Source organism: Ranitomeya imitator, chromosome 2 (assembly GCF_032444005.1).
Source record: "Ranitomeya imitator isolate aRanImi1 chromosome 2, aRanImi1.pri, whole genome shotgun sequence".
Classification (NCBI taxonomy): Eukaryota; Metazoa; Chordata; class Amphibia; order Anura; family Dendrobatidae; genus Ranitomeya; species Ranitomeya imitator.
This window is the reverse complement of record NC_091283.1, coordinates 311379150-311514682: the sequence shown is the minus strand read 5'-3', so window position 1 is coordinate 311514682 and position 135533 is coordinate 311379150. Positions and strand designations below refer to the sequence as shown.

Sequence of the window (135533 nt, the reverse complement as noted above, 5' to 3'; positions counted from 1 at the left end):
GCTTACTTCACAAGGGGCAGTAGTTTCCGACTCAGATAAGCTACCGGGTGTTCTTGGCCGTCCGGCCCGACTTGGCTCAGTACTGCCCCCAATCCAAACATAGAAGCGTCTGTGTGAACAAGGAAACATTTAGTTGGATCGGGTGCGGCCAATACAGGGATATTGGTGAGGGCGTCCTTTAGCTGGCGGAAGGCTTCCTCACACTCTGGGGTCCAGGTTACCTGGTGGGGTTGGTTCTTACGGGTCAGATCAGTGAGGGGCTTGGCTACGCTGCTGTAATTGGGGACGAATTTCATGTAATACCCTGCTGTCCCTAGAAACGCCATGACCTGGGTTTTAGTGCATGGGGTGGGCCATTTGGCTATGGCCTCAATCTTGGCTGGTTCTGGTCGCTGTTTCCCACTTCCCACCCAATGCCCTAAATACTGAACCTCTGCTTTGCCCACGTGACACTTGTTTGGGTTCAGGGTGATTCCGGCCTTGTGGATCCTGTCCAATACTGTCTCTAGGTGATTTAGATGCTCTTCCCATGTTGCACTGTAGATGGCGATGTCATCCAGGTAGGCACAAGCATAGTCCTGGAGATCATCCAGAAGCCGGTCAGCCAGCCTCTGGAAGGTCGTCGGGGCATTCTTCATCCCGAATGGCATAACTCGAAACTGGAATAAGCCGAACGGGGTGACAAATGCCGACTTGGGAATAGCGTCAGGACTAAGGGGAATCTGCCAGTAGCCTTTGCATAAATCGATGGTGGTCAAATACTTTGCCCCCGCCAGCTGGTCCAACAACTCATCCACATGCGGCAAGGGATACGCATCCGTCACCGTTTTCTCATTGAGCTTAGGATAGTCTACACAAAAACGTGTAGTCCCATCCTTCTTGGGCACTAACACTACGGGGGATGCCCAGGGACTATCTGACTCCTCAATGACTCCTAAACGCAACATCTCTTGTATCTCTTGTCGCATCCCTTCTCGTACAGACTCAGGGACGCGGAAGGGGGGTTGTCACAGGGGGGTCTAATCCTGGGTCTCCACCTTATGTTGTGCCAGGCGAGTGTACCCTGGTCTCCCCGAAAACATACTCTGTCGCTGCCTCAACAACGCCTCCGCCTGCTGTCTCTCCCGGGGACCTAGGTCTTCACCCAAGTGTACCTGGTCCCATGTTTTAGACTGCGTCCTTTCTCCTAAGACATCAGGCAAGGGAAGTCCGGCTAAATCCTCTGCTTCAGGTGCACAGATGGCCACTACCTCTTCTGAGCGCTCCCGATAGGGCTTCAGCATATTCACGTGAAACATGCGGATAACCCTGGGGTCGTCACAATCGGTGACATTATAGATGGTGTCGGCTATTTTCCCCACTACCTGGTAGGGCTCTGCCATGCAGCTTGGAACTTGTTCTGCCTAGTGTGCTCTAACACCAGGACCTTCTGTCCTATTTCCAAGGTGCGTTCTCTGGCCCTCCGATCGTACCATACGCACTGGCGCCGCTGGGCCACCTGCATGTTCCCACATACAGCCTGGTGTTGTGAATTCCGCTCTTGGGCTCCCTCCGGTGGTTGTAAGTGGCACTTTTGTGAGTTCTGCTCTTGGGCTCCCTCTTGTGGTTTCTAGTGGTATGGCTGCTCCTTGGAGTTAGCTGTCTTCAGCTGCCTCCACTTTTCGTCTCTTCTGCTCGGCTATTTAGGTCTGGCTCTTTCTTCAGCCAGTGCCACTTGTAAATGGTTCCTTGTTGGATTCACATCTCTTTGGAGTTCCCTGTTATCCTGACCAGTTCAGCTAAGCTAAGTTTTTGCTTGCTCTTTTCTGTCCATAGATTGTGGACTTATCCATTCTGTGCTTTCTATGTTTGTCCAGCTTATCAGTGTGAATTTATTCTGTCTTGCTGGAAGCTCTGGGAGGCAGATTTGCCCTCCACACCTTTAAGGTACCGTCACACTAAACGATATCGCTAGCGATCCGTGACATTGCAGCGTCCTAGCTAGCGATATCGTTCAGTTTGACACACAGCAGCGATCAGAATCCTGCTGTGATGTCGTTGGTCGCTGCAGAAAGTCCAGCACTTTATTTCGTCGCTGGACTTCCTGCTGACATCGCTGAATCGGCGTGTGTGACACCGATTCAGCGATGTCTTCGCTGGTAACCAGGGTAAACATCGGGTTACTAAGCGCAGGGCCGCGCTTAGTAACCCGATGTTTACCCTGGTTACCAGCGTAAAAGTAAAAAAACCCGCTTCATACTTACCTTCCGCTGTCTGTCCCTCGGCGCTGTGCTTCTCTGCCCTGTGTTAAGCACAGCGGCCGGAAAGCAGAGCGGTGACGTCACCGCTCTGCTTTCCGGCCGCTGTGCTCACAGTCAGTGCAGGAAAGCACAGCGCCGGGGACAGACAGCGGAAGGTAACTATCTATGTAGTGTTTGTTTTTTTTTTTACTTTTACGCTGGTAACCAGGGTAAACATCGGGTTACTAAGCGCGGCCCTGCGCTTAGTAACCCGATGTTTACCCTGGTTACCGGGGACCTCGGCATCGTTGGTCGCTGGAGAACTGTCTGTGTGACAGCTCTCCAGCGACCAAACAGCGACGCTGCAGCGATCCGGATCGTTGTCGGTATCGCTGCAGCGTCGCTTAGTGTGACTGTACCTTTAGTCAGGTGTGGAGATTTTTTGTAAACTCTGTGTGGATTTTTGTAGTGTTTTATACTGACCGCACAGTATTCCATCCTGTCCTATCTATTTAGCTAGACTGGCCTCCTGTGCTCATCCTGGTTTCATTCTGTGTATGTCTTTTCCCTCTCCACTCACAGTCATTATTTGTGGGGGGCTAATCTATCCTTTGGGGATTTTCTCTGAGGCAAGATAGTTTTCCTGCTTCTTTCTTTAGGGGTAGTTAGCTCTTAGGCTGTGACGAGATGCCTAGGGAGAGTTAGGAGCATTCCACGGCTACTTCTAGTGTTGTGTTGAGCTTAGGGACTGCGGTCAGTACAGTTACCACGTCCTTCAGAGCTCGTTCCATGTTGCTCCTAGACCACCGTATCATAACAGCCTGGGTCAGCTCCAGTAGGCGGTCCCAGAATTCCAGCACATAGGGTACAATAGGTACCCCTTCTATGATGCCCTCCCCTTCCCAGTGTTCTAGCACTAAGTATAGGGGTCCCCTTACCCGCCTCCCATATACCAGTTCAAATGGGGAGAACCCCGTGGATTCTTGGGGCACCTCCCGATAGGCAAACAGGAGGTGTGGCAAGAATTTTCCCAGTCCCTGTAGGTCCTGGTAAAAGTCCCAATGAGTTGTTTTAACGTCCCGTTAATGCGTTTACACATCCCATTGGTTTGCGGGTGGTACAGGGTGCTTCTAATGGACTTTACGCCGCACAGCTTCCACAGTTGGTTGGTCACCTCTGCTGTAAACTGGGTACCCTGGTCTGAGATAATCTCCCGGGGAAATCCAACCCATGAGAAAACCTGGAGCAGGGCAGCCGCCACCATCTCTGCCAGTATGTTAGGTAACGCAACCGCCTCTGGATACCGTGTGGCATAATCTACCACTGTCAATATATACCTTTTACCTGACGGACTGGGTTTGGCTAACGGCCCTATCAGATCGACCGCTACCCGGCTAAATGGTTCCTCCACAATGGGGAGGGGGCGTAATTTGGCCTTGCATCCATCTCCCCTCTTGCCAATTCGCTGGCAACTGTCACAGTTCGCAGTACTGACGAACATCATAGGTTACCCCCGGCCAAAAGAAGTTTTGGGTAAGACAATGCCTGGTGCGACTGACGCCGAAGTGCCCAGCCAAGGGTATGTCATGAGAGATTCGCACTAACTCCTGCCTATATTTCTTGGGAACTACCAGCTGTCGTTTTATAGTAGGGCTCGTCCCTGTGTGGTGCTGCTGTGATCCGGTAGAGGAGTCCCTGCTTCCATACAAACTGTTCCCCTTCCAGTACCCCTCTCCCCTCCTGTGCCTTCCCGCGATATCCCTCCAATGAAGGATCCTCAAGTAACTCCCTCTTAAATTCATCTGGGGTGGCCCAAGAAATGTGTCTGGCTATGGAAATACGTGTAGGGCTAAGATGTCTTACCTGGGCCTCCTCTGAGTGTGATTCCGCCTCCGCAGCTCGAGCTTGTCTCCGGGTGGTCACAGGATATGTCTCAGCCAGAGGGGCAACCGAGAAGGTAGACAACATGAGCCCCAAGTCATTTCCCAGCAAGACGTCTGCAGGCAAATCCACCATCAAGCCGACCTCAACAAGGCCATCCCCGACTCCCCAGTTCAGGTGAATCCTGGCAGTGGGCAGTCGATGAATGGCTCCCCCTGCTACATGGACTGCCACTGTCCGGTTCATCTTCTCTTGGTCCCGGACAAGATGAGGCTTCACCAGGGTCAAAGTTGCCCCGGAATCTCTTAGTCCCTGCATACGTTTCCCATTAACCCACATGACCTGTCGATGCTGTTGTCAATTATCTGCCCGGGCTGCCTGCACGGGGTCTACTTCATGCAGCACTTCCTTCATCTCTTCCACCCCCTGGTTAGTCGTAGCCCCCAATGCCGGGTCAGCTTCGCCTTGGTAGCAGTGTACAGCGGCCCGGCGGAAGGTAGCTGTTCCCGCCTTTGGCCACTGGGTATGCTGAGTCCGGTTGGGACATTGTTTTTGCAGGTGGCCCAGCTGATGGCAGGTGTGGCATCGCGCCCCAGGGGGACTGTGGTAGGCCGCGTTTTTAGCTGGTCCCCCTACAATCTTCTGTGGTTTGGGGGCCTCCAGGTCCATGGGCGGACCCCTAGTGACCATCTTTGATCCAGACAGCTGAGGCCTCCTGACATCATGATGTTCATCAGCCAGACGAGCAGCTTCCTCAAGAGTCGTTGGCCGCCTGTCCCGAAGCCATTTCTGTGTCTCGGGGGTTAGTCCATTAAAGAATCGTTCTAACATGAAGAGCTGGAGGACGTCCTCCTTAGTGGTTGCTTGGCTCCCTTGTACCCACTGTAGCAGTGACCGCCGTAATTTGCAGGCCCATTCAGCATGGGTACCGGTTACTCATTTTATATGTCCGTTGAACTTTTGGCGGTATGCCTCTGGTGTCAGCGCATATCGGGCCAAGATCACTTCTTTGATCCGCTCATAGTCCATACAGTCCTCATCAGGTACCGTGCGATAGGCGTCCGCTGCCCGGCCTGTCAGCTTGCTGGCCAGAATTTGAACCCGTTCCTCCGGCTTCACTTGATGAAGGGCACACTGCCACTCAAAGTCCTGCAGAAAGCCATCAATTTCTTCCTCTGCCTCCCCCAACTGTCATCAGCCATCACCTCTCGTATGATCTCTACTGCAGGGTTTGGGCCATAGAACGCCAGTCTGTTTTTAACTCCCTCTGGAATTCAGTCTCCTCCACATACACATTGGGGGGCGCTGCACTGTCGTGTTCCATGATGGCTGCTATCAAATCCGCTTTTGTTTTGTTGCTGGCGATTAACCCTCGAGCTTCCACCAGATCTTTTAATGTAGTCCTCTTTAACTTTTGTTAGTTGTTTTCCATTCATTCCTTTCCTCCTGTAGACTGGGTATCACATCCCGCTGTCTGCCACCACGGTACCAGGGTCTGCCGTGCTGGAGTACCTCTTTCAGTAGCACCCCGTGTTACAGGAGGTCCACTCTGCTTTGGCTGGAGTCGGAATGAAGGACGCTGGCTGGAATTTCTTGATTATATGGGCGCATATAAAAGATCACTGCGTCTCCACATATTTCCAGTATGACAACACTTTACTCACAGGACACAGAATATATATCACACAGATACAGAGGGCTGGCCAATTGAAAAGCGGCAGGCCAGACATACATTACCATAGCTGCAGGTGGCCGGAGCCTGCCGATATTTACTGTGGGAATTACAAAGGTGGGGAAGGTCAAAAGGGGAATATCTTGTCCTCTCTGCCCAGGGGCGCAGCCTGTGGGCTGATGCACTAGGGACATGCATCTCACATGGAACCTATTATACATACATATAACTGCACAACATATTCTTGGTGCTGTGGGGTTCCGTAACAGTCCAACTTTCGTGGGTTTCCTCCGGGTACTCCGGTTTCCCTGCACATTCCAAAGACATACTGATAGGGAATTTAGATTCTGAGCCATCGGGGACAGCGATGATAATGTGTGTAAAGCACTGCGGAATATGTTAGCGCTATATAAAAATAAAGATTATTACCGTATATACTCGAGTATAAGCCGAGATTTTCAGCCCAAAATTTTGGGCTGAAAGTGCCCCTCTCGGCTTATACTCGAGTCAAGGTGGGTGGCAGGGTCGGCGGGTGAGGGGGTGAGGGCGCTGAGGCATACTTACCTAGTCCCAGCGATCCTCGCGCTGTCCCTGCCGTCCCACGGTCTTCTGTGCTGCAGCTTCTTCCCCTCTTCAGCAGTCACGTGGGACCGCTCATTACAGAAATGAATAAGCGGCTCCACCTCCCATAGGGGTGGAGCCGCCTATTCATTCCTCTAATCAGCGGTGCCGGTGACCGCTGATAGAGAAAGAAGCTGCGGCACCGAAGACCAGGCAGAGGGACAGCGCGAGGATCGCCAGGACTAGGTAAGTATAGCATATTCACCTGTCCTCGTTCCAGCCGCCGAGCGTCGCTCCATCTTCCCGGCCGGCGCCTCCATCTTCCCGGTGTCTGTGCTCTGACTGTTCAGGCAGAGGGCGCGATGACGCATATAGTGTGCGCGGCGCCCTCTGCCTGATCAGTCAGAGCAGAGACGCCGGGAAGATGGAGGCGCCGGAACGAGACGCCGGGAGCTGCAATCAAGGGAGGTGAGTGTGGTTTTTTTTTTTTATTGCAGCAGCAGCAGCGGCGGCGGCAGAGATTTATGTGGAGCATCTAAGGGGCACAGTGAACGGTGCAGAGCACCGTATATGGCACAGCTATGGGGCACAGTGAACGGTGCAGAGCACCGTATATGGCACATCTATGGGGCACAGTGAACGGTGCGGAGCACCGTATATGGCACAGCTATGGGGCACAGTGAACGGTGCAGAGCACCGTATATGGCACATCTATGGGGCACAGTGAACGGTGCAGAGCACCGTATATGGCACATCTATGGGGCACAGTGAACGGTGCAGGGCACCGTATATGGCACATCTATGGGGCACAGTGAACGGTGCAGAGCACCGTATATGGCACAGCTATGGGGCACAGTGAACGGTGCAGGGCACCGTATATGGCACATCTATGGGGCACAGTGAACGGTGCGGAGCACCGTATATGGCACATCTATGGGGCACAGTGAGCGGTGCAGAGCACCGTATATGGCACATCTATGGGGCACAGTGAGCCGTGCAGAGCACCGTATATGGCACATCTATGGGGCACAGTGAACGGTGCAGGGCACCGTATATGGCACAGCTATGGGGCACAGTGAACGGTGCAGGGCACCGTATATGGCACATCTATGGGGCACAGTGAACGGTGCAGGGCACCGTATATGGCACATCTATGGGGCACAATGAACGGTGCAGAGCACCGTATATGGCACATCTATGGGGCACAGTGAACGGTGCAGGGCACCGTATATGGCACATCTATGGGGCACAGTGAACGGTGCAGGGCACCGTATATGGCACATCTATGGGGCACAGTGAACGGTGCAGAGCACCGTATATGGCACATCTATGGGGCACAGTGAACGGTGCAGGGCACTGTATATGGCACATCTATGGGGCACAGTGAACGGTGCAGGGCACCGTATATGGCACATCTATGGGGCACAGTGAACGGTGCAGGGCACCGTATATGGCACATCTATGGGGCACAATGAACGGTGCAGAGCACCGTATATGGCACATCTATGGGGCACAGTGAACGGTGCAGGGCACCGTATATGGCACATCTATGGGGCACAGTGAACGGTGCAGGGCACCGTATATGGCACATCTATGGGGCCCAATGAACGGTGCAGAGCACCGTATATGGCACATCTATGGGGCACAGTGAACGGTGCAGAGCACCGTATATGGCACATCTATGGGGCACAGTGAACGGTGCAGAGCACCGTATATGGCACATCTATGGGGCACAATGAACGGTGCAGAGCACCGTATATGGCACAGCTATGGGGCACAGTGAACGGTGCGGAGCACCGTATATGGCACATCTATGGGGCACAATGAACGGTGCAGAGCACCGTATATGGCACATCTATGGGGCACAGTGAACGGTGCAGAGCACCGTATATGGCACAGCTATGGGGAAATATGAACGGTGCAGAGCACTGTATGGCACAGCTATGGGGAAATAATGATCTATTTTTATTTTTGAAATTCACCGGTAAATGCTGCATTTCCACCCTAGGCTTATACTCGAGTCAATAAGTTTTCCCAGTTTTTTGTGGCAAAATTAGGGGGTCGGCTTATACTCGGGTCGGCTTATACTCGAGTATATACGGTATTATTATATAATTTTGGAGTGATGTGTAAATGTCAATTGGGAGTAAGGGAGTCCAAAGGCAACAACCAAAGGAGAGTCTAGATATAGCTTAGACTATGAAGAGGAAAGAGAGAAAGTAAGAAGAAGAGAGAAGAAAAAAAAAGGGGGGAGGAAGGGGAGGGAGCGAGGGAAAGGATCTGGTTTCTTCTCCGAGTTGACTTGAGCCTGGATTTCTTTTAAAATTGTAAACTAGTTGTTTCACGTCAAATAGTAATAATAAATAAGGGTTTAATTTTTCTGTCAGGCCATTTAACGTAGCCAAATATTTAGTTCCTCGGTCTCCCTGAAAACAATCCAAGGGGGCCAAACATTAAGCACTTTGTCCGAGGTTTCGGTATCTTGACCGATCAATTGCTCCATTCTAAAGATATGATTGAGTTCTGAGACAAAATCAGAGCGCGAAGGAGATTTTGATTGTTTCCAGTAACGAGGAATTAAGTAACGTGCAGCTATCAAGAAATGTCTAAGTAGGCTTTTCTAAAATTTGGCGATGGAGAAGTCACATGTAGGTAGTAAGGCCAATTCCAGTGTAGGCTGGATTTTGTAAAAGGATAATTTATTATAAAGATCAAAAATATATTTCAACCAAAAGAAGAAAAAACACCCTTAAAAATATATTTAATGTATCATCATTAAAATGTAGTAATATAAATAAATAATAACTACCAACACCATAACTCGGAAGGTGTGGGCGGGGTATTATTCCAGCCAGAGTACAACAGGAACTCTTTACTAGAGAAAAATATTCCTGGCTAAATCCCTATTAATCCTCCTAATAGAGTTTATACCTTCCTGGCAGTGGAGGTTGACACCCTAAAATTCGACATGGCGCCCCCACTCAACGTCGGCTGGCCCTTCTGGCCCTAATCGGACCGTAACGTCTACCCACGCCCACACCCCAACACCATACACAACAAAAACCTAGGTCACGCTGTGAAAATGAAAAAATGCATAAATATAAAAATGTGGCACAAGGTATATTGCTGCACCAGCTATAATATTTGCACAGAATATTGCACAGAAAAATATGCCCTCCGATTCCCTTCTATACACATTAGAGGCCAGGAATATGACCTGGACTATTCTTGTGTATTGTATACGCATCTGCAATCTGCAAAACACAAAAAATAAATATAGAGCAGAGGGGAACAAGGCCTTCCAGAACTTAATAGTTAGAGACCACAATGATGTATAAAGTGCTCTTGTGCTTATTAGACTATTCTGCTGCCATTATTAGCTGCACGACAGACTTGCCATGACCTGGTCAAAGACATAGCAGACATGAACAAAAGCTTCACATAAATGAGAAATTTCACTGGTTTCGTGTGTGTGTGAGGTGTACGGAGCGGAGCCATATGTGTGTGTGTGTGAGGTGTACGGAGCGGAGCCGTGTGTGTGTGTGTATGAGGTGTGCAGAGCAGAGCCGTGTGTGTACGAGGTGTATGGAGCAGAGCCTTGTGTAGGTGGTGTACGGAGCAGAGCCTTTTGTATGAGGTGTACGGAGCGGACCCGTGTGTGTACAAGGTGTACTGAGCGGGCCCGTGTGTTTACGAGGTGTACGGAGCAGAGCCGTGTGTGTACGAGGTGTATGGAGTGGAGCCTTGTGTGTGCGAGGTGGACATAGCGGAGCCGCGTGTGTGCGTGGTGTACATAGCGGAGCCCCATGTGTGCGAGGTGTAAGGAGCAGAGCCGCGTGCATGCGAGGTGTACCAATCAGAGCTGTGTGTGTACAGAGCAGAGCAGTGTGTGTAAGAGGTGTACGGACTGCAGCCGTGTGTGTATGGGGTGTATGGAGCAGAACCGTGTGTGTATGAGGTGTACGGAGCGGAACCGCATGTGTGCCTGGTGTACAGAGCGGAGCCATGTGTACGAAGCAGAGCTGTAAGAGGTATACGGAGCGCAGCCGTGTGTGTATGGGGTGTACTGAGTGGAGCCGTGTGTGTACGAGGTGCAAGGAGCAGAGCACTTCAGATATCTTGCCCACATTAAGAATGTAGGGGATGTGGTAATAGTATTGTTCCTTCTTCCCCCCAACCTCTGTTTATGTACCATGTGATACTGCTACATTACATTATCACTATTCGTATTGAGTGGTGGTACGCATAAAGCGTATTACTCTGCATGTATATACTGGTCTAGTGTATAATATGTTTTGCCATAATTGCACATGTACTGTTGTTAGGGAAAGTAAGTGCCCCGGGCCAGTATAGTGTTAGGGGAGTAGTACCCCAAGATGGCCACTAGATGGGGGCATCATAGATGTAAGGTATGGCACAGGGAATAGTTAAAATAGGAGAGGCACGATGGGATAAGACAGTTAGAGCTTCCTGCTTTAGTTCAGTTGGGGTCTGGGGTCTGCCCCGTAACGTTCTTCTAGGAAGAGTGGGCCCTGCAGTAGTATCCAGGGGGCCAGAACTAAGAGCAGAAAGTACAGCAATCACAGAATCAACAGTGCAGTATTATTAGAACTGCAGCTGCTAGACAGAAGTCTGAGCAAAGTGAGAGTAAGTGCACCAAGATGTGGCAGATTTTTGCGTGGGCTGCCATTCTCAGGACCAGTGCAAAACGGCAGGGAATGCCCCCATGAAAGGCAGAAATACTGGATGCTGAGGACACTGTGGGACCGTATAGTACGTATATTACCATCCTGAATGCAGGCTTAGCAACAGGCAAGGGTCAGAGACACCGAAGCCCGATGCTGTAAAAGTGTGTGCCCTGGATGACAAGTTACGGAGTAAACATATTTAAGTGAAACCAGACTGTGACTCTTTATTTTTGGAATCGTCTGCAGAGGTAACTGTCCCATATCGGGAACACCCTGATGGCATAGAGGAGCAGCACCGAGGTACTTTAAACGGACGGGGAAGATACAAGGGTTGCTGACGGCCATGACTACAGCCCTGGCCCCGCCACCCTTCAAGTACATAATATAAAAGAATATACCCGTCTAACTACAGCACAGGAGGACAATATATCTCTGTACTTACACAGTATAACGCCCCCTGAACTGTATGTAGATCCTAGTTTGCTCTTCGATCCCTGAACTGTCCGTAGATACTATCCAAAAATAAAGTGGCAAAAGGCACTCACCGTCCCAATATTGTCACACGCGCTTCTAGAATGCTGTTATAAGATGTAAAAACCAAATAAAGGACAATATTGGGACAGCGATTGCCTTTTGCCACTTCATTTTTGGATAAATACTGTTGCTCTGATACTTTTTGGCTTGGCACCTGGAGTCTCTGAAACAGCACCAAGGATTTATCCCAGAGTTTTTCAGCTGTGCGGTCCATTCTGTTTGGCTTGTCCGTAGATCCTAGTTTTCTCTTCGCTCCCTGAACTGTCCGTAGGTCCTAGTTTTCTCTCTGCTCCCTGAACTGTCTGTGGATCCTAGTTTCCTCTTCACTCCCTGAACTGTCCTTAGATCCTAGTTTGCTCTTTGCTCACTGAACTGTCCGTAGATCCTAGTTTGCTCTTCGCTCAAAGAACTGTCCGTGGATCCTAGTTTGCTCTTCGCTCCCTGAACTGTCCGTAGATCCTAGTTTGTTCTTTATTCACTGAACTGTCTGTAGATCCTAGTTTGCTTTTTGCTCCCTGAACTTTCCGTAGGTCCTAGTTTGCTCTTTGCTCCCTGAACTGTCTGTGGATCCTAGTTTCCTCTTCACTCCCTGAACTGTCCTTAGATCCTAGTTTGCTCTTTGTTCACTGAACTGTCCGTAGATCCTAGTTTGCTCTTCGTTCTCTGAACTGTCCGTAGATCCTAGTTTGCTCTTCGTTCACTGAACTGTCCAAAGATCCTAGTTTGATCTTCGCTCACTGAACTGTCTGTAGATCCTTGTTTGCTCTTCGCTCACTGAACTGTCTGTAGGTCCTAGTTTGCGCTTCGCTCACTGAACTGTGTCTGTAGGTCCTAGTTTGCTTTTCGCTCACTGAACTGTGTCTGTAGGTCCTAGTTTGCTCTTCGCTCCCGGAACTGTCTGTGGATCCTAGTTTGCTCTTCGCTCCCTGAACTGTCCGTGGATCCTAGTTTGCTCTTCCCTCTCTGAGCTGTCTGTAGATCCTAGTTTGCTTTTTACTCTCTGAACTGTCCATAGATCCTAGTTTGCACTTCGCTCCATGAACTGTCCGTAGATCCTAGTTTCCTCCTCGCTCCCTGAACTGTCCGTAGATCCTAGTTTACTCTTGGATGGGCCATGAACAGTAGAAGAGTTGGAGGAGGCAGTGAGTAAACTCCATAGTGAAGAAATCCCGAGGCCCGATGGTTTCCCAAGGAGAATCCTATAAAGGATATGGGGGGATCTTGTTACCAAAGTTATTGAGGTCTTTGAGGAGTCGCATCAGTAGGAAGATCGCCCACATCTAGTAGTGAAGCAGTTATTGTCTGGGAGAAAACCCTGAGCTCCCAGACTCGTATCGTCCGATATCCCGACTCCCTACAGATAATGAAATATTAGCCAATGTACTCGCCAATAGGGAAATGAAATTATAGCGGAATTGATCCATGAAGACAATCAGGATTTATACCGAACAGATCTATGGCACCAACGTCCGATGGTGATATCTTACTGTACAGATGAGTAATAACGAGGCTGGAAATAGAGCAATAATGTCCGTGATGCTATGAAAGCTTCCGACAGCGTCCAGTGGAATTATTTATGGAAAGTATTGGGCAAAATGGGATTTGGTGATAAGTTTATGAATTGGGTCAATGTTCTCTATGGGTCACCGTCTGCTAGATTGAGAGTAAATGGTCAATTGTCCGGGCCATGTGAGTTGGGCAGGGGTATACGACAGGGGCGCCCGCTCTCACCTCTCCTAGTTCCATTAGCAATGAGCCGCTGGCATGTAAACTGAGAGATTCCAAGGACTTCATTGGTTTTACGTGTACTAACATCATAGAGAAGGTGAGCCTGTGCCGATGACGCTGCTGTATGTGGGCAATATAGAGTCATCTGTGGGCCAACAATGACAGATATAAAGGAGTTTGGTGCGAGATCAGGACTCAACATCAATTGGGATAAGTCATCTATATTCGCACTGACCCTCTCCCACATATGGAAACAATTGCACCAGTTCGGACACCAGTGGTGGAACAGATTAAATATATCGGTGTTGTGGTCGGGTCTAATATTACAGACTATATAGCGTTAAACATTAACCCCTTACTAGAGAGATTTAGCTCCAAAATAACTGTGTGGTGTAAATTTCCTCTGTCTGTAATAGGTCGGGGGAATCTCATTAAAGTGATTTTGATGCCACAATTCTTGTATTTTCGCAATTCCCCATGTTGGATCCCTACTACCATATTCCAAAAGGTGCAGTCAGCTTTCAGAGAACTGATATGGTGCAAGCAAATGGCAAGGATAAAACTAGCGTCACTTCAAAGGGATAAAACTGAGGGAGGTTTGGAGATTCCAGTTCCATGGATCTATTTTATAGCTTCGCAGATGCAATATTTTCATGTGTGGAGAAAAAGAGAGAGTCTGGATAAGAATGGTAATCATGTCCTTCAAGATAAAAAATGTGTGTCACCCATATACGTACTGGAGGTGGGCACTAAGTACAGACAGAGACCGACCTTAGCAATGATGTACAAGGTGTGGGACAGGGAAGAGACTGTTGGAGATAAGGGAATGCTCTAATGTTACCCCAAAATCAGCGACTGGTGGAGTTTGACAAGTTGGCTGGTTTCAGAGGTTGGGAATTAAGCGAAATTCAGACATTAACTCAGTTAGTAGGAAACACTTAAAAGCTTTAACAAACTACAAGAGTTTGGATTGCCTCGTGGCCTCTTCTTTCAATACCTACAACTTAGGCATGCATGCAGCACCAGATATACAGAAAAATGATTTACTAGACTCAATAGTGATGGCAAAATACACGACCAGTTTAATTTCAAACATCTATCAGCAATTCTTACAGTCTCGCATGGGAGACCATCCCCTGACAGCAAATGTGGGTCTGATTACTGAAGAACAGTTTTAAAGAGGTGTTGGAACTCACTCCTAGAATGTCCCCATGTGAATCTCAGAGGCTCTTGCAGATATACCTTTATACATAGATTATATAGAACGCAGAGCTTTCTTTTTAGAATTGGGGTAAGTCCAAATGCAGATTGTCTAAGATGTGTAACTAAAAGATGCACACATGTTCTGGGAGTGCAGGAGATTGAGCTCATACTGGAGTAATCACAATAATAATAAAAAGGGTATTTGATGTGCACATCCAAGCAGACCCCAAAATAAGCATTTTGGAATATTTGGAAGAGTCAGTCAATTTTGAATCACCGATGGCTGTAGGTCTTTGTCGAACATTGTATCATGCATGCAAACTTATTGCACAACATTAGCCAGACACTCAACCACCAACAGTTAATGAGTTTGTAAATATGCTAAACAATATTATTTGGTTGGATAAAGGGGTATATAGAAAGAGAAAAACAATCATGAAATTTGACAACATCTGGGGATCCTGGTTGAATGTTCCAGGCCTGCCATCTGGAGTACTCCTGAGAGAAAACATGGCAATTTCTGGCTCCAGGAACACTTGTGATATGATCAGTCCAGGTTAAATTATAAAGATATGGTCATTACACATACAAACTAATTATTATAACTGAATGGCAGATATTCAAATGTATATACAATAGAGACCAAACGTTTGGACACCCCTTCTCATTTAAATATTTTTTTGTATTTTCATGACTATCAAAATTGTACATTCACACTGAAGGCATCAAAACTATGAATTAACACATGTGGAATTATATCCTTTTTTTGTTTCAATAATTTTTATTTAAAGTATAACACAATGGTCTCCCAACATGGGAGTACTGAATGTACAAAGTTTGCACATACATCAACAATAACAAAATATTATATATGGGGGATATTTATGTAGACAAGTTTAAGACAAGAATAAGACAAGACAAATACAGAAGGGGAAGAACATTAGGGTAGGGGTATCATGAATCCACATTATAGTAATTTCTCTCATAGAAATAAACATCAGGCCGTCACTGACACAGGTAAGTCAATTATTATTATTATTATTTATTATTATAGCGCCATTTATTCCATGGCGCTTTACATGTCAATAGGTCATCAACTCACAGATTGCTACCAAGTGCAGTTAAATTATTTAATAACTCAGCATTTTGATCCATCCAGGAGTTGCCAGTCAATACTTCATGGAGAAAGAGTAAGAGCTAGTGTCATTTGTTCACTAGGCTTCAAATCCAGCCAGGGAGTCCAAATTTGAAAAAAGGTATTCCAGGTGTCAGTTCTCGTTGCTTGGATACGCTCAAACATCATGATAGTGTTCATTCTGTCTTTAACTAGAGATATAGAGAGCGAAGGAGTCCTCCACTTAGACGCAATGTGTATTTTAGACGCCATTCCCAGCAAAATCACCAACCTATGTAAGTTTTTGGAGAATCCCGGAGGTTTTAATCCAAGTAGAAATATCAGTGGGTCTAGTGGTATTACTTTTTTGTACATCCTATCTACCAATAGCTTCACCTCCCGCCAAAGACTAGCCACCACCGGACAAGTCCACCAAATGTGCTTCAGGTCCCCAGGCGCGTTACAACCTCTAAAACATTTGTCCGATATTTGAGGGTAAATGGCATGAAGCTTCGTAGGAACCTGATATGTTCTATGGAGGACTCTAAGTGACAATTCAACTAAGGAGACCTGATGGGGACCTTTTGATAATGCATCGCAGCAGTGTTGCCACACCTCCAGTGACATGTCAAATCCCAGATCTTCTTCCCATTGTTGCATAAATCTAAGCTTCTCCTCATCGTGTGCAGTGTTAAGAGAAAAGTATAATAAAAAGATTACTCCTCTGCCTAGGGGATCGCTTGAACATTTCTGTTTGAATCCAGTAAGCCTGAAAGGGTCTCTACCTGGCACACTTCTCTTGACAAAGTCAAAGATCTGATTCATGCGAAAAGCTTCACGAAATGGAGGCTCATATTTTTGAATGAACTCCTGCCTAGACAGGACAATATTAAACAGGGAGCAGAGGTGTTTTATCGTAGTTAGGCCTTTCATAATCCACCAGGAAAAGGGTTGGGGGTCTAGACCCGGTAGAAACATTGGGTTATTGAATAGTGAATTTAACTGTGTATTTTTGGTTTGTAGCTTATTCTTGAATCTCTCTTTCCTCCAGAGAATTAAAGACTGGGCTGTAAAACGCGTTTTAATAGAGATATGTTCTGGAAGTTTTGCTTCGGTCCATAATAGGCCCGACAGAGAATAAGGCCTCAACAAAAATGACTCTAAATGGACCCACCTAGGTTTGTCTGTTGTTGAGCAGATTCTGGTCAACTGAGCAATCTGGGCTGATTTAAAGTAGTTCATGAAGTTAGGTACAGAAAGTCCTCCTTTTTTTCTATGCATGAACATGGTTTGTTGTTTAATCCTTGGCTTTTTACCCTGCCAAATAAATTTTGAAATCATAGAATGTATGTCACGGAAGACTTTAGAGGGTACTGGTATAGGGAGGGAGCGGAATAGATACAGAAACCGTGGAAGAGAAACCATTTTTATAGTGTTTAATCTACCCAGCCAGGACAATGTTAATGATGACCATTTGGACAAATCTCTTTGGAAATTCTTTAATAAGGGGATATAGTTCCATTTATATAGGGTTGACTTATTAGATGTGAGGTTAATCCCCAAATAGGTCAAGTAGTGTTCCTTTTTTTCAAAGCCAAATTGTGATACTAAATGCGACTGTATTTCTTCAGATGTATTCATAAATAGGGCCTCTGATTTTTTAATGTTTATTTTAAGCCCTGATACCAATTCAAAGTCGTGAAGTAGTGAAAATAAATTTGGAAGGGTGGTATGGGGACTAGTGAGGGACAGGAGTAAGTCGTCCGCAAATAGGCTGACTTTGTACTGATCACCTAAATTGGCAGGTCCTAATATATCAGGATTAATTCTTATAGCTTCAGCCAGCGGTTCCATCGCTAATGCAAATAAAGCTGGTGAGAGAGGGCATCCCTGTCTAGTTCCTCTCATTATATTTATCGGGATAGGTTGTATTGAAGGAAGTTTAAGATATGCGGTTGGTTTGTCGTATAGTAGAGTTAAACAATTGATTAATTTGTGGGGTAAAGGTACCTTCACACTAAGCGACGCTGCAGCGATACCGACAACGATGTCGATCGCTGCAGCGTCGCTGTTTGGTCGCTGGAGAGCTGTCACACAGACAGCTCTCCAGCGACCAACGATGCCGAGGTCCCCGGTAACCAGGGTAAACATCAGGTTACTAAGCGCAGGGCCGCGCTTAGTAACCCGATGTTTACCCTGGTTACCATCGTAAAAGTAAAAAAAACAAACACTACATACTTACCTACCGCTGTCTGTCCCCGGCGCTCTGCTTCCCGCACTGACTGTGAGCACAGCGGCCGGAAAGCAGAGCGGTGACGTCACCGCTGTGCTTTCCGGCTTGCCGTCGCTGACACAAGATGCAGGAGGAGTGCAGAGAAGCAGAGCGCCGGGGACAGACAGCTGAAGGTAAGTATGTACTGTTTGTTTTTTTTACTTTTACGCTGGTAACCAGGGTAAACATCGGGTTACTAAGCGCGGCCCTGCGCTTAGTAACCCGATGTTTACCCTAGTTACCAGTGAAGACATCGCTGAATCGGTGTCACACACGCCGATTCAGCGATGTCTGCAGGGAGTCCAGCGACGAAATAAAGTTCTGGCCTTCTAGCTCCGACCAACGACATCACAGCAGGATCCTGATCGCTGCTGCGTGTCAAACACAATGATATCGCTATCCAGGACGCTGCAACGTCACGGATCGCTATCGTTATCGTTGTGAAGTTGTTTAGTGTGAAGGTACCTTTAGCCAAACGTAGATAGCACCTTAAAGAGATATGACCATGATACTGTGTCGAAGGCTTTTTCAATGTCCAAAGCCAAAACCATTGTAGATTGCTGGGAATTGGTCGATGAATGTATTATATTTAGGTTTCTTCTTATATCATCTGGCCCTTGTCTCATAGGGATGAAGCCTACTTGATCTCTGTGTATGAGAGAGGGGAGCACCTTGTTGATTCTGTCTGTAATGATAGATGTAAATATTTTAAGATGTACATTGAGTAACGAGATGGGTCTGTAGTTTTTAGTTAACAGATGGTCTTTTTTCGGTTTGTGGATCACTACTACATGCGCTACATAAAATTCTGGGGGCATTTGAGATCCATTTAGTAGAGCATTGCAAAATTTTGTAATGTGTGGTATGAGGATGTCTTTAAACTTTTTATAATATGGTGCTGTAAGGCCATCAGGCCCAGGGGCCTTGTCGGCCTTCAGTTTTTGAATTATTGACTTTACGTCTTCGTTTGTTATCTCAGCTTGTAATAATTGGGAGGAGGATTCATTAATTTTGTGGAGTGAAATATGCTGTAGGAAAGATTGCAAAAGATGCAGTGGCGGTGATTTTGGAGGTGAATATAATTTTTGGTAGTAATTATGAAACTCACTATAGATAGCCTCAGGGTGAGCAGAGACACGGCCATTACTGCTTTTAATTGAATAGATAGTATTTAAAGATTCTTTTTGCCGTAGTTGTCGCGCCAATAATCTATTTGGTTTGTTTGCCTGTCTATAAAAAGAGGCTTTTGTCCAGGCTAGGGCTCGTTCTGTTCTGTGAGTAAGAACGGCATTTAACTGAAGTTTAATATTTTGTATCTGTTTGATCAGATACCGTGAAGATGACTGCTGGTTTGCTTGCTGAAGGTTCAGTAACTTGTTTTCTAGTTTACTTTGGAGTTCTGATCTATTATTTTTTTAATAGTGGCTAATTTGATTAGGGTGCCGGTGATATATATTTTTTATGTGCTTGCCAAGTATTTCCCAGGGATGATTCTTCAGTAACGTTAGTTTGAAAATAGAACTTGAGGTCATCGCTAATTTTAGCAGCGATCTCTGGATCTGTCAATAAAGACTCATTTAGTCGCCATCTGAATAACTTTGATGAGCTTACATTAAACTTAAATACAGAGAGGACTGCATCGTGATCAGACCATGAGGATGGGATGTGGCGGGAGAATAGTACTCCCGGCAATGTACTAGCTGTAGTTATGTGCAGGTCTATTCTCGAGTAAGTTCTATGTACAGTAGAAAAAAAGGTATATCCTTTTGCGGTTTCATTTGTCTCTCTCCATATGTCTACCAGCCTATTTTCACTCATTAGTCTGAGTATCTTTCGCCTGTCTCCCTTAGAGATACCCGATCGTTTTACTGCTGTGCAGTCTAGAATAGGGTTTAAAGTGAAATTAAAGACTCCACACCAGATCAAATGCTGGTAGGGGATTACAGAGATTTTAGATAATATTAATTTGAAAACAAGTGTTTGGGTTGTAGCAGGCATATAACTATTTATTATGCATATGTTTTGCCCTTCTAAAATTTCCGTGTAGAATTATAAATCTGCCTTCTGGGTCAAAAAAAGTATCGTTAATCTGAAGTGGTAGATTATTTTTAAGGAGTATGGCCACGCCTCTATTTTAACGCTCCCATGTTGCCAGGTAGAAACGAGAATAACCGGAGTGAAAGTATTTAGGGCTAGAAGTTCTGGAGAAGTGAGTTTCCTGCAAACATATAATGTCTGGTTTATGTTTATGATAGTCTATAAATGCTTTTCTACGCTTCAAGGGTGAGTTGAACCCACGTACGTTATGGGATATAACTCTACACATAGGTACAGGGTTTGTTACCGCTAATTGTCAACAATTCACTATCTTTTGGTCTCGCCGTCGATTCGGTAAGCCGGATCCAATTTAAGCGAAGAAGAAGAGAATATACATGTCTGTGGAGAAACAAAAGGGAGTAGACAGTACAGGGGGAGACAATTACACAAAACAGCAAGCAACTAAACAGTTGGGGGAAACACCCATTTAAGGCGATAATCTGGAGCCCCATAATAATAGGAAACCCAGATATCATCCGAGTCAGGCAGCACGTACTGGAAACCAACAGCCTAACCCTTGCTTAATGTTACCCTTGCATTAAGAGAAAGTAAAATGGTTAAGAAAGTAACTGGAAAGGGAAGAAAAAGTGTAGTAGGAGAGGGAGAGAGGGAAGAAAAAAGAAAGAAAAGAGGAAGAGAAAAAAAGGGGGGGTAAGATGAGGGGGGTGAAAGGAGGGTGAAAGGATGAGGGGAGGTGAGAGGGGGGATGAGGAGGGAAGTGGTGAGGGCAGGGTGAGAGGGGGGTGGAGGGGTGCAAGGGGAAGGTGAGGGGGGCCTGGTGAGGGGGGAGAGTGAGGGAAAAACATGTGGATCTCTCATTTTTATTAGTGATGAGAGGGAGAGACCATTTGGTATGGTATCGGGAGATGTTCAAGTGACCCGCGCGTTCTGGCTCCTGGTTCTGGGGGTCTGTACCCACTCTCTTTGCGGACGTGGTTTTCGCTGTGGTTGGGGAGGTATGGCTTCTGAGATAGGAATTCCAGCGCGTTCTGGAGCTTTTTTACCTTCCTCCAGAGATCGACAGACAAACGATTCGTTGCCGTGAGTGAATAGTAGAGCAAACGGAAATCCCCATTGATATTTAGCATGCACCGCTTGAAGGGCGGTAGTCATTGGTTTGAGTGATCTTCTCCTGGCGAGTGTGGTAGGAGATATGTCTGCAAACAGCCACATTGAGTTCGGTAAACCAGGCAGGGAGGACATTTCTCTAGTTGTAGCCAGGATTAGATCTCTTGATTCTTCATAGTGCATTTTGAGGACGACATCCCTAGGGAATTCTGTTGATCGCGGTTTGCCCAAAGCTCTGTGAATCCTTGTAATATGCAGTAATGTGGGGTCCACCTCTGGAAGCAGAGCCTTAACTAGCGTTGTTGCTGTATCTTTAAGGGCTATTATGGACTCTGGGAGGCCTCTGATACGTATGTTACTTCTACGAGATCTGTTCTCGTAATCCTCACACTTTAATTCTAGATCTACTCTGCGCTCTGCATGAAATTTAATAGTCTCTTGGTCCTCCTCAAGGGCCTCCGCCGCAGCCTCCATTTTATCCTCCAGACTGGAGGTACGCTGGATTATCTCCTGTAGCTGTGCGGTGATATTATGCATGGCTGATTTAAGCTCTGAGCGAAATGTCTCTTGCAGCGTCTTAACTAAAGCTGCCGTGGGGATAACCGCCTCACCTGTGGTGCCAGATTCTTCCGTATCAGCTCCGCTGGCCATCGCTGTGGAGGAGGCAGGAGGGGAAGCTGCTGCGGCGGCCATCTTGCCCGCACCGCTGCTCATGAGGAGCTCTTCTATCGTGCGATTTGCTGTCTGATTCGCACTCCCCTTCTTCGGCATATTCGCTCACGCAATTCCCAGTGGTAAGTACTCGCTGTGCAGGTTATTTTCACCACTATCCTAGTGCTCTTTAGGGCTGTAGCGGCTAGCTGGGATACGGAGCTCAGCAAGCCATGTCCGACTTTGCTAAGGTCCGCGCATGCGCCGTGGAATTATATAATTAACAAAAAAAGTGTGAAACAACTGAAATTATGTCTTATATTCTAGGTTCTTCAAAGTAGCCACCCTTTGCTTTGATGACTGCTTTGCATACTCTTGACATTCTCTTGATGAGCATCAAGAGGTAGTCACCGGAAATAATTTTAACTTCACAGGTGTGCCTTGTCAGGTTTAGTAAGTGGGATTTCTTGCCTTATAAATGGGGTTGGGACCATCAGTTGTGTTGTGTAGAAGTCTGGTGGATACACAGCTGATAGTCCTACGGAAAAGGCTGTTAGAATTTGTATTGTGGTAAGAAAAAAGCAGCTAAGTAAAGAAAAACGAGTGGCCATCATTACTTTAAGAAATGAAGGTCAGTCATTCTGAAAAATTGGGAAAACTTTGAAAGTGTCCCCAAGTGCAGTGGCAAAAACAATCAAGCGCTACAAAGAAACTGGCTCAAATGAGGACCGCCCCAGGAAAGGAAGACCAAGAGTCATCTCTGCTTCTGAGGATAAGTTTATCTGAGTCACCAGCCTCAGAAATCGCAGGTTAACAGCAGCTCAGATTAGAGACCAGGTCAATGCCACACAGAGTTTTAGCAGCAGACACATCTCTACAACAACTGTTAAGAGTAGAATTTGTGCAGCAGGCCTTCATGTTAAAATAGCTGCTAGGAAACCACTGCTAAGGACAGGCAACAAGCAGTAGAGACTTGTTTTGGCTAAAGAACACAAGGAATGGACATTAGACCAGTGGAAATCTGTGCTTTGGTCTGATGAGTCCAAATTTAAGATCTTTGGTTCCAACCACCGTGTCTTTGTGCGACGCAGAAAAGGTGAACGGATGGACTCTACTTGCCTGGTTCCCATCGTGAAGCATGGAGGAGGAGGTGTGATGGTGTGGGGGTGCTTTGCTGGTGACACTGTTGGTGATTTATTCAAAATTGAATGCTTACTGAACCAGCATGGCTACCACAGCATCTTGCAGCGGCATGCTATTCCATCCGGTTTGCGCTTAGTTGGACCATCATTTATTTTTCAACAGGACAATGACCCTAAACACACCTGCAGGCTGTGTAAAAGCTATTTGACCAAGAAGGAGAGTGACTGGGTGCTACGCCAGATAACCTGGCCTCCACAGTCACCAGACCTGAACCCAATCGAGATGGTTTGGGGTGAGCTGGACCGCAGAGTGAAGGCAAAAGGGCCAACAAGTGCTAAGCATCTCTGGGAACTCCTTCAAGATTGTTGGAAGACCATTCCAGGTGACTACCTCTTGAAGCTCATCAAGACAATGCCAAGAGTGTGCAAAGCAGTCATCCAAGCAAAAGGTGGCTATTTTGAGGAACCTGGAATATAAGACATAATTTCAGTTGTTTCACACTTTTTTGTTAAGTATATAATTCCACATGTGTTAATTCATAGTTTTGATTCCTTCAATGTGAATATACAATTTTCATAGTCATGAAAATACAGAAAAATCTTTAAATGAGAAGGTGTGTCTAAACTTTTGGTCTGTACTGTACATCATAAAAAATATATTGCTTTTTCTGGAGTGTTATTGGGGGAAGGGGGGGTTGTATTAGTTTGTTTGAATGAAAAAAAACGGAATCCTTGGAAGAAGATTACAACTTTATTGTATTTTATGTATAACAATAACATAATGATATCATGTAACATTGAAAATATCTTTGTTCTACTTATGTCTCTTGGTAAAAACGTTAATGTGTAATTTCTTAATAAAAATTATCTGATTAAAAAAAGTGTGTGTCTTATAGTCCAAGAAATATGGTAAGTTCTGAAATAATTTCCCTTTCTCATTTAATTATACATCTGTTTGTTATATGTTTTTGTACAATTTGCCAATAATGTATAATGTTATTTCCCGTCTGAGTTATTTTTGATCAACAGAATACGATTTTCCAGTAATTCACTTTACACACTCTAGGTATGATAATAACTTCTCCACTGTGTGGGATTTTGACTTCTCATTCCTCATGTTTGGTCCTGTTAAAATAAAAAAACTTAAATAACCCTCCCATTCTGGTGCGGTTCCAGCACTTGTATTTCGGGGGCTCATGAAGGGTTGTTAGGTCATGTGAGCCCTGCATCTAATTAGCGCTGGCTTCATTGTTCGCACATTTGGAAAAATCAAACAATAAGAAGTCAAAGAGAAGTCGCAGCCCTGGCTTCCTGCAACCTCATGAGCCCCAGGAGCAAGAGTGCCAATACTGCTGAAAGAGCACCGGCACGGAAGGTGAAAATTATTTTTTTATTTTAACAAGGCCAAACATGATAACAACCCCTTTAAGAAAATACAATTTCCATTTAAAAAATTTCCCACATTAAGAGCATGAAAAAGGCTTCTCTCCTGAGTGGGTTCTCTGGTGGTGATCAAGATGCGCTTTTCGGGTAAATCGTTTCCCACAATCTGAACATGAAAAGGGCTTCTCCCCTGTGTGGGTTCTCTGGTGCTTAACACAATCTGATTTATGGTTAAAACATTTCCCACATTCTGAACATGAAAAAGGCTTCTCCCCTGTGTGAATTCTCTGGTGGATAACAAGACTGCATTTCTGGTTAAAATATTTCCCACATTCTGAACATGAAAAAGGCTTTTCCCCTGTGTGGGTTCTCTGGTGCTTAACCAAATCTGGTTTCTGGTTAAAACATTTCCCACATTCTGAACATGAAAAAGGCTTCTCACCAGTGTGAGTTCTCTGGTGCTTAACCAAACTTGATCTATCGTTAAAACTTTTCCTACATTCGGAACAAGAAAAAGGCTTCTCCCCTGTGTGAGTTCTTTGGTGTATAACAAGATTCCCTTTCCAGTTAAAACATTTCCCACATTCTGAACATGAAAAAGGCTTCTCCCCTGTGTGAGTTCTCTGGTGTATAACAAGAATTGATTTTTTGTTAAAACATTTCCCACATTCTGAACAGGAAAAAGGCTTCTCCCCTGTGTGAATTCTCTGGTGCTTAACAAAATGTGATTTCAGTGTAAAATATTTCCCACATTCTGAACAGAAAAATGGCTTCTCATCTGTGTGAGTTCGAAAATATGATTTATCCACAAAGCATTTTCCATATTCTGAACATGAAAAAGACTTCTCCCTTGTGTGAGTTTTCTGGTGTATAGCAAGATCTGATTGTTGGTTGAAATATTTCTGACCTCTGCTGTTCTCTGCTGTGTGAATTGTTTGATGTTTAAGAAAATATTTTTGAAGGGGAAAGCTATTTCCGTATTCTGAAGGTGAAAATTGCTTCTTTTCTTTAGGAGCAGTTAGTTTCTTAATGCTTATTTTACGACTCTCATTTTCCTTAGTAGGCGGTAATGAATCAGAAACTAGGACCTGTTTCATAGGATCAGATGACTGATCTTTGCTGTGAAAGGATGATGGCATATCTGGAGTAATGGCATTCACTTCAATTGTATCCTGTAGGATCTCAAGATCATCTGATTTAAAACTTGAAGATGTCAGCTGTCCCTCTGATCTCCTGGTACAGTCATCTGCTAAAAATAAAACCAATTACTCATTTTTCAATAAAATATTTTTGAACATTTCTACTTAAACTGTCAGTACAAATAGCAAGTTATGTAAAAAATTTGAATTATTCATCAAGAAAATGACAGTTCACAGTCTAATAGAAAACCTCATTGCATGAACCAGTGGAGCGTGGTGTTCAACTGTTTGTTTATTCTGCCTCCCAAAAATGAAATAAAAAGCCACAAAGAAATGTTATGTGGACAAAAATAATACCAGTAAAAAGTTCTACTCATTTTACAAAAACAAACATCATCTGTCAATGGAAAAACAGAGGTTTCTACATTATTAGTGGCTCAATGGCTCTTGAAAAGCAACATGGCTTCCATTAACCAATCCAGCAATATCCGCTCTCCCAGAGTCAAATTTCACCCTCACTTTTGAGTCTTGCAGTGTGCTGAAGCCACATTTAGCATCCAAGTATTTGGCATTATTATAGTGAGAAGAACCCACTTAATTTAAGGTGAATGTGTCTTCTGGAGCACAATCTGGGCACTATGTGTTGGGTAATAAAATGGTATATTTGCAATTTTTACTCTCCAGCATCCACTGCACAGCAATTATAGGAAAGTGGCTGTAGAGTCAAAATAGTCACTAGTATTGGGCTTTCCTGACGAAGAAGTGTTTTATACTTTGAAACGCATAGAATAAACCTGTATCCATTTGATAACCTGGGATATACATCTCATTATTGATCAGCAAGTGCGGAAATCATCCACAAACCTCTCCTTTCTTTCCTAGATACTGACTACTCTTGCGTCTTCTGATTTTGTATTTTCTCTGCCCTCCCAGTTGGGGCCAAACTACCTGACTATAATTCTTCTTATCATCTCATACTACAGAAAAGCAAGTATCAATGTGACCCAATCTAGGGGTGTGTGTGTAAGTCCAGATGTAGAGGTGTTAAAGACGTTAAAGGGTGATGGGCAAAACTGTGACTATAGACAATAACACATCTACTGAAATAATCAAGCTGAGTAGTCTTTTTAACCCCTTTCTGCCATTAGATGTACTATTCCGTCCATGTGGGGTGGGCCCTACTTCCCAAGGACGGAATAGTACGTCATAGGCGATCGGCCGTGCTCACGGGGGGAGCGCGGCCGGGTGTCAGCTGCTTATCGCAGCTGACATCCGGCACTATGTGCCAGGAGTGGTCACGGACCGCCTCCGGCACATTAACCCCCGGCACACCGCGATCAAACATGATCGCGATGTGCCGGCGGTGCAGGGAAGCATCGCGCAGGGAGGGGGCTCCCTGCGGGCTTCCCTGAGACCCCCGCAGCAACGCGATGTGATCGCGTTGCTCTGCGGTCTCCTACCTTCCTCCCTGCAGAAAGTCCCGGATCCAAGATGGCCGCGGATCCGGATCCTGCAGGGAAGGGAGGTGGCTTACCAAGTGCCTGCTCAGAGCAGGCACTTGGTAACGCTGCACTGCTCTCAGACAGATCGGTGATCTGCCAGAGTGCTGTGCAAACTGGCAGATCACCGATCTGTATTGTCCCCCCCTGGAACAAAGTAAAAAAGTTTAAAAATTTTTTTACAAGTGTGTAAAAAAAAAAAAAAAAATATTATTCCCATAAATACATTTCTTTATCTAAAAAAAAAATAAACAAACAATAAAAGTACACATATTTAGTATCGCCGCGTCCGTAATGACCCGACCTATAAAACTGTCCCACTAGTTAACCCCTTCACTAAACACCGTAAGAAAAAAAAAAAAACGAGACAAAAAACAACGCTTTATTATCATACCGCCGAACAAAAAGTGGAATAACACGCGATCAAAAAGACAGATATAAATAGCCATGGTACCGCTGAAAGCGTCATCTTGTCTCGCAAAAAACGAGCCGCCATACAGCAACATCAGCAAAAAAATAAAAAAGTTATAGTCCTCAGAATAAAGCGATGCAAAAATAATTATTTTTTTCTATAAAATAGTTTTTATCGTATAAAAGCGCCAAAACATTAAAAAAATGATATAAATGAGGTGTCGCTGTAATCGTACTGACCCGAAGAATAAAACTGCTTTATCAATTTTACCAAACGCGGAACGGTATAAACGCCTCCCCCAAAAGAAATTCATGAATAGCTGGTTTTTGGTAATTCTGCCTCACAAAAATCGGAATAAAAAGCTATCAAAAAATGTCACGTGCCCGAAAATGTTACCAATGAAAACGTCAACTCGTCCCGCAAAAAACAAGACCTCACATGATTCTGTGGACTCAAATATGGAAAAATTATAGCTCTCAAAATGTGGTAACGCAAAAAATATTTTTTGCAATAAAAAGCGTCTTTCAGTGTGTGACGGCTGCCAATCATAAAAATCCGCTAAAAAACCCGCTATAAAAGTAAATCAAACCCCCCTTCATCACCCCCTTAGTTAGGGAAAAATAAAAAAAATAAAAAAAATGTATTTATTTCCATTTTCCCATTAGGGCTAGGGTTAGGGCTAGGGTTAGGGCTAGAGCTAGGGTTAGGGTTAGGGCTAGGGTTAGGGCTAGGGTTAGGGCTAGGGTTAAGGCTACAGTTAGGGTTAAGGCTACAGTTAGGGTTGGGGCTAAAGTTAGGGTTAGGGTTTGGATTACATTTGCGGTTGGGAATAGGGTTGGGATTAGGGTTAGGGGTGTGTCTGGGTTAGAGGTGTGGTTAGTGTTACCGTTGGAATTAGGGTTAGGGGTGTGTTTGGATTAGGGTTTCAGTTATAATTGGGGGGTTTCCACTGTTCAGGCACATCAGGGGCTCTCCAAACGCAACACGGCGTCCGATCTCAATTCCAGCCAATTCTGCGTTGAAAAAGTAAAACAGTGCTCCTTCCCTTCCGAGCTCTCCCGTGTGTCCAAACAGGAGTTTACCCCAACATATGGGGTATCAGCGTACTCAGGACAAATTCGACAACAACTTTTGGGGTCCAATTTCTCCTGTTACCCTTGGGAAAATACAAAACTGGGGGCTAAAAAATAATTTTGGGGGGAATTTTTTATTTTTATTTTCACGACTCTGCATTAGAAACTGTAGTTAAACACTTGGGGGCTCAAAGTTCTCACAACACATCTAGATAAGTTCCTTGGGGGGTCTAGTTTCCAATATGGGGTCACTTGTGGGGGGTTTCTACTGTTTAGGTACATTAGGGGCTCTGCAAACGCAATGTGACGCCTGCAGACCATTCCATCTAAGTCTGTATTCCAAATGGCGCTCCATCCCTTCCGAGCCCTCCCATGCGCCTAAACGGTGGTTCCCCCCACATATGGGCTATCAGCGCACTCAGGACAAATTGCACAACAACTTTTGGGGTCCAATTTCTCCTGTTACCCTTGGGAAAATACAAAACTGGGGACTAAAAAATAATTTTTGTGGGAAAAAAATGTTTGTTTTATTTTTACGGCTCTGCATTATAAACTTCTGTGAAGCTCTTGGTGGGTCAAAGTGCTCACCACACATCTAGATAAGTTCCTTAGGGGGTCTACTTTCCAAAATGGTGTCACTTGTGGGGGGTTTCAATGTTTCGGCACATCAGTGGCTCTCCAAACGCAACATGGCGTCTCATCTCAATTCCTGTGAATTTTGCATTGAAAAGTCAAACGACGCTCCTTCCCTTCCGAGCTCTCCCATGCGCCCAGTGGTTTACCCCCACATATGGGGTATCAGCGTACTCAGGACAAATTGTACAACAACTTTTTGGTTCCAATTTATTCTCTTACCATTGGGAAAATAAAAAATTGGGGGCGAAAAGATAATTTTTGTGAAAAAAAAATGTTTTTTTATTTTTACAGTTCTGCATTATAAACTTCTGTGAAGCACTTGGTGGGTCAAAGTGCTCACCACACCTCTAGATAAGTTCCTTAGGGGGTCTACTTTCCAAAATGGTGTCACTTGTGGGGGGTTTCAATGTTTAGGCACATCAGTGGCTCTTCAAACGCAACATGGCGTCCCATCTCAATTCCTGTCAATTTTGCATTGAAAGATCAAACGGCGCTCCTTCCCTTCCGAGCTCTCCCTTGCGCCCAAACAGTGGTTTACCCCCATATATGGGGTATCAGAGTACTCAGGACAAATTGTGCAACAACTTTTTGGTTCCAATTTCTTCTCTTACCATTGGGAAAATAAAAAATTAGGGGGCGAAAAGATAATTTTTGTGAAAAAAATGATTTTTTATTTTTACGGTTCTGCATTATAAACTTCTGTGAAGCACTTGGTGGGTCAAAGTGCTCACCACACCTCTAGATAAGTTCCTTAGGGGGTCTACTTTCCAAACTGGTGTCACTTGTGGGGCGTTTCAATGTTTAGGCACATCAGTGGCTCTCCAAACGCAACATGGCGTCCTATCTCAATTCCAGTCAATTTTGCATTAAAAAATCAAATGGCGCTCCTTCACTTCCAAGCTCTGTCATGCGCCCAAACAGTGGTTTACCTCCACTTATGGGGTATTGGCGTACTCAGGACAAATTGTCCAACAAGGTTTGGGGTCCATTTTCTCCTGTAACCCTTGGTAAAATAAAACAAATTGGAGCTGAAGTAAATTTTTTTTGAAAAAAAGTTAAATGTTAATTTTTATTTAAACATTCCAAAAATTCCTGTGAAACACCTGAAGGGTTAATAAACTTCCTGAATGTGGTTTTGAGAACCTTGAGGGGTGCAGTTTTTAGAATGGTGTCATACTTGGGTATTTTCTATCATATAGACCCCTCAAAATGACTTCAAATGAGATGTGGTCCCTAAAATAAAATGGTGTTGTAAAAATGAGAAATTGCTGGTCAACTTTTAACCCTTATAACTCCCTAACAAAAAAAAATTTTGGTTCCAAAATTATGCTGATGTAAAGTAGACATGTGGGAAATGTTACTTATTAAGTATTTTGTGTGACATATCTCTCTGATTTAATTGCATAAAAATTCAAAGTTGGAAAATTGCGAAATTTTCAAAATTTTTGCCATATTTCCGTTTTTTTCACAAATAAACGCAGGTAATATCAAAGAAATTTTACCACTATCATGAAGTACAATATGTCTCGAGAAAACAATGTCAGAATCACCGGGATCCGTTGAAGCGTTCCAGAGTTATAACCTCATAAAGGGACAGTGGTCAGAATTGTAAAAATTGGCCCGGTCCATAACATGCAAACCACCCATGGGGGTAAAGGGGTTAAGTATAAAATAAAGATGAGTAACTAATGGTAAAACCTCTTCGGGGTAATTAAAGTATGGGTTTCAGTGGTTCTTGGCAATATAAACGATCGTAATGGACAATATTTTCTATCACATGAGTTTCAAGAAGAACTATTCATTTAACCCCTTCACCTCGATGCATGTTTTCAACTTTCTGACCAGGCCATTTTTTTCAATTCTGACCACTGTCACTTTATAAGATCATAACTCTGAAACGCTTCAACGGATCCTGGTGATTCTGAGATTCTATTTTCTCATGACATATTGTACTTTATGATAGTGGTAAAATTTCTTTGATTTGACTTGCCTTTATTTGTGAAAAAAATGGAAATTTGGCGAACATTTTGAAAATTTTGCAATTTTTAAACTTTTAGTTTTTATGCCCTTAAATTAGAGTCATATCATACAAAATAGTTAATAAATAACATTACCCACATGTCTGCTTTACATTACCACAATTTTGGAAAAATTATTTTTTTTTGTTAGGAAGTTGTAAGGGTTAAAATTTGACCAGCGATTTCTCGTTTTTACAGCAAATTTGCAAAACCATTTTTTTTAGGGACCACCTCACACTTGAAGTGACTTTGAGGGGTCTATATGACAGAAAATGCCCAAAAGTTACACAATTCTAAAAACCACTCAAGGTACTCAAAACCACATTCAAAAAGTTTATTAACCCTTCAGGTGCTTCACAGGAATTTTTGGAATGTTTAAAAAAAATTGAACATTTAACTTTTTTTCACAAATTTTTTACTTCAGATCCAATTTGTTTTATTTTACCAAGGGTAACAGGAGAAATTGGACCACAAAACTCTTTGTACAATTTGTCCTGAGTACGCCGATAAACCATATGTTGGGGTAAACCATTGTTTGGGCACATTGCAGAGCTCGGAAGGGAAGGAGCGTTATTTTACTTTTCAATGCAAAATTTGCTGGAATTGAGATCGGACACCATGTCGTGTTTGGAGAGCCCCTGATGTGCCTAAACAGTGGAAACCCCGCACAAGTGACGCCATTTTGGAAAGTAGACCCCCTAGGGAACTAATCTAGATGTGTGGTGAGCACTTTGAACCCCCAAGTACTTCACAGAAGTTTATAATGTAGAGCCGTAAAAAAAAATCATTTTTTTTCACAGAAATGATCTTTTCGCCCCAAATTTTTTATTTTCCCAAGGGTAACAGGACGAATTGGACCACAAAAGTTGTTGTACAATTTGTCCTGAGTACGCTGATACCCCATATATGGGGGTAAACCACTGTTTGAGCACATGGCAGAGCTCGGAAGGGAAGGAGTGCCGTTTGACTTTTCAATGCAAAATTGGCTGGAATTGAGATCGGAACCCATGTCGCGTTTGGAGAGCCCCTGATGTGCCTAAACAGTGGAAACCCACCACAAGTGACCCCATTTTGGAAAGAAGACCCCTTAAGGAACTTATCTAGATGTGTGGTGAGCACTTTTAACCCCCAATTGTTTCACTAAAGTTTAGAATGTAGAGCCGTGAAAATTAAAAAATCATTTTTTCTTTCCACAAATTGATCTTTAAGCCCGCAATTTTTTTTCCCCAAGGGTAACAGGAGAATTTGTTGTCCAATTTGTCCTGAGTACGCTGATACCCCATATGTGGGGGGGAACCACTGCTTGGGTGCACGGCAGAGCTCGGAAGGGAAGGAGCGCCGTTTGGAATGCAGACTTAGATGGATTGGTCTGCAGGCATCACGTTGCATTTGCAGAGCCCCTGATGTACCTAAACAGTAGAAGCCCCCCACAAGTGACCCCATATTGGAAACTAGACCAAGGAACTTTTCTAGATGTGTTGTGAGAACTTTGAACCCCCAAGTGTTTCACTACAGTTTGTAACACAGAGCCGTGAAAATAAAAAATATATTTTTTTTCCACAAAAATGATATTTTAGCCCCCAAATTTTTATTTTCCCAAGTGTAACAGGACAAATTAGACCCGAAAAGTTGTTGTCCAATTTGTCCTGAGTATGCTGATACCCCAAATGTGGGGGTAAACCCCTGTTTGGGCGCACGGGAGAGCTCGGAAGGAAAGGAGCACTGTTTTAGTTTTTCAACGCAGAATTGGCTGGAATTGAGATCGGACGCAATGTTGCATTTAGAGAGCCCCTGATGTGCCTAAACAGTGGAAACCCCCAATTCTAACTGAAATCCTAACCCAAACACACCCCTAACCCTAATCCCAACCCTAACCCTAACTACACCCCTAACCCTAATCCCAACCCGAAAATGTAATCTGTTATGATCTGGTGACCTTGGAGCTGCATGAGAACTTTCACTGGAGAAAGTGGCCACTATACTGACCGCACAACTGAACTTAACACTGCAACTAGAAGTAGCCGTGGAGTGTACCTAACACACCTAGACACCTCGTCACAGCCGGAGGACTAAATACCCCTAAAGATGGAAATCGGAATACTATCTTGCCTCAGAGAAAATCCCCAAAGGATAGACAGCCCCCCACAAATATTGGCGGTGAGTCGGAGAGGAAAAAACATACACAGGCAGAAAAAACAGGATTTAGCACAGGAGGCCACTCTAGCTAGATAGGACAGGATAGGACAGAGTTCTATGCGGTCAGTATTAAAACCCTTCAAAAAATCCATAGCAGAATATACAAAAAACTTCCTACATCTAACTAAAGATGTAGGAGCGTATATCTGCAACTCCAGTGAATCCTACAAACAGAGCAGGAATAAACTGAATCAAGCACACAGCAGTGTGCCACAGATACAAAAACAAAACACTTATCTGTGCTGAATTTGGCAGCAAGCAGGAGAAGCCAGAAAGAGATCCAACACTTCACAAGGAACATTGACAACTGGCAAGGGCTAAAGGATCCTGCACACCTAAATATCCCAGTCAGAATTGTAATTATCCGATACACCTGGCCAGGACTGCGAGTCAGAGACAACTGCATTCCCACCAACAACCACTGGAGGGAACCCAAGAGCAGAATTCACAACAGTACCCCCCCTTCAGGAGGGGTCACCGAACCCTCACCAGGGCCCCCAGGACGATCAGGACGAGCCAGATGAAAGGCACGGACCAAATCAGTAGCATGAACTTCAGAGGCAAAAACCCAAGAATTATCCTCCTGGCCATAACCCTTCCACTTGACCAGGTACTGAAGCTTCTGCCTCGAAAAACGGGAATCCAAAATCTTCTCAACAACATATTCCAACTCCCCATCAACCAGCACAGGGGCCGGAGGATCAGCAGAGGGAACAACGGGCTCCACATATTTCCGCAACAAAGATCTATGGAAGACATTATGGATAGCAAAAGAGGCCGGAAGCGCCAGTCGAAAAGACACCGGATTAATAATCTCAGAAATCCTATAAGGACCAATAAACCAAGGTTTAAACTTAGGAGAAGAAACCTTCATAGGAACATGACGGGAAGACAACCAGACCAGATCCCCAACCCGAAGCCGGGAACCAACACACCGACGACGATTAACAAAACGTTGAGCCTTCTCTTGAGACAACACCAACTTGTCCACCACATGAGCCCAAATCTGCTGCAACCTGTCCACCACAGAATCCACACCAGGACAGTCAGAAGGCTCAACCTGCCCAGAAGAAAAACGAGGATGAAAACCAAAATTACAAAAGAAAGGCGAAACCAAAGTAGCAGAACTAGCCCAATTATTAAGGGCAAACTCGGCCAATGGCAAGAAGGCCACCCAATCATCCTGATCAGCAGACACAAAGCATCTCAAATAAGTCTCCAAAGTCTGATTAGTACGCTCGGTCTGGCCATTTGTCTGAGGATGAAATGCAGAAGAAAAAGACAAATCAATGCCCAGCCTAGCATGAAAGGCCCGCCAAAACCTAGAAACAAACTGGGAACCTCTGTCGGAAACAATATTCTCCGGAATACCATGCAAACGAACCACATGCTGAAAGAACAACGGAACCAAATCAGAAGAGGAAGGCAATTTAGGTAAGGGCACCAAATGAACCACCTTAGAGAACCGGTCACAAACAACCCAGATAACAGACATCTTCTGGGAGACCGGAAGATCAGAAATAAAATCCATCGAAATATGCGTCCAGGGCCTCTCAGGAACTGGCAATGGCAAAAGCAACCCACTAGCACGGGAACAACAAGGCTTGGCCCACGCACAAGTCCCACAGGACTGCACAAAAGAACGCACATCACGTGACAATGAAGGCCACCAAAAGGACCTACCAACCAAATCTCTGGTACCAAAAATGCCAGGATGACCGTCCAACACGGAACAGTGAACCTCAGAAATCACTGTACTAGTCGATCTGTCAGGAACAAACAATTTCCCCACAGGACAGCGGTCAGGTTTGTCAACCTGAAATTCCTGAAGAACCCGTTGTAAATCAGGGGAAATGGCAGAAAGGACCACCTCCTCTTTCAGAATACCGACCGGCTCTAAGACTTCAGGAGAATCAGGCAAAAAACTCCTAGAGAGGGCATCAGCCTTAATATTCTTAGAACCCGGAAGGTACGAGATCACGAAATCAAAACGGGAAAAAAACAAGGACCATCGAGCCTGTCTAGGATTCAGCCGTTTAGCAGACTCGAGGTAAATCAAATTCTTCAAGACTACAATACGGTGCTTAGCTCCCTCAAGCCAATGTCGCCACTCCTCAAACACCCACTTCATAGACAACAACTCCCGATTGCCGACATCATAATTGCGTTCAGCAGGCGAAAACTTACAGGAAAAGAAGGCACACGGTTTCATTAAGGAACCAACAGGATCCCTCTGAGACAAAACGGCCCCTGCCCCAATCTCAGAAGCGTCAACCTCAACCTGAAACGGAAGAGAAACATCCGGTTGGCGCAACACTGGAGCAGAAGTAAAACGACGTTTAAGCTCCTGAAAGGCAGAGACAGCCGCAGAGGACCAATTCGCCACATCAGTGCCCTTCTTCATCAAATCGGTCAAGGGTTTAACCACGCTGGAAAAATTAGCAATGAAACGGCGATAAAAATTTGCAAAACCCAAAAATTTCTGAAGGCTCTTCACGGATGTGGGCTGAATCCAATCATGAATGGCCTGAACCTTAACCGGATCCATCTCTATAGATGAAGGAGAAAAAATGAAGCCCAAAAAAGAGACTTTCTGCACCCCAAAGAGACACTTAGACCCTTTCACAAACAGGGCATTGTCACGAAGGATCTGAAATACCATCCTGATCTGTTGCACATGAGACTCCCAATCATCGTAAAAAATCAAAATATCGTCCAAATATAGAATCAAGAATTTATCAAGATAAGTCCGGAACATATCATGCATGAAGGACTGAAAAACAGATGGAGCATTAGAGAGTCCGAATGGCATCACAAGGTATTCAAAATGGCCTTCGGGCGTGTTAAACGCAGTTTTCCATTCATCACCCTGCTTAATACGAACAAGATTATATGCCCCTCGAAGGTCAATCTTGGTAAACCAATTAGCTCCCTTAATCCTAGCAAACAAATCGGAAAGCAAAGGTAAAGGGTATTGAAACTTGACCGTGATTTTATTCAAGAGGCGATAATCTATACAGGGTATCAAGGAACCATCTTTTTTAGCAACAAAAAAGAACCCCGCTCCCAACGGTGAAGAAGATGGCCGAATATGCCCTTTCTCCAAAGACTCCTTAATATAGCTCCGCATGGCGGTATGTTCAGGCACAGATAGATTAAAAAGTCGACCCTTAGGAAACTTACAGCCTGGAATCAAGTCAATAGCACAATCACAGTCCCTGTGCGGTGGAAGAAAACTGGACTTGGGCTCATCGAATACATCCTGAAAATCAGACAAAAACTCTGGAATCTCAGAAGGTGAAGAAGAGGAGATTGACATCAAAGGAACATCATTATGAACCCCCTGATAACCCCAACTTGTCACAGACATGGACTTCCAGTCCAACACAGGATTATGTACCTGCAACCATGGAAAACCCAGCACGATAACATCATGCAAGTTATGCAACACCAGAAATCGACAATCTTCCTGATGGGCTGGCGCCATGCGCATGGTTGCCTGTGTCCAAAACTGGGGCTTATTTCTAGCCAAGGGTGTAGCATCAATGCCCCTCAAAGGAATAGGGTTCTGCAAAGGCTGCAAGGGAAAACCACAACGCTTGGCAAACTCAAAATCCATTAAATTCAAGGCGGCGCCTGAATCCACAAACGCCATGACAGAAAATGATGACAATGAGCAGATCAAGGACACAGATAACAGAAATTTAGGTTGTACAGTACTGATGGTAATTGAACTGGCGATCCTCTTTGTCCGCTTAGGGCAGACAGAAATGACATGAGAAGCGTCGCCACAATAATAACACAACCTATTTTGACGTCTGAAACCTTGTTGTTCCGTTCTAGACAGAATTCTATCACATTGCATAGGCTCAGAAATTTGCTCTGAGGATAACGCCACAGCGCGCACAGTTCTGCGCTCCCGCAGGCGTCGGTGAATCTGAATGGCCAGAGACATAGAATCACTCAGACCGGAAGGCGTGGGAAACCCCACCATAACATCTTTAACGGATTCAGAAAGCCCCCTACTGAAAATTGCCGCCAAAGCATCATTATTCCATTTAGTCAACACAGACCATTTTCTGAATTTCTGACAATACAATTCTGCCGCCTCTTGACCCTGAGACAGGGCCAACAAGGTCTTCTCAGCTTGATCCACAGAATTAGGTTAATCATATAATAGTCCTAAAGCCTCAGCTTGATCCACAGAATTAGGTTAATCATATAATAGTCCTAAAGCCTGAAAAAGGGAGTCAATATTAAGCAAAGCCGGATTCCCAGATTCCAGGGAAAACGCCCAATCCTGCGGGTCGCCACGCAGCAGGGAGGTTACGATTTTTACCTGCTGAATGGAATCACCAGAGGATCGAGGTCTCAGGTCAAAAAACAGTTTACAGTTTTTAAAACTCAAAAATTTAGACCTGTCACCAGAAAACAAATCAGGAGTAGGAATCTTCGGTTCTAATGCAGGAGTCTAAACAATATAATCAGAAATACCTTGCACCCTAGCAGCGAGCTGGTCTACACGAGAAGCTAATTCCTGAACATTGATGCTTGCACCAGGCTCCTCAGCCACCCAGATATTCAGAGGGAAGAGAACACAAAACAGACTGGAGAAAAAAAAATGGCTCAAGAGCTTCCTTCCCTTCTTCTGAGATGCATTTAACTCATTGTGGGCCAGTTGTACTGTTATTATCTGGTGACCTTGGAGCTGCATGAGAACTTTCACTGGAGAAAGTGGCCACTATACTTACCGCAAACCTGAACTTAACACCGCAACTAGAAGTAGCCGTGGAGTGTACCTAACAAACCTAGACACCTCGTCACAGCCGGAGGACTAAATACCCCTAAAGATGGAAATAGGAATACTATCTTGCCTCAGAGCAGATCCCCAAAGGATAGACAGCCCCCCACAAATATTGGTGGTGAGTCAGAGAAGAAAAAACATACATAGGCAGAAAAAGAGGATTAGCACAGGAGGTCACTCTAGCTAGATAGGACAGGATAGGACAGAGTTCTGTGCGGTCAGTATTAAAAACCCTTCAAAAAATCCACAGCAGAATATACAAAAAACTTCCTACATCTAACTAAAGATGTAGGAGCGTATATCTGCAACTCCAGTGAATCCTACAAACAGAGTAGGAATAAACTGAAACAAGCACACAGCAGTGTGCCACAGATACAAAAACAAAACACTTATCTTTGCTGAATTTGGCAGCAAGCAGGAGAAGCCAGAAAGAGATCCAACACTTCACAAGGAACATTGACAACTGGCAAGGGCTAAAGGATCCTGCACACCTAAATATCCCAGTCAGAATTGTAATTATCCGATACACCTGGCCAGGACTGCGAGTCAGAGACAACTGCATTCCCACCAACAACCACTGGAGGGAACCCAAGAGCAGAATTCACAACAGTAATCCAAACCCTAACTTTAGCCCCAACCCTAACCCTAACTTTAGCCCCAACCCTAACTTTAGCCCCAACTTTAACCCCAACCCTAACTTTAGCCCCAACCCCAACACTAACCCCAACCCTAACCCTAGCCCTAACCCTTACCCTAGCCCTAACTCTAGCCCTAACCTCAACCCTAACTTTAGCCCCAACCCTAACCCTAATGGGAAAATGGAATTAAATACATTTTTTAAAATTTTATAATTTTTCCCTAACTAAGGGGGTGATGAAGGGGGGTTTGATTTACTTTTATAGCGTTTTTTTGGCAGATTTTTATGATTGGCAGCCGTCACACACTAAAAGACGCTTTTCATTGCAAAAAATAGTTTTTGCATCACCACATTTTGAGAGCTATAATTTATCCATATTTTGGCCCACAGAGTCATGTGAAGTCTTGTTTTTTGCGGGACGAGTTCACGTTTTTATTGGTACCATTTTCGGGCACATTGCATTTTTTGATCGCTTTTTATTCCGATTTTTGGGAGGCAGAATGAACAAAAACCAGCAATTCCTGAATTTCTTTTACAGGGAGCGATTATTCCGTTCCACGTGTGGTAAAATTGATAAAGCAGCTTTATTCTTCAGGTCAGTACGATTACAGTGATACCTAATTTTTGGCGCTTTTGCACAATAAAAACTATTTTATATAAAAAATTATTATTTTTGCATCGCTTTATTCTGAGAGCTATAACTTTTTTATTTTTTTGCTGATGATGCTGTATGGTGGCCTTTTTGCGGGACAAGATGCCGTTTTCAGCGATACCATGATTATTTATATCTGTCTTTTTGGTTGTGTGTTATTCCACTTTTATGATATGGTATGATAATAAAGCGTTGTTTTTTGCCTTGTTTTTTTTTTTTTTTTGCGGTGTTCACTGAACGGGTTAACTAGTAGGATAGTTTTACAGAGCGGGTCGTTACGGACGTGGCGATACCAAATATGTGTACTTTTATTGGTTTTTTTTAATTTACATAAATAAATGGATTTTTTTGGGATTTTTTTTTTTTATCTTTATTTGGGGATTTTTTTTTATACATTCTATTTTTTTTTTTTTACTTTCTAACAGGGTGGGACATCACTATATTAGATCAGATCGCTGATCTGACACTTTGCATAGCACTGTGTCAGATCAGCGATCTGACAGGCAGTGCAGGAGGCTTTCCGGTGCCTGCTCTGAGCTAGCCACCTCACTTCAGGACTCGGAAGGAGCCCCGCAGCCACCGTTGTTCCGGTGGGAGAGCACAGGGAGCCCCCAATCCCTGCCCGATGCCCCTCTATGTCCCTGTCACTACTGACAGCGGCATCAGAGGGGTTAAATGCCCACGATCGGCGCTAGCGCTGATCGTGGGCATTGCTGCGGGGTGTCAGCTGTCATATACAGCAGCACGGTGGCGCAGTGGTTAGCACAGCAGCCTTGCAGCGCTGGAGTCCTGGGTTCAAACCCCACCAAGGACAACATCTGCAAAGAGTTTGTATGTTCTCTCCATGTTTGCGTGGGTTTCCTCCGGGTACTCCGGTTTCCTTCCACATTCCAAAGACATACTGATAGGGAATTTAGATTGTGAGCCCCGTCAGGGACCGTGATGATAATGTGTGCAAAACTGTAAAGCGCTGCGGAATATGTTAGCGCTATATAAAAAAAATAAAATAAATTAAAAAAATAAAAGACACCGGCACGTGATCACCGCGGCGCTCAGTGTGAGGCCACGCGATCATGCCACCGTGCTAGTATTGCGGTTTGCGGGAACTCAGTTCCCGCAGAGCAGTACTAGTACGGTGCATGTCCGGAAGGGGTTAAAGAGAACTATTTATAATAGTGCAGAGCTGATTTTGTTATAAATTTAGATCTGGAGCATTTGGAAGAGGCAATGGGGAACTTTTTTTAAAGACCACCACGGAGTTACAGACTCAGGTAAGAAAGGCAGGCAGATTCCACCATAATCAAACTATCATACAGATAAACATGTAGAAAAAGACATAGAGTAAAAAAAATACATCAACAACAACGTATGTATGAGGGGAGAGTTCCAACACTTAACCGGAGTTGCACTCATTTATAGTGGACCATTGGAGCCACAATGAATCCTGACCAGAAGAGTAGAAAAAGTATTAGCGCTCCCCATTTTAGGAGAGATTCTGCAGTAATCTGAATTTCTTAAGATTGAAAACATACCGTATTTTTCTGACTATAAAACGCACCTAGGTTTTAGAGGAGGAAATAAGAAAGAAAAATTGAAGCAAAAAATGTGGTCAATTCTGTACTTAATATCTCCTATCCTGGTATATATGTTTCCCTCATCCCTATCCTGGTATGCATTGCCCCCTCATCCCTACCCTGGAATGCATGGCAAACATCCCTATCCTGGTATGCAGGGTCCCCATCTATGTCCTGGTATGCAGGGCCCCTTCCTTATCCTGGTATGAATGGCCCTCATCCCCATCCTGGCATGCAGGGCACCATCAGAATTTTTTTTTTGTAAAAAAAAGAATATTACTTACCTTCCTGTGCTTCCTTGCAGCATCTTGTTACGGTGCCAGCAGCTGCTTTATGCTTGTGAGAAGCACATGGCAGGTTCGTCATGTTCTGCTTACAAGCCGAAGGACAGCTGTCGCAATACTCACTGCTCCCCACACCAGGACTATGTACATGTAGGGCAGTGAGTATTCATTGCTCGTTAGTAGCGAGCACAGTGTTAGCTGCAGGCTTCCTGCAGCTGCTGGGTATTCACATGTCCCTGCTACTAAAGGGAATATTCACTGCATTCAACACCTATGGGAGTGGAGAGCAGTAAATATTCATTCCCTTAAGTAGCGGGCACACGAGAACGCCCTGTGGCTGCAGCTAACAGCGTACCCGCTATTAAAGAAAAATGAATATTCACTGCTTTCCACTCCCATGGGCGTGGAATGCAGTGAATGTTCATTTCTCTTTAGCAGCGGGCACAGGAGTATGCTGCAGCCACGGGCTCCTACCTCCTGTGACCTGCTGCTCCCTCACCTCCCCACCACAGCCAGAGAATGTGCATCTTATAGTCCAAAAAATACGGTAATGAAATTTATGATGTGGAGTGAATCCATGAAACCAGGGCTTGAGCCATGCCAGTACATCTTCTGCAGGCGCGAATAAATGTATATTACAAACATAAACCATGCACAGCTTGAAAGATATATCATGGCGCAGGTTTAATGTCTTTTATGTAGTTTATCAAAATCCTTCTTGAAGTTAGTTGATTTTAAAAGAAATTGAAAGTCAGGATTAAAGGAAACTCTATTATTATTATTATACAGAAATTCACACTTGGCCCCCACTGCACATTTAATGTTAGCTATCATAATAGAGAAGTTTGGCAAGAAAAAAAGAGAAGGTAGAGGGAGAGATGGTAGACTCACCCAATAAAACGCCAACAGCATCATTACCCTCCGTTTTCTCTTACAGGACCATCATAATTTTCTTTAAGTGATTCTCTAACTTGTCAACACATTTTACGTATGCTGTCATTTGGCTTTGTAGGTTACCTGGGCAGGTAAGAGTCAGTGTCTCCTAATCTCAGGGGTAGGTGGATCCTCCAGGTTGTAAGTTCTATGGAAAAGGTCTTTTAATGCCCAAAGTCATTTGAACAATTTTGGATGGAGGAGAATGTTGTGGTCTAGAGATAAAATGGTGAACGCACGATTGTGATACGGCCGGACTACACCACCTATAAGGCACTCACAGTCGATGACTGAGAAGAATCTGTGACTTCTCAGCATTTAGTGGTTACTACTCACCTGGGTAGTCATATGTAGGAATCTCCTCTTTACATCGCTCATCACCCCTCACATATGTCTCTGTAGTATTAATATGGGTCAGATCTTCACCCTGAAACAAATATTGTAAAGGACACAGACCGATGGAAAAGTCACATCTATGATCAGTTCTAATCCTGCCACCTCCACTGTTCTCATTACACAAGTATAAAATATATAATACTGGTGAATAAAAAAAGACTGAGCACAAGACCTTCACAGCCGTCTACACATCATATGGGAGAGGTCATGACACCTTCTCTCCATCTACCTGATGACCCTGAGGAACATTGGGATCTTGTTTACACTCCCGTGGAAGAAGAGTACGGGGACATCTCTCTGGTGTTGCCCTCTTACTGGATAGATCTGGAGGAAACACATACAGGGACTGAATTCATTCTTTACATACAGAATTATTGGCCGTGTGTATTTAGTCCTGTCTATTACCTGGTGATGTGAGGGGCTGGGGAACCTCCATCATGAAGTCCTTGCACAGATCTTTGTGTCCTTCTAAATACTCCCACTCCTCCATGGAGAAATAGACGGCGACATCCTGACACCTTATAGGAACCTGACACATACAATGATACCGTCACTTTCCGATCCCTTCAAAGCATTACTGTAAAACGTCCAAGCATTCCCAGCAGTGTCACCTCTCCAGTCAGCAGCTCAGTCATCTTGTAGGCGAGATCTAGGATCTTCTGGTCATTGATGTCCTCATGTATCAGGGGGTGAGGTGAAGGTCTTGTGATTGGGCTCAGGTGTCTTACCCATCTCTCAGACACAGGGTCCTGACAGCGCTCACTAGAGGTCTTCTTCACTACTGTGTAATCCTGGTTATGGAGAGACACATTAATAAATCTCACTACAGACATTTCCAGAGTCCTCACCTCTCCAGTTCTGTCCATCTGTTATTCCCATAGATAAGAATTATGTAATGTGACGTCATCAGAATCTCTCACCTCTCCAGTAAGCCGGAAGAGGATCTCTAGGGTGAGGTGTAATATCCTCTCTGCCATCTTGTCTCTGTCCATATCCATCTTTGATGGGTAAATCAGGAAAATTCTCTTATATAGAAGATCTTCACTGAGAGGATCCGATATTGTAGAGACCTGAATGAGAAGATGTAACATCATGAAATCCTGTGTAATAATAATGGAAACATATGAGATTTATTATTTTACAGTAATTAGCTTTCTTCTTTAAATATATATATAAAGCAGAAAATCTGGGTACCCCATGGAATACAAAACCACATTTTTGACCCAGTTTGAGTGAAATTTTGCACAGCCCATCTAATACACCAGAGTAAAAATACTGCGAACATTAAAACTCAAAATATCCCCCTTCGCAAAATTTTTCCCCCCGAATTCAGGCTCTATTAAAAATAGGAGAAAATGTGCGTCTGTGTGATGGCTGCAAAACCACACTTGTTGCCCAAAAGGTCCTAAAGATTACAAAGACAGCGCCCAGAGTCGCTCTTAAAGAGGCAGCAACCATATAGTGTGGGGCAACCTGATAAATCACTCTAAAGTCTGTAATTATAACATTGGCTTTTGCAGAAGTAACTGTGAATTGCTTCACAGTAAGATGAGATTGTTCTTGATACCTATAGCAACCAGAGTGCATCTTTCAGCATTGAAGCTCCTGAGGTAAAGTGAAAGCTGAGCTCTGATTGGTTGCTATGGACAAATAGAACAGTCTGACTGTGAGGCAGTCACACATTTCCTGATTTATATACATAGATTTACCTATTAGATCTCTGATCATTGTGAGGTGAATACTAACTATTTTAAAATTCCGTAAAAAAATGACTATATATTGGGCAAGTTAATCCAAAAGCTCAGAAAGCAAAACTGTCTCAAACAGCTGAGACAAGTGAACTATGTGAGTCCTGGCTTGAAAGGAAATGGATGAGACAGGCTGAATCAAAGCATGTGGAAACATCTGAACAATGGGAATGTCATATTTATGAGAAATGGATGACACACCCTGAATCAAGGGATGCAGAAACATCTGAACAAAATGATTAATGTTGTCAAAATGACGAAGGAAGCTGACTTGAGTTTTGAAGCGTTTCACTACGACCCAGTTCAGGACTATAGGTCACATCTTAAAGTCATAATGTGCAAAATGGACGTAATATGAGAATATTGTCAAGCAAAAATGTTTAACTTTAAATCGCCTGGTGTGTGATGATGAATGGTAAAGTCAATTTGCCACCTGTAACGCTACCTCTCTAACCACTTTTTTCATACATGTTGGGAACAACTCATGAGCCTAAGCAGATTTCTGCAGATTATTAGATACAATTCATCATTCCAGATTACATCCTTTGGTATGACAGCTGGACATAAGAAGATTTATGCCAACTTTTAAAGTCCAGGGACAAAAATATTACGAAGTAGCTTGATGCTTCCTGTAGCAAATGAAAATCTAACATTTTTCCAACTTTACTCTGTGTGAGATGAACAGATGCAAGCTGATCGATGTGAAGCTATACCTGAGACTAAAAAGACATTGTTTTGAATTTGCAAAGATTTTTCCATCAACACAATCAGTTAGTAAACCTTTATAAAACAGCCTTAGAAAAAATGTTAGCGCTCCCCCCCCCCCCCCGCATAAAACCATATAACAAATATGGTCGGGGTCTCATGGCCACATAGACCATAAGAAGCACCTTTTGTTTTGGTTCTACTAATGTAGTAAGGTCATTCAAAGGTCAGTGTAATTTTCTGTGAGTTTACACGAATTGGTTATAACCGTTTTTGGCAAGTTTTATTGCGCCTTTTTTTGCTGGGTTTTTATTGGCCGTTGGTGTTTTCGGCGGTCTTTTTTGAATTATATAAACCCCTTGTTACTCAATCTTCCCCCATTCTGTCGGAGCAAGTAGAAAGAAGAGACTTGCCTTTGGGATGGAGAATCTACTTCAAGAGCTCCTATCCAGAGCCGGCGGGGAGGAGGGAGTGGAATTGCTAAAGAGCTGCTTGGCTATGAAAGCTCCATCCGCAGCTTCTGAAGCCATCCCTCTTTTTCCAGAATCGAGTGTTCTGCTCCTGCCGTCGGGTCAAGATGCCCTGGGGCAGCAGGGTTCCATTGCCGGTACCAGGTCCAGGAAGCAGAAGACAACATTCTCCTCGTCTGCTTCACCGCCGACATCCAGGTGCAGCGTCCGCGAAGCAAGCAGGAAGTTGCGACGCCCTCCTTCATCGAAGTCCCGCAGCCCGGCGCGAGACTTCCGCCACCGTCATCAGGAAGATCCTGCGATGTCAGCAGAAGCTGCCGGGAAGGCTGGCGAGGGCCACTGCTGTAAAAGAGCTGCGGCGCCCTCAGCTTCATGCTCTCGGGCAGCTTCATCAGCATCCCTACAAGGCTGCAGGTCGATTCTAGCTGTCCCGCAGCAGTCTTCAGACAAGGAGAAGAGATGCCGTCACCAGCAGTCATGCAGCTGTACTCGCCCAACATGGTGGGCTTGAGCGCAGACTGCTCAGGAGATCAAGGACACGATGACTGATCCACAAGGGCTGAGACTATAAATGTTCCCATGTCTGTCCCACACAACCAATTGAAGGACATTATTAAATCTGTATTAGCTGAAGCTTTAGATGATGTCTTTAGCCCCTCTCCAGCAGCAGCTTCCCATACCGCTTCTTGTATGGAAGCTCCGTTAGCTATTACTACCCCAATCAATCCGTTCAAAGAAGCTCTTGCCTGTGAGCTTTCCCCACAGGGTTTCCATTTAAGCTCCTCTGTCAAGGAGCTTATATGGAACAACCATTATGTTGATCTGTTTTCTTTACTCCCCCGCAAAGATCAACTGTCTAAATCTGGAAAAAAGGATGATAAATCTGAGCCAGATGATTCAAAACGCAGCTCTATCAAATCTTTTAACAATTGGATACAGGCCTTCACCATTTACGCTGCTGTGCTGGGTGAAAAATCCCCTAGCCTTTATAGAAAATTATTTCAACATCTATTATATAATTGCCTAAGGGTCACATTCGTCTTTCTGTCCTTCTGTCTTTCTGTCTGTCACGGATATTCATTGGTCGCGGCCTCTGTCTGTCATGGAATCCAAGTCGCTGATTGGTCTCGGCAGCTGCCTGTCATGGCTGCCGCGACCAATCAGCGATGGCCACAGTCCGATTAGTCCCTCCCTACTCCCCTGCAGTTGGCGCCTGCTCCATACTCCCCGCAGTCACCGCTCGCACAGGGTTAATGCCAGCGGTAACGGACCGCGTTATGCCGCAGGTAACTCACTCCGTTACCGCCGCTATTAACCCTGTGTGACCAAGTTTTTACTATTGATGCTGCCTATGCATTGTCAATAGTAAAAACATCTAATGTTAAAAATAATTTAAAAAAAATAACAAATCATTATATACTCACCTTTCACAACGCTCCGGTGACCTCCGGCAGGTTCCGGTGCCAAGAATGGTATGGGAGAAGGACCTGCCATGACGTCACGGTCATGTGACCACGACTTCATCACAGGCCCTGCGCACCTGCATGAGAAGGACCTGCCATGACGTCACGGTCATGTGACTGCGACGTCATCACAGGGGCTGCGCGCCTGCGTGAGAACGACTTACAGCGCTGCAGGCTTACCAAGCGCCTGCTCTGAGCAGGCACTTGGTAAACCACCTCCCTCCCTGCAGGACCCGAATTCCGTGGCCATTTTGGATCCGGGGCTGCTGCAGGGAGGAAGGTAAGAGACCCTCGCAGCAACGCGATCACATCGCATTGCTGCGGGGGTCTCAGGGAAGCCCACAGGAAGCCCCCTCCCTGCGCGATGCTTCCCTGTACCACCGGCACACTGCAATCATTTTTGATTGCGGTGTGCCGGGGGTTCATGTGCCGGGGGCGGTCCGTGACCGCTCCTGGCACATAGTGCCGGATGTCAGCTGCGATAGGCAGCTGACACCCGGCACGATAGGGCCGGGCTCCCCCCGTGAGCGCGGCCGATCACGCTGGACGTACTCTTCCGTCCTTGGGAAGTAAGGCCCACCCCACATGGACAGAATAGTATGTCCAATGGCAGAAAGGGGTTAAGGATTCTAGTTCAAAGAGCTCAGACCTCAGAGATTCTGTAAAGACTGGTCTTCTGGTTAAGCAAATACCCAGATCAGGAGACCAGTAAGTTATTATTTGATGGCTTTTCAAAAGGTTTTTACATTCCTCAGTTTAAAGGAGTCAGTTGTAAGATTGTTAAGAATTTGCCTTCTTTAGCTGTTCATTCTGAAGTTGCTAGGGATAAAATTTTCACTGAAATCTGGGTTGGGCAGTGTTGCAGGCCCATTTTTATCTCCTCCATTTAGGAATTTTCGTATCTCCCCTCTGGGTATTGTACCTAAAAAAGATTCTGGTTCTTTTCGCTTAATTCACCACCTGTCATATCCCCAGGGCCTATCACTGAATGACGAGGTAGACAAGGCATTATTTTCCGTTACCTACTCTTCCATTGTTAGTGCTCTGGATATGCTTAAGAAATTCGGTCAAAATGCTTTGATGTCTAAATCTGATATCAAATCTGCATTTAGACTTCTTCCCGTACATCCAGATGGTTTTAATTATTTAGGTTTTTATTTTGATGATTGCTTCTTTTTTGACAAATGTTTACCAATGGGTTTTTCTTTGTCCTGATTTTATTTTGAGAGTTTTTCTTGTTTTGTGCATTGGGTTTTGAAATCTAGTTGTCAGGACTCTGGTATTCTTCACTATTTAGACAATTTCCTTTTTGTCGGCCCAGCTCAATCCTCATGCTGCAAAAATCCTCTCCACAGTTTTGTCCAGTTATGTTCCTATTTTGGTGTCCCAATCGCTCATGAAAAGACGGTTGGTCCATCAAATCGTATTGAATTTTTGTGTATTATCATTGATTCCCAGAAGATGGAATCCAGTCTTCCTGAAGATAAAATCTCTAAATTACGTAATTCGCTTTCTTATTTCTTGTCTAAAGACAAGGTTACACTTAAAGAATTACAATCTTTGCTAGGATTGCTGAATTTTACATTACGTATTATCCCAATAGGCCGGGCTTTTTCCAGAAGCCTCTACGAGGCTACAAAAGGTCTCTCATCACCCAATTCTCATATCAGAGTTCGTTCTGATTTGAAGGAAGATGCTAAGATTTGGCTTTCCTTTTTGTCAGAATTTAATGGGAGATCTGTCTGGCAGTCTTCTTTTGTTACAGATGATTCAATTCCTTTTCTTTTTTTCGGCGGATAGCATTTCTGATCCTAGTATTTTATTTTTATCTCACTAATAAGGTAACTCGGAACTTATCAGTTCTGGAGCTTTTTTCTATTTTTATAGACATCCATTTATGGGGCCATATGATGCAAAATTCTAGAATTTTTTTATTCTCTTCAAATCAAGGGGTAGTTTTTTCCATCAACACTTTATTCTCTAAAAATATTTGGGCAGCTAGGATTTTGAGACACCTAGTATTAGCATGTTTAAAATTTAACATATGGCTGAAAGCAAATCTGGGTAAAAGTAAATTTGTTTTAGTAGCTGATTCTTCACGCAATCGTCAGTGGTCAATTTTTTATCAACAGGTGCCCAATGCGGACGCAGAAGCAACCTCTTGCCCTCATTCAGTTTGGGATGTAATCGCAATCTAATTCCTTATTTTATCCAGCACTCTTTATCAAAAAGATCATGGGCCGATTATTCGGCCGCATGGAAAAAATGGATTAAGTTTTGTGATTTGCATGGCTTTGATTCGACAACTTCCAGCCCTATTTCAGCTTTGAAATTCGCAGAATCTTTTGTTCAGAAAGGTTTATCTTACTCTGCAGTAGCAAAATGCTTTGCAGGAGTTTCCTTCTTTTTGAAACAATATGGCAGAACTGCAATGACTGACCTTTTTCCTGTGAAATATTTTTTAAAGGGCTTTAGGAGGAATAATTTTTTACCAGATTCTCGACGCCCTATATGGCTATATTCACACTTAGCGGTTTTTACCGCGGAACCGCCGCGATTTTGATGCTGCGGGTCCGCAGCAGTTTCCATAGCGTTTACAGTAACATGTAAACCCTATGGAAACCGCAAACCGCTGTGCACATGCTGCGGGAAAAAACGCGCGGGAACGCAGCGGTTTACAACCCGCAGCATGTCACTTCTTTGTGCAGAATCGCTGCGATTCTGCACCCATAGGAATACATTGAACCGCTTACTTCCCGCATGGGGCTGTGCCCACGTTGCGGGAAGTAAGCGGATAATGTGCGGGTGGTACCCGGGGTGGAGGAGAGGAGACTCTCCTCCAGGCCCTGGGAACCATATTTGGGGTTAAAAAATAAAAAAATCTGGTTATACTCACCCTCTGATGTCCGGAGCTCCTGGGCGCTGCACGCGGCTGTCCGGTCAGAGTTGCTGTGCGACCAGGACCTGCGGTGACGTCGCGGTCACATGACCGTGACGTCACGAAGGGTCCTTCTCCCACAGCATCTTAGGAACCGGACCGCCGGGTGCAACGCCCAGGAGATCCGGACATCAGAGGGTGAGTATAACCAATTTTTATTATTTTTAACATTACTATTGATGCTGCATATTGCTGCATATGCAGCATCAATAGTATAGGCGGAAACCCGCAGCGGAAAACGCGGAACAAACCGCGATAAATCTGCAGGGAAAACCGCAGTTGTTTTGCCCTGCAGATTTATCAAATCCGCTGCGGGAGAACCCGCAGGGACCCGACGCAAGGTGTGAACATAGCCTATCTCTCCCTTTGTTAAAAGGCATTTGTTCATCATTTGTTCATGTGTGTTTGAACTCTGTTATTCAGTTCAATAATTTCACTTTCCTTTTTCGGGGCTCTTTGTGTCAGCGATGTGGTTTCAGTCAAGACATCTGAGCCTTCAGGGCTCCTGATTTCCGATGTTAAACTATATGATTCATTCTTTCTTTTATTTATAAGAAAATCTAAGATGGATCAGCTGGGTAGGGGGACTAAGCTAAAAATTTATTCAGTTTCTGACCCAATCATCTGTCCAGTGGCTAATTTGTCAAAATGGCTTAATTTAAGACCTTCAGTCCAGGGCTCCTTATTTTTGCACATGGATAATACACCGGTCACTGTCTTTCAATTTAATTTGATATGAAAAAAGTGTTTGAGTTTTTTGGGAAAAGAACATCTTAAAATTACTTCTCATTCCTTTAGAATTGGAGCAGCCGTGGAAGCATCCAAGGCTGGTTTATCTGACTCTAAGATCAAACAGATGGGATGATGGGATTCAAAAAGGTTCAAACTTTATGTATGGCATGACTTGTATGATTATTAACTCTAGGTTTTCTTTTAGGTCCAACAATTATTTGGATCGTTGGGCATTCCTTTGTATTCTGGGCCCAGAAGAAGGCTAGCCAGCGCTCTTATTCAGAGAATTTGTCTTTTAAACCTCTTAATATTCAGGTTTTTTGGCACAGTATTCACGGTATGAAATGGCCTTCTCTGGTTTTTGAATTTAAGAACTGTTTAAAAAAATGTCCTTATCCAGATTTAATTATTTTTCATATCGCTGGGAATGATCTGGGAAAGATCAATACTTTGGACTTGATGGCTACTATGCGGTCTGATATTATCTGGCTTAAACAGTTTTTTCCCTCCATTAGCCTTGTTTTTTCCGAAATTATTCCCAGGCTTTTATGGCATCAAAGTCAACCGCTCTATGGAAAAAATTTTACCCCTGGTTAGCGGTTTTTCTTTCAGGCATGGAGATTTAGAGGGCTTTTTACCAGGATTATTTAGGCCAGATATGGTCCATTTATCAGATATTGGCCTTGATATTTTTAACTTGAATTTGGAAAATACTATTGAAAAATGGCTGTGTTGTTTTGGGGGGCTTTGACTCGCTGAGTCTTGGCCTTGTGGGAAAATAACCCATTTATGGGTGATTGGATATTATTGGAAGTTTGGAATTTTGGACATCTGATATGTGGAATTTATTTATTGGTCATTTTATGAGTATTTATGTAACCCAAAATAAACTTCACGGCCATTTTTATTCCAACATTAAATTGTTTTTGTCTATTTATTTATTTATATGCATGACCTTTTGTTTTGGTTCTACTAATGTAGTAAAGTCATTCAAAGGTCAGTGTAATTTTCTGTGAGTTTACAAAAATTGGTTATAAACGGTTTTGGGCAGTTTTACTGCGCCTTTTTTTTGCTGGATTTTTATTGGCCGTTGGTGTTTTTGGCGGTCTTTTTTGAATTATATAAACCCCTGGCTACTGAATCTTCCCCCATTCTGTCAGCCTGTCAGCGCAAGAAGAAAGAAGAACCCACCCTCCCTCCCGTTATTTTTTTATTTTAACTGTCGTGTGGTTTATTTGTGGGAAAATCACCCATTTATGGGTGGATTGGATTTTATTGGAAGTTTGGAATTTTGGACAACTGATGTGTGGAATTTATTTATTGGACATTTTATGAGTATGTATGTAACCCAAAATAAACTTCACAGCCATTTTTATTCCAACATTAAATTATTTTTGTCTATTTATTTGTATGCATGGGTTTTATGTGGACATGTCAAGTGTGGAATGTCAGGCTGTAATAAGAGCAGACAAGACACCGGTTGGTGAGCACAAAAGGAGATTTACTTCTCCCGGTGTTAATGAAGTAGCTATTGTAATGGTTGGATGGGACTTTCTAAGCCGAGATATAATTATTCAGTGACGAAGTGAAAATCTTCAGCTTATTACAGAAACACATAGATCATATGATGCTCTGCAATATCCTATAATATTGTGGAATGGCCAAGATGGCGATCACTATAATCTAACGCAGACTGATTCCAACACTGCTAGGCCAACCAATAAACCAACCAATAACAAAAATATCAGCTATGGACGTCTACACCTACCAAATAATGATCAGGCAACTTTCTCATCAATGTATAGTGGATCTGTATGCCAAGGTGGAGAGCGAGCGTCTTCTGTACATACAACTGAACCAACAAACACTTACAGGGAGGCCATGCCAAAAGCGTGGTCTGATGGAGGATGGTCCACACTGGGACATGACATTGCAGGAGGCGTCCCTCACTCGCTTTCCTCCTCATCTTCTAACCTGCTCCCTATAATAACTACAACCTGTGCACCTTCCAATCCCCGGGCTCTGTGGGACAAATACACAGAACATCCTAGAGAAGATCTTCATAGAGAGCGCAGGAGAGGTAATCCGGACTTAGACATCAATGTCACTGCCGACAGATTCACCACAGTCCTCCTGACTCTAGAAGAAAGGAGCCAATGTATCAGTAGTGACCCTCTAATAGCATCAGGTCACCGGCACCAGCTCCACCAGCCTTTGTGTCATGGGCAGAGATATTCTGGGAGAGGAAAGCCAGGATTTGGGAAGATGAGAGGATTTGTCCCAGTAAATAAGCCTCTTCTGGTTGATGACCACAGATCGGGGGATTTGGCAATTATGGCTCAGATTCCAGGTGAGAAGAGGAGACGGTTTTCCTTGATGCCCCAGGAGGTTCCGGTAAAACATTCTTATTAATTTGCTTCTCTCAGAAATTCCCTCAATCAATAACATTGCTCCGGCAATGGGGTTATGGGGCTGGGGTTGTGGCCGCTCTCTTACATGGAGGCCGCACGGCTCAGTCAGCACTAGGATTACCCCTGAATCTAGCGCTCTTGTAATCTCCCATCTGTAATATCACTAAGGTCTATGAGAGGTCTGGAGGGATCCAATCACTTAATGGGGGGAATTGTTCTACTTTTTGCAACGTTACCTGTTCTTAAAGGAGTAACACCAGCAGAGGTCCTGAATACTTGTCAGCACAGCAGAGTCCTGCATACACTGAGGCCCTGATCATGTGACCCTGACTCCTCCCCTCCTGTGACCTCATCACAGGTCCTGTGCGCACAGAGAAGCCATATATGTGGAGTGCGGCTCTGCGGTGGAGGTAAGTGCTGGAGATTCTCCATTACTTGGCGTGGGGGAGATTAACCCCTTCAGCACTGAGGAGACTCTTTTGGGGTCTCTGTGTGCTGTGAACAGTGAGGTAACCGCTGTGGACAGAATGCGGCTTAGCTGGTTACACATTAGATCCAGTCAGACACCTGCAGGATGAGAGGACAGAAGCCCAGAGAAGTTCTCCCACAATGTGATGATTCCTCTCCTAGCTCCAGCACAAAAATGTAGATACTAGTTGTTAGGAGTCGAGTTTCCTCTGCTGCACAGGGGGAATCTCGATCCGTGTCTGCTGCGGTCTCCCATTCTGCATCGGCCGCAGTGGAGCCTGCTCAGCGGAGACATCGCTCCCAGCGTCTTGCTGAGACTGATTCTGTGCAAAGGGTTACTGCTGCCTCTCCTGGCTCTGCTGTTGTTCCCTGCACTGATCTGCGGTGAGCAGGCTTTTCCGGGACTACTTTGCACACACTGAGCATGCCCAGGGCAAGATCTCTCAGTGGAGATCTGGGGTCACATGCTCAGGTACTGCAGCGACTTCCATTGGTCCTTCTCACGGAAGGTCCTGCAGGTGCTAGGACTAATTTCTGCTATGCACACTGAGCATGCCCAGGGCAAGATCTCTCAGTGGAGATCTAGGGTCAAATGCTCAGGTACTGCAGCAATTCCATTGGTCCTTCTTTGGAAGGTCCTGTTGGTGCTGCAGCTATTTAAGGCTCACATGGCCGCACGGCCATGCGCTAGTATCCTCTTATGTTATGTGTATTTGCACCAGTGTGGTCATGTGTTTGAATGTGTTCAGGGACCCAGCTGAAATAAGCCCCTAGAATGCTGGCACCTCCGGCGAGGATATTGTGTTTAAGTGTGTTCAGGGACCCGGCTGAAATAAGCCCCTAGAATGCTGGCACCTCCGGCGAGGAGTTTGTGTTTATGTGTATTCAGGGACCCGGCTGAAATAAGCCCCTAGAATGCTGGCATCTCCAGCGAGGAGTTTAGTGTGCATGCATGACCACTGACTGCTCACATTTGGGTAGTTGGCCTGTGCCTCTGTGAAAGTCTAACAGGGCACAGAGCTTTGCCTTCTTGGCTGCTCTGTGAAGCTAACAGAGCTGGTTTATACCGCCATATAGTGCTGCCATTTATTTAGCAGCAGGTTCTTTCCTGCACGGTGGATCCCAGGTTGCGAACGCACCAATCCCACTAAATAAATATATTCGGTGCGTTCCACCAACCCTAACACTGGTGATGAGTGAGCCGCTCTCCACTACTCGATCCGGCATCGGGGGCTCGGACAAGCTTGTTACTGGTGTATCTGTTATGATCTGGAGGTTTAGGAACAACATGAGACAAGCTCTGAAGGAGGTGGTATCTGTACTGACCGCAGACCCTGAACCTAGCAGCGCAACTAGAAATAGCTGTGGGGGGTACCTGACGCTCCCTAGACCCCTCGGCACAGCCTAAGATCTAACTTCCCCTAAAGATGGAAACAGGAAACCTATCTTGCCTCAGAGAAAATCCCCAAAGGAAAGATAGCCCCCCACAAATATTGACGGTGAGAGGAGGGGAAAATAACATACGCAGAGATGAAATCAGATTTTAGCACAGGAGGCCAGTCTAGCTTGATAGATAGGACAGGAAAGGATACTGTGCGGTCAGTATAAAAACTACAAAACAATCCACACAGAGTTTACAAAATCTGCACACCTGACTAAAGGTGTGGAGGGTAAATCTGCTTCCCAGAGCTTCCAGCTAACAGAAAAAATCCATAATGACAAGCTGGACAAAAATAGAATGCACAGAACAATGAGTCCACAACATGTGGGCTGAAATGAGCAAAGCCAGAACTTATCTTTGCAGAACTGGTCAGGAAACCAGGAGAATCCAAGCAGAGATGTGAATCCAGCCAGAGAACATTGACAAGTGGCATAGGCTGAAGACTAGAGCCAGGTTAAATAGCAGAGCCAGGAGAGACGATTAGTGAAAGCAGCTGCTAAAGCTAAACCCAAGGAGCGGCAGTTCCACTCAAAACCACCAGAGGGAGCCCAAGGGCAGAATTCACAAGAGTGCCATTTACAACCACCGGAGGGAGCCCAAGAACGGAATTCACAACAGTACCCCCCCCCCCTTGAGGAGGGGTCACCGAACCCTCACCAGAGCCCCCAGACCGATCAGGACGAGCCAAGTGAAAAGCATGAACCAAATCGGTAGCATGGACATCAGAGGCAACAACCCAAGAATTATCCTCCTGGCCATAACCCTTCCACTTGACAAGATACTGGAGCCTCCGCCTCGAAAAACGAGAATCCAAAATCTTCTCAACCTCATATTCCAACTCTCCCTCAACCAACACTGGGGCAGGAGGGTCAACCGAGGGAACAACGGGCACCACATATCTCCGCAACAAAGATCTATGGAAAACATTATGAATGGCAAAAGAGGCTGGAAGAGCCAAACGAAAAGAGACCGGATTAATAATTTCAGAAATTTTATAAGGACCAATAAACCGAGGCTTAAACTTAGGAGAAGAAACCTTCATAGGAACATGACGAGAAGACAACCAAACCAAATCCCCCACACGAAGCCGGGGACCAACACGCTGACGGCGGTTAGCAAAACGTTGAGCCCTTTCCTGAGACAACGTCAAATTGTCCAAATCTGCTGCAACCTGTCCACCACAGAATCAACACCAGGACAATCAGAAGGCTCAACCTGCCCAGAAGAAAAACGAGGATGAAAACCAAAATTACAAAAGAAAGGTGAAACCAAAGTAGCCGAACTAGCCCGATTATTAAGGGCAAACTCGGCCAACGGCAAGAAAGACACCCAATCATCCTGATCAGCAGACACAAAGCATCTCAAATAGGTCTCCAAGGTCTGATTAGTTCGCTCAGATTGGCCATTAGTCTGAGGATGAAACGCCGAAGAAAAAGACAAATCAATGCCCATCCTAGCACAAAAGGCCCGGCAAAATCTAGAGACAAACTGAGAACCTCTGTCAGACACAATATTCTCCGGAATGCCATGCAAACGAACCACATGCTGAAAAAACAATGGAACCAGATCTGAGGAGGAAGGCAACTTAGGCAAAGGTACCAAATGGACCATTTTAGAGAACCGGTCATAAACAACCCAGATAACAGACATCTTCTGGGAAACAGGAAGATCCGAAATAAAATCCATGGAAATATGCGTCCAGGGCCTCTCAGGAACCGGCAAAGGCAAAAGCAACCCACTAGCGCGGGAACAGCAAGGCTTGGCCCGGGCGCAAGTCCCACAGGACTGCATAAAAGCACGCACATCGCGAGACAAGGAAGGCCACCAAAAGGACCTAGCAACCAAATCTCTGGTACCAAAAATCCCAGGATGACCAGCCAACACTGAACAATGAACCTCAGAAATTACCTTACTTGTCCATCTATCAGGAACAAACAGCTTCCCCACAGTACAGCGGTCAGGCCTATCAGCCTGAAATTCCTGAAGCACCCAGCGCAAATCAGGGGAGATAGCAGAAAGAATCACCCCCTCCTTAAGAATGCCAACCGGCTCAAGGACTCCAGGAGAATCAGGCAAAAAACTCCTAGAGAGGGCATCAGCCTTAACATTCTTAGATCCCGGAAGATACGAGACCACAAAATCAAAACGGGAGAAAAACAGGGACCATCGAGCCTGTCTAGGATTCAGCCGCTTGGCCGACTCGAGGTAAATCAGATTCTTATGATCGGTCAGGACCACAACACGGTGTTTAGCTCCCTCAAGCCAATGTCGCCACTTCTCAAACGCCCACTTCATAGCCAACAACTCCCGATTGCCGACATCATAATTGCGTTCCGCAGGCGAAAACTTTCTGGAAAAAAAAGCACACGGTTTCATCAAAGAACCATCAGACTCCCACTGAGACAAGACGGCCCCTGCCCCAATCTCAGAAGCGTTGACCTCAACCTGAAAAGGAAGAGAAACATCCGGTTGACGCAACACAGGGGCAGAAGTAAATCAGCGTTTAAGCTCTTGAAAGGCCTCAACAGCCTCAGAGGACCAATTCGTCACATCAGCGCCCTTCTTCGTCAAATCAGTAAGGGGCTTAACCACACTGGAAAAGTTGGCAATGAAACGGCGATAGAAATTAGCAAAGCCCAAAAATTTTTGAAGACCCTTCACAGATGTGGGTTGGATCCAGTCATGAATAGCTTGGACCTTAACAGGATCCATTTCTATAGATGAGGGAGAAAAAACAAAACCCAAAAAAGAGACCTTCTGAACTCCGAATAGGCACTTAGACCCCTTCACAAATAAAGCATTATCACGAAGGATCTGGAACACCATCCTGACCTGCTTCACATGAGACTCCCAATCATTGGAAAAAATCAAAATATCATCCAAATATACGACCATGAATTTATCAAGATAATTGCGGAAAATATCATGCATGAAAGACTGGAACACAGATGGAGCATTAGAGAGCCCAAATGGCATCACAAGGTATTCAAAATGGCCTTCGGGCGTATTAAATGCAGTTTTCCATTTGTCACCCTGTTTAATACGAACAAGATTATATGCCCCTCGGAGGTCAATCTTAGTAAACCAACTAGCCCCCTTAATCTGAGCAAACAAATCAGTAAGCAAAGGCAAGGGGTATTGGAATTTGACCGTGATCTTATTAAGAAGACGATAATCAATACAGGGTCTCAAGGAGCCATCCTTCTTAGCAACAAAAAAGAAACCCGCTCCCAATGGTGATGAAGAGGGCCGAATATGCCCTTTCTCCAAAGATTCCTTAACATAGCTCCGCATGGCGGCATGCTCTGGCACAGACAGATTGAAAAGTCGGCCCTTAGGGAACTTACAACCAGGAATCAAGTTAATAGCACAATCACAATCCCTATGTGGAGGAAGGGAACTGGACTTGGGCTCATCAAATACATCCTGGAAATCCGACAAAAACTCAGGGACCTCAGAAGAGGGGGAAGAGGAAATTGACATCAAAGGAATGTCACTATGTACCCCTTGACAACCCCAACTAGTCACAGACATAGTTTTCCAATCCAGCACCGGATTATGTTCCTGTAACCATGGAAATCCCAGCACAACAACATCATGCAGGTTATGCAACACCAGAAAACGGCAATCTTCCTGATGTGCAGGAGCCATGTACATAGTCATCTGTGTCCAGTACTGAGGTTTATCCTTAGCCAAGGGTGTAGCATCAATGCCCCTCAAAGGAATAGGGCTCTGCAAAGGCTGCAAGGAAAAACCACAGCGCCTGGCGAATTCTAAGTCCATTAAGTTCAGGGCAGCGCCTGAATCCACAAATGCCATGACAGAAAAGGACGACAATGAGCAAATCAGGGTCACAGATAAGAGAAATTTAGGCTGTATAGTACTAATGGTAACAGACCTAGCGAGTCTCTTAGTACGCTTAGGGCAATCAGAGATAACATGAGCCGAATCACCACAGTAAAAACACAGCCTATACTGATGTCTGAATTCCTGCCGTTCTATTCTAGTCAAAATCCTATCACATTGCATAGGTTCAGGACTATGCTCAGAGGATACTGCCATATGGTGCACAGCTTTGCGCTCGCGCAGACGCCGATCAATCTGAATGGCTAGAGACATAGATTCGTTCAAACCGGCAGGCGTAGGAAAGCCCACCATAACATCTTTAAGGGTTTCAGAAAGATCTTTTCTGAAAATAGCAGCCAGAGCCTCTTCATTCCATTTAGTGAGCACAGACCATTTTCTAAATTTCTGGCAGTATAACTCTGCCGCTTCCTGACCTTGACACAGGGCCAACAGTGTTTCCTCAGCATGCTCTACAGAGTTAGGTTCGTCAAACAATAATCCGAGCGCTTGAAAAAATGCATCTACATTCAATAATGACGGATTCCCTGTTTCAAGAGAAAAAGCCCAGTCTTGCGGATCACCACGCAGCAAGGTTATGATGATTTTCACCTGCTGAATGGGATCACCTGAAGAACGGGGTTTCAAAGCAAAAAACATTTTGCAGTTATTTTTAAAGTTCAAAAACTTGGATCTGTCCCCAAAGAACAAATCCGGAGTAGGAATTCTGGGCTCTAAAGCCGGAGTCTGGACAACATAGTCCTGGATACTCTGTACTCTTGCAGCCAGTTGATCCACACGAGAAAACAAACCCTGAACATCCATGCCAGAGCATATATCCTGCACCACCCAGATATCAAGAGGAAAAAAAAGGCAAACCAGAGCACAGAAAAAAAAATGGTTCAGAACTTTCTTTTCCTTCTTTTGAGATACATTTAATTCATTTTTGGCCACTTGTACTGTTATGATCTGGTGGTTTAGGAACAACATGAGACAAGCTCTGAAGGAGGTGGTATCTGTACTGACCGCAGACCCTGAACCTAGCAGCACAACTAGAAATAGCCGTGGGGGGTACCTGACGCTCCCTAGACCCCTCGACACAGCCTAAGATCTAACTTCCCCTAAAGATGGAAACAGGAAACCTATCTTGCCTCAGAGAAAATCCCCAAAGGAAAGATAGCCCCCCACAAATATTGACGGTGAGAGGAGGGGAAAATAACATACACAGAGATGAAATCAGATTTTAGCACAGGAGGCCAGTCTAGCTTGATAGATAGGACAGGAAAGGATACTGTGCGGTCAGTATAAAAACTACAAAACAATCCACACAGAGTTTACAAAATCTCCACACCTGACTAAAGGTGTGGAGGGTAAATCTGCTTCCCAGAGCTTCCAGCTAACAGAAAAAATCCATAATGACAAGCTGGACAAAAATAGAATGCACAGAACAATGAGTCCACAACATGTGGGCTGAAATGAGCAAAGCCAGAACTTATCTTTGCAGAACTGGTCAGGAAACCAGGAGAATCCAAGCAGAGATGGGAATCCAGCCAGAGAACATTGACAAGTGGCATAGGCTGAAGACTAGAGCCAGGTTAAATAGCAGAGCCAGGAGAGACGATTAGTGAAAGCAGCTGCTAAAGCTAAACCCAAGGAGCGGCAGTTCCACTCAAAACCACCAGAGGGAGCCCAAGGGCAGAATTCACAAAAGTGCCATTTACAACCACCGGAGGGAGCCCAAGAACGGAATTCACAACAGGTATCGCAGGTGATGGAGCGCCGTGCTCGAGTTCCCAGCCAATAAACATGCAGGGATTGCCCGCCATAGACGGTAATGCTGTAGCCATGTTTGTTAGGGGTCGAGTTCCTGCCTCTGCACAGGGTGAATCTCGGGCCATCTCCGCTGCTGTCTCCCATTCTTCTCCTGCCGCAGTGGAGCCTGCTCAACGGAGACATCGGTCCCAGCGTCTCGCTCAGTCTGACTCTGTGCAAAGGGTTACTGCTACTTTTCCAGCTTATGCCATTGAATCCAGTGCTGGGCAGCGGCGAGCAGACGCTTTTGGGACTAAGTCCTGCTTTTTCTCTTCTGAGCATGCCCAGGGTAAGATCTCTCATTGGAGGTCGAGGGTCACATGCTTAGATACTGCAGCAAAACCCATTGGTTCTCCAGGAAGGTCCTGAAGGTGCTACTTGCTGCAGCTATAAAAGGTTTGCATGGCCGCACGGCCATGCGCTAGTATCAAATCTAAGTCATGTACTTTGCGCCAGTGTGGTTATGATTGTATGTGTTCAGGGACCTGGCTGACATAAGCCAATAGAATAACGGCACCTCCGGTGAGGAGATTGTGTGTGTGGATTCAGGGCCCCGGCTGAAATAAGCCCAATCTCCGGTGAGGAGATTCTACGAATGTGTAACCACAAACTGCTATCTGCTCGGCAGTCGCTGTGTACTCCTGTGAGGTTAACAGGACACAGTGCTTTCTTTAGGCGACTCTGTGAAATAACAGAGTTTGCTTCTACCGCCATATAGGGCCGTTATTTGCCAGCAGCAGGTTCTCTCCTGCACGGTGGACCCCGGGCTGCGAACACAGCAAATAACATCTCTCTCTATTTACTCGGTGCGTTCCGCCAGCCCTAACAATGTTGGCTTCTGGTATTACTGTGACTGTCCGGCCGCATCACGTTATCGAGTTTATAGAAGACTCAGTGACGCGATGCTTGGCACACCGTCCTCAGGAAGCAGGTCAGGGAGAGCTGTTATAGGGGGGAGCGCTTAGATTATTGTCAGCCTCCTAAGGATTATAAAGTTGTATCCTTTAGAGTCTTTCATGTGGCGCTATAGGGAGTATTTAACCCCTTCACCCCGAAGCCTGTTTCCAGCTTCCTGACCAGGCCAAATTTTACAATTCTGACCACTGTCATTTTATGAGGCAATAACCCTGGACACTTCAATGGATCCCACTGATTCTGAGATTTTTTTTCTCCTGACTTCTTGTTCTTGATGACAGTTGTAAAATTTCTTTAATATGACTTACGTTTATTTGTGAAAAAATCAGAAATTAGGTGAAAATTTTGAAAATGTAGCAATTTTCAAAATGTTAATTTTTATGCCCTTAAGTCAAGTCAGAAAGTCATGTCACACAAAGTAGTTAATAAATAACATTTCCCACATTTCTACTTTACATCAGCACAATTTTTGAAACATAATTTTTGTGTTAGGAATATAATATAAGGGTTAAAATTTTACCATTGGTTTCTCATTTTTACAACAAAATTTGCAAAACCATTTTTTTAGGGACCACCTCACATTTGAAATTAGTTTGAGGGGTCTATATGGCTGAAAATACCCAAAAGTGACACCATTCTAAAAACTGCACCCCTCAAGGTGCTCAATACCACATTTAAGAAGGTTATTAACCCTTCACAGTGCTTCACGGGAATTGAAGCAACATGGAAGCAAAAAAAATAACTTTTAGCTTTTTAATCACAAAAATGATCTTTTAGCTCAATTTCTTATTTTCACAAGGGTAACAGGAGAAAATGGACCATAAATGGAACACCACTGTTTGGGTGCATGGCAAGTCTCGGAAGAGAAGGGGAACCGTTAGGCCGGCGTCACACTTGCGAGTTTTACGGACGTAAGAGCGCAGAATCTACGTCCGTAAAACTCGCAAAAAATACGGCACAATTATTCTCTATGCCTCTGCTCCTATTTGCCGTATTTTACTGATCAGTATTATACGGCTTTCTACGGCCGTACAAAATCGCAGCATGCTGCGTTTGTCACCGTACTGCGCAAGAAATACGCCAATGAAAGTCTATGGAAGCGTGAAAAATACGGATTACACACGGACAAGCAGTGTGACTTGCGAGAAATACGCAGCGCTGTTAGAGAGAAAAGCCGGCAATTCAGTGCGGTGTACAGTAAAATCACACTGACAGCTTACAGTCCAATAGGTAGAATAAATGTGTACACATAGAATAGGTATATATATATATATATGTCAGTGAGACACATATATGTATATATATTAATATTTATTCCAGGGCTATACAGCTTGAAAGCCGGTAATTCCAATACCGGCTTTTTCTTTCTCCTTCCTAAAACCCGACATGATTTGAGACATGGTTTACATACAGTAAACCATGTCTTCTCTCCATTTGTTTTGCAGATTCCACACTACTAATGTCAGTAGTGTGTATCTGCAAAATTTGGCCGTTCTAGCTCTTAAAATAAAGGGTTAAATGGCGGAAAAAATTGGCGTGGGCTCCCGCGCAATTTTCTCCGCCAGAGTAGTAAAGCCAGTGACTGAGGGCAGATATTAATAGCCTGGAGAGGGTCCACGGTTATTGGCCCCCCCCTGGCTAAAAATATCTGCCCCCAGCCACCCCAGAAAAGGCACATCTGGAAGATGCGCCTATTCTGGCACTTGGCCACTCTCTTCCCATTCCCGTGTAGCGGTGGGATATGGGGTAATGAAGGGTTAATGCCACCTTGCTATTGTAAGCCAGGGAGCTTTCTAGGTAATTTCCCACGATCTATGAACAGCCAGCAGAGGGCGCCTCACCGCAAATAAAGCTAAATATAGATCATTGATCTATTTTTAGCCTCATTCCCTGGGGTTTTGCAGCGAGGAGCAGCCTGCATTAGCACAGCTCCTTGCTGCAAAATGTTTTAACCCCTTCAGAAGGATTTACATCGTTGGACGTTACAGATCTGCGGAGGGTAAGTATATTGTTGGTTTATTATGTTTTTTTACTCACAGAACGAGGGTCTTCAGTGACTGGATTGGGCGTTGAATAAAATACTGCAACAACCATTGTTTTTATTTCATTAAAATAATTTTAAATAATGTGTTTGTGTTTTATTTAACCCTTCACTACAATTGGATTAATAATGGATAGGTGTCATAATTGACGCCTCTCCATTATTAATTAGGCTTAATGTCACCTTACAATAGCAAGGTGGCATTAACCCTTCATTACCCCATATCCCACCGCTACACGGGAATGGGAAGAGAGTGGCCAAGTGCCAGAATAGGCGCATCTTCCAGATGTGCCTTTTCTGGGGTGGCTGGGGGCAGATATTTTTAGCCAGGGGGGGGCCAATAACCGTGGACCCTCTCCAGGCTATTAATATCTGCCCTCAGTCACTGGCTTTACTACTCTGGCGGAGAAAATTGCGCGGGAGCCCACGCCAATTTTTTCCGCCATTTAACCCTTTATTTTAAGAGCTAGAACGGCCAAATTTTGCAGATACACACTACTGACATTAGTAGTGTGGAATCTGCAAAAAAAATGGAGAGAAGACATGGTTTACTGTATGTAAACCATGTCTCAAATCATGTCGGGTTTTAGGAAGGAGAAAGAAAAAGCCGGTATTGGAATTACCGGCTTTCAAGCTGTATAGCGCTGGAAAAAATATTAATATATATACATATATGTGTCTCACTGACATATATATATATATATATATATATATATATATACCTATTCTACGTGTACACATTTATTCTACCTATTCTACTGTAAGCTGTCAGTGTGATTTTACTGTACACCGCACTGAATTACCGGCTTTTCTCTCTAATATATGTGTCTACGGACATATATATATATATATATATATATATATATATATATATATATATATATATATATATATATATATATATATAGACAGTATATATATATTTTCTTTTCTTTTTGGGACACATGGATCACTTCTATAGCGGTATGTTGGTTTTGCTAGCCTGCGAGAAAACCACGCAGTACGGATGCCATACGGATTACATACGGAGGATGCCATGCGCAAAAAACGCTGACACACCCTGCCTACGGAGGAGCTACGGACCACTTTTTTCGGGACTTTTCAGCGTATTACGGCCGTAATATACGGACCGTATTGTTTTACGCTGTGTGTGACGCCGGCCTTAGACTTTTTGAACGTAAAATTGCCTAGAATTGAGAGCGGACGCCATGTCACATTTAAAGAGACCCTGATGTTCCTATACAGTTGAAACCCCCCCACAAGTGACCCTATTTTGGTAACTGGACCCTTCAAGGAACTTATGAATCTATATGCCAAAATTATATAGCCAGTGGTGTAGTAAGAAATGTAGATCTTTATTAATTAAATACGATAAAATTAAGTCAATAAGAAAAAATAATAGCAAGCTAAGGCAACAATTGTCAGCAGGTGGAGATGTACAGCAGATTTACACAGGATTACACAACAGGTAAGAGTACAGATATAGGGTAAGAGGTTCCCATGTGATACCTTAAACCTGATATGCAGAGGTCCTAAGCTAGTACAGTGTATAAAGACAAATACATGCAATAAAGATGGACAGAAGATGCAGCACAATTCCCCAAAATGTCATCATCTCTGCTGCATTTACAGGGGTCCTTCTGGCGTATGATGTCTGGGCCACTATAAGATTTATTATTTCCTGAAAATGAATTTGAAGAAATCAATTTCAGTGAGGTCTGTAACATCAAACTATTCCAGAGCTGCTAATGAAATACGGGATGACGGGCTGATAATTTTCGCGAGATGCAATCTATGTGGGATCGATTGCTGCAGGGGTTGCCTGGGTCCTAGGGTGCCTTTTTCAGGGTCCTTCCTCACTATATGAGAAGGAGGAATAGAAGAATGTGGCATCTTCCTCACTGGCTGAATCAGTGTCAGAGGCAAGGAAAGCGTATTCCTCCTCTGGTGAATAGTGTCTTTATGAATAAGCCAGTTTTATTTTATTTTTCAAAACCCCGGGAATGTGTGTGTAAGCGTTACTTTATACGTGTAATGTGTGGGGCTTGTGTATAGGATACTATCTATTATAAAAAGTCGAAAAAAAGTAGAGTGAAAAAAATAGAAGAAAACACTTGGAAGAAAAAATGTAAAAGAAAAATCAGATGTAAAAAAACGTTTGTGTAAAAAAACTTAGAGACCTTCACTACACTAATGCCTTCCCTATAAATTTACCCGGCGCTAAGCATTCTTTATTTTTTTTGCAAAACAAAAATGGACTTCACCAACAAAACAACGTACGCTCCTCTAATGCACTACCTAAGGGTATGTGCACACGTTGCAGATTTCCTGCGGATCTGCAGCATTCTTTTCCGCGCAGAAACGCTGCAGATCCGCAAGTGATTTACAGTACAATGTAAATCAATGGGAAAAAAAAATGCTGCAGCTAATGGTGTGGAAAAATCTGCATGGAAAACGCAGCAGATTAAAAAAAAAGAACCATGTCAATTCTTCTTATGGATCTGCTGCGTTTCTACACCCATTCCATAATAGAAATCCACAGGGGGAAAAAACGGAAGAAATCCGCAGCAAATCCGCACAAGAAATTGCACAAAATCCACAAGAAAAGCGCAGATTTTGACCTGCATTTTCTGCCAAGAAATGCAGAATCTGCACAGAAAATTCCACTGTCAAATCCGCAATGTCTGCATATAGCCATAACATTTACTCAATGCAAATACAGTGGGTACGGAAAATATTCAGACACCTTTACATTTTTCACTCTTTGTTTCATTGCAGCCATTTGGTAAATGCAAAAAGTTCATTTTTCTCATTAACCCCTTCCCGACCTTTGACGCCACGTAGGCGTCATGAAAGTCGGTGCCAATCCGACCCATGACGCCTATGCGGCGTCATGGAAAGATCGCGTCCCTGCAGACCGGGTGAAAGGGTTAACTCCCATTTCACCCGATCTGCAGGGACAGGGGGAGTGGTAGTTTAGCCCAGGGGGGGTGGCTTCACCCCCTCGTGGCTACGCTCGCTCTGATTGGCTGTTGAAAGTGAAACTGCCAATCAGAGCGATTTGTAATATTTCACCCATTATAACGGGTGAAATATTACAATCCAGCCATGGCCGATGCTGAAATATCATCGGCCATGGCTGGAAATACTAATGTGCCCCCACCCCACCCCACCGATCGCCCCCCCACCCCCCCGATCTGGCCGGTACACTGCTCCGGCTCCCCTCCATCCAGTGCTCCGCTCCCCCCTGTGCTCGTGTCCGCTCCCCCCGTGCTCCAATCACCCCCCCGTGCTCCAATCACCCCCCCTGCACTCCGATCCACCCCCCCGTGCTCCGTTCCACCCCCCCCCGTGCTCCATTCCAGCCCCCCCGTGCTCCGTTCCACGCCCCCCGCGCTCCGTTCCACCCCTCCCGCGCTCCGATTCCCCCCCCGTGCTCCGATCCCCCATGGTCCCCCCCCACCCTATCATACTTACCGATCCAGCCGTGGTCCCGTCCGTCTTCTCCCGGGCGCCGCCATCTTCCAAAATGGCGGGCGCATGCGCAGTGCGCCCGCCGAATCTGCCGGCCGGCAGATTCGTTCCAAAGTGCATTTTGATCACTGAGATATAATCTATCTCAGTGATCAAAATAAAAAAAATAATAAATGACCCCCCCCCCTTTGTCACCCCCATAGGTAGGGACAATAAAAAAATAAAGAAATTTTTTTTTTCCACTAATGTTAGAATAGGGTTAGGGTTAGGGGTAGGGTTAGGGTTAGGGGTAGGGTTAGGGGTAGGGCTAGGGTTAGGGTTAGGGGTAGGGTTAGGGGTAGGGTTAGGGTTAGGGCTAGGGTTAGGGCTAGGGTTAGGGTTAGGAATGTGCACACGTATTCTGGTCCTCTGCGGATTTTTCCGCTGCGGATTTGATAAATCCGCAGTGCTAAACCGCTGCGGATTTATGGCGGATTTACCGCGTTTTTTTCTGCGCATTTCACTGCGGTTTTACAATTTTCTATTGGAGCAGTTGTAAAACCGCTGCGGAATCCGCACAAAGAAGTGACATGCTGCGGAATGTAAACCGCTGCGTTTCCGTGCAGTTTTTCCGCAGCATGTGTACAGCGATTTTTGTTTCCCGTAGGTTTACATTGAACTGTAAACTCATGGGAAACTGCTGCGGATCCGCAGCGTTTTCCGCAGCGTGTGCACATACCTTTAGAATTAGGCTATGTGCACACGGTGCTGATTTGGCTGCGGATTCGCAGCAGTGTTCCATCATGTTTACAGTACCATGTAAACATATGAAAAACCAAATCCGCTGTGCCCATGGTGCGGAAAATACCGCGCGGGAACGCTGCGTTGTATTTTCCGCAGCATGTCAATTCTTTGTGCGGATTTCGCAGCGTTTTACACCTGTTCCTCAATAGGAATCCGCAGGTGAAATCCGCACAAAAAACACTGGAAATCCGCGGAAAATCCGCAGGTAAAACACAGTGCCTTTTACCCGCAGATTTTTCAAAAATGGTGCGGAAATATCTCACACGAATCCGCAACGTGGGCACATAGCCTTAGGGTTAGGGTTGGAATTAGGGTTGTGGTTAGGGTTAGGGGTGTGTTGGGGTTAGTGTTGTGGTTAGGGGTGTGTTGGGGTTAGGGTTGTGATTAGGATTATGGCTACAGTTGGGATTAGGGTTAGGGGTGTGTTGGGGTTAGTGTTGGAGTTAGAATTGAGGGGTTACCACTGTTTAGGCACATCAGGGGTCTCCAAACGCAACATGGCGCCACCATTGATTCCAGCCAATCTCGTATTCAAAAAGTCAAATGGTGCTCCCTCACTTCCGAGCCCTGACGTGTGCCCAAACAGTGGTTTACCCCCACATATGGGGTACCAGCATACTCAGGACAAACTGCGCAACAATTACTGGGGTCCAATTTCTCCTGTTACCCTTGTGAATCTAAAAAAATGCTTGCTAAAACATAATTTTTGAGGAAAGAAAAATGATTTTTTATTTTCACGGCTCTGCGTTGTAAACGTCTGTGAAGCACTTGGGGGTTCAAAGTGCTCACCACATATCTAGATAAGTTCCTTGGGGGGTCTAGTTTCTAAAATGGGGTCACTTGTGGGGGGTTTCTACTGTTTAGGCACACCAGGGGCTCTGCAAACGCAACGTGACACCCGCAGACCATTCCATCAAAGTCTGCATTTCAAAAGTCACTACTTCCCTTCTGAGCCCCGACGTGTGCCCAAACAGTGGTTTACCCCCACATATGGGGTATCAGCGTACTCAGGAGAAACTGGACAACAACTTTTGGGGTCCAATTTCTCCTGTAACCCTTGGGAAAATAAAAAATTCTGGGCTAAATAATTATTTTTGAGGAAAGAAAACGTATTTATTATTTTCACGGCTCTGCATTATAAACTTCTATGAAGCACTTGGGGGTTCAAAGTGCTCACCACACATCTAGATAAGTTCCTTTCAGGGTCTAGTTTCCAAAATGGGGTCACTTGTGGGGGGTTTCTACTGTTTAGGCACATCAGGGGCTCTGCAAACGCAACGTGACGCCCGCAGAGCATTCCATCAAAGTCTGCATTTCAAAACGTCACTACTTCAATTCCGAGCCCCGGCATGTGCCCAAACAGTAGTTTACCCCCACATATGGGGTATCACCGTACTCAGGAGAAACTGGACAACAAATATTGGGGTCAAATTTCTCCTGTTACCCTTGGGAAAATTAAAAAATTCTGGGCTAAATAATTATTTTTGAGGAAAGAAAACGTATTTATTATTTTCACGGCTCTGCATTATAAACTTCTATGAAGCACTTGGGGGTTCAAAGTGCTCACCACACATCTAGATAAGTTCCTTAGGGGGTCTAGTTTCCAAAATGGTGTCACTTGTGGGGGGTTTTAATGTTTAGGCACATCAGGGGCTCTCCAAACCAACATGGCGTCCCATCTCAATTTCTGTCAATTTTGCATTGAAAAGTCAAACTGCGCTCCTTCCCTTCCGAGCTCTCCCATGCGCCCAAACAGTGATTTACCCCCACATATGGGGTATCAGCGTACTCAGGAGAAACTGGACAACAACTTTTGGGGTCAAATTTCTCCTGTTACCCTTGGGAAAATAAAAAATTGCAGGCTAAAAGATCATTTTTGAGAAAATAATTTTTTTTTTTATTTTCATGGCTCTGCGTTATAAACTTCTGTGAAGCACTTGGGGGTTCAAAGTCCTCACCACACATCTAGATTAGCTCCTTTGGGGGTCTAGTTTCTAAAATGGTGTCATTTCTGGGGGATCTCCAATGTTTAGGCACACAGGGGCTCTCCAAACGTGACATGGTGTCCGCTAATGATTGGAGCTAATTTTCCATTTAAAAAGCCAAATGGCGTGCCATCCCTTCCGAGCCCTGCCGTGCGCCCAAACAGTGGTTTACCCCCACATATGGGGTATCAGCGTACTCAGGACAAACTGGACAACAATATTTGGGGTCTAATTTCTCCTATTATCCTTGGCAAAATAGGAAATTCCAGGCTAAAAAATCATTTTTGAGGAAAGAAAAATTATTTTTTATTTTCATGGCTCTGCGTTATAAACTTCTGTGAAGCACCTGGGGGTTTAAAGTGCTCAATATGCATCTAGATAAGTTCCTTGGGGGGTCTAGTTTCCAAAATGGGGTCACTTGTGCGGGAGCTCCAATGTTTAGGCACACAGGGGCTCTCCAAACGCGACATGGTGTCCGCTAACAATTGGAGCTAATTTTCCATTCAAAAAGTCAAATGGCGCGCCTTCTCTTCCGAGCCCTGCCGAGTGCCCAAACAGTGGTTTACCCCCACATATGAGGTATCGGCGTACTCGGGAGAAATTGCCCAACAAATTTTATGATCCATTTTATCCTACTGCCCATGTGAAAATGAAAAAATTGAGGCGAAAAGAATTTTTTTGTGAAAAAAAATTACTTTTTCATTTTTACAGATCAATTTGTGAAGCACCTGAGGGTTTAAAGTGCTCACTAGGCATCTAAATTAGTTCCTTGGGGGGTCTAGTTTCCAAAATGGGGTCACTTGTGGGGGAGCGCCAATGTTTAGGCACACAGGAGCTATCCAAACGCGACATGGTGTCCGCTAACGATGGAAATAATTTTTCATTCAAAAAGTCAAATGGCACTCCTTCCCTTCCGAGCCTTACCATGTGCCCAAACAGTGGTTTACCTCCACATGTGAGGTATTGGTGTACTCAGGAGAAATTGCCCAACACATTTTAGGATCCATTTTATCCTGTTGCCCATGTGAAAATGAAAAAATTGAGGCTAAAAGAATTTTTTTGTGAAAAAAAAGTACTTTTTCATTTTTACGGATCAATTTGTGAAGCACCTGGGGGTTCAAAGTGCTCACTATGCATCTAGATAAGTTCCTTGGGGCGTCTAGTTTCCAAAATGGGGTCACTTGTGGGGGAGCTCCAATTTTTAGGCACACGGGGGCTCTCCAAACGTGACATGGTGTCCGCTAAAGAGTGGAGCCAATTTTTGATTCAAAAAGTCAAATGGCGCTCCTTCCCTTCCAAGCCCTGCCGTGCGCCAAAACAGTGGTTTACCCCCACATATGAGGTATCAGCGTACTCAGGACAAATTGGAAAACAACTTTCGTGGTTCAGTTTCTCCTTTTACCATTGGGAAAATAAAAAAATTGTTGCTAAAAGATAATTTTTGTGACTAAAAAGTTAAATGTTCATTTTTTCCTTCCATGTTGCTTCTGCTGCTGTGAAGCACCTGAAGGGTTAATAAACTTCTTGAATGTGGTTTTGAGTACCTTGAGGGGTGCAGTTTTTAGAATGGTGTCACTTTTGGGTATTTTCAGCCATATAGACCCCTCAAACTGACTTCAAATGTGAGGTGGTCCCTAAAAAAAATGGTTTTGTAAATTTCGTTGTAAAAATGACAAATCGCTGGTCGAATTTTAACCCTTATAACTTCCTAACAAAAAAAAATTTTGTTTCCAAAATTGTGCTGATGTAAAGTAAACATGTGGGAAATGTTATTTATTAACTATTTTGTGTCACATATCTCTCTGGTTTAACAGAATAAAAATTCAAAATGTGAAAATTGCGAAATTTTCAAAATTTTCGCCAAATTTCCGTGTTTATCACAAATAAATGCAGAATTTATTGACCTAAATTTACCACTAACATGAAGCCCAATATGTCACGAAAAAACAATCTCAGAACCGCTAGGATCCGTTGAAGCGTTCCTGAGTTATTACCTCATAAAGGGACACTGGTCAGAATTGCAAAAAACGGCAAGGTCTTTAAGGTCAAAATAGGCTGGGTCTTGAAGGGGTTAATGTACACTCTGCACCCCATCTTGACTGAAAAAAACAGAAATGTAGAAATGTTTGCAAATGTAATAAAAAAGAAAAACTGAAAATATCACATGGTCATAAGTATTCAGACCCTTTGCTCAGACACTCATATTTAAGGGTGGTTTCACACTTGCGTTTTTGTCTGCAGCGGTTTTTACAAAAAAAACGCATGCGTTTTTTTTCCCTATATTTAACATTGAAAACGCATGCGTTTTTTTGGTGTACGCGTTTGCACGCGTTTGTGAACGCATGCGTTTTTTTACTGCATGCGTTCATTTTCTAAAATGCAACTTGTAGTATTTTGAGGGGCGTTTTTTTTCCCCAAAAAACCGCATGCGTTTACATGCGTTTTTTTTTTTTGACAAAAAATGCATTGGAGTCAATGGGGACGCATGCGTTTTTTTGGACATGCGTTTGCATGCGTTTTTTTGACGCATGCGTTTTTTTTGGCACCATTGAATTAACTGTAGATAAGGATGTCTAGACACTGATAAGCCTCCCCCATAGCAGCAGGGTTATAAAAGGAAGGTTGGGGGAAGTTTCTGGTCACTTCTCATCAGACTCCAAAGAAGACAGCACCCTGCCCGGACGCATTGTTGGACAAGACACAGAGCAATGTGAGTATATCCTAGCCAATGCATTCATTTTCAATTTTTTGGATCTACATGTCCTAATTTCTTCAATTTTTTTCTTTCAACACGCATCAGAATGTCTTCTCCGGTTTCTTCGTCTGATGAGGAGTTCCAGCCACGGCAATCAGAAGTGGATCATGTGAGCGAGGTAATTTTTTTGTCTGTCAGCTTGGTAAGTATTGACTGTCACATCGACACATGAGGCAATTTTTTTTTTAAAATTTTATAGAGCACTTCAACTGAGGGACAGAGAGGTACTGAGCAGCGGAGTCAAGGTCCAGGTGGAAGACGGCAGCGGGTATGTATAACAGGCAGACTGTCCTTATTGTAATATTCTTTCCTTTTCTGTACCCTTGTTTTTCTTTACATTTTTCTTGTATCATCCTTTTCTGAAAGTTGTCTTTCATATTCCTGCCCTTTCTCATCTTCGTGTCTTATTTTTTCCAAATGTGGTTGAGCAAACTTAAATGATTTTCTTTTAATTTTAGGTTTCACAACGGGACGACGACCGGATTGATAATGACCTGCTGATCAGTCTGGTCCAGGAGCGAGTCCCGTTGTGGGACAGCCGGGATCAACAGCACGCCGTCAATAGTGTTCTCCGTCGTTTGTGGAGTGAGGTGGCCCAAGCGTTGTGGGATGGCTGGGAGAATTCCCCGCCACGGGTCCGTAATGCATTTGGTAAGTATTGCACGGTAGTGTGAAGCAACAGACCTTGGCCATGCTCTCTTGACTGTGTGTGATGGAAGAAACTTTTCGTAGTTTCTGTCATCACACACAGTCACGAGAGCACGGCCAAAAGTCCTTATTCTGACCATTATATTTTATTGTTATTTCACAGTGGACAAAGTAAGGACACGTTGGCGTTCCATGAAGGACCGCTTCAACAAGGACCTGCGTGCAGAGAAGAGTGCAGCTAGTGGTTCCGGAGCAAGGCACCGGCTCTACAAATACCACCGTGTGTTGGCCTTCCTGAGACCGGTCCTTCTCATGAGAACGTAAGTATTTCTCACATGCCTCCGGTTTTATTGCATAGACATAATCTGTCATTTTTAATTCCACAGGATGTACCGTCTTGTTATAGTTTGGTATTAATTTTCTGTTTTCTTTTTTCACAGCACACACTGCACGACTGTCGCCACAGGTTCTGGAGCGGTCCTTCAGCCGGCAGCCACGGACCCGTCCCAGCCATCCAGCGGCGCAGCACCAGGTGGGTCTTCCACACTCACTGGAGACCAGGGGGCTGGCCCATCAGGTCTTCCCCTTTCGCAGTCCTCTTTCGCTGCACCCATTTTTGCGGGCTCATCCCGGCAGCGACAGAGGGCTTCGGATAGGTCCCTCATGCCCGAGTTTTTGCACTTGAGCTCGGTTTTACACGAAGCTATCAAGGCTTTAGGTGACAGAATGGATGTGTCCCATAACCTGTTAGAGTGCCGCATCCAGGATGTCGCCAAAAGCATTGATCAAGTGAAAGCCGACCTCCAGAAGCCAGTTCATCATTTTTTTAATCAAATCGAACAGGGCATGTCGGAACACCTTAGCCCTGATCTCCAGCTGAGTGTGATGCAGGCCTGCAATGTTGCTTTTGTGCAGGCTATGCAGCAGAGTCAGAGTCGTAATGTGGCGGCATATCCAACTGTGCCGTCACTGTCACAAGTAAACACTATTCCTACCTCTGCTGCATACCACTGCACGGCCACCTCTATTCCCTCTACAGGTGTACTCCACTACAGCGCCAACACGATGACGAGTGCTGTTGGACATCCCACCGCCACCACCGTGACGACCGCTGCTCCGGCTTGGACCTCCTCCGCTCACACCACGATGAAGCAGGACCCTGGCGTGGCTTATCGGCCCGGCACCCTCCCGATGCAGCAGGACCCATCCATGCAATATCGGACCGGCCCACCCCCGATGCAGCAGGACCGAGGCCTGGCATATCGGACCGGACCCACCCCGATGCAGCAGGACCGAGGCGTTGCTTTCCGTGCAGGACACCCCCCGATGCAGCAGGACCCATCCATGGCGTATCGCACCGGGCCCCCCATGATGCAGCATGCAGCATAACTTTCCGGACAGGACCCACCCCGATGCAGCCCACCCCGATGCAGCAGGACCCATCCATGGCTTTATGTTCCCCCCCCCCAACGATGCACCAGGAACCTGGGAGGGTGTTATGTTCCCCCCCCCCAACGAGGCACCAGGATCCTGGGAGGGTTTTTGTTTCCCCCCCCCAACGAGGCACCAGGACCCAGGCGGGACTTTATCTTTTCCCCCATTGGACTCAGACATTGCCGAGCGCTCCACAATGGAGACTGACTGTTTAATTGTGGAGCCGGGTCCTGACGTGTCTCCCGCCTACACTTTACAACCTAGCCCCAGAAGACTTCCCCCAACCCGGAAAACCCAACGTAAAACTGGCAAAACTCATAAAAAACAAAAAACTTTGATTATTCCTCCCCCATCACCTACCGATTTGTCTCAACCTTCCAGTGTGTCTCAAGCCCCTCATGTTTTAAGCCCCATCCCCGAACTTCCAGACCCTTCAAGTTTTCTTGCCCATTCTCCTGCCACCTCTGCCTCCTCCACGGTGAGCCAGGCTTCAGTTCTGAATACCCCCCAGTTACGTCACTCAACCCCAAGCCGGCGTGGTTCAACCCTGCGCGGTACCAAAAAATAAATTGTTGTTTTTCCTCAATAAAAAAAAAAGATTATTTGCAACAATTATGTTTGGTTTATTGTGTCTTTCACCGCTCTCAATACACACCAATAAAGTTCGTCACACACTTATTCTTTTGGCCTACACATATCTCCAGTAGTATAAAATACCAGACAACATCTATATGTGTTTCTTTAGTATACAGATATGAGTTGGCCAAAAAAATAGCAGTTATTTCCATACTCTTATTTTTAATTTTTAACTAGTGTAGTGTCACTGTCCAAAGAGAAAATGGTGGCAATCAAGTTCAGAACTCAACTGAACCGGTCAGATGTCAAAATAGACACCTGACCTGTTTAGTTGATTATTGACTTGTATATTCACCATATTCTATATAGCACATTATGTGACAATTTTTGTCAAACTGATGGGACAATGGTTGGCACACGCTAACTATCTATCCTCACCTGGGCAGGTGTAAGAAATTTTGAATTCATGATCATGTATATGTTCATCATGAATTCATTATTTCTTACACTTGACGGGTATAGAGAGCGTGCCAGTCTTGACGCAATGACGTCAAGAAGATTACCAATAAATAAATTTAAATCTGGTTACATTATTATAAGTATGCGTGTTTATATCATTCTTTGTAAACCAAAATAGGGAGTGCAACAGAGGTCAATTATGATTAAAAAAATCTAATTATTACCTCATCAACTATCACCCACTCCTGGTTTTGGATTACAAATTATGATATACATATCTACTGCCCATCTTTGTTCAAACTTTTTTTAGAGAGGAAAAAGACAGGAGACCTGGTGAACACAAAAAAGTTTATTAATTAGAAAAATTTGTATCAGTATTTAATAATTGGTAAACATTAACATACAACAGGACATTTAAACAACATTGTCCTGCCATGAAACCCGTCCAATATCGGACACAAAATAGGCCACAAATTGGTCCCGCATATGACCAACGGCTGCAGTTGACCGCATCGGGTGATGCTGAAAATCTGGCAATGGGTGTGAAACTGGTTCATCAAGTTCAATGTGGGGTCGCTCCTTAGCCATTATATAATTGTGTAGAACCACATAGGCTTTGACCACCTTGTCCACAGTTTCCACTTTTAGATTGATGGCTGTTGCAAGAATGCGCCATTTAGCAACCAGAATGCCAAAGCTGCACTCTACGGTTCTTCTGGCCCTGGTCAGTCTGTAGTTGTATATTCTGCGTGTGTGGTCCAAGTCCCTACTAGAATAGGGCTTCAGGAGATTTTCACACATCTGGAAGGCCTCATCCCCAACCATAACAAATGGCAGCGGTGGGCCTTGAGTGTTGGGGAGAGGCTGTGGAGGGGGAAAATTAAAATTGTTGCCATATACCCGACGGCCCATATCCGAGCTCTTGAATGTCTGGGAATCATTGCCACGGCCAAAAGCTCCAATGTCCACGGCGATGAAGCGACACTCCGCATCCGCTATTGCCATGAGCACTACCGAAAAATATTTTTTATAATTAAAAAACTCAGATCCGGTTCTGGCAGGTTTAACAATGCGGATGTGCTTCCCGTCCACCGCCCCTAAACAGTTTGGAAAATCACACACGTTCAAAAATGTTTTTGATATTTCCCGCCACATGTCCACGGTGGGTACGGGTATAAACTCCTCACGGAGTACATTCCATAACGCACGACAGGTGTTGAGATTCCAAGGCGGTATTGGAAGTGCAGGGAAGATAAACTCTCTCCTGTGGCCAGAAATCTAGAAGAAAAGGAAACAAAAAAAAAAATTAAAATCTGCTCTTAATGGTGTTTTCAAATAAGAAAAAGGTAAAAAATAACAACCCAAAATACATGTCATAACCAAAAATTTGGACTGTCATTGGTTTAGTTTTGGAACGTACCGTAATGTCACTAACAGACGTTCCTCGGGTGGAATTGCTCTACGGAGCCGTGTGTCCTGTCGCCGTATGGAACCTTCTACACGAGACAGTAAATCCCGGAAAGAATCCTGAGACATTCTGGTGTAATCCTGGAATTTCTCCGGGTTGGCACATATCCGCATAGAGCGTGTGATATGCTCCACGGGTCTCACGCACTTCAATGATGGGGTGCCTCCAAAAATGCCGACGCTGTCTCCTTCTCCATCTTTGGCGGCTTCGGTCTTGCTCCCAAGCAAAAACACAGGCAAGGAAAATCTTGAAGCTGAACTCAAGTTTGAAATAAAAGTTCGCCATTGAAAGATCCATCATGACACCGGAAACAGTAGCAAGCTCTGAAAATTTCTGTTCCCCTAGGGTCTATATATTGTTTGCCAATCATGTACGCCCTCTCTATTCCCATTGCTTGTGTCTGGTAACCTTTTTTTTTTTTTAAATCCCCCAAAAAACGCAAACGCATGCAAAAACGCATGTAAACGCGTGTAAACGCTGCGTTTTTTTGACGCACGCGTTAAACGCGTGCGTCAAAAAAAACGCAGCGTTTACACGCGTTTACATGCGTTTTTGTACCATGCGTTTTTTTTTAAAAACGCATGCGTTCAAAAACGCAAGTGTGAAACCAGCCTAAGTCACATGCTGTTCATTTCCTTGTGATCCTCCTTGCTGCCAGATGATGGATCATCTTTTCTTCCAGGACCATATTGGACAAGCGCTGTGTCAGCTGTTGTTGGCACCATCACCTGTTCCAGGACGACCACATCTTGATAAACGTGTGACAGGATAAGTTACCTCCCGAAGAACTGGTAATTCCTTTTCCACTGTTTCTTAACCCCTGCATCTTATCCAAACTGTTGAACTGCCTACCCAACCCCCCTGAGTTAACCTTTAATCTCCCTGCATGAAGTATTCCCGTGTTAAGTAAAATTGTTAACCCTTGCTCTGTCTCCTGTCCGTCACTGCATCCCGCAGCATGCTCACAGTTCCACAAGGTCAACTATCACTGCAGCCATCCATCAGTCTGGCCTTTATGGCAGAGACCCGACGGAAGCCTCACCTCAGTGCAAGACATATGAAAGCCCGTATAGAGTTTGCTGAAAAACACATGAAGGACTTCCAGACTATGAGAAAAAAGATTCTCTGGTCTGATGAGATGAAGATATAACTTTTTGGTGATAATTCTAAGTGGTATATGTGGAGAAAACCAGCGACTGCTCATCACCTGCCCAATACAATCCCAACAGTGAAACATGGCGGTGGCAGCATCATGCTATGGGGGTGTTTTTCAGCTGTAGGGACAGGATGACTGGTTGTCATTGAAGGAAACATGAATGCAGCCAAGTACAGAGATATTCTGGATGAAAACCTCTTCCAGAGTGCTCTAGACCTCAGACTTGGCCGAAGGTTCACCTTCAAACAAGACAATGACCCTAAGCACACAGCTAAAATAACAAAGGAGTGGCTTCAGTACAACTCTGTGACCATTCTTGACTGGCCCAGCCAGAGCCCTGACCTATATAAAAAAAACCTGGCACTCAACTTTGTGATATATGCAAGCAGTTTTTATTCCAAATGCAGTAACAGCAAAACGTTTTGGTCATAAACAATGACCTTCATCAGTTACGTATTGTGTACGATTTTTTTTTTCTTAAAATCAGACGTCAACAAACGCTGTGACACCCGCTACACTAATGTGCTACCTCGCTAATTATGAAACTACTCTGTACAATTTTTTCTTCTCTAAAACAAGATTGGACGTCACCAAGCACTGTGACATCGGCTACATTAACACGTTACTCCTCTACCTATGAAACTACACTGTACTATTTACTATTATGTTTTTATTTTCTAAAAAAAACAATCAAAAGTCGCTTACACTGCGAAGTCTGCTACGCTCAGTAACTAATAAAAGTCCCGAGAGGTGTGGCTTGGGCACCATCAAGAGAGGAAGATTCTTCCAGGAGCTCCTGATCTCCAGCCTGGAAATCAACATCCATCTGCCACACTGCTGCTGTAAATCATCTTGTCTTACCATCTAAGCCTCCATGATAGTGTGCTGCATCTGGTGGACCACAAGAAAATAGCTTTTGCAGAGTGTGAAGGGATCTCTGGAGCCTGAGCCTCAAGGCCTGGTGAGTGTAACAGGCCGGTGCTTCTCCTGTGGAGGAGGGCCTGTAATTTGCTCTCTGCACCTCTCGCTTCCCAAACATCTAACAGCAGAAACACCAGCACTTTTATCATCTTCCAGAGGTTTCCTTAAGGTACCGTCACAAATAACGATATCGTTAACGATATCGTTGCTTTTTGTGACGTAGCAACGATATCGTTAAGGAAATTGTTATGTGTGACAGCGACCAACGATCAGGCCCCTGCTGGGAGATCGTTGGTCGCTGAGGAAAGTCCTGAACTTTATTTCGTCGCTGGATCTCCCGCTGACATCGCTGGATCGGCGTGTGTGACGCCGATCCAGCGATGTCTTCACTGGTAACCAGGGTAAATATCGGGTTACTAAGCGCAGGGCTGCGCTTAGTAACCCGATGTTTATCCTGGTTACCAGCGTAAACGTAAAAAAAACCAAACACTACATACCGTATTTTTGGGACTAAAAGACGCACTTTTTCCCCCCCAAAAAAGGGGGGAAAATGGGGGGTGCGTCTAATAGTCGCAATGCAGGCTTACCTAGGTGGCAGAGGTGCGGTGGCAGAGGTCCGGTGGCAGAGGTGCGGTTGCGGGGGTGTGGCGGCAGAGGAGGCGCAGTAAGCGGGGTCCCTTTCCCCGGTATGGTGATGCAGCAGGCCCGGTATGCAGCAGAGCCGGGTGAATCCTCTTGTTATCGGTGGTGGCGGCCATTTTCCGGAGGCCGCGCGTGCGCAGATGGAGCGCTCTGCTTCCCGGGGCTTCAGGAAAATGGCCACCGCGATCTCCATCTGCGCACGCGCGGCCTCCCGCGGCCATTTTCCTGAAGCCCCGGGAGCAGAGCGCTTCATCTGCACACGCGCGGCCTCAGGAAGATGACCGCGCCCACCGATAACAAGAGGATTCACCCGGCTCTGCTGCATACCGGGCCTGCTGCATCACCATACCGGGGAAAGGGACCCCGCTTCCTGCGCCTCCTCTGCCGCCACACCCCCGCCACCGCACCTCTGCCACCGGACCTCTGCCACCGCACCTCTGCCACCTAGGTAAGCCTGCATGGTACGCCAGGGACCCCTCTCACGTCATACCTCTCACTGCACCTCCTGATCCAAGCACCTCCTGATCCCAGCACCTCCTGATCCCAGCACCTCCTGATCCCAGCACCTCCTGATCCCAGCACCTTCTCATCCCAGCACCTTCTCATCCCAGCACCTTCTCATCCCAGCACCTCCTGATCCCAGCACCTCCTGATCCCAGCACCTCCTGATCCCAGCACCTTCTCATCCCAGCACCTTCTCATCCCAGCACCTCATCCCAGCATCACCCCACCTTGCCTCCTGTGACCCTGCTCTGCCACCGCCATAAGATACTGTAAATTCGGACAATAAGACGGACCCCCATGTTATAAAAAATCTTTTTTTCTGCAATTTTCACCCCAAATTTGGGGTGCGTCTTATGGTCCGGTGCGTCTTATAGTCCGAAAAATACGGTACTTACATTCTGGTGTCTGTCCCCTGGCGCTGTGCTTCTCTGCACTGTGAGCGCCGGCCAGCCAGAAAGCACAGCGGTGACTTCACCGCTCTGCTTTCCGGCTGACCGACGCTGACAGTGCAGAGGAAAGCACAGCGCCGGAGAACAGACACGGAAGGTAAGTATGTAGTGTTTGTATTTTTTACGTTTACGCTGGTAACCAGGGTAAACATCGGGTTACTAAACCCGATGTTTACCCTGGTTACAAGGGGACTTTGGGATCGTTGGTCGCTGGAGAGCTGTCTGTGTGACAGCTCTCCAGCGACCACACAGCGACGCTGCAGTGATCGACATCGCTAAGTGTGACGGTTCCCTTAATCCTTCTCTGCCCACAGTCAGAAATATTAGGAGATTCCCCCTGAGCAGAGCGGTGATTACAGCTTGCACACTCTTGCAATAGCCCTGTTCTCATAGTGGGGGGCCAGGACAGATCCTCCTCTGCTGAGCAAACACGACTCCAGTGTGAGAGATAAGGGAGGCTGACAATATCCCTTCTAGTCAACAGAAGCTGATCGTCTACCACTGTCACTCTCCTCCATAAGAGAAGATAAACTACTTCTTTGGAATCCCATCCCTTTTCCAGCAGCAGCACCCAGTAGAACAATAAGACATATATCAGAGACAGTGTGCTTCCTGTATGTTTTTTCTCTGCTTTTACAACATCATCACTGAGTTGGGCTTGTCCCACACCTAACCTTGTCATGCTGGACCTAAAATGAGGTGACGAGCTTTGGCATCACCAGACATAACGCGGCTCATACCGGCTTTCACTGACTCTCCTGACCGCTGAGGCGCTTACCGCTAGCACCGCAGCACGACTGGGCACATGATGACCCGAGGCAGATCTCATAAGAAGGCCTCTCCTCCTCGCCTGCCAGACCTCTTTCCGCGGTCTCAAACCGCACATGCCGCAGGGAAAATGGTGGCGGCTTCTCCCTCCAGATCATCACACTCCTCCCGCGGCTCCCAGGATTCAGAAAGAGGTGAGACCACAGCGGGAGCACAATATAGCAGCTCTGCACCTATGACCAGGGGGGATATGAAAGAATTTCTCACATCTATACGCGCCTCATTAAAAGAGGATATGCAGGACATGTTGAAGGAGATAAGAGGAGACATTAACTCCTTAGGGGCCCGTACAGATCATTTGGAAAACAAAATGTCCGAATATGTCTCTGTAATTAACGCTCTGGTGGATGAAAACCAAGCTATAAAAGGCAAGTTATCAGGGGCAGTTGATAAATTGCATGATCCAGGAGGAACAATATGAGAGGAATCCCTGAGAATGTTGCAGATAAAGATTTAGCTGCTTTCCTCCAGAATGTAATGCAGGCTGTCCTGCCCTCACTTTCCTCAAGAGATCTACTGGCGGACAGGGTACATAGAACACCCAAGCCCAAGCATCTAGACCCATCTCTTCCTAGAGACATCCTTGCACGGATTCATTTGTACACTACTAAAGAGACATTCCTGCGGCAGATAAGGAGCCCCCCTGACCTACCCCCTGAATTCCGGGATCTCCAGGTCTTCCCGGATGTGTCAGCTGCTACCCTGGCCAAAAGGAGAGAATACGCCTGTAACGGGGTCTACCAAGCTGGGGTACCTCTTTCAGTACCACCCCTTGTTTCAGAAGGTCCACTCTGGCTTTTGCTAGATTCTGAATGAATGACGCTGGCAGGAATCTCTTGATTACATGAGAGCATATAAAAGCTGCCTGCTTCTCCACGTATTTCCAGTCTAAGAACACCCTTTATTTACAGCACACAGAATATATAACAGATACACAGGGCCGGCCAATAGGAAAACAGCAGGCCAGACATACATTACAATAGCCGCAGGGGGCCGGAGCCTGCCGCTATTTACTGTGGGAATTACAAAGGTGGGGGGAGGTCAGAAAGAGAATATCTTGTCCAGGGGCGCAGCCTGTGGACTGATGCATTTCACATGGAACCTATTATACATTATATATACTGCATAACATTCTTGGTGCTGGGGGGTTCTGTAACACGGCTCCCCTTTGCAATCGGCATACACAGTCTGATCCTTAACGGATCGGTTTGGGGATGACCGAAGTTTATGGGGTTGGTACGAGTTCCGTTTGTCGACTTAGTCCATCAGCATTACCGTTTTGTTTGCCGGGTCTGTAGTGGATGGTGAAGTTTAGAGGTTATAGGGCTAAACTCCACCGCAGTAATCTGGCGTTGTCTCCGGAGACCCGATTAAGCCAGACTAGGGGATTATGGTCCGTTAGGATGGAAAACTGTCATCCATACAAATATGGTTGTAATTTTTTGAGTGCACTCCTTCTCAATGGCTGCATAGCTCACTTCACGGGGCAGTAGTTTCCGACTCAGGTAAGTGTTATGATCTGGTGGCCTAGGAGCAGCATGACATGTACTCTGGAGAAGGTGGTACCTGTACTTAACGCAGACCCTGAACTTAACAACACAACTAGATGTAGCCGTGGGATGTACCTAACGCTCCCTAGACACCTCGACACAGCCTGAGGACTAAATACCGGTAAAGATAGAAACGGAAAACTATCTTGCCTCAGAGAAAATCCCCAAAGGAAAGACAGCCCCCCACAAATATTGACTGTGAGAGGAGAGGGAAATGACATGCGCAGACTGAAATCAGAATTTAGCAGAGGAGGCCATTCTAGCTAAATAGAAAGTATAGTACAGAGAACTATGCGTTCAGTATTAAAACACTAGAAAATATCCACCACAGAAAATACAAAACTCCACATCTGACTAAAGACATGGAGGGTATATCTGCATCTCCAGAGATACCGCTTGGCTGCAAAAAACCCTTTCACAGACAAGCTGGACAAGACAATACATGAAAATGCACAGAACTATAAGGCCCACAGCATGTGGACAGCAGAAACAAAGCCAGGACTTATCTTTGAAGAAAAGCACAGCAAACAGGAGAGACCAGAAAGGGATGTGAATCCTCCAAAAACAATGGACAACTGGCACTGACTAAAGGATCAAGCAGGACTAAATAGCTGAGTTCAAATTGCAAAAAGTGAACACACCTGATAGATGCTGCGATCCATAGACAGCAGCACTACCACTCATAACCACCGGAGGGAGCCCAAGAGCAGAGTTCACAACAGTACCCCCCCCCTTGAGGAGGGGTCACCGAACCCTCACCAGAGCCCCCAGGCCGATCAGGACGAGCCAAATGAAAGGCACGAACCAAATCGTCAGCATGAACATCGGAGGCAACAACCCAAGAATTATCCTCCTGGCCATAACCCTTCCATTTGACCAGATACTGAAGCTTCCGCCTCGAAAAACGAGAATCCAAAATCTTCTCAACCACATACTCCAACTCCCCATCAATCAACACCGGAGCTGGAGGATCAACAGAGGGAACAATGGGCACCACATACTTCCGCAACAAAGATCTATGGAAAACATTATGGATGGAAAAAGAGGCTGGAAGGGCCAAACGAAAAGACACTGGATTGATAATCTCAGAAATCTTATAAGGACCAATAAATCGAGGCTTGAACTTAGGGGAAGAAACCTTCATAGGAACATGACGGGAAGACAAGCAGACCAAATCCCCAAACCAAAGCCGGGAACCAACACACCGACGACGGTTAGCAAAACGCTGAGCCTTCTCCTGAGACAACACCAAATTGTCCACCACATGAGCCCAAATCTGCTGCAGCCTGTCAACCACAGAATCCACACCAGGACAATCAGAAGGCTCAACCTGCCCTGAAGAAAAACGAGGATGAAAACCAAAATTACAAAACAAAGGCGAAACCAAGGTAGCAGAACTAGCCCGATTATTAAGGGCAAACTCGGTCAATGGCAAGAAAGCCACCCAATCATCCTGATCAGCAGACACAAAGCATCTCAAATAGGTTTCCAAAGTCTGATTAGTTCGCTTGGTTTGGCCATTTGTCTGAGGATGAAATGCGGAAGAAAAAGACAAATCAATGCCCAGCCTAGCACAAAAGGCCCGCCATAACCTAGAAACAAACTGGGAACCTCTGTCAGACACAATATTCTCCGGAATGCCATGCAAACGAACCACATGCTGAAAAAACAACGGAACCAAATCAGAAGAGGAAGGCAATTTAGGCAAAGGTACCAAATGAACCATCTTAGAAAACTGGTCACAAACCACCCAGATAACAGACATCCTCTGGGAAACCGGAAGCTCAGAAATAAAATCCATAGAAATATGCGTCCAAGGTCTCTCAGGGACCGGCAAAGGCAGAAGCAACCCACTAGCGCGGGAACAGCAAGGCTTAGCCGGCACACAAATCCCACAGGACTGCACAAAAGAACGTACATCCCGCGACAAAGAAGGCCACCAAAAGGACCTACCAACCAAATCTCTGGTACCAAAAATCCCAGGATGGGCAGCCAACACAGAACAATGAACCTCAGAAATCACTTTACTAGTCCATCTATCAGGAACAAACAGTTTCCCCACTGGACAGGGATCAGGTTTATTAGCCTGAAATTCCTGAAGAATCCGTCGTAAATCAGGGGAGATGGCAGAAAGAATAACCCCTTCCTTCAAAATGCCGACCGGCTCAAGAACCCCAGGGGAATCAGGAAAAAATCTCCAAGAGAGGGCATCCGCCTTAACATTCTTAGTACCAGGAATGTATGAGACCACAAAATCAAAACGGGAGAAAAACAGGGACCATCGAGCCTGTCTAGGATTCAGCCGTTTGGCAGACTCGAGCTAAATCAGATTCTTATGATTGGTCAGGACCACAATACGGTGCTTGGCCCCCTCAAGCCAATGTCGCCACTCCTCAAATGCCCACTTCATAGCCAACAACTCCCGATTGCCGACATCATAATTGCGTTCCCCAGGCGAAAACTTCCGAGAAAAGAAGGCACACGGTTTCATCAAGGAACCATCTGTTACGTCTCGAGTTCCCGCTTCTGCACAGGGGGAATCTCGAGCCGTCTCCGCTGCGGTCTCCCATTCTTGTCCAGCCACAGTGGAGTCTGCTCAGCAAGGACGACGGTCCCAGCGTCTTGCTCGGTCTCACTCTGTACAGAGAGTTACTGCTGCTTCTTCAGCCCCTGCCATTAAAGCCAGTGCTGGTCAGCGGCGAGTGGACTTCTCTGGGACTAAGTCCTTGTCTGCGCACACTGAGCATGCCCAGGGCAGGATCTCCCGTTGGAGATCGAAGGTCATGTGCTCAGGCTCTGCAGCACGTTCCATTGGTCCTCTTGGCAGGTCTTGGAAGGGCAAAGTTTCTGTGGCCACTTCCTGTGCTGCAGCTATATAAACTGCGCATGACCGCACGGCCATGCGCTAGTATATTATTATGTGGTGTGTGTGTAGATGGATGTATGTTGAAGGATGAAAGCTCCTAAGTATCCCTCCCTAGAGTTGTTGTCTGCTCGCGGATGATGGTAGCTCTCTAGCGCCCGACTAACCATCTGCACGATACACACTTCACAGCGTCCTTTTGCTGTGTCCGCCAGTACGGCGCCATGCGCTTGCCTTGCGCTTTCCATTTCCTAGTCTGGGTGGTTAGTGGCGTCCGTCAGTGCGGCATAGCACGCACTCTTGTGCTCATATTATATTATAAGGTTCTTTATACACCTAGTTTCGGTGTTGTGCCAGCAAGGGTCTAATCGGACTTCTATCCCAGCTGGGATTTAGTTCGCTGACTACTTGCTCGCGCTCTAAGTGTGGTACCGCGGTCCTGTGACGCTAACAGGATCGCTTTCTTCACACTGGGTGAGGTTTAACCCACGTGTGTATACTTTTGAGTACCGCCATATAGTCAGCCATTTACTAGCAGCAGGTTTTACCTGCACAGTGGACCCCGGACTGCGAACGCATCCACATAATCTTTCTTGGTGCGTTCCGCCAGTCCTAACACCATCAGAATTCCTCTGAGACAAAACGGCCCCTGCCCCAATCTCAGACGCGTCAACCTCAACCTGAAATGGAAGAGAAACATCCGGCTGACGCAACACAGGGGCAGAAGTAAATCGGCGTTTAAGCTCCTGAAAGGCAGAAACAGCCGCGGAGGACCAATTCGTCATATCAGCGCCTTTCTTCGTCAAATCGGTCAGAGGCTTAACCACACTGGAGAAGTTGGCAATGAAACGACGAGAAAAATTAGCAAAGCCTAAGAATTTCTGAAGGCTCTTCACAGATGTGGGTTGAATCCAATCATGAATGGCCTGAACCTTAACCGGGTCCATTTCTACAGATGAGGGAGAAAAAATGAAGCCCAAAAAAGAAACCTTCTGCACTCCAAAGAGGCACTTCGACCCCTTCACAAATAAAGCATTATCACGGAGGATCTGAAATACCATCCTGACCTGCTTCACATGAGACTCCCAATCATCTGAAAAAATCAAAATATCATCCAAATATACAACCATGAATTTATCAAGATAACTCCGAAAGATATCATGCATGTAGGACTGGAACACAGATGGGGCATTAGAGAGTCCGAATGGCATCACAAGGTATTCAAAATGGCCTTCGGGCGTATTAAATGTAGTTTTCCATTCGTCACCCTGCTTAATACGAATAAGATTTTATGCACCTCGAAGGTCAATCTTAGTAAACCAGCTAGCCTATTATACCAATAGGAACCCTTTATGTACTAAAGATAACAAAGATAAAATATAGCTTTTAATTAATATACCAATTAAAACCATGCTACAAGTACAACTGCCTACCTATCAGTGGAGGTTGGCACCCTAAACACAGATACGAGATTGGCGCCCCCACTCACCGTCGGCTGTCCCTATGTCTCCTAGTATGGATCCTAATATAGGTGTCACATAAAGACCAGCACTTGCTGTAGGCAGTACTAAGAGGTATTGTTTGGCAGGGTTATCCCAGAGTGCACAGTTGTGTGTTTTATGCGTTTATCTGGTTGTATTTGTGGCATGGTTTTAATAGGTATATTAATTAAAAGCTATATTTTATCTGTGTTATCTTTAGTACATAAAGGGTTCCTATTGGTATAATATAGATTGTCGTTGACCTTTAAGTAGCTGCTAAGACAGCTCCAAGTGGTGTTGATTTTAAACCAGCTAGCCCCCTTAATCCTAGCAAACAAATCAGTAAGCAAAGGCAAAGGGTATTAAAATTTGACCGTGCTCTTATTCAGGAGGCGATAATCAATACAGGGTCTCAAGGAGCCATCCTTCTTGGCAACAAAAAAAAAAACCTGCTCCCAATGGTGAAGAAGATGGCCGAATATGCCCCTTCTCCAAAGACTCCTTAATATAGCTCCGCATAGTGGCATGTTCTGGCACAGACAGGTTGAAAAGTCGGCCCTTAGGGAACTTACAACCTGAAATCAAGTCAATAGCACAATCACAGTCCCTATGCGGTGGAAGGGAACTGGATTTGGGCTCATTGAATAGGGGGAAGAGGAAATTGACATCAAAGGAACGTGACCATGAACCCCCTGAGAACCCCAACTAGTCACAGACATAGATCTCCAATCCAACACCGGATTATGTACCTGTAACCATGGAAAACCCAGCACAATATCATCATGCAAATTATTCAACACCAGAAAACGACAATCTTCCTGATGGGCTGGCGCCATGCGCATGGTCAGCTGTGTCCAAAACTGAGGTTTATTTATAGCCAACGGTGTAGCATCAATGCCCCTTAAAGGAATAGGGTTCTTCAAAGGTTGCAAGGGGAAACCACAACGTCTGGCAAATTCTAAGTCCATTAAGTTCAGAGCGGCGCCTGAATCCACAAATACCATGACAGAAAATGATGATAATGAGCAGATCAAGGTCACAGATAACAGAAATTTAGGTTGTACAGTACTGATGGTAACAGAACTAGCGATTCTCTTAGTACGCTTAGGGCAATCAGAAATAACATGAGCAGAATCGCCGCAGTAAAAACACAACCCATTCTGACGCCTGAATCCTTAACGTTCAGCTCTAGAGAAAATCCTATCACACTGCATAGGCTCAGGACTCCGCTCAGAGGACAACGCCACAGTGTGCAAAACTCTGCGCTCGCGCAAGCGCCGATCAATCTGAATGGCCAGAGACATAGAATCACTCAGACCAGCAGGCGTGGGGAATCCCACCATAACATCTTTAACGGATTCAGAAAGACCCTTTCTGAAATTTGCCGCCACGGCATCCTCATTCCATTTAGTCAGTACAGACCATTTTCTAAATTTCTGGCAATACGATTCTGTCGCTTCTTGACCCTGACACAGGGCCAACAAGATCTTCTCAGCTTGATCCACAGAATTAGTCTCATCATACAATAACCCCAATGCTTGAAAGAAAGAGTCAACATTAAGCAAAGCAGGATTGCCAGTTTCCAGGGAAAATGCTCAATCCTGTGGGTCACCACGCAGCAGGGATATGATGATCTTAACCTGTTGAATGGGATCACCAGAGGACCGGGGTCTCAATGCAAAAAACAGTTATTTTTGAAACTCAAAAATTTGGATCTGTCACCAAAGAATAAATCAGGAGTGGGAATCTTAGGTTCTAAGGCAGGAGTCTGAACAATATAATCTGAAATACCCTGTACCCTAGCAGCAAGCTGATCCACACGAGAAACTAACTCCTGAACATTTATGTTATTACTAGGTTCCGCAGCCACCCAGAGATTAAGAGGGAGGAAAAGAAAAAACAGGCTAAGGAAAAAAAAATGGCTCAAAACCTGTCCTCCCTTCTTCTAAGATGCAATTAACTCATTGTTGGCCAGTTGTACTGTTATGATCTGGTGGCCTAGGAGCAGCATGACACGTACTCTGGAGAAGTAAAGAAAACACTCCTACCCCGCGACTATAGACCTACCAGAGATTACCACCACACCAAGATCTTAATCATTAAAATAAATTTTATTATACAGTTCAAGAATAGCAACACTACAATAACATATAAAAGTAAAAACAATTACCAGTACGCACCACAGGACAATAATATAATACCAATATAATATACAATATAATAGCAGCAATACCCAGAGCAATATAGATCCCTACCAATGTACTATGCAGTATCCAAATTTACTATATAGCAAGAAGAGCAATTTATACAGAAAATATTAATATGAACCAATAAAAAAAGGGAAACTACATGTAAAAATTAAAGTGTTTGGTAAAAAAATATATATATACGAAAATCCGTGAAAAAAACATAAAAATATATACATAAATATATAATATCTATATATAAGGAAATTGTGCCTATAAAACGGTCAATATATATTCTGCCACACACTAGTGTAATAAAAAGGATATAAAAACAATAATCAATATGTTATGGTGCTATAAATCAAAGAAGAATATATTACATGCAAAATTATGTAAACCCAACTAATGACTATAACCAACTATCGCTTCCTTACTAAATGAGTAAAGATCACCTAAAAGGTGACTCAGCTGTAGGTGATACACTGAATCACTAAACCGCTTGTGAGTTGTGACAATAGAGTGCCCACTAAAAGTGCTATGTGCTGTGCATATAAGAAAACTATATATGTGCCGCAGAAGTATTGCTAGATCTAGTGCTAAAAAAGCTACGAGGGTTGCACGGGACACAATAGAGCACCGTGATAACTGGCGCACATAAAAAGTGCTATGTGCTAAGTGTATAAAGAATCTATGTGTGCCACAAAAGGTTCTGCTATATATAGTGCTCAGCTGCAAGGGATACACATGATACTCTAGATCGCTGTGCTACCCGGATTACAATGAGGTACTTATATACTTATAACAAATGCCAAGGGGGGATCTGAAAATATATTGCCAATGTATACCTTAGGGTCGGTGAGTCCTGTGGAAAACGCACCCCGACGCGCGTTTCGGATGATTTCCTTCGTCAGGGGGTGTTCAGTCTTAAGTCTGAAGGGGGTTATATATCAGCGTTCAATCTATTCCTGGCGCCACTAGTGCCGGCGGCGCATGCGCGGTCAGGAGGATCCAGTGAGCCGACGTCACGCCCCACGTGACCGGACGCACGGGCCAGAGTACCCGGCGTTACCAAGGACACGGGGACGCCACAATCAGTGCACGGAACACAGACCTCACATGCGCTCCACCAGGGGCGCAGTATAGTAGGTAACGCTTTACCTTAGGTGTCCAAAGACATCTGGGTAAGTAAGTGTTCACACCACTGAGCCATAAAGGGAAGGATTTATATATGTGCACTCATGGAAACTATTGCTGCAATAGAATAATTGCAGAGTATTTATAAAGTTTAAGTAGCAAATCTAATTGGATATACTTGATTACATAAACAAGGCATATAGGTACAATATGTGTCAAAATAAACGCCATATAGGGGGTAAAACCCACTACCATTATGATATTTTGAAAATATTATTTGTTGTTAACATGTGATCATATAGGAATTAACCAATATTAAAGTGTCCAATATGCCACGTATCCCTTACTTCTACCCAACTGAAAATTATCCAATATCAATATTATTTGTGAAAATGTGTGAGCATAATAGCATATGTGTGGCAGAAATATATAAGTATATATACCTCGGATAACCTCCTATATAACATAATCATCGGGCACAAAGACATGTGAATGGCATATATACATGATGTCAAGAAACAATTTATTCTTTTTGCTATCATAAAATATAAATATATACAAAACAAAATAACATAAGTGTATATATCAAGGATATATCTCAATACCCTATATGACATCATATATGACCAATCAAGATGTATATAACAATACCTATATATATTGCTCATAAAATACAAAATGTCACAAAAAACTACTTTATACATAATCTGTCTGATGTTTTTGGATAAATATATGACTCTTTATTGTATCCAAATCTTCCCACTAAAGATGAATGACTTTCCACGGATCCACACCGTAGAAGAGGCGACCAGACGTCCTACAACACTCCATACAGGACACAAGGTAAGCAACAATCTAAAAAAGTATAAAATGAATAAAAGTTAGATATTAAAACACAGACTACAACAAGATAAAAAAGACCTTCTTGATAAAAATTCTTGGTGTTTGTTTTAAAACCTACATTAAAGGAAAGGGGCAAAACTCAAATTTTCATTTAAGCCGATTGGTGCTACTGTATTCAGAACCCAAATCCATCTTGTTTCTTTTTTCAATAATGGTATTGTGATAGGTCCACCACGTTCCCCATTTTCAATCATATCTATGCCAATCACTTTGAACAACGAGGAGTCACAATTGTGATGGACCTTAAAATGCTTCGGAATGGTTTTCAAAAGTGTGAGATCACCCACATCTTTTGCCGCTTCAATACCCAAAACGTGTTCACGGACCCGTATCTTGAGCTGCCTTGTGGTCATGCCCACGTATGTCAAGGAGCAGGGACATGTCGCATAGTAAATAACTGCCTTAGACGTGCAAGTTATACTATGTCTGATTTGAAAAATATTGGTTCCATCTGAACTACAAAATGTCTGCTCTCTTGATATATTAGGGCAGATGTGGGTGATCTCACACTTTTGAAAACCATTCCGAAGCATTTTAAGGTCCATCACAATTGTGACTCCTTCTGAATACAGTTCTGAATACAGTAGCACCAATCGGCTTAAATGAAAATTTGAGTTTTGCCCCTTTCCTTTAATGTAGGTTTTAAAACAAACACCAAGAATTTTTATCAAGAAGGTCTTTTTTATCTTGTTGTAGTCTGTGTTTTAATATCTAACTTTTATTCATTTTATACTTTTTTAGATTGTTGCTTACCTTGTGTCCTGTATGGAGTGTTGTAGGACGTCTGGTCGCCTCTTCTACGGTGTGGATCCGTGGAAAGTCATTCATCTTTAGTGGGAAGATTTGGATACAATAAAGAGTCATATATTTATCCAAAAACATCAGACAGATTATGTATAAAGTAGTTTTTTGTGACATTTTGTATTTTTATGAGCAATATATATAGGTATTGTTATATACATCTTGATTGGTCATATATGATATCATATAGGGTATTGAGATATATCCTTGATATATACACTTATGTTATTTTGTTTTGTATATATTTATATTTTATGATAGCAAAAAGAATAAATTGTTTCTTGACATTATGTATATATGCCATTCACATGTCTTTGTGCCCGATGATTATGTTATATAGGAGGTTATCCGAGGTATATATACTTATATATTTCTGCCACACATATGCTATTATGCTCACACATTTTCACAAATAATATTGATATTGGATAATTTTCAGTTGGGTAGAAGTAAGGGATACGTGGCATATTGGACACTTTAATATTGGTTAATTCCTATATGATCACATGTTAACAACAAATAATATTTTCAAAATATCATAATGGTAGTGGGTTTTACCCCCTATATGGCGTTTATTTTGACACATATTGTACCTATATGCCCTGTTTATGTAATCAAGTATACCCAATTAGATTTGCTACTTAAACTTTATAAATACTCTGCAATTATTCTATTGCAGCAATAGTTTCCATGAGTGCACATATATAAATCCTTCCCTTTATGGCTCAGTGGTGTGAACACTTACTTACCCAGATGTCTTTGGACACCTAAGGTAAAGCGTTACCTACTATACTGCGCCCCTGGTGGAGCGCATGTGAGGTCTGTGTTCCGTGCGCTAATTGTGGCGTCCCCGTGTCCTTGGTAACGCCGGGTACTCTGGCCCGTGCGTCCGGTCACGTGGGGCGTGACGTCGGCTCACTGGATCCTCCTGACCGCGCATGCGCCGCCGGCACTAGTGGCGCCAGGAATAGATTGAACGCTGATATATAACCCCCTTCAGACTTAAGACTGAACACCCCCTGACGAAGGAAATCATCCGAAACGCGCGTCGGGGTGCGTTTTCCACAGGACTCAGCGACCCTAAGGTATACATTGGCAATATATTTTCAGATCCCCCCTTGGCATTTGTTATAAGTATATAAGTACCTCATTGTAATCCGGGTAGCACAGCGATCTAGAGTATCATGTGTATCCCTTGCAGCTGAGCACTATATATAGCAGAACCTTTTGTGGCACACATAGATTCTTTATACACTTAGCACATAGCACTTTTTATGTGCGCCAGTTATCACGGTGCTCTATTGTGTCCCGTGCAACCCTCGTAGCTTTTTTAGCACTAGATCTAGCAATACTTCTGCGGCACATATATAGTTTTCTTATATGCACAGCACATAGCACTTTTAGTGGGCACTCTATTGTCACAAGCGGTTTAGTGATTCAGTGTATCACCTACAGCTGAGTCACCTTTTAGGTGATCTTTACTCATTTAGTAAGGAAGCGATAGTTGGTTATAGTCATTAGTTGGGTTTACATAATTTTGCATGTAATATATTCTTCTTTGATTTATAGCACCATAACATATTGATTATTGTTTTTATATCCTTTTTATTACACTAGTGTGTGGCAGAATATATATTGACCGTTTTATAGGCACAATTTCCTTATATATAGATATTATATATTTATGTATATATTTTTATGTTTTTTTCACGGATTTTCGTATATATATATTTTTTTACCAAACACTTTAATTTTTACATGTAGTTTCCCTTTTTTTATTGGTTCATATTAATATTTTCTGTATAAATTGCTCTTCTTGCTATATAGTAAATTTGGATACTGCATAGTACATTGGTAGGGATCTATATTGCTCTGGGTATTGCTGCTATTATATTGTATATTATATTGGTATTATATTATTGTCCTGTGGTGCGTACTGGTAATTGTTTTTACTTTTATATGTTGTTGTAGTGTTGCTATTCTTGAACTGTATAATAAAATTTATTTTAATGATTAAGATCTTGGTGTGGTGGTAATCTCTGGAAGGTCTATAGTCGCGGGGTAGGAGTGTTTTCTTTACTTCGTGTGGTGGTGGTAAACACACATCTTTTCACAAGAGTACCTGGAATCACTATTTTAAACAATTTGTCACATATATATATGGCATAGACATAGATTCTGTGATATTCCGTGGTAACTTCTGTGTTATAAAGTACTCTGGAGAAGGTGGTACCTGTACTTAACGCAGACCCTGAACTTAACAACACAACTAGATGTAGCCGTGGGATGTACCTAACGCTCCCTAGACACCTCGACACAGCCTGAGGACTAAATACCCCTAAAGATAGAAACGGAAAACTATCTTGCCTCAGAGAAAATCCCCAAAGGAAAGACAGCCCCCCACAAATATTGACTGTGAGAGGAGAGGGAAATGACATACGCAGACTGAAATCAGAATTTAGCAGAGGAGGCCATTCTAGCTAAATAGAAAGTATAGTACAGAGAACTATGCGTTCAGTATTAAAACACTAGAAAATATCCACCACAGAAAATACAAAACTCCACATCTGACTAAAGACATGGAGGGTATATCTGCATCTCCAGAGATACCGCTTGGCTGCAAAAAACCCTTTCACAGACAAGCTGGACAAGACAATACATGAAAATGCACAGAACTATAAGGCCCACAGCATGTGGACAGCAGAAACAAAGCCAGGACTTATCTTTGAAGAAAAGCACAGCAAACAGGAGAGACCAGAAAGGGATGTGAATCCTCCAAAAACAATGGACAACTGGCACTGACTAAAGGATCAAGCAGGACTAAATAGCTGAGTTCAAATTGCAAAAAGTGAACACACCTGATAGATGCTGCGATCCACAGACAGCAGCACTACCACTCATAACCACCGGAAGGAGCCCAAGAGCAGAATTCACAACAGGTAAGCTACCGGGTGCTCTTGGCCGTCCGGCCCGACTTGGCTTAGTACTGCCCCCAATCCAAACATAGAAGCGTCTGTGTGGACAAGGAAACGTTTAGTTGGATCGGGTGCAGCCAATACAGGGGTATTGGTGAGGGCGTCCTTTAGCTGGCGGAAGGCTTCCTCACACTCTGGGGTCCAGGTTACCTGGCGGGGTTTGTTCTTACGGGTCAGATCAGTGAGGGGCTTGGCTACGCTGCTGTAATTGGGAACGAATTTCCTGTAATACCCCGCTGTCCCTAGAAACGCCATGACCTGGGTTTTAGTGCATGGGGTGGGCCATTTGGCTATGGCCTCAATCTTGGCTGGTTCTGGTCTCTGTTTCCCACTTCCCACCCAATGCCCTAAATACAGAACCTCTGCTTTACCCACGTGACAATTGTTTGGGTTCAGGGTGATTCCGGCCTTGTGGATCCTGTCTAATACTTCCAGAAGCCGGTCAGCCAGCCTCTGGAAGGTCACCGGGGCAGTCTTCATCCCGAATGGCATAACTCGAAACTGGAATAAGCCAAACGGGGTGACAAATGCCGACTTGGGAATAGCATCAGGACTAAGGGGAATCTGCCAGTAGCCTTTGCATAGATCGATGGTGGTCAAATACTTTGCCCCTGCCAGCCGGTCTAACAAGTCATCCACACGCGGCATGGGATACGCATCCGTCACTGTTTTCTCATTGAGCTTACGATAGTCTACACAAAACCGTGTAGTCCCATCCTTCTTGGGCACTAACACTACGGGGGATGCCCAGGGACTATCTGACTCTTCAATGACCCCTAAACGCAACATCTCTTATATCTCTTGTCGCATCCCTTCTCGTACAGACTCAGTGACTCGGAAGGGGGGTTGTCGCAGGGGGGTCTGATCCTGGGTCTCAACCTTGTGTTGTGCCAGGTGAGTGTACCCGGGTTTCCCCGAAAACATCCTCTGTCGCTGCCTCAACAACTCCTCCGCCTGCTGTCTCTCCCGGGAAACTAAGTCTTCACCCCAGTGTACCTGGTCCCATGTTTTAGAGTCCTCTCCCCTAAGACATCAGGCAAGGGAAGTCCGGCTAAATCCTCTGCTTCAGGTGCACAGATGGCCACTACCTCTTCAGGGCGCTCCCGATACGGCTTCAGCATATTCACGTGGAACATGCGGATAACCCTGGGGTCGTCACAATCGGTGACATTATAGGTGGTGTCGGCTATTTTCCCCACTACCTGGTAGGGCCCCTGCCATGCAGCTTGGAACTTGTTCTGCCTAGTGTGCTCTAACACCAGGACCTTCTGCCCTATTTCCAAGGTGCGCTCTCTGGCCCTCCGATCGTACCATACGCGCTGGCACCGCTGGCCCACCTGCATGTTCCCACGTACTGCCTGGGTCAGCTCCTGTAGGCAGTCCCGGAATTCTAGCACATAGGGTACAATAGGTACCCCTTCTATGGTGCCCTCCCCTTCCCAGTGTTCTAGCACTAAGTCTAGGGGTCCCCTTACCCGTCTCCCGTATACCAGTTCGAATGGGGAGAACCCCGTGGATTCTTGGGGCACCTCTCGATAGGCAAACAGGAGGTGAGGCAAGAATTTCTCCCAGTCCCTGTAGGTCCTGGTAAAAGTCCCAATGAGTTGTTTTAACGTCCCGTTAAAGCGTTCACACAACCCATTGGTTTGCGGGTGGTACGGGGCGCTTCTAATGGACTTTACGCCACACAGCTTCCACAGTTGGTTGGTCACCTCTGCTGTAAACTGGATACCCTGGTCTGAGATAATCTCCCGGGGAAATCCAACCCGTGAGAAAACCTGGAGCAAGGCAGCCGCCACCGTCTCTGCCAGTATGTTAGGTAACGCAACCGCCTCTGGATACCGTGTGGCATAATCTACCACTGTCAATATATACCTTTTCCCTGACGGACTGGGTTTGGCTAACGGCCCTATCAGATCGACCGCTACTCGGCTAAATGGTTCCTCCACAATGGGGAGGGGGCGTAATTTGGCCTTGCATCGATCTCCCCTCTTGCCAATGCGCTGGGAACTGTCACAGGTCTGGCAGTATTGACGAACATCATAGGTTACCCAAGGCCAAAAGAAGTTTTGTGTCAGACGATGCCTGGTGCGACTGACGCCGAAGTGCCCGGCCAAGTGTATGTCATGAGAAATTCGCAGTAACTCCTGCCTATACTTCTTGGGAACTACCAGCTGTCGTTTTATAGTTGGGCTCGTCCCTGTGTGGTGCTGCTCTGTGATCCGGTAGAGGAGTCCCTGCTTCCATATAAACTGTTCCCCTTCCAGTACCCCTCTCCCCTCCTGTGCCTTCCCACGATATCCCTCCAATGAAGGATCCTCAAGTAACTCCCTCTTAAATTCATCTGGGGTGGCCCAAGAAATGTGTCTGGCTATGGGAATACGTGTAGGGCTGGGATGTCTTACCTGGGCCTCCTCTGAGTGTGATTCCGCCTCCGCAGCTCGAGCTTGTCTCCGGGTGGTCACAGGATATGTCTCAGCCAGAGGGGCAACTGAGAAGGCAGACAACATGGGCCCCAAGTCATTTCCCAGCAAAACGTCTGCAGGCAAATCCTCCATCAAGCCGACCTCAACAAGGCCATCCCCAACTCCCCAGTTCAGGTGAATCCTGGCAGTGGGCAGTCGATGTATGGCTCCCTTTGCTACACGGACTGCCACTGTCCAGTCCGTCTTCTCTTGGACCCGGACGAGGTGAGGCTTCACAAGGGTCAAAGTTGCTCCGGAATCTCTTAGTCCCTGTGTCTCTCATTAACCCACATGACCTGTCGATGCTGTTGTCGATTATCTGCCCGGGCTGCCTGCATGGGGTCTACTTCATGCAGCACTTCCTCCATGTCTTCCACCCCTTGGTTAGTTGTAGCCCCCAATGCCGGGTCAGCTTCGCCTTGGTAGCAGTGTACAGCGGCCTGGCGGAAGGTAGCTGTTACCGCCTTTGGCCACTGGGTATGCTGAGTCCGGTTGGGATATTGTCTTTGCAGGTGGCCCAGCTGATGGCAGGTGTGGCATCGCGCCCCAGGGGAACTGTGGTAGGCCGGGTTTCTAGCTGGTCCCCCTACAATTTACGGTGGTTTGGGGCCCTCCAGGTCCATGGGCGGACCCCTAGTGACCATCTTTGATCCGGACAACTGAGGCCTCCTGGCGTCATGATGTTCATCGGCCAGACGAGCGGCTTCCTCAAGAGTCATTGGCCGCCTGTCCCGAAGCCATCCTGTGTCTCGGGGTTTAGTCCATTAAAGAATTGTTCTAACAAGAAGAGCTGGAGGACGTCCTCCTTAGTGGTTGCTTGGCTCCCTTGTACCCACTGTAGCAGTGAAATCCGTAATTTACAGGCCCATTCAGCGTGGGTATCGGTTACTCGTTTTATAAGTCCGCGGAACTTTTGGCGGTATGACTCTGGTGTCAGAGCATACCGGGCCAAGATCACTTCTTTGATCTGCTCATAGTCCATACAGTCCTTATCGGGTACCGTGCGATAGGCGTCCGCTGCCCGGCCTGTCAGCTTGCTGGCCAGAATCTGAACCCGTTCCTCCGGCTTCACTTGATGAAGGGCACACTGCCGCTCAAAGTCCTGCAGAAAGTCATCAATGTCTTCCTCTGCCTCCCACAACTGTCGGAAGGCATTATACTGGATCTTTTTGTGGCTTACGGTTGAAGGTACCTGGGCGGAGGCCAGAGCTCCCCTTGCTCGCTGACTCTCCTCTCTCCGCTCTGCCATCTCCATCTTGGCCAGCTCCACTTTGGTCCGCTCTGCCTTCTCCATCTTGGTTAGCTCTATCCTGGTCCGCTCGGCCATCTCTTCCTTCAGATCAGTACACACATCAGCCATCACCTCTCGTATGATCTCTACTGCAGGGTTTGGGCCATAGAACGCCAGTCTGTTCTTTACCTCCCTCTGGAATTCAGTCTCCTCCACGTTCACATTGGGGGGCGCTGCACTGTCGTGTTCCATGATGGCTGCTATCAAATCCGCTTTTGTTTTGTTGCTGGCGATTAACCCTCGGGCTTCCATTCATTCCTTTTCTCCTGTAGAAGGGAAATCACATCCCACTGTCTGCCACCAGTGTAACGGGGTCTACCAAGCTGGGATACCTCTTTCAGTACCACCCGGTGTTTCAGAAGGTCCACTCTGGCTTTTGCTAGATTTTGAATGAATGACGCTGGCAGGAATCTCTTGATTACATGAGAGCATATAAAAGCTGCCTGCTTCTCCACGTATTTCCAGTCTAAGAACACCCTTTATTTACAGCACACAGAATATATAACACATATACACAGGGCCGGCCAATAGGAAAACAGCAGGCCAGGCATACATTACAATAGCCGCAGGGGGCCGGAGCCTGCCGCTATTTACTGTGGGAATTACAAAGGTGGGGGGAGGTCAGAAAGAGAATATCTTGTTCAGGGGCGCAGCCTGTGGACTGATGCATTTCACATGGAACCTATTATACATAATATATATACTGTATAACATTCTTGTTGCTGGGGGGTTCTGTAACAACGCCCATGTCTGTAAAGCATTGAGGGACATCAACATACGTTACCGATGGGGGTTTAATCCTGTGCGTTTGATTATCACTTATGAAGGACGCACGGTCGCCTGCCCCTCGCCTAAACATGCAGAGGAGAGGCTTATGGCCTGGAAAATACCCTTTGTTCCCAGACCTGCGGATACAGGAAAGAAAATAGCCTCAGACTGGTCTACGGTTTGACAGTGCCATACGGACGGTGTCTGGATTGCTGAGCTCTCCTACTGCACCCCTCAGTGGGCCTTTGGATTGTGAACCTCTCACTTCCACCCCTCCACGCAGATTCTGTTCTGCGGACTGTCTGGACTGTTCCGGACGTTCCTACGAGGATTCCTCGTATATTGACCTATGTTTTGTTTTATTTTTTGGTTCTTTTTACTACATACTTGCCCTTCCCCTTTCTTCCCTGCAGGTTTTTTCTCTCCAAATCCCCGGGCATTCTCTGTCTATATTGATTTTTGATTGTTATTATGGAACTGGCAGTTATTTGTATATAAGTTTTGGTACACTGTTGTTGTGAATTCTGTGGCAGAGCTCCCTCCTGTGGTCACAAGTGGTACTTCGGCTGATTCTCTCTGTGAGCTTCCGTTAGTGGAGGAGAGTGGTACTGCGGCTTCTGAGTTTCCTTTCTCACGTGATGTGGTGAAGTCGTTAGGTGCTGCTCTATTTAACTCCACCTAGTGCTTTGATCCTGGCCTCCAGTCAATGTTCTAGTATTGGACCTGTTTCCTCCTGGATCGTTCCTGTGGCCTGCTGCTCTGCATAGCTAAGTTCTACTTTGCTATTTTGTTTGCTGTTTTTTCTTTCCAGCTTGTCTATTTATTTTTTCCTGCTTGCTGGAAGCTCTGGGACGCAGAGGGTGTACCTCCGTGCCGTTAGTTCGGTACGGAGGGTCTTTTTGCCCCCTTTGCGTGGTTTTTGTAGGGTTTTGTGTTGACCGCAAAGTTACCTTTCCTATCCTCGCTCTGTTCAGAAAGTCGGGCCTCACTTTGCTAAATCTATTTCATCTCTACGTTTGTCTTTTCATCTTAACTCACAGTCATTATATGTGGGGGCTGCCTTTTCCTTTGGGGTATTTCTCTGAGGCAAGGTAGGCTTATTTTCTATCTTCAGGCTAGCTAGTTTCTCAGGCTGTGCCGAGTTGCATAGGGAGCGTTAGGCGCAATCCACGGCTGCCTCTAGTGTGGTTGGAGAGGATTAGGGATTGTGGTCAGCAGAGTTCCCACGTCTCAGAGCTCGTTCAATGTTTTTGGGTTATTGTCAGGTCACTGTATGTGCTCTGACCTCTATGTCCATTGTGGTACCGAATTACCTCATCATAACACACTGCCAGTGGGGTCACTGGGTAACACCAGCAGTATATTCTTTAGTACAATGGTACCATGACTTTACAAATTCTTTCTTTGAATGTCAGGGGTTTAAACTCCCCTGAGAAGAAATCTATGATGTGGAGAGAGGTGAAACGGTCGAGGGCAGATATTATCTGCTTGCAGGAGACCCATTTGTTGGTCGAGGAAAATTTTAGGCTTCATCATCCCCTCTTCCCACACATTCTATTTGCTAATGGCCCAACCAAAAAGGCTGGTGTGTGCATCATGATGAAAAATACAATCGTTTTTAAATTGATAGCGCAAAACAATGACCCCACGGGTAGGTGCTTAACTATCACATGCTTATTGAATGGTGAGTTACACACGTTGACAAATCTTTATGCTCCCAATGAGGGACAACATAAATTCCTGAGAACAACCCTTCATGAGGTCTTTGAGAATGTGAAGGGCAGCAATATAATATGTGGTGACTTTAATCTCCCCATGCATGTGGACCTTGATTGCTCTTCTGGTAGCAGACGACCTAGAGGGGACTTGACTCTCCTCACAGGCGAATTTCACCTGCATGATTATTGGAGACTAGATTGTGGCCCTATTCTAACGCATTGGGTATTCTAGAATATGCATGTCCCCGTAGTATATGGACAATGATGATTCCAGAATTCGCGGCAGATTGTGCCTGTCGCTGATTGGTCGAGGCAACCTTTATGACATCATCGTCGCCATGGCAACCATTATGACATCTACGTCGATACTGTGCCCGTCGCTGATTGGTCGAGGCGAATTCGCGGCAGACTGTGCCCGTCGCTGATTGGTTGAGGCAATCTTTATGACATCATCGTCGCCATGCTGTGCCCATCGCTGATTGGTCGAGGCCGCCAGGCCTCGACCAATCAGAGATGCGGGATTTCCAGGACAGACAGACAGACAGAAAAACCCTTAGACAATTATATATATAGATATTCGCATGCATCTGAGAGGGATTATACCTTTTACTCTTCCAGGCATTCCACATACTCCCGTATTGATTATTTTCTAACAGACAGCGCAACCTTGTCCAGATGTAGATCCGCAACTATAGGCTTAATAACGTGGTCTGATCACGCTCCCATCACCCTAACTCTTACTTTGGCACACCAACCCAGCCTTTAGGTGGCGATTAAACGACGCATTGCTGTTGAATGGGGAGGTGTTAGATAGAATCTCTTCGGAGTTGGAACACTACTTTCAGATAAATGATAATGGAGAGGTTTCTGATGAGTCCTTATGGTTGGCTCATAAAGTAGTGATTAGAGGTGTGCTTCTCCAACAAGCTTCCTACTTGAAAAGGAAGAGGGAGAGTGGCAAAGAGGTATTACTTTCCCACCTGCAATATTTAGACAATACCAACAAGTCTGCTCCCACGCCTTCTATCTCCGAGGAGATCTATCAGATTAGGTTTAAATTGAGAGAAAATCTCTTGGCCAGATATGCACATAACATGAAGAAATTCAAGACTAATCTATATGCCTAAGGTGATAGGGCAGGTGCACTCCTGGTGCGCAGAGTACGTAAGAGGGAAGCTAAATCAAGAGTGGAACATATCTTAGATAAAAATGGGAAGGCCCTCAGGAACCCTCAGGACATAGTCCAAGCTTTTGCAGAATATTATACCAGCTTGTATAATTTAAAAGATGACCCTTCTACTCCCCATCCGGATCACCAATCTATTTATAAATATCTAGACTCTATAAAATTACCCCGTGTTACATCTGAGCAGCTAAAATACCTTAATTCTCCCTTCACAGATGTCGACGATTAAACAAACTAAATCTCATAAGGCCCCAGGCCCAGACGGGCAGACAAATGACTATTATAAATCCTTTTATCTGTTGCTGACTCCATATTTGCAGAGATTATTCTCGGTGTGGAGAGACTCGGGTACTGTGACGGCTCCTGGTTTGGAAGCTACCATATCTACCATTCCCAAGCCTGGGAAACCCCTCACACACCCTGGTGACTTTAGACCCATTGCTCTGCTCAATTCGGATGTCAAAATATTCACTAAAATTATAGCGTCCAGACTAAAGCTTATTATCCCAACCATAATTTCACCAGACCAAGTGGGTTTTGTGGCCGGATGTGAGACGAAAGATGGGGTGCGGCGCATGCTGAATCTGATTAAAATAGCCGAGCTGTCTGGCCTACTGAGTGCATTCCTGTCACTTGATGCTGAGAAGGCTTTTGACAGGGTGCACTGGGGGTATCTTCGGGCAGTATTGGAAAGGTTTGGACTGTCGGGCCCAATATTCTCAGCAATCTGTGCTATGTACTCAACTCCTTGTGCCAGGGTCTTGACATCTGTTTTTTTATCTGGTCTGTTTCAGATCACGAATGGCACTCGTCAAGGTTGCCCACTCTCTCCTATTATTTTCGCACTGTGCATGGAGCCGCTCGCTGAACGCATGAGAACTTCTATTAATATCACCGGCATCAGGGTTGGACAGATGGAGCACAGAATTGGCTTGTATGCTGATGATGTTATTCTATCCTGTGTCAACTTGGAGACATCCTTGACAGATTGTCGAGAAGAATTTCTCTAAATTGATCACACAGGTTAGGGCACAACTTGACCATTTTCACAAAGTTATGACATCCTGGATTGCCAGGATTAATGTTTTTAAAATGATGATCCTGCCTAAAATACTGTATCTCCTTAGGTGTATCCCATTAAAAATCCCCAAACGTTTGATTTTGAAATGAGAAACTATGACATACGATTATATTTGGTCACACAAAAAATCTAGAATCTCTAGGACCTTGATGTACTATCCGTACAAACGGAGAGGGCTGGGAATGCCGAACTTCATGCTGTACCATAGAGCGGCCATACTAACTGGACTTAGAGACTGGTGGCAGGCGGACAAAGACCATAGATGGCTCCAAATAGAAAACTACTATGCCAAAACTAGATCTACCCGCACGATTCTTGAGGCTGAATATATTGCAATCACTGATTATTCCCCTACCTTACCAACCATGAAAATCGCGCTCCACTATTGGAGGACACTGGTCCCTTCCTTGATTAAATTATCTCATGACTCTCTATCCTTAAAAGCCCTTGAGACACACATCCCATTTATTAATCTCCAGCCTTGGGTTGATGCTAGAATTGTAACATTACGGCAGATATTGGGTGCCGCTGACCTTGTCCCCTTTGACCGCTTGGCCTCCAGCTTCCCGAATGTCCGGAGATATTTCTATCAATATTTGCAGATACGTCATCTACTTCATAATTCCTCAGACTCGCCTTTCTTCAACTCCCATTTAAATAACAGGGTTAATGGTTATTTCTTGTTGCCTGACTCTGGCCCGAAGGGAATTTCAATATTATATAAAGCCTTAAACGACCCAGCAGAAGATGTTAAACTGCCATATATGATAAAGTGGGAACAGGATCTGGACTTCCTATCTGACCCAATAGATTGGGAGGAGGGACTGGGTGAAGTATTACGGGTATCTGCCTGTGTCAATCATCTCGAACAATTGAAAAAAGTACACCTTAGATGGTATCAATATCCGGGTCAGGTGGCTCACTATGACCCTGCCCGGTCGGACAAATGCTGGAGGGGGTGCGGTCACAGGGGAACTCTGGAACACACCTGGTGGTCCTGTCCAATTCTTCAGCCCTGGTGGAGAGATATGGACCTTTTAATTGCACAGGTCTTGGGGATCCAGCTGACTGTCACCTAGGCAGGCAATTCTTCACATCGGCCTGGAGGACATTCCACACATACTTCGAGGTACACTATCACATATTCTAATAGCTGCCAGGTTATTAGTCGCCTCAAGATGGAAAGACACTAATTCTCCCAATATTAGTGAATTAATTAATAAACTTAATGTCCACTGCCAATATGAACTCACCTTGGCTCACTCCATGACTGCCAAAACCAAAAGACAAAATATTTGGCACCCTTGGTTACATAGGGGTCATTCCTCTATTGACCCGCACCACCTTGTTTGATCGTTTACTTGAGTGGGAATAAGTAAGCATAATTGACATGTCTGTTTTTGTGTTTGTAATATTCTTATTCTGCCATAGTTTGCCAGGACCCCTTGTCTATAACTGAATTGCTAGATAATGTCTTGTGAATGCCTATTCTCCTTTCCTCCCCCCCTATTCCCCCTACCGTACCTATCCCTCCCCCTTCTCTCCCCTACTTCTTCCTTTCTGATTGGTTTGGTTTTTCTCCTTACTTATTTCTGGTCATTTTTAGTTGACCTCTGTTACTGTTATTACCGTTTGACTGCACTGTATTGTTTTGGAAATCTTCAATAAACACTAATTGATAAAAAAAAGTAACTAATAAAAGTCCCTTGGCGCAATCCCTGATCAGTAGCGATACTGACTAGAGCGATGCAGACGCGGGAAGAGCATGAATGCTCACCAGAAGATGCCACAGAAAACCAAAAAAAGGGCAAAAAAGTGCACTAAAAATTCAATCTGGAGGAGAAAGGGGATGTGGGGACTGGAACTGGGATAGTGTGGACTGGGATGAGGGAGTTGCTGCTGCTGTTATGATCACAGATGAGTCACATCAGCAAGCACACAGCACAGCAATCAGATCACAGGAGGATCTCACATAGGACGACGCAGCACCCGGAGGCACAGATCGCAGGGGGATCACACTGGCCACTAATGAAACACCATGTGGCTTGTTTTTTTTTTCAACTTTATTGGCACATTGCTGATGTGGGGGGTACAGACCACCCCGGAACAACGTGCATGGATGTAGTAAAGAAAAGGTAGGGCTGACAGCACTCACACAAAAGGGCGCTCGTTCCTTGTCCAGGGAACCAACCTGGATATTCCAAATAGTCCAAAAGAAGATGAACAGCGCTCCAGCCGGGTCTCGTAGTATCAAAAGAAATCTTTATTGATCCATGAAGACGCAACGTTTCGACCAGTATCCTGGTCTTTTTCAAGCATACAGCAAGGTACAAAGTGTCGCCTTAAATGGTGTGGATACCACACAGGGCACCAATCACCAACCAGCCACTAATTACATACACAAATATAACAAATAACATCAATCAGACAACACATAATTCTTTAAAATCGATACCAACAATGTCTATAGCATAGGAGAAAAGAAAATCAAAACAAAAAGCATATAACATATGCCACTACTTCAATGTCTATTTTCCGTCCAGCCAGTTAGGGTCCGGCATAATCGTAACCATGGTTACAAAGCTCCAATAGAATTGTCACTACAGCGATCCTCATATCCAATCCGGATCCTTTCTGTGATTGGCGCCAAAATTCAACCAGGCTATCCAGCCTCATCATGCTTCCAGTAAAGGACCTGAATAACAAATCAGGCAACCGCTTACAGCATATATCGTACCTGCATCATAATCCTGCGTCACACCTCCTGCAGACCACAGGACCGCAGAAAAACCAGAAGCACCCTGATGAGTATAGCTGCGCGTCATGGCAGCCGCCCGCCCACATCACATGACCGCAGAGTGGGGCCCGCCCTGCTGCGACGTAACCATCCATACCCCATGCGGAGGAGAAGCCACAGACGTGCGCAAGCGCGACACTGCCGGGAACTGCAGCATCGCAGAACGCGATACAAGCAGGCCCAGCGGTGACGCGAATGCCACACCTCCCCGACTCCTCCCACACAAAGGAGACGTAGGCACGTCACAGCCAGAGCGTCCCAGATGCGAAGTCACAGTGCGGGCGAGCCAGGTGCCAGTGCGCAAGCGCCCAAAACACCAATGGATCTGCGTAACCACGGCCACAATAGGTTGCCACGGTGACCTGAAAAACATAAATAGGTAATTTAACCATCTAAGAATAGTGCAGCTCAAGTATAATAAATGGGAATGTCCACAATAACCATATGGATCTTAGAGCTACACAAACAGAAGACGAAAAAAGACTCCAGACACTGTATATTTGATCCTTTGAATAATTAAAAACATTATTGATAAAAAAAAGAAAACACTTTAAAAACAAAATACTGATGAAGATGCCATAGCTGAGGGGAGATAGAATTATTTAGGGATACAAACCTGCAAATTAAAGTCTAAATTAAGACCTCCAGGCTGTAAAGTCCCTAATGAGTAAATCCATCTCATTTCCTTCTTCCTAAGCAGTAATATTCTATCCCCTCCTCTCCTCAAAGCTGGAACACTATCTATTACCCTAAAGCGTAATTGGTTGACAGAATGCTTATTATCCAAAAAATGTTTGGGGATTGTAAGTCCTGTTCGTATCGTGCTTTTATGCTTACTGATTCGTGCCCGCACCTCCATTGTGGTCTCCCCCACATAAGCTAACCCGCACGGGCACGTAATCATGTAAACAACAAAGCTCGAAGAACAAGTGTAGCGTTCCTTTAAGTAAATTTTCTTCCCCGTATGCGGGTGATAGAAGAACTCCCCTTTAAGCATATTGTTACAACTCGCACAACCCAGGCATGGAAAATTTCCAAGTCTGGGTGTGCTCAGGGTTGTTTGAATTGAGCTCTTAGATGACCCAATATCCGATCTCACTAGGCTATCACCCAAATTGCGTCCCCTTCTGTATGACATCATTGGATAATTATTAAAAGCCGGTATTGACGGTAAACCGCGTTGTAAGCCCAACCAATGTTTTCTCAGAATCCTGTCAATTTGACTACTAGCTGAAGTGTAAGTAGATACAAAAGGGATACGCTCCCCAGGCTGCTTAGAGGAGCCTGATTTACGAATTGACTCCCGTGATAAACTACGAGCCTTATGACTAAATGTACACAGCTCCTTCTTTGGATAACCCCTGTTGGAAAACTTGAGACACATCTCCTCCAGCCTCCGGTCAACCACAGTGTCATCCGACACTATCCTCCGCACCCTCAGGAGTTGGCTCCACGGTAGGGAGTTAACCATTCTCCGAGGATGGTTGCTATCAAAAAGCAACAGGCCATTTCTATCCGTCAAGGAAAAACGAGGAAAAAGATTGGAGTGCACTTACCCAGGTAAAATAGTCACCACTTTATTAGGACTTTGTACAAAAAGCAGGGAAGGGAGTGGATAAAGATTGGACGACGGCCGTTTCGTGCAGAGTGGCACTTCAACGGAGGACCCGTTGAAGTGCCACTCTGCACGAAACGGCCGTCGTCCGATCTTTATCCACTCCCTTCCCTGCTTTTTGTACAAAGTCCTAATAAAGTGGTGACTATTTTACCTGGGTAAGTGCTCTCCAATCTTTTTCCTCGTTTTTCCTTTATGAACTCTGTATGCTTTTGTTGGATGCAGCACCCCGTTGGTAATGAAAAGGAAATTATCAGCCATATACGCCCCTTTGCATGTGGTTTTTGCTGTTGTGCACATTGGGGTCAGATTATCGGGGCAGTGTGGAAGTAGAACTTTCTTTTACCCTGTCATTTCTATCCGTCTCTTTCACAAAGATGTCTGTCTTCAATTTATCTCCTTCCTTGTACACAAGGGTATCCAAAAACTGGAGCTGAGAAGTAGAGGATGTCAGGGTGAACTGTAGCTCCACGTACACTCCGTTAAGATATTGATGAAACTCATTAAGCTCTGTCACATTACCGTCCCAAATAAAAAAAATGTCATCAATGTAACGCCACCAAGCTCTGACGTGGCGCCAGAGGTTGGAACAGTACACAAACCTGTCCTCGAATACCGCCATATAGATGTTGGCATAAGTGGGGGCCACATTGGATCCCATGGCGGTACCCCTCAACTGTAAAAAGAACTCATCCCCAAAGAGAAAATAGTTCCTCCTGAGGATGAGCTCTAACAGTGTGAGGACAAGTCGTGCACTCTCTGGGGCCACGTCAGAGCCCGATAGCGCACAAGAGACCGCATCGAGCCCCTTGTCATGCTCGATCGACATGTATAATGATACAACGTCGAACGACGCAAGCACGGTAGTCTCAGATACAGTGATGTCTTCAAGTTTATTAAGAAAGTCATTTGTGTCACGAATGTAGGATTTGGCTGATGTGGCATAGGTACGCAATACTTTATCCAAAAAAATAGCCGTCTTATTAAATAGAGAGCCCCTCCCCGACACAATCAGTAAGCATAAAAGCACAATACGAACAGGACTTACAGATTTGCCAATCCCCAAACATTTTTTGGATAATAAACATTCTGTCAACCAATTACGCTTTAGGGTAATAGATAGTGTTCCAGCTTTGAGGAGAGGAGGGGATAGATTATTACTGCTTAGGAAGAAGGAAATGAGATGGATTTACTCATTAGGGACTTTACAGCCTGGAGGTCTTAATTTAGACTTTAATTTGCAGGTTTGTATCCCTAAATAATTCTATCTCCCCTCAGCTATGGCATCTTCATCAGTATTTTGTTTTTAAAGTGTTTTCTTTTTTTTATCAATAATGTTTTTAATTATTCAAAGGATCAAATATACAGTGTCTGGAGTCTTTTTTCGTCTTCTGTTTGTGTAGCTCTAAGATCCATATGGTTATTGTGGACATTCCCATTTATTATACTTGAGCTGCACTATCCGTAGATGGTTAAATTACCTAGTTATGTTTTTCAGGTCACCATGGCAACTTATTGTGGCCGTGGTTATGCAGATCCATTGGTGTTTTGGGCGCTTGCGTACTGGCACCTGGCTCGCCCGCACTGTTACTTCGCATCTGGGACGCTCTGGCTGTGACGCGCCTACGTCTCCTTTGTGTGGGAGGAGTCGGGGAGGTGTGGCGTTCGTGTCACCGCTGGGCCTGCTTGTATCGATGCTGCAGTTCCCGGCAGTGTCGCGCTTGCGCACGTCTGTGGCTTCTCCTCCGCATGGGGTATGGATGGTTACGTCGCAGCAGGGCGGGCCCCACTCTGCGGTCATGTGATGTGGGCGTGCGGCTGCCATGACGCGCAGCTATACTCATCAGGGTGCTTCTGGGTTTTCTGCGGTCCTGTGGTCTGCCGGAGGTGTGACGCAGGATTATGATGCAGGTACGATATATGCTGTAAGCGGTTGCCTGATTTGTTATTCAGGTCCTTTACTGGAAGCATGATGAGGCTGGATAGGCTGGTTGAATTTTGGCGCCAATCACAGAAAGGATCCGGATTGGATATGAGGATCGCTGTAGTGACAATTCTATTGGAGCTTTGTAAACATGGTTACGATTATGCCGGACCCTAACTGGCTGGACGGAAAATAAACATTGAAGTAGTGGCATATGTTATATGCTTTTTGTTTTGATTTTCTTTTCTCCTATGCTATAGACATTGTTGGTATCCATTTTAAAGAATTATGTGTTGTCTGATTGATGTTATTTGTTATATTTGTGTATGTAATTAGTGGCTGGTTGGTGATTGGTGCCCTGTGTGGTATCCACACCATTTAAGCCGACACTTTGTACCTTGCTGTATGCTTGAAAAAGACCAGGATACTGGTCGAAACGTTGCGTCTTCATGGATCAATAAAGATTTCTTTTGATACTACGACACCCGGCTGGAGCGCTGTTCATCTTCTTTTGGACAACGTGCATGGATGGTCTGCTGTCCCATCTTAACCTGGTCAACGCACGATGCAGCGCTGTGCTCAGAAATAGCGGCACCGTATATATACTTCGCTTCGCGGGAACCAGCTCCCGAAGAGCAGTATACATACGGCGCATGTTAAGGGTGTTAGGACTGGCGGAACGCACCAAGAGAGATGTAATGGATGCGTTCGCAGTCCGGGGTCCACCGTGCAGGTGAAACCTGCTGCTAGGACATGACAGACGATATGGCGGTACTCATAAGTATACACGCGTGGGTTAAACCTCACCCAGCGTGAAGAAAGCGATCCTGTTGCGTCACAGGATCGCGGACCGCACATAGAGCGCGAGCAAGTGGTCAGCGAACTAGACCCCAACAGGGATAGTAGTCCGATTAGACCCTTGCTGGCACTACACCACAACTGGGTGTGAAAAGTATATACAATAGAGGCACCGAAGTGCAAACTGTGCGTGCTGGCAGGCACCACTAAGTACCCAGACATGGGTCAGGAAGCGCACACAGGCGCGTGGCGCCGCACTGGCGGTCACAGCAGAGGACGCTGACACGTGTGTGACACGTTGAGTGTTAAGTCGGGCGCTAGATAGCAGCCATACACCATACGCGAACAATCATACAGTAGGGTAGGGGTATTTAAAGGACGACTTGCACTCACAACAAACACACGTATAAAGTTGTACACTAGCGCATGGCCGTGCGGTCATGCGCAGTTTATATAGCTGCAGGACAGGAAGCGGCCACAGAAACTTTGCCCTTCCAAGACCTGCCAAGAGGACCAATAGAATGCGCTGCAGAGTCTGAGCACATGACCCTCGATCTCCAACGGGAGATCTTGCCCTGGGCATGCTCAGTGTGCGCAGACAAGGACTTAGTCCCAGAGAAGTCCACTCGCTGCTGACCAGTATTGGCTTTAAAGGCAGAAGCTGGAGAAGCAGCAGTAACTCTTCTCACAGAGTCAGACTGAGCGAGACGCTGGGATCGACGTCCCTGCTGAGCAGGCTCCACTGCGGCTGGAGGAGAATGGGAGACCGCAGCGGAGACGGATCGAGATTCCCCCTGTGCAGCAGAGGAAACTCGACTCCTAACATTACCCCCCCTCCTAGGGCCCCCCCTCCTTGGACCTCGCTACGTTCGAAGGCAGCAATGAGCTGTGGGGCCCGAATGTTTTCAGCAGGCTCCCATGACCTGTTCTCTGGACCATAACCCTTCCAATCCACCAGATAGAACTTTTTGCCGCGTACCACCTTACACCCCAAAATAGCGTTCACCTCGTAATCGTCCGTAGACGAACCCGATGTCCCGGCAGATGACTCGGAAAACCGGGACATGTATACGGGTTTCAAGAGGGACACATGAAAGGTGTCGGTGATACCCAAGCGTGGAGGAAGAGCCAGGCGGTAGACCACAGGATTAACCTGTTCGAGAACCTTGAAGGGACCCAAGTAGCGAGGAGCAAACTTAGTGGACTCAACTCGCAGCCTGATGTTACGGGCGGAGAGCCACACCAAGTCGCCAGGGACAAAAGTCGGAGCAGGGCGCCGATGAACATCGGCGGAGGACCTCATTCTCTCCTTGGAGGCCCGAATGGCATCCTGCGTGCGATCCCAAATGTCCCGTGCCTCCACAGCCCAGTCTGCCACCCTGGGATCAGCGGAAGACACAGGCATGGGCACTGAAACACGGTGATGCTGGCCGTAATTTAAGAGGAATGGAGTCTGACCGGTGGAGTCGGCTACGGCATTGTTAAGTGCAAACTCTGCCCACGGTAGCAAGGATGCCCAGTCATCCTGTCTGGCAGAAACAAAATGTCGCAGATATGTGACCAAGGTCTGGTTGGCCCTTTCTACCAACCCATTCGTCTCGGGATGATATGCCGAAGAGAGATTTAACTCAATACTGAGTAAACGACATAGCTCCCTCCAGAATCGAGACGCAAACTGGGGACCCCGGTCACTAACAATTTTGTCTGGCATACCGTGTAAGATATGCTTGATAAACAAGACAGCCAACGCCCGTGCAGATGGTAGCCGTGGAAGAGGCACCAAATGCACCATTTTGGAGAAATGGTCGGTGATCACCCAGATAATGGTGCAATTACGAGACTTGGGTAAGCCCACCACAAAGTCCATCCCGACCATCTCCCAGGGCCTGTCAGCCACGGGCAGAGGGTAAAGCAAACCAGCTGGCCGTTGCCGAGGAGTCTTGTTCCTGGCGCAAGAGACACACGCCCGAACGTACTCCGCGACATCATGAGCCATATGCGGCCACCAGTATGTCCTCGCCAGTAACTCAGATGTCCTTTTAGTACCAAAATGTCCACCCACCCTGGATGAGTGCGCCCAAGAGAGAACCTCCGGCTGCAAACTAGATGGAACAAAAGTCTTGCCCGGGGGCACAGACTCCAGCGAAACCGGGGCCACGGTTCTCAAACTCTCGGTGGGGACAATAAGCCGAGGCTCCTCCTCCTCCTCCGCAGATGACACAACGGAGCGAGAGAGAGCATCGGCCCGAATGTTCTTCTCCCCAGAAAGGAAATGGAGGGTGAAATGAAACCGGGAGAAGAACAAGGACCATCTGGCCTGGCGAGAATTCAACCGCTGAGCTGTCTGCAGATGCACCAAATTTTTGTGATCTGTGAAGACTTGGAAGGGAAAACGTGCTCCCTCCAAGAGATGTCTCCACTCCGAGAAAGCCAACTTCATGGCTAGCAACTCCCTGTCCCCGATGGAATAATTCCTCTCTGCTGGTGCGAAGGTCTTGGAGAAAAAGAAGCAAGGATGCTTCCGACCTTGAGCATCCTTTTGGAAGAGGACTGCTCCAGCACCAACAGAAGAGGCATCCACCTCCATGATAAATGGCTTATCAACATCGGGGCGATGAAGTATGGGAGCGCTAGCGAAGTGTGACTTTATAGAGATAAAGGCCTTGGAGACCTCCTCAGACCACAATTTAGGATTTGCCCCCTTCTTGGTGAGGGCAACCAAGGGAGCTACCAAAGTTGAGAAATGCGGGATGAACTGGCGATAATAATTGATGAACCCCATAAAGCGCTGCACCGCTTTAAGAGAATGAGGTTCCTGCCAGTCCATCACAGCCTGTAGTTTGGCAGGATCCATAGCCAATCCCTGGGCAGAGATGATGTAGCCTAGGAAAGGTAAGGACTCCTGCTCAAACATGCACTTCTCCAACTTGGCATAGAGGGAGTTTGCCCGTAGGAGGTCGAAGACTTTGCAAACATCTCTCCGGTGGGAGTCAATATCTGGAGAGTAGATGAGAATATCATCCAGATAGACTACGACCGAGGTGGAAAGCATATCCCGGAAGATATCGTTCACAAAGTCTTGGAAAACGGCTGGGGCATTACAGAGCCCAAAGGGCATCACCAGATATTCATAGTGCCCATCCCTGGTGTTAAAAGCCGTCTTCCATTCGTCCCCCTCACGGATGCGAATCAGGTTGTAAGCACCCCGCAGATCTAATTTAGTAAATACCCTTGCTCCCCGAAGCCTATCGAACAGTTCAGATATCAAAGGCAAAGGGTATTTATTCTTAACGGTGATGGCGTTAAGACCCCTGTAGTCTATGCATGGACGCAATTCCCCACTCTTCTTCTGCACGAAGAAGAACCCTGCCCCAGCAGGTGACACTGACTTCCTGATGAACCCTCTTGCCAGATTTTCCTGTATGTACTGTGACATTGCCTCCGTCTCCGGGAGAGATAGCGGATAGACTCGACCCCGGGGAGGCTCAGCACCAGGCAAGAGGTCAATAGGACAGTCATAGGGGCGATGGGGCGGAAGGGTCTCCGCCACCTTTTTGGAGAATACGTCTGCATATGACCAATACTGCTTGGGGAGAGAGGATAGATCTGCGGATACCTCAGTAGTAGCAACCTGAACGCACTCCCTCTGACACCTACCCCCACAAGATTCACCCCAACCCAGAATTCTGCCTGAGGACCACTCGATATGAGGAGAGTGGTACCGTAGCCAAGGTATTCCCAACAGGATCTCATCAATTCCTTCCGGAATGACGAGCAGAGAAATTATCTCCTGATGAGATGGCGACATGGACAGAGTAAAAGGGATGGTCTGGTGTGTTATCTGTGAGGGCAATGTCGACCCATTCACCACTCGCACCGTTACTGGTTGAGCAAGCATAACCAAGGGTATTGCGTGACGTTGGGCGAAGGCAGAAGACATAAAGTTGCCCTCCGCCCCAGAATCCACGCAGAGCTCTACCGAGTGGGAAAATGAGCCAATAGTAATTGTTCCCTTAAAGGACAACTTAGAGGCAAACGTCGCCATGTCTAGTGTACCTCCACCAACTACCACTAGACGCTGACGTTTCCTCGACCGCTGAGGACATCTGGTGGCTAGATGTCCTGACTGCTGGCAAACATGACAGACCCTGAGTGCACAAGCGGTCCGGGACTTAGATCCTGCTTGTGACACCTCCCTGGCCTCATGTGACTCAGGAACCAGGACTGGAAATTCAAGAGGTTTGGCAAAAGTAGGAGCCAGCCGAAACCTCTGCCTACACTGGGCTCGCTCTAACCTCCGCTCGTTAAAACGGAGGTCAATTCGAGTGGAGACAGTTATTAACTCCTCCAGTGTGGCAGGAATCTCCCTAGTGGCCAGAGCGTCCTTTACGTGGTCAGCCAAGCCCCTCCAAAATATGGGGATAAGAGCTTTATCCGACCAATCCAGCTCAGATGCTAAGGTGCGGAATTGGACGGCAAAATGACTGACCAAGGACTCACCCTGAGTTAATGCCAGCAATTGGAGCGCAGTATCATGGGTGACTTGAGGTCCTAAAAAGACCTGTTTCAGAGCGCTCAGAAACAGCGGAGCACTCTGCACCACATGATCGCCACGCTCCCACAGCGGCGTAGCCCATTCCAACGCCCTGTCCGACAATAGAGACAAAATAAATCCCACCTTAGCCCGCTCTGTGGGAAAACGTGTAGCCAGGAGCTCGAGATGAATAGAGCACTGACTCACAAATCCCCTACAAAACTTGCTATCACCAGAAAATTTTTCTGGCAGCGGGAGGTGAGATAATGTCGGAACAGGGGTGGCAATGGACATAGTAGCTGCAGCCACGCTGGCAGCCTGTACAGCTACTGCAGTAACATCCACAGCTGAGGTCGCGCTCTCGAGAGCCGCCAACCTACCCTCCAGCTGCTGGATATGCCACAGAGATTGCTGTATGTCTGTCATCACTAGCCAGACCCTGGCGCTAGTGTAATGTTAGGACTGGCGGAACGCACCAAGAGAGATGTAATGGATGCGTTCGCAGTCCGGGGTCCACCGTGCAGGTGAAACCTGCTGCTAGGACATGACAGACGATATGGCGGTACTCATAAGTATACACGCGTGGGTTAAACCTCACCCAGCGTGAAGAAAGCGATCCTGTTGCATCACAGGATCGCGGTACCGCACATAGAGCGCGAGCAAGTGGTCAGCGAACTAGACCCCAACAGGGATAGTAGTCCGATTAGACCCTTGCTGGCACTACACCACAACTGGGTGTGAAAAGTATATACAATAGAGGCACCGAAGTGCAAACTGTGCCGTGCTGGCAGGCACCACTAAGTACCCAGACATGGGTCAGGAAGCGCACACAGGCGCGTGGCGCCGCACTGGCGGTCACAGCAGAGGACGCTGACACGTGTGTGACACGTTGAGTGTTAAGTCGGGCGCTAGATAGCAGCCATACACCATACGCGAACAATCATACAGTAGGGTAGGGGTATTTAAAGGACGACTTGCACTCACAACAAACACACGTATAAAGTTGTACACTAGCGCATGGCCGTGCGGTCATGCGCAGTTTATATAGCTGCAGGACAGGAAGCGGCCACAGAAACTTTGCCCTTCCAAGACCTGCCAAGAGGACCAATAGAATGCGCTGCAGAGTCTGAGCACATGACCCTTGATCTCCAACGGGAGATCTTGCCCTGGGCATGCTCAGTGTGCGCAGACAAGGACTTAGTCCCAGAGAAGTCCACTCGCTGCTGACCAGTATTGGCTTTAAAGGCAGAAGCTGGAGAAGCAGCAGTAACTCTTCTCACAGAGTCAGACTGAGCGAGACGCTGGGATCGATGTCCCTGCTGAGCAGGCTCCACTGCGGCTGGAGGAGAATGGGAGACCGCAGCGGAGACGGATCGAGATTCCCCCTGTGCAGCAGAGGAAACTCGACTCCTCACAAAGGGGTTAACTTTTTTAAACCTATTATATAATTAGTAAAAAAAAAGCCCCTTTCGAGCCTAAAAATACCAGCCCACATCAGCCCCAAAATTGGCGCATTACATTAGATGTATCAATCCTGGCATTTTGCCTGGCTTTTTTCCGGGTGCACGGGCAATCAGGGTAATATTTTGGAGGGTAGATGTCAGCTGTGTAGTTATCAAAAATGGGAAAGGACCCCATGTGATTTTTTACATTATTTATTTATTTAGTAACCAGTCTGATGTGTGTTCAGGCGTCTTCACCATGCTGTTCCCATTCCATTTGAACAGTGATTTCAAACATTTCAGGATTTTCCAGCCCCCCTAGCCCTCCTGCTGGGGTCTTCTGGTAAAATGCTTTCCCATTGACTTTCACTATACTCAGTACTCGAGTCCATGCGTCCAACCTGCTTGATTCGAATAACGCGCACTCAAGCATTTTAGTTCTCGCTCATCACTAGTGGATACAATTGACAACACTTCAGGGAATTTGTAAACATATAACCCAAGCCCATACCTTCACATATGGGGCGGGCGACACTTAACTAAGTATATCAACATATTACTCAACTAAGCCGGTAAATTAAACCGAATGCTGAGTAAAAAAGTGTCTTGTACTTATTTTATATAAAAAAATACAACTTTATTGAAAGACATATTACACATAGAAGAATGATTAAAACAATACCTCTGAACCACAATAAACAGAATAGCTGACAGGTAGACGTATTAAACAAATTTTGCTAAACAGATAACCCGTGACTAAAACAACTGATTTTAAATAGAATAATGTCCATATAAAAAGACCAAAATTGGGTTGTTTTATCATGTGAACATGTCACCTGCTGTAAGTAAGTAACATAATACTTGGTAACTCTAATGTCATAGCCATAGTGCTTCTATATATAAACAATGAGCTAGTCAGCCGTATAACAATAGCAATCAAGAGACCGACTCCGGTATATAAATAACAATAGGTGACCGCTAAATAAGTCTAATATTACAACAAAAGACACTAAGTCTATGAGGGATACAAAGCACAGATCCTTTTGTACATAAACGGGGCTCAATTACCATGCAGCACACACTGAATTCACCTGCTGCTCACGTATATATATACCTACGGATCAAGCTTGCATATGATCTAACAGGTGACCCTTCAATGGAACCAAATATAACCGGCAACAGATGCCTACAGGATGACAACGCTAAATAAATCGGTAAGATGCATATTACCTCAATATAGGGAATCTCTGTTAGCAGCCGCGTGGCACGCTACTCCTTGTCAGACCCCGACGCGCGTTTCGCGACAGCTTCCTCCTGGGGGCGTGTTCCCTATATTGAGGTAATATGCATCTTACCGATTTATTTAGCGTTGTCATCCTGTAGGCATCTGTTGCCGGTTATATTTGGTTCCATTGAAGGGTCACCTGTTAATCATATGCAAGCTTGATCCGTAGGTATATATATATGTGAGCAGCAGGTGAATTCAGTGTGTGCTGCATGGTAATTGAGCCCCGTTTATGTACAAAAGGATCTGTGCTTTGTATCCCTCATAGACTTAGTGTCTTTTGTTGTAATATTAGACTTATTTAGCGGTCACCTATTGTTATTTATATACCGGAGTCGGTCTCTTGATTGCTATTGTTATACGGCTGACTAGCTCATTGTTTATATATAGAAGCACTATGGCTATGACATTAGGGTTACCAAGTATTATGTTACTTACTTACAGCAGGTGACATGTTCACATGATAAAACAACCCAATTTTGGTCTTTTTATATGGACATTATTCTATTTAAAATCAGTTGTTTTAGTTACGGGTTATCTGTTTAGCAAAATTTGTTTAATACGTCTACCTGTCAGCTATTCTGTTTATTGTGGTTCAGAGGTATTGTTTTAATCATTCTTCTATGTGTAATATGTCTTTCAATAAAGTTGTATTTTTTTTATATAAAATAAGTACAAGACACTTTTTTACTCAGCATTCGGTTTAATTTACCGGCTTAGTTGAGTAATATGTTGATATACTTCAGGGAATTTGCAGCAATATGTGGCGAATACTCTCTGGATCTTCTGCTTTCTGGATCGGCTCCACCTGTAAGTCCTATTAAACAATCCAGGAGAAGATCTTGTCAGAACCGTGATGAGAGATCCATCAACTGTCGGCATAAATAGCGTTTTATGGAGACATCATGAAAAGGGAGTTAAAGTGTGAAAACGCACCTGTTACCACGTTCTGGGGTCGGACGCCTTTTTTAAGCACGTGTCATGTACCTTGGGTGTTCCTTATATAGGGATTGTCACATGACAAGAGGATACCAAATGTCAGAACCAATACACAAATGTGACATAAAGATAATAAATGACACAAGAAACAACAAAGGGGAAATAACATACAACCACTGCACCTCCATAGAGTGACAGGATTAATACTAGAAATATATTGCACAGGGGATATCGCAGCCAATTCCCACAAGAAGAATCCTGGAAGCACGGAATTAGAAATGATTCTTTCTCCGCAGTTTCTATAGGACTTAATAATTCTTGATTCCGGAGAGTAATAGAAATACGGCAGAAAACAGAGGAAGAAAGTTCAGAGAAAAAGCTTCATAGAAAGACATTGAAGTTACAGACGCCATTTAACCCTATGGGAGAAAGTTATTTCAGCACTTTACCAAGTAAATCCCACGAGAGCTGTAGCAGGTAAAGACCCCAATATCCACCGGTGTCCCTTCTAATTGGGGGGAAAACTATCACCTCTAATAATCCTCAGAAAGTTCTGATAAACACGGAAAAGTGCCCCTTTATGGAGGTGACAGAAAGTCTGTTTAGTCACTTTAGTTTAGGATTAAAACATTTCTTAGAAAAATTCTCAATTCTTAACAAAAGCAAATCGCACCTCCCAAAGGTTTAGATCAAGGGAATATTGCCAGGAAATAGTGGACAGTGTAATGATACAGTCCTCACACTGACCCTATACATGCCCTAATAAGCTGACAGCCTGCCTAACAGCGGAGGTTGGCACTATAAAATTCGATGTGGCGCCCCCACTCCACATCGGCTGTCCCTTGAAATCCCTGCAGGCCCCTATTACTAAACCCGTACCAATATTACGCAACATGCACACAAATGAAACAAAATATAATCTCGCTGATAGTCTCTAGACTCTTTTATAGTACTGAAGTTTTTTTTTTTACATATAATAATGTAACTATGTAAACCCTTTCAAGATAAGGATAGTTATCTTCACCTCTAAAGGTACCGTCACACTAAGCGACGCTGCAGCGATACCGACAACGATCCGGATCGCTGCAGCGTCGCTGTTTGGTCGCTGGAGAGCTGTCACACAGACAGCTCTCCAGCGACCAACGATCCCGAGGTCCCCGGTAACCAGGGTAAACATCGGGTTACTAAGCGCAGGGCCGCGCTTAGTAACCCGATGTTTACCCTGGTTACCAGCGTAAAAGTAAAAAAAAAACAAACACTGCATACTTACCTTCTGCTGTCTGTCCCCGGTGCTGTACTTTCCTGTACTGACTGTGAGCACAGCGGCCGGAAAGCAGAGCGGTGACGTCACCGCTCTGCTTTCCGGCCGCTGTGCTTACACAGGGCAGAGAAGCAGAGCGCCGAGGGACAGACAGCGGAATGTAAGTATGTAGTGTTTTTTTTTTTTTTACTTTTACGCTGGTAACCAGGGTAAACATCGGGTTACTAAGCGCGGCCCTGCGCTTAGTAACCCGATGTTTACCCTGGTTACCAGCGAAGACATCGCTGAATCGGTGTCACACATGCCGATTCAGCGATGTCTGCAGGGAGTCCAGCGACGAAATAAAGTTCTGGACTTTCTGCAGCGACCAACGACATCACAGCAGGATTCTGATCGCTGCTGCGTGTCAAACTGAACGATATCGCTAGCCAGGACGCTGCAACGTCACGGATCGCTAGCGATATCGTCCAGTGTGACGGTACCTTAAAGGTACCTTCACACTGAACAACTTAACAATGATATCGCTAGCGATCCGTGACGTTGCAGCATCCTGGATAGCGATATCGTTGTGTTTGACACGCAGCAGCGATCTGGATCCTGCTGGGACATCGTTGGTCGGAGCAGAAAGGCCAGAACTTTATTTTGTCGCTGGATCTCCCGCAGACATCGCTGAATCGTCGTGTGTGACGCTGATTCAGCGATGTCTTCACTGGTAACCAGGGTAAACATTGGGTTACTAAGCGCATGGCCGTGCTTAGTAACCCGATGTTTACCCTGGTTACCATTTTAAATGTAAAAAAAACCAAACACTACATACTTACATTCCGGTGTCTGTCCCCTCGCCGTCAGCTTCCTGAACTGACTGTGAGCGCCGGTCGTAAAGCACAGCGGTGACGTCACCGCTCTGCTTTACGGCCGGCGCTGACACACTGCGGGAAGCTGAGGCAGGGGGACAGACACCGGAATGTAAGTATGTACTGTTTGTTTTTTTTTACATTTACAATGGTAACCAGGGTAAACATTGGGTTACTAAGCGCGGCCCTGCGCTTAGTAACCCGATGTTTACCCTGGTTACCAGGGGATTTCGGGATCGTTGGTCGCTGGAGAGCTGTCTGTGTGACAGCTCTCCAGCAACCACACAACGACGAAACAGCGATGCTGCAGCGATCGGCATCGTTGCCTATATCGCTGCAGCGTCGCTTAATGTGACGGTACCCTAAAGCATATCCAAATAGTAAAGTGCATAGGTGATTTAATGTAAACAATAGAGCTCCACTCCTTTACATGCACTACCTCTTATAGTACTCAAGGGTTTTTTTTAACATGTGATAATGTAAGTATATAAACCCTTTCCAAATAAAGATAGTTGTCTTCACCTTTGAACCATGGCAAGATGTTCAGTAAAGTGCAGAAGTGATTCAATGTCTACAATAGATCTCCACCACTATATACACCCTCCCTTTAGGACAAGATTTCTTATAATTAACAATGCATAAAGCACCCTAAAAATAGGTACCAAAAACAAAAAAACAAGATTACTTTTTATATCCTAGACAATGCATTAGGTACCCTGCACAGGGTTGCATACAAATTATACTTCAGAGACAGTGCATCATGCACCCTCCAAAAAGAGCTAGGGTGCATGCAAAATTTCTAAAAGGTAATAGAGAATTCATTGAACACCATTCATATAGAATTCCAGTGGTGTAGCTTACACTAATAACCAAGCCTTAATTTAGAGATCATAGATTGTTCATTTGTCATATTGCAGAAAAAGATCATAGTAGATCATTTATCTGGTTGAAATAGCCAGAGTAGCCAGTAGTCCCTGGTCCCTCCTGTTATCGGGGCTCATCAGGGGACCATAAGTAGGAGCATGCCATAATAGCCAAAAGTGATGGGTCAGCTCTAATCCAATGGTGAGATAGCGATTTACCCTGAAGAGTCACAGATTGTGGGGTTGTTATAAAAAAATGTATTTAGGGGGTTTTGTGCTGCCGCATTATAAGAATCAATGGTTTTGATCCTTTTCCGCTAATAGATACAAATGACCCAACTATGAAAGACGGGAACCAAGGAAACATGTATTACTCTCATAGTATGGTGCATCTTTCTTGGCCCCCACACACCATCCTCCCCACATAGTATAATGTTCCCACAGTACCACCATCTTCTCCACACAGTATAATGTTCCCACAGTACCACCATCTCCTCCACACAGTATAATGTTCCCACTGTACCACCATCCTCCCCACACAGTATAATGTTCCCACAGTACCACCATTCCCCCCACACAGTATAATGTTCCCACTGTACCACCATCTCCTCCACACAGTATAATGTTCCCACAGTACCACCATCTCCTCCACACAATATAATGTTCCCACAGTACCACCATCCCCACCACACAGTATAATGTTCCCACTGTACCACCGTCCTCCCCACACAGTATAATGTTCCCACAGTACCACCACCCCCCACACAGTATAATGTTCCCACTGTACCACCATCTCCTCCACACAGTATAATGTTCCCACAGTACCACCATCTCCTCCACACAGTATAATGTTCCCACAGTAACACCATCCCCCCCCACAAAGTATAATGCTCCAACTGTACCACCATCCCCATCACACAGTATAATGTTCCCACTGTACCACCATCCTCCCCACACAGTATAATGTTCCCACAGTACCACCATCCCCACCACACAGTATAATGTTCCCACAGTATCACCATCTCCTCCACACAGTATAATGTTCCCACAGTACCACCATCTCCTCCACACAGTATAATGTTCCCACAGTACCACCATCCCCCCCACATGGTATAATGTTCCCACTGTACCACCATCCTCCCCACACAGTATAATGTTCCCACAGTACCACCATCCCCACCACATAGTATAATGTTCCCACAGTACCACCATCCCCCCACACAATATAATGTTCCCACAGTACCACCAGCTCCTCCACACAGTATAATGTTCCCACAGTACCTCCATCTCCCCACACAGTATAATGTTCCCACAGTACCACCATCCCCACCACAAAGTATAATGTTCATACAGTATCACCATCCCCCCACACAATATAATGTTCCCACAGTACCTCCATCTCCTCCACACACAGTATAATGTTGCAAAAAAGGGGAGAAGCCAGCGCAGCCTAAGGTTAAGACGCAATACATAAAGTGCATATGCACATATTAATTTCTAACTGTATTTTCAAAATGAGACATTTAGCAAACAATTGATCAATTCTTTGAGCCACCCCGCCTCTTCACGGCAATCTCATATTGGGGCAGTCCTACACTACGTTTTTTATATTCGCTGTGCCATAAAGGCCTCCTAAATGAACTAAATGCAAGACCACATTAAAAACATGCTGTACCTGGAGCATATACTGAGTCACCCCCATGGCGCCAGAGTAGGCAAGCGAGGATAAAGGTTGACCAGGTCCTGACAGACATTTCGGATCCAACCTCCACACTGCCCATCCAGAGCCACAGATGAAGAGTGAAACAGGCTGAGGCACAGGTGCATAATTAAACAAAGCCTGAGGCAGGGCAGGGGGTGACTCAGTATATGCTCCAGGTACAGCATGTTTTTAATGTGGTCTTGCATTTAGTTCATTTAGGAGGCCTTTATGGCACAGCGAATATAAAAAACGTAGTGTAGGACTGCCCCAATATGAGATTGCCGTGAAGAGGCCGGGTGGCTCAAAGAATTGATCAATTGTTTGCTAAATGTCTCATTTTGAAAATACAGTTAGAAATTAATATGTGCATTTGCACTTCATGTATTGCGTCTTAACCTTAGGCTGCGCTGGCTTCTCCCCTTTTTTTGCACAGTATAATGTTCCCACAGTACTGCCAACCTTCAAACATATCATGATAATAACACAATATGTCCCACACAATATGCTAGCACCCAAAGCACTAGACAATGATTCCTTACTTCTTGATGCCATACGGTTCCCCTTTCTTGGTTCACACACAAAGTATAATTTTCCCTCTTACCTCCATCATCAAGTTTATTTTGTAACCTTTTAACTTTTTGGGGGGTATTTTTCAAGTAATGCATGAAAGTCTAAGGAAGGAAAACATTTTCCTAAAAAACATCATATCCAGAGGAAAGAAAAAAAAATGTACATGGAGACATTGGCATCAAATAACTCCTGTCTTGCTGTTCTTCCAAAAATCTTTTATAAAAGCCTAAAACTTCTGTGTGTAAATCAGACATGAGATCTAACGTGATAGAAGATTACAGTCCGGGGAAGATGGGAAACATTCATATAGACGGCCGGTGGTGATGGAGTCAGTGACGGTCTCTGGCCAAATATGTTTCTAGAGCCGTGGTATAAGATGAAGATGTCATCCTCATCATGAAGTAGTTATTTTTCATGTCACGTGTAATGAATATCTGAGAAGAAAGCTTGAAGGTACTTCAAATTATTATGATGACCAGTGGCCACACATTGAAGAAGACCAATAAGAACCATGCAAGAAAAGAAATATGTATTAAGTGGTCAAGATCACCCAAAATACAATGATGTTACATCGGCTTTTTTTTCATGATTTTTATGATGTTACATCGGCTCATCTTCTCATTCAGGTTCCTACAATATCGGATCCTCTCAGTGAAGATCTTCCTATATAAGAGAATTTTCCTGATTTACCCATCAAGGATGGATATGAACAGGGACCAGATGGCTGAGATGATGTTACACCTCACCCTAGAGATCCTCTTCCGGCTTACTGGAGAGGTGAGAGATTCTGATGACGTCACATTACGTCATTCTTATCAATGGGAATAACAGATGGACAGAACTGGAGAGGTGAGGACTCTGGAAATGTCTGTAGCGAGATTTAATAATGTGTCTCTCCATAACCAGGATTACAAAGTGGTGAAGAAGACCTCTAGCGAGCGCTGTCACGACCCAGTGTCTGAGGGATGGGGAAGACTCCGGAGCCCAATCACGGAGCCTCCACCTCACCCCCTGATACATGAGGACATCAATGACCAGAAGATCCTAGAACTCACCTACAAGATGATTGAGCTGCTGACTGGAGAGGTGACACTGCTGGGAATGCTGGGACATTATACAGTAATGCTATGAAGAGATCGAGGGGATGACTGTATCATTCTATGTGTTAGGTTCCTATAAAGTGTCAGGATGTCGCCGTCTATTTCTCCATGGAGGAATGGGAGTATTTAGAAGGACACAAAGATCTGTACAAGGACGTCATGATGGATGTTCCCCAGCCCCTCATATCACCAGGTAATAGACAGGACTAAATACACACGGCCTATAATTATCTGTATGTAAATAATGAATTCAGTTCCTGTATGTGTTTCCTCCAGATCTATCCAGTAAGAGGACAACACCAGAGAGATGTCCCCGTCCTCTTCTTCCACAGGACTGTAAACAAGAAGATCCCAATGTCTCTCAGGATCATCAGGTAGATGGAGAGAAGGTGTCATGAGATCTCCCCTATGATGTGTAGACGGCTGTGTTTTATTCACCAGTATTATATGTTTTGTACTTATGTAATGAGAACGGTGGAGATGGCAGGATTAGAGCTGATCATAGATGTGACTTCTCAATCTGTCTGTGACTTTTACAATATTTGTTTCAGGATGAAGATGTGACCCATATTAATACTACAGAGACAGATGTGATGGGTGATGAGTGGTGTAAAGAGGAGACTCCTACATATGACTACCCAGGTGAGTAGTAACCACTAAATGCAGGAAAGTCACAGATTCTTCTCAGTCACCGGCTGTGGCCTCTTTATCTGTGGTGTAGTCCGGCTGTATAACAATCATGTGATCACCATTATGTCTCTAGATCACAACATTTTCCTCCACCCAAAACTGTTCTAATTACTTTGGGGATTGAAAGCCCTTTTCTATAGAACTTACAACCAGGAAGATCCACCTACTCCCTGGGATTAGGAGATGCTGACCGTTACCTACCCAGATCTGTAAACTACAAAGCCAAATGACAGCGTACGTAAAATGTCCTGACAAGTTAGAAAATCACTTCAAGAAAAATATAATGATGGTCCTGTAAGAGAAAGCAGAGGTTAATGATGCTGTTGGATTCCTAGAACCCTGATATTTTATTGGTTGAATCTATCTTCTTTTTCTTCTGTTCTGATGAATGTGCTCATATGGTCCCTACAAGACCAGATCCAGCCTTTCTGGCCAAACTTCACTTTTATGATCAACTACATTAAATGTGCAGTGAGGGCCAAGTGTGAATTTCTGTACAATAACAACAGAGTTTCCCTTCATCCTTACTTTTCAGTTTCTTTTAAAACCGACTAATTTCACACAGGATTGTTATAAACTACATAAAAAATTACACCTGTGCCATGATATATCTCTAAGCTGTGCGTGGCTGATGGCTGTAATATATATTTATTCATTTGTAGATTGTGAGCCCTCATGGGCAGGGTCCTCTCTCCTCCTGTACCAGTCGTGACTTGTATCGTTTAAGATAAGTGTACTTGTTTTTCTTATGTACACCCCTCCTCACATGTAAAGCGCCATGGAATAAATGGTGTTATAAAAATAAATAATAATAATTCACGACTGCAGGAGATGTGTTGGCATGGCTCGAGCCCTGGTTTCATGGATTCACTTCATAAATTAGAATATATTCTCTATCATAAGGGATTCAGATTACTGCAAAATCTCTCCTGAAATGGGGGCACTTATACTATCTCTACTCTTCTGGTCAGGACTCATAGTTGCCTCAATAGTCCACCTTATATGAGCGTAACTTTGGTGTAGTGTTGGACTTCTCCACTCATGCATACATTGTTTTGGTGGTGTTACTTTTTTCATTCTATGCCTTTTTTACAGTTTCATTCTGTATGATAGTCTGATTGTGTTGGGATCGGCCTGCCTCACTTATGTGAATCAATAATTCCCTGTAGTCCATAAAAAAGGCTACCATTGCCTCATCTAAATGTCCAAGATCTCAATTTAAAACACCTCAGCTCTGTAGTATTTTAAAAAGTTTTCTTTAAATGTGTAGTATTTCTTCAAAAAACTCATCTGACAGAAAATATTGGTCCTTACGATAGTTTAGATTGACAAGATCCATTGATCCCCATACTCTAATTACTCCAGAGAGGTTTTATCACTACTCATTTTTTTCTCCGAAGAAGACTGTTGAGTTTGCTTATTTCACGCAGACAGATTTGTGTTCCTAATCAGGGGCCATTTTTCACATCTGACATGTATCACTATGTGGTGATAACTTTGGAATTCTTCACAAATGATAATAAGAAATAAATTGAACTTAAAAGTTATTTTCCAACTTCTCTTGAATCTGACAATACCCTACATGCAGTTGTACACTACTGTCTGAGCACATGGCAGAGTTAAAAATTGAAGGAGTGCCATTTAGCTATTTGAATGCAGATCTTGCTGGTATAGTTTGCAGGCGCAATGTACTGGGGCACTGTTCATGGTCACCTGGCAGCTCAAAAGATGGCCGCCAGGAACATTTTCCAGATCCAAGAGATTGCCTTAACATTCATCTTTCAACTCCTGTACATTAATCATATGTCATGTGGACATAAAGTGTCTCCATTTTGGAAATTATAGTAGTAGTATAGTATAGTATAGGAGTAGTGACTGTTTCACTCACCAGCTACTTTATGGAAATTAGTATGCAGCGGATGTTGAAAATTGCACATTTGCCATTTTATTGCCCAGCACATAGTGCCGAGATTGTGCTCCAGGAGACACACACACAGCAAATTAAGTTGGTTCTTCTCACTATAGTAATGCCAAATACATGGATGCTAAATGTGGTTTTAAGATATAGAGTGTTCTCAGTGGGAGAAACAAAATAGGAATCTTGTGGGTGTGATACCTTTTAATGGCTAACAAAATATAGTGAATGATTATTATTATTATTTATTTATTTATATAGCACCATTGATTCCATGGTGCTGTACATGAGAAGGGGTTACATGCAAATTACAGATATCACTTACAGTAAGCAAACTAACAATGACAGACTGATATAGAGGAGCAAGGACCCTGCCCTTGCGGGCTTACATTCTACAGGATGGTGGGGATGGAAACAATAGTTTGAGGGTTGTAGGAGCACCAGTGTTGGTGAGGCAGTAGCTTCAGTAGTGGTGAGGAGGCAGCGGGGTCAGTGCAGGCTGTAGGCTTTCCTGAAGAGGTGGGTTTTCAGGTTCCGTCTGAAGGATCCGAATGTGGTTGATAGTCAGATGTGTTGGGGCAAAGAATTCCAGAGGATGGGGGATATTCTGGAGAAGTCTTGGAGGCAGTTGGGTGAGGAGCGGATAAGTGTGGAGGAGAGAAGGAGGTCTTGGGAGGACCGGAGATTACGTGAGGGAACATATATCGGGAGATTAGTTCAGAGATATATGGAGGATACAGGTTATGGAATGATGTTACAAAGCAAGCTTTTGAGACTGCTTACGTCTCTTCATCAGGCTGGTATAACAAAATATTTGAAGAAACCCAATTTGACTTTGGGAGGGCAGATATTGCTGGATTGATTTAAGGAAGCCATGTGGCTTTTCAAGAGCCTTTGAGACACTAATAATGTGAAGCCTCTGTTTTTCCATTGACAGATGATGGACCCAAGTGGGGAGTTGTTGTTTTTTGTGAGATGAGTAGATGTTTTTATTGGTATTATTTTCACCTACCTAACATTGTTTGATGGCTTTTTATTCTATATTTGGGAGGCAGAATGAACAAACAGTTGAACACCACGCTCCACTGATTCATCCTTTGTAGGTGTTTATTAAATTGAATTGACATTGTCTTGGTGGCTAATTCAATATTTTTACATAACTTGCCATTTTTATGGACAGTTTCAGTAGAAATATTTAAAAACAAACTTCAAGAATATTTTATTAAAAAATAATAATTTGTTATATTCTTGGTAGGTGACTGCACGAGGAGATCAGAGGCACAGCTGACATCTTCACAGAAATCAGATTTGGTTAAGCACCAAAGAACTCACACATGGGAGGAGCCTTTTTACTGTTCAGAATGTGGCAAATATTTTAATCAGAAATCATATCTTGTTAGACACCAAAGGAAACACACAGGGGAGAAGCGTTTTTCATGTTCAGAATGTGATAAATGTTTTAACCAGAAATCATATTTTGTTATGCACCAAAGAACACACACAGGGGAGAAGCCTTTTTCATGTTCAGAATGTGGGAAATGTTTTACAAAGAAGTCAGGTTTAGTTAAGCACCAGAGAACTCACACAGGGGAGAAGCCTTTTTCCTGTTCAGAATGTGGGAAATGTTTTACACTGAAATCACATTTTGTTATGCACCAGAGAACTCACACAGGGGAGAAGCCTTTTTCATGTTCAGAATGTGGGAAATGTTTTACAAGAAAATCACATTTTGTTATGCACCAGAGAACTCACACAGGGGAGAAGCCTTTTTCATGTTCAGAATGTGGGAAATGTTTTACACGAAAATCACTTTTTGTTATGCACCAGAGAACTCACACAGGGGAGAAGCCTTTTTCCTGTTCAGAATGTGGGAAATATTTTAATCAGAAATCATATCTTGTTATACACCAAAGGAAACACACAGGGGAGAAGCCTTTTTCATGTTCAGAATGTGATAAATGTTTTAACCAGAAATCATATTTTGTTATGCACCAAAGAACACACACAGGGGAGAAGCCTTTTTCATGTTCAGAATGTGGGAAATGTTTTACACAGAAATCAGGTTTAGTTAAGCACCAGAAAACTCACACAGGGGAGAAGCCTTTCTCCTGTTCAGAATGTGGGAAATGTTTTACACTGAAATCACATTTTGTTATGCACCAGAGAAGTCACACAGGGGAGAAGCCTTTTTCATGTTCAGAATGTGGGAAATGTTTTATACAGAAATCAGATTTAGGTAAGCACCAGAGAACTCACACAGGGGAGAAGCCTTTCTCCTGTTCAGAATGTGGGAAATGTTTTACACGAAAATCACATTTTGCTATGCACCAGAGAACTCACACAGGGGAGAAGCCTTTTTCCTGTTCAGAATGTGGGAAATGTTTTGCACGAAAATCACATTTTGTTATGCACCAGAGAACTCACACAGGGGAGAAGCCTTTTTCCTGTTCAGAATGTGGGAAATGTTTTACACGAAAATCACATTTTGTTGTGCACCAGAGAACTCACACAGGGGAGAAGCCTTTTTCTTGTTCAGAATGTGGGAAATGTTTTACACGGAAATCAGAATTAGTTAAGCACCAGAGAAGTCACACATTGGAGAAGCCATATTTCTGTTCAGAATGAGGGAAATGTTTTAACCAGAAATCAAATTTTGTTAAGCACCAAAGAACACACACAAGGGAGAAGCCTTTTTCATGTTCAGATTGTGGAAATATTTTATACAGATATCAGATTTGGTTAAGCACCAGAAAACTCACACAGGGGAGAAACATTTTTATTGTTCAGAATGTGTAAAATGTTTTAACCAAAAAGCACATCTTGATAGCCACCAGAGAACCCACACAGAGGAGAAGCCCTTTTCATGTTATTAATGCGGGAAATGTTTTTCATGGAAATCAACTTTTAGTAAACATCAGAATGTCCTAATTTCCTAAGTGTGTCTTTAATGCATTGACTGACAGCTCAGTTGTCCAGTCTGATGCTGAGCTTCTTTCAGGTCTTCCCTATTCCAGGTGATTTCTCAGCTACTTAGCTGAGCAGTCAGTTTCAGACCTCTACCTCAGGGGTGTCAAACTGCATTCCTCGAGGGCTGCAAACAGGTCATGTTTTCAGGATTTCCTTGTACTGCACAGATGATAATTTAATCACCTACACATAATGATTGCAGCACCTTGTGCAAAGCTAAGGAAATCTTGAAAACACGCATGGTTTGCGGCCCTCGAGGAATTCAGTTTGACACCCCTGCTCTACCTGATGTTATATCCGCATGTGTAGTTCTTCTCCAAGGTTTATTAGTACAGCATACAACGTGTTTCAACTCTTGTGAGTCTTTTTCAGGTATTATATATAAGCTATTACAGCTTTGTGCATTTTATATAAAAAAAAAGTCAGTGCATATCATTTTTGGGCAGGTGCCATAACAGGGATTAACCCTTTCTAGACACACCCATATCACTCCAGCTTTATCCAGAGTTTTACACGAATAAACACATAAACATTAGAAAAGTAATCCAAATAAAATCCTATTTTAAAAACCTTTTTAAAACATTTTTCTCATGGCATATACGAAATTCATAAAGAAAATATTTCATATCAATAATAACTATTTTCTTTTTTTAAATACAAAAATATCTAAAGATTTATAAGGCCATATATATATATATATATATATATGTATATATATATATATACATATACATATACATATATATGAAGTACTAGCTGAAGAGCCCGGCGTTGCCTGGGCATAGTAAATATCTGTGGTTAGTTATAGCACGTCACTTCTCTTATTTTCCCATCACGCCTCTCATTTTCCCAATCACATCTTTAATTTTCCCCCTCACATCTCTCATTTTCTCCCTCACACCTCTCATTTTCTCCCTCACTCCTCTCATTTCCCCCTCACTCCTCTCATTCCCCCCTAACACTTGTCATTTCGACCTCACATCTGTCATTTTCCGATCACTACACTATTTTCCCTCACTCCTCTCATTTTGCACTCACACCTTTTCATTTTCACCTCACACTTCTCATTTTCACCTCAGTATATACATGTTTGTCATCTCCCTTATATATAGTATACACCTGTATGTCATCTCCTGTATATAGTATATACCTGTATGTCATCTCCCCTGTATATAGTATATACCTGCTGTGTGTCATCTCCCCTGTATATAGTATATACCTGTATGTCATCTCCTCCTATATATAGTATATACCTGTATGTCATCTCCTCCTATATATAGTATATACGTGTATGTCATCTCCTCCTATATATAGTATATACCTGTATGTCATCTCCTTCTATATATAGTATATACCTGTATGTCATCTCCTCCTGTATATAGTATATACCTGTGTGTCATCTCCCCTGTATATAGTATATATCTGTGTGTCATCTCCTCCTGTATATAGTATATACCTGTATGTCATCTTCTATATATACCATATACCTGTATGTCATCTCCTCCTGTATATAGTATATACCTTTATGTAATCTGCTCCTGTATATAGTATATACCTGTGTGTCATCTCCTCCTGTATATAGTATATACCTGTATGTCATCTCCTCCTGTATATAGTATGCACCTGTATGTCATCTCCTCCTCTATATAGTATATACCTGTGTGTCATCTCTCCTGTATATAGTATATATCTGTGTGTCATCTCCCCTGTATATAGTATATACCTGTGTGATCTCCTGTATTAAACCTCGTTAACATGTTATTTGCTCAGTATTTTTACCTCAGTATTTGTAAGATAAATTGGCAGCCTGATAAATCCCCAGCCAACAGGAAGCCCTCCCCCTGGCAGTATATATTAGCTCACACATACACATAATAGACAGGTCATGTGACTGACAGCTGCTGTATTTCCTATATGGTACATTTGTTGCTCTTGTAGTTTGTCTGCTTATTAATCAGATTTTTATTTTTGAAGGCTAATACCAGACTTGTGTGTGTTTTAGGGCGAGTTTCGTTTGTCAAGTTGTGTGTGTTGAGTTTTGTGTGGCAACATGCGTGTAGCAACTTTTTGTGTGTCGAGTTGCATGTGACAGGTTAGTGTAGCAAGTTGTGTGCAGCAAGTTTTGCGCATGGCGAGTTTTGCACGTGGTGAGTTTTATGTCTGGTGCCTTTTGAGTATGTGCAAGTTTGTGTGAGGCAACTTTTGCATGTGTTGCAACTTTTGTGCATGTGGCAATTTTTCCGCGTGTGCAAGTTTTGCGTGTGGCGAGTTTTCCATGAGGTTAGTTTTGCACTTGTGGCGAGTTTTGCGTGAGCCTAGTTTTTGCATGTGGCGAGTTTTGCGCGTGGCGAGTTTTGAGCGGCGACTTTTGTGTTTTGACTTTTATGTGGTGAGGTTGGTGTATGTGTGGTGAAATGTGTGCTGAGGGTGGTATATGTGTTCAAGCACGTGGTAGTGTGTGGCGCATTTTGTGTGTGTGTTCATATCCCCGTGTGTGGTGAGTATCCCATGTCGGGGCCCCACCTTAGCAACTGATCGGTATATACTCTTTTGCGCCATCGCTCTCTTTCTTTAAGTCCCCCTTGTTCACATTTGGCAGCTGTCAATTTGCCTCCAACACTTTTCCTTTCACTTTTCCCCATTATGTAGATAGGGGAAAAATTGTTTGGTGAATTGGAAAGCGCGGAATTAAAATTTCACCTCACAACGTAGCCTATGACGCTCTCAGGGTCCAGACGTGTGACTGTGCAAAATTTTGTGGCTGTAGCTGCGACGCCTCCAACACTTTTCCTTTCACTTTTTTCCCCATTATGTAGATAGGGGCAAAATTGTTTGGGGAATTGGAAAGCGCGGGGTTAAAATTTCACCTCACAACGTAGGCTATGACGCTCTCAGGGTCCAGACGTGTGAATGTGCAAAATTTTGTTTCTGTAGCTGCGACGCCTCCAACACTTTTCCTTTCACTTTTTTCCCCATTATGTAGATAGGGGCAAAATTGTTTGGTGAATTGGAAAGCGCGGGGTTAAAATTTCACCTCACAACGTAGCCTATGACGCTCTCAGGGTCCAGACGTGTGACTGTGCAAAATTTCGTTGCTGTAGCTGTGACGCTTCCAACACTTTTCCTTTCACTTTTTTCCCCATTATGTAGATAGGGGCAAAATTGTTTGGTGAATTGGAACGCGCGGGGTTAAAATTTCGCCTCACAACATAGCCTATGACGCTCTCGGGGTCCAGACGTGTGACTGTGCAAAATTTTGTGGCTGTAGCTGCGATGGTGCAGATGCCAATCCCGGACATACACACACACATACACACACACACACATTCAGCTTTATATAGTAGATGAATATAAATATTTTCTAAAAGGAGATATTTTCTAAAAGGGATCTAAAGTCCTATACAAAATCGTTATTACCTCTTTATTATTTATTTCTTATTTGGGAGATGGAGAAAAAAAAATGTTTGAATTTCTCTTTTTTTTCCTTTTCCCTTTTCCCTTCTTATTCTCTTTATTAACCCCTTCATGACCTTGGGATTTTCTGTTTTTCCGTGTTCGTTTTTCACTCCCCTCCTTCCTAGAGCAATAACTTTTTTATTTTTCCATCATTATGGCCATGTGAGGGCTTATTTTGGGGGGTTGAGTTGTACTTTTGAACAATATCATTGGTTTTACCATGACGTATACTAGAAAATGGGGAAAAAAATTCCAAGTGCGGTGAAATTGCAAAAAAAAAGTGCAATCCCACACTTGTTTTTTGTTTGGCTTTCTTGCTAGGTTCACTAAATGCTAAAATGGACTGGCCATTATGATTCTCCAGGTAATTACGAGTTCATAGACACCAAACATGTCTAGGTTATTTTTTATCTAAGTGGTAAATATAAGATCCAAACTTTGCTAAAAAAAAAAAAAATTGTGTCATTTTCCGATACCCGTAGCGTCTCCATTTTTCGTGATCTGGGGTCGGGTGAGGGCTTATTTTTTGCGTGCCAAGCTGACATTTTTAGTGATACTATTTTGGTGCAGCTACGTTCTTTTGATCGCCAGTTATTGCGTTTTAATGCAATGTCACAGCGACCAAAAAAACGTAATTTTGGTGTTTCAAATTTTTTTCTCGTTATGTCATTTTGCGATCAGGTTAATGCTTTTATGTTATTGATAGATTGGGTGATTCTGAATGCGGCGATACCAAATATGTGTATATTTGATTTTATTTTGATTGTTTTATTTTGAATGGGGCGAATGTATTAAAGCAGTTAATACAAGAGATAAAGCAGTTAATACAAGAGAAGATAGTATTCTGCTACAGATGGATCTGGATAAGTTGGAAACTTGGGCTG

At 44.7% G+C, this 135533-nt stretch overlaps 2 protein-coding genes across 3 annotated transcripts; one reads left to right on the top strand and one right to left on the bottom strand.

Moving 5' to 3' along the window:
- Positions 1 to 23568: 23568 nt before the first annotated feature.
- Positions 23569 to 53281, bottom strand: LOC138663407 (oocyte zinc finger protein XlCOF6-like). 2 transcript variants are annotated; one of them, XM_069749596.1, is made up of 7 exons: positions 53170 to 53281; positions 43387 to 43536; positions 43078 to 43257; positions 42872 to 42995; positions 42696 to 42790; positions 42407 to 42497; positions 23569 to 25462 (listed from the first exon to the last, which is right to left on the bottom strand). In XM_069749596.1, the coding sequence occupies exons 2-7, from the start codon at positions 43462 to 43464 to the stop codon at positions 24294 to 24296; spliced, it is 1737 nt and encodes a 578-aa protein (XP_069605697.1). In that variant the 5' UTR covers positions 43465 to 43536; positions 53170 to 53281; the 3' UTR covers positions 23569 to 24293. The 2 variants fall into 2 exon arrangements, with proteins under 2 accessions (XP_069605697.1, XP_069605698.1); XM_069749597.1 differs by having other exon boundaries at positions 23569 to 25459.
- Positions 53282 to 53284: 3 nt separating this feature from the next.
- On the top strand, positions 53285 to 131150 carry LOC138663403 (oocyte zinc finger protein XlCOF7.1-like). The gene is made up of 8 exons (XM_069749588.1): positions 53285 to 53343; positions 77718 to 77826; positions 125148 to 125298; positions 125428 to 125607; positions 125691 to 125814; positions 125898 to 125995; positions 126173 to 126263; positions 129482 to 131150. The coding sequence occupies exons 3-8, from the start codon at positions 125221 to 125223 to the stop codon at positions 130849 to 130851; spliced, it is 1941 nt and encodes a 646-aa protein (XP_069605689.1). The 5' UTR covers positions 53285 to 53343; positions 77718 to 77826; positions 125148 to 125220; the 3' UTR covers positions 130852 to 131150.
- The last annotated feature ends 4383 nt before the right edge of the window (positions 131151 to 135533 follow it).

Excerpts from the sequence above, each read along its gene's own strand:
- LOC138663407 (XM_069749596.1), bottom strand. The coding sequence starts at position 43,464 with ATGGATATGGACAGAGACAAGATGGCAGAGAGGATATTACACCTCACC. Across the intron at positions 42,996-43,077 it reads CTGAGCTGCTGACTGGAGAG|GTTCCTATAAGGTGTCAGGA; the intron begins GTGACACTGCTG and ends TGTATGTGTCAG. Across the intron at positions 25,463-42,406 it reads TCCTACATATGACTACCCAG|CAGATGACTGTACCAGGAGA; the intron begins GTGAGTAGTAAC and ends TTTTATTTTTAG.
- LOC138663403 (XM_069749588.1), top strand. The coding sequence starts at position 125,221 with ATGGATATGAACAGGGACCAGATGGCTGAGATGATGTTACACCTCACC. Across the intron at positions 125,608-125,690 it reads TTGAGCTGCTGACTGGAGAG|GTTCCTATAAAGTGTCAGGA; the intron begins GTGACACTGCTG and ends TCTATGTGTTAG. Across the intron at positions 126,264-129,481 it reads TCCTACATATGACTACCCAG|GTGACTGCACGAGGAGATCA; the intron begins GTGAGTAGTAAC and ends TATTCTTGGTAG.